Genomic DNA, 128,941 nt, shown 5'->3' with positions numbered 1-128,941 from the left:
AGTAGTTAGACTACAATAGGCTGTTGTCTTTGATAGCAGAACTGATGTCGAGTCTTATTATTATTATTATAGTAAAAGCACACATTTTATGGAATCTTATAACACAAGTGTAATAATAACATTATGGTTGAAACCAAATTGACATCTCTACTGGCACCATGTGTTATAAATCAGTGTTGAATGAGGGTCATACACATCCCCAATACCCGTCTGTGCAAGCGTGCGTGTGTATGTACACAGACTTATGAGTTACTTATTATAGTTTTTAATATGAATGGCTACATTATTGAATATTAAAGGACCATTATGATGAACACTAGCTAGCTGCACACTGAACTACAGTACAGACGTTTTTTAATTGAACCTTTATTTAACTAGGGAAGTCAGTTAAGGACAAATTCTTATTTACAATGATGGCCTACACCAGCCAAACCCAGACAACGCTGGGCCAATTGTGCGCTGCCCTATGGGATTCCCAATCACAGCCGGTTACAATGCAGCCTGGATCCAAACCAGGGTGTCTGTAGTGACGCCTCTAGCACTGAGATGCAGTGCCTTAGACCGCTGTGCCACTCGAGAGCGTTAATAATTTAATTGATTAAAATGTCCTTATGTGTTGTCCTGAGTGTTTTATCATGGCTACAAAACTAAATGTAATAATAAGGCTTGACATCACATATAATAGAATGTGAGAATAGAATGTTGTCTAATCTGTAGTAGACAGTGTTTCCAACATTCTAGGGACAAACTGACTAACAAACAGTATTTCAATTGAATTCGATGCAATTTATTTTCCCTTGAAGGAATTGGAGTACTTAGAAGACTACACAGTACACACATAACAAACAACATAGAGGACAGGACATACAGAACAAAACATCAGGAACAGCCAAATGTAGGCCAACACAGCAGGTTAATGCTGCATTCGTAACCAAGTGGGAAATGGAAATTGACCACACACGACTGGGAAAAGTCCACTTGAATGGCCCTCTAACAGGTAATTATGAGTGGGAAACTTGTCTATCATACTGAGCTCCCATATGCTGACCTCTGATGTCACCTACTAAGGAAATGACCTTGATAACAGCATTTTCAGCAGTTAAATGCAACAACAAAACATTATTTACGAAAAGCAATCTATTAATAATATAGTTTTTGAACACTATCATTTGTTTACAAGCATGATATCCGTACTTTTAGTTTATTGTTTACATAGCGAGCTTGTTGGCCATTAGCCAATCAGCATTTTTCAACTAGTTCAAATCACAAGAGTGCAACCAACTAATATTTACTCCCACTTGGTTACAAACAGCAAAAGTTGGCTCATGATGATATTCGTTTGCCATTCTTTTCTATTTTTAAAACCTTTTTTTTTTTACAAATACCAGAGCCAAATAATGTATGGATTAAGAATATTTCTTTTGGATATTTCTTTTTAAAGTAGGCTAGAATCCCCCTACCTGACCAGTGATGACCCCCAAAATCTGCTGTCTCAGCCACTGCCTGTCACCAAGGGAGTACCCCAAGGCTCAGTCCTAGGCCCCATGCTCTTCTCAATTTACATCAACAACATAGCTCAGGCAGTAGGAAGCTCTCTCATCCATTTATATGCAGATGATACAGTCTTATACTCAGCTGGCCCCTCCCTGCATTTTGTGTTAAATTCTCTACAACAAAGCTTTCTTAGTGTCCAACAAGCTTTCTCTATCCTTAACCTTGTTCGGAACACCTTCAAAACAAAGGTAATGTGGTTTGGTAAGAAGAATGCCCCTCTCCCCACAGGTGTGATTACTATCTCTGAGGGTTTAGAGCTTGAGGTAGTCACCTCATACAAGTACTTGGGAGTATGGCTAGACAGTACAGTGTCCTTCTCTCAGCACATATCAAAGCTGCAGGCTAAAGTTAAATCTAGATTTGGTTCCCTCTATCGTAATCGCTCCTCTTTCACCCCAGCTGCCAAACTAACCCTGATTCAGATGACCATCCTACCTCGGGCTAGATTACGGAGACATCATTTATAGATCAGCAGGTAAGGGTTCTCTCGAGCGGCTAGATGTTCTTTACCATCCGGCCATCAGATTTGCCACCATTGCTCCTTATAGGACACACCACTGCACTCTATACTCCTCTGTAAACTGGTCATCTCTGTATACCCGTCGCAAGACCCACTGGTTGATGCTTATTTATAAAACCCCCTTAGGCCTCACTCCCCCCTATCTGATATATCTACTGCAGCCCTCATCCTCCACATACAACACACGTTCTGCCAGTCACATTCTGTTAAATGTCCCCAAAGCACACACATCCCTGGGTTGCACGTCTTTTCAGTTCGCTGCAGCTAGCGACTGGAACGAGCTGCAACAAACACTCAAACTGGACAGTTTTATCTCAATCTCTTCATTCAAAGACTCAATCATGGACACTCTTACTGACAGTTGTGGCTGCTTTGCGTGATGTATTGTTGTCTCTACCTTCTTGCCCTTTGCACTGTTGTCTGTGCCCAATAATGTTTGTACCATGTTTTGTGCTGCTACCATGTTGTTTTCCTACCATGTTGTTGTCATGTTGTGTTGCTGCCTTGCTATGTTGTTGTCGTAGGTCTCTCTTTATGTAGTTTTGTGTTGTCTCTCTTGTCGTGATGTGTGTTTTGTCTTATATTTATATGTTATATATATTTTTTAATCCAAGCCCCGGTCCCCGCAGGACGTCTTTTTGTCTTTTGCCTTTTGATAGGCCGTCATTGTAAATAAAAATTTGTTAACCGACTTGCCTAGTTAAATAAAGATTACATAAAAATTGTAATCAAATCCTCCAGATGTGACGCTTGGGATTTAGGCCAAAGAGTTCTAACTTGGTTTCATCAGGCCAGAGAATCTTGTTTCTCATGGTCTGTGAGTCTATGTGCATTTTGGCAAACTCCAAGCGGGCTGTTGTGCTTTTTACTGAGGAGTGGCTTCCGTCTGGCCACTACCATAAAGGCCTGATTGGTGGATTGCTGCAGAGATGGTTGTCCTTCTGGAAGGTTCTCCTATCTCCACAGAGGAACTCTAGAGCTCTGTCAGAGTGACCGTTCGGTTCTTTGTCACTTCCCTGACCAAAGTCCTTCTCCCCCGATTGCTCAGTTTGGCTGGACGGCCAGCTCTAGGATGAGTCTTGGTAGTTCCAAACTTCTTCCATTTAAGAATGATGGAGGCCTCTGTGTTCTTGGGGACTTTTAATGCTGCAGAAATTTCTTGGTACCCTTCCCCAGATCTGTGCCTTGACACAATCCTGTCTCGGAGCTCTACGGGCAATTCCTTCGACCTCAAGGCTTGGTTTTTGCTCTGACATGCACTGTCAACTGTGGAACCTTATATAGACAGGTGTGTGCCTTTCCAAATCATGTCCAATCAATTGAATTTACCACAGGTAGACTCCAATCAAGTTGTAGAAACATCTCAAGGATGATCAATGGAAACAGGATGCACCTGAGCTCAATTTCGAGTCTCATAGCAAAGGGTCTGAATACTTATTTAAATAAGGTATTTCTGTTTCTAAAAACCTGTTTTTGCTTCGTCATTATGGGGTATTGTTTGTAGATTGCTGATGAAAAAAAATATTTTATACATTTTAGAATAAGGCTGTAACGTAACAAAATGTGGAAAAAGTCAGGGGGGCTGAAAACTTTCCAAAGGCACTGTACTGTATTCTAGTCAAGACCATCCTATTTAACTGTTGCTATACATATACCATTTTATCCTACGTTTTCTTCAAATATACTATATATACAAAAGTATATGGACACCCCTTCAAATTAGCGGATTTGGCTATTTCAGTCACACCCATTGCTGACAGGTGTATAAAATCGAGCACACAACCATGCAAACATTGGCAGTAGAATGGCCTTTCTGAAGAGCTCAGTGACTTTCAACATGGCACTGTCTTAGGATGCCACCTTTCCAACAAGTCAGTTCGTCAAATTTCTGCCATGCTAGAGCTGCCCTGGTCAACTGTAAGTGCTGTTATTGTGAAGTGGAAATGTCTAGGAGCAAGTGGTAGGCCACACAAGCTCACAGAACCGGAATGCCGAGTGCAGAAGCGCATAGTGCGAAACAACGTCTGTCCTTGGTTGCAACACTCCCTACCGAGTTCCAAACTGCCTCTGGAAGGAACGTCAGCACAATAACTGTTTGTTGGGAGCTTCATGAAATGGGTTTCCATGGCCGAGCAGCTGCACACAAACCTAAGATCACCATGCGCAATGCCAAGCGTCGGCTGAAGTGGTATAAAGCTCACTGCCATTGGATTCTGGAGCAGTGGAAACATGTTCTCTGGAGTGATGAATCACGCTTCACCATTTGGCAGTACAACGGACAAATCTGGGTTTGGAGAACGCTACCTGCCCGATTGCATAGTTCCAACTGTAAAGTTTGGTGGAGGAGCAATAATGGTCTGGGGCTGTTTTTCATGGTTCGGGCTAGACCCCTTAGTTCCAATAGTATGCAAGTATAAACACCATGGGACCATGCAGCCATCATACTGCTGAGGAAGGAGACGCGCTCTGTCTCCTAGAGATGAACGTACTTTGGTGCGAAAAATGCAAATCAATCCCAGAACAACAGCAAAGGACCTTGTGAAGATGCTGGAGGAAACAGGTACAAACGTATCTATATCCACAGTAAAATGAGTCCTATATCGACATAACCTGATAGGCCGCTCAGCAAGGAAGAAGCCACTGCTCCAAAACCACCATAAAAAAGCCAGACTACGGTTTGCAACTGCACATGGGGACAAAGGTTGTACTTTTTGGAGAAATGTCCTCTGGTCTGATGAAACAAAAATAGAACTCTTTGGCCATAATGACCATCGTTATGTTTGGAGGAAAAAGGGGGAGGCTTGCAAGCCGAAGAACACCATCCCAACCGTGAAGCACGGGGGTGGCAGCATCATGTTGTGGGGGTGCTTTGCTGCAGGAGGGACTGGTGCACTTCACAAAATAGATGGCATCATGAGGACGGAAGATTATGTGGATATATTGAAGCAACATCTCAAGACATCAGTCATGAAGTTAAAGCTTGGTCGCAAATGGGTCTTCCAAATGGACAATGACCCCAAGCATACTTCCAAAGTCGTGGCAAAATGGCTTAAGGACAACAAAGTCAAGGTATTGGAGTGGCCATTACAAAGCCCTGACCTCAATCCTATAGAGAATTTGTGGGCAGACCTGAAAAAGCGTGTGTGAGCAAGGAGGCCTACAAACCTGATTCAGTTACACCAGCTCTGTCAGGAGGAATGGGCCAAAACTCACCCAATTTATTGCGGGAAGCTTGTGGAAGGCTACCCAAAATGTTTGACCCAAGTTAAACAATTTAAAGGCAATGCTTCCATATACTAATTGAGTGTATGTAAACTTCTGACCCACTGGGAATGTGATGAAAGAAATAAAAGCTGAAATAAATAATTCTCTCTAATATTATTCTGACATTTCACATTCTTAAAATAAAGTGGTGATCCTAACTGACCTGAGACAGGGAATTTTTACCAGGATTAAATGTCAGGAATTGTGAAATACTGAGTTGAAATGTATTTGGCTAAGGTGTAAGTAAACTTCTGACTTCAACTGTATATATATATATATATACTTTATATATATATATAAATATAAACTATATTTTGATTTGTTTTACACTTTTTTCATTACTACATGATTTCATATGTGTTATTTCATAGTTTTGATGTCGTCACTATTATTCTACAAAAATAAAGAAAAACCCTTGAATGAGTAGATGTGTCCGAACACATCTACTCATTCAAGGGTTTTTCTTTATTTCTTCCAAATTCTACATTGTAGAATAATACTGACGACATCAAACTATGAAATAACACATATGGAATCATGTAGTAATGAAGAAAGTGTTAAACAAATCCAAATATAGTTTATATTTGAGTTTCTTCAAAGTAGCCACTATTTGCCTTGATAATAGCTTTGCACACTCTTGGCATTCTTTCAACCAGCTTCATGAGGAATGCTTTTCCAACAGTCTTGAAGGAGTTCCCACATATACTGAGCACTTGTTAGCTGCTTTTCCTTCACTCTGCGGTCCAACTAATCCCAAACCATCTCAATTGGGTTGAGGTTGGGTGATTGTGGAGGCCAGGTCATCTGATGCAGCACTACATCATTCTCCTTCATTGGTCAAATAGCCCTTACACAGCCTGGAGGTGTATTTTGGGTCATTGTCCTGTTGAAAAACAAATGATTGTCCCACTAAGTGCAAACCAGATGGGATGGCGTATCGCTGCAGAATGCTATGGTAGCCTTGCTGGTTAAGTGTGCCTAGAATTCTAAATAAATCACAGACAGTGTCACCAGCAAAGCACCCCCACACCTCCTCCTCCATGCTTCACGGTGGGAACCACCCATGCAGAGATCATCTGTTCACCTACTCTGTGTCTCACAAAGACACGGAGGCACCAAAAATAGCACATTTTGACTCAACAGACCAAAGGACAGATTTCCATCCGTCTAATATCCATTGCTTGTGTTTCTTGACCCAAACAAGTCTCTTCTTCTTATTGGTGTCCTTTAGTAGTGGTTTCTGTGCAGCAATTCAACCATGAAGGCCTGATTCACGCAGTCTCCTCTGAACAGTTGATGTTGAGATGTGTCTGTTACTTTATTTGGGCTGCAATCTGAGGTGCAGTTAACTCTAATGAACTTATCCTCTGCAGCAAAGGTAACTCTGGGTCTTCCTTTCTTGTGGCAGTACTCATGAGAACCAGTTTCATCCAGTGATGGAAAAGTACTCAATTGTCATACTTGAGTAAAAGTAAAGATATGTAAATAAAGAATTACTCAAGTAAAAGTGAAAGTCACCAGTAAAATACTACTTGAGTCTAAAAGTATTTGGTTTTAAATATACTTAAGTATCAAAAGTAAATGGTATTGATAAAATGTAGTTAAGTATCAAAAGTAAAAGTACAAATCATTTCAAACCAGACGGCATGATTTCAAAATATATATATATTTTTTACTGGTGGCCAGGGGCACACTCCAACACAAACCGAAGCACTGGTGTTTAGTGAGTCCGCCAGATCAGAAGCAGTAGAGATGACCAGGGGTGTTCTCCTGATAAGTGCGTGAATTGGATGATTTTCCTGTCCAGCTAAGAATTAAAAATGTAACAAGTACTTTTGGGTGCCAGGGAAAATGCATGGAGTAAAAAGTACATTATTTTCTGTAGGAATGTAGTGAAGTAAAAGTAAATGTCCAAAGAAAAAATAGTAAAGTGAAGTACAGATACCAAAAAAAATGACTTTAGTAGTACTTTATAGTATTTTTACTTAAGTGCTTTACACCACTTGTTTCATGATGGTGTTTGCGACCGCACTTGAAGAAACTTTCAAAGTTCTTTACATTTTCCGCTTTGACTGACCTTCATGTCACCTTCAAGTAATGATGGACTGTCGTTTCTCTTTACTTATTTGAGCTGTTCTTGCCATAATACGGACTTGGTCTTTTACCAGATAGGGCTATCTTATGTATACCACCCCCTACCTTGTCACAACATTAACTTATTTGCTCAAACACATTAAGAAAAAAAGAAAATCCACAACTTAACTTTTAACAAGAAACACCTGTTAATTGAAACGCATTCCAGGTGACTAGCTCACCTGGAATGCATGGCTGAGAGAATGCCAAGAGTGTGCAAGCTGTCATCAAGGCAAAGGGTGGCTACTTTGAAGAATTTGTTTAACCCTTTTTTGGTTACTACATGATTCCAAATGTGTTATTTCATAGTTGATGTCTTCACTATTATTCTACAATGTAGAAAACAAAAATAATAAAGAAAAACCCTTGAATGAGTAGATGTGTCCAAACTTTTGACTGGTACTATATATATATACACTGCTCAAAAAAATAAAGGGAACACTTAAACAACAGAATGTAACTCCAAGTCAATCACACTTCTGTGAAATCAAACTGTCCACTTAGGAAGCAACACTGATTGACAATACATTTCACATGCTGTTGTGCAAATGGAATAGACAAAAGGTGGAAATTATAGGCAATTAGCAAGACACCCCCAAAAAAGGAGTGATTCTGCAGGTGGTGACCACAGACCACTTCTCAGTTCCTATGCTTCCTGGCTGATGTTTTGGTCACTTTTGAATGCTGGCGGTGCTTTCACTCTAGTGGTAGCATGAGACGGAGTCTACAACCCACACAAGTGGCTCAGGTAGTGCAGTTCATCCAGGATGGCACATCAATGCGAGCTGTGGCAAAAAGGTTTGCTGTGTCTGTCAGCGTAGTGTCCAGAGCATGGAGGCGCTACCAGGAGACAGGCCAGTACATCAGGAGACGTGGAGGAGGCCGTAGGAGGGCAACAACCCAGCAGCAGGACCGCTACCTCCGCCTTTGTGCAAGGAGGTGCACTGCCAGCGCCCTGCAAAATGACCTCCAGCAGGCCACAAATGTGCATGTGTCTGCTCAAACGGTCAGAAACAGACTCCATGAGGGTGGTATGAGGGCCCGACGTCCACAGGTGGGGGTTGTGCTTACAGCCCAACACCGTGCAGGACGTTTGGCATTTGCCAGAGAACACCAAGATTGGCAAATTCGCCACTGGCGCCCTGTGCTCTTCACAGATGAAAGCAGGTTCACACTGAGCACATGAGCACATGTGACAAACGTGACAGAGTCTGGAGACGCCGTGGAGAACGTTCTGCTGCCTGCAACATCCTCCAGCATGACCGGTTTGGCGATGGGTCAGTCATGGTGTGGGGTGGCATTTCTTTGTGGGGCCGCACAGCCCTCCATGTGCTCGCCAGAGGTAGCCTGACTGCCATTAGGTACCGAGATGAGATCCTCAGACCCCTTGTGAGACCATATGCTGACACATGCACATTTGTGGCCTGCTGGAGGTCATTTTGCAGGGCGCTGGCAGTGCACCTCCTTGCACAAAGGCGGAGGTAGCGGTCCTGCTGCTGGGTTGTTGCCCTCCTACGGCCTCCTCCACGTCTCCTGATGTACTGGCCTGTCTCCTGGTAGCGCCTCCATGCTCTGGACACTACGCTGACAGACACAGCAAACCTTTTTGCCACAGCTCGCATTGATGTGCCATCCTGGATGAACTGCACTACCTGAGCCACTTGTGTGGGTTGTAGACTCCGTCTCATGCTACCACTAGAGTGAAAGCACCGCCAGCATTCAAAAGTGACCAAAACATCAGCCAGGAAGCATAGGAACTGAGAAGTGGTCTGTGGTCACCACCTGCAGAATCACTCCTTTTTTGGGGGTGTCTTGCTAATTGCCTATAATTTCCACCTTTTGTCTATTCCATTTGCACAACAGCATGTGAAATGTATTGTCAATCAGTGTTTCTTCCTAAGTGGACAGTTTGATTTCACAGAAGTGTGATTGACTTGGAGTTACATTGTGTTGTTTAAGTGTTCCCTTTATTTTTTTGAGCAGTGTATATATTACATACATACATGTCGTTTCCTTGTGTTTTATACCGTCCCATTAATTCCATTCCAGCAATTACAGTCAGCCCTCCTACTATAGCTCCTCCCACCAGCCTCCACTGCCGCAATAACATCCATCTGCTAAATATGTGTATGCGAGAAATACAATTTGATTTGATGTAATTAGCTAATCTTGTCGTTATTAATTCATATCATAGGCTAATTTGTGTTTTATAATTTGGCCAATCATCAAAAGTATCAATATGGTCAGTAAAGCAAGTTCGAGCTCTCTTGTGGTGGTCACATTAGGCCTCCTACTCAGACTTTGCCCTCCTACTCGGACTTTGGTAGCCTATTACGAACCTTACTTTCTGTCTATGCTTTAGCCTCCTAGTCAGACTTTGCCCCCCTACTCTGACTTTGCCCTCCTACTCAGACACAGTCTATTTCCTGTCTTCTCCACCTACATTCTACCTTCATTCCTTGGATTGGGTTATCATCTTTCCACCTTTATCTTCTAAATGTCGTTTTTTTTTTGCAAGTGCAAACAAAGTCCTATATTACGAAGATAAAAAATAGTTTTCCCACGTTATCACAATAGTATTTGATTTCTTTTCACCACTAGGGGACAGTGCAGGTCTTCCCAAGTGAGGACACGGGAGCTAGAGGTGATGTACTGCAGATGAGCGACACCAAAAAGTTGTCACCTAATAATAGTCGATAGCCTTCCCCGGGGGCGTTAGTTGGGTCCCCATACCCTAGGTAAAGACCAAAAAAGTATTCCTTTGAAGTTGGCAACAACAACAAAAAGTAAAAATCATTCCAATTCCGATTAAAATGCAACGGCTGTTTAGTGTTGTTGCTGGCTTTAGGACCATGGGAGCACTGCTCGGAGAGCAGCCAGCCTGTGCGCCTTTTCTGACTGTTTTAGAAAGCTGAGGGCAGTGTCTTTTAGGCAGTGCACCTATTGCTTTGAATTTGATGTTGGCATTTGACATTTTTTTATTTATTTATTTATTTATCTGTTATTTTACCAGGTAAGTTGACTGAGAACACGTTCTCATTTACAGCAACGACCTGGGGAATAGTTACAGGGGACAGGAGGGGGATGAATGAGCCAATCGTAAACCGGGGATTATTAGGTGACCGTGATGGTTTAAGGGCCAGATTGGGAATTTAGCCAGGACACCGGGGTTAACACCCCTACTCTTACGATAAGTGCCATGGGATCTTTAATGACCTCAGAGAGTCAGGACACCCGTTTAACATAATGTAATTTGATAGCCAGGGGTTAATTTAACTGGGAATTGAGAGGTGGGGACCATTCAAAACTAAAACCTGCTTAATTGCTATTAAAATATAAATTGTGATAGCTGTAAGCATAATTGTTATTTTAATTTATTTGCCCAATAGGCTAGTGCAATTTTGGTTTCATGTAGGCCTATAGGTATGAACTGAACAACTTGCTATTTAGAGCATTCCCCCTAAACACATGTCATGTTTTTGGCTTCAAATACAATAACAATGGTAGGCAATAACAAATGTGCATTGCATTGCAGTGACAGAACGATAATTGAGAAAATGCAAATCATTAATGATTTAGTTGGGCTAACTTTTTAACTTCTTGCTGTAGGCCTACTTCATCATCATCCTCTGCCTGCATCCCTAATCCCTACCTGAAGCCTATCTGCCTCTGGTATAATGCATTTCCACCTCTCACTCGATCAGTCTTGCTTGCCCATTTTCCTGAATTAAAATGGCATATTCTAACGGATTAATCATGCTAGCAAAACATAATTAAATTTTGCTAAGTAAATATAATGAGCACCCAGATAGTGCAAATGCTATGTAGGCACCACAATAATCAGATAGAGACAAGCTGGCCCGGGGAAACATTTGTGCGGTCCTCCTCCTTGTTGGCAACTATGTTGCAATGTTAATATTCTCGCTGCCTTATTGATACAAAATGTTTCTATACTCTCAGAGCCGACTTCTTTGTTTATACAATCAGTGGCGATTTTAGCATGTAACGCTTGGTGGGGCATGCCAGCAAAGCCACTACACAACACTAAACAATACATTAATTGCACTATAACGGTGCCAAACTGTGCCCACAAACTGTTAGGTCCTACAGCAGTCCCAACGCCTGCTACACCTGGCTATCAGCGGAGCCTATTCTGGCAGCAAAACAGTTCATTCAGCCTCATTTACTGCCTTAAACAAACCGTAGCTGATATGGCTGACTTGCTTAAACAAATTAGGTTTCTACTGACAATTGGGATGTACAAACTATGGCATAAGGGGATGATGAGCGGATAGGAAGGAATCCATAATTTAGATTAAGACGTTAATGAGTGAGCTGGGACGGACGTAGTCAATATAACTAGTTGTTCAGCACTTTTGAAATGTACCGCGACAGAATTCAGAACATGGGCCGTTCTGACAGTATTCTCCCTGTACACCAAGTCAGAACCGTGGGATAAATAAAGGGGGCATATAAGCAGACAATGAAAGCTCTTACAATATTTAATGATGGCATTTCTCTAATACAGACTATAGGCTAAATGTGCGCCACCAAGTCAGAAGAGTAGGCTAAGTTATTAGGTGAAAAGGGAGAAAATGATTAGGGTGAGGCACATGCTTACTACACAACATACACTTGGTATTGCTTTCTTAGCTATAGTATACATATCTCCCTGTCATGTTACATAATTTATTCAGCAGCATACAATACATTTTTGGACTCAACTTGTTGTGCTGTGCTCACTTCAACAGGAAGGTGGCACAGCGATCCTTTGTCGCTAATTTTGTCATCAAAGTCTGCCATTCTCTGGATTTATGGTGCTTTCAAGACAACTGGGAACTTGTAGAAAAAAAACAAGGTTGAATCATGACATCAGTGATCTTCAGTTCCGAGCTCTAGAAAGCGGCCAGAGTTCCCAACTTGGAATTCCGAGTTGGATTACCGTTCAAAACGTATTTTCCCAGTCGGAGATCCCAGTTGTCTTGAACTCACTGAAGTCTGAGATTTCCCAGTTCAGAGTTTCCAGAAGTCATGCTGGATTGACAGAATGGCCAATGTTGAATGTTTATCCTTTAAAGCTTGGAAAAGAGACCCTTAAACCCAGACTTGGACCACACACCCACTCCACTGAAAATAAAAGGATTTGCCAGTAGATTGTCAACTTGATTCATGATGATGACTGCTAACTTGCTAGCTAAGATTTAGAAAGTAGGATGTTGACATTATCAGTCCAATTTAAGCTACGGTACATATGAGGTGATTTGACGTCATTTTATCAGTGACCTTCTTGGATGGGCACTTCTAATGTAACTCTATGGCAGCACCCAAGGGGCTTGAATTATCGAGCTCTCCCCATAGATTTTGCAGCGACGTAGTGTCCCCATGAGTGACAGAACACTGAGCCAATCACGGCGCGACTAGAGAACATGACCAACCCCTACGCTCTGTATTTTCCGCTGGCTGCCCCACCACCACAGAAAGCACTGAGCTAGACTGAAACACCTACATTTTGGAGATGCCTTAATCAAGAAAGCAAAAAAGGGCTTTATAATATATATTTTTTACATTGTTTTTAAACTGATATGGCATTTCCAGTCAACTGTTTTATGCTCTGGTTACTTTCTTATTGATGTTGGTACAGTATTTGAAGTCGACCTTGACAGCATGTTTTATGCATCTATTTCATGTTGCACTGTATGCGCTGTTCCACAAGTAAATAAGTCAATGTATGTACACTGAGTATACCAAACATTAGGAACAGCTTTACAATATTGAGTTGTACCCCCTTTTGCCCTCAGAACAGCCTCAATTTGTCAGGGTGTCAAGGAGTCAAAAGCATTCCACAGGGATGTTGGCCCATGTTGATGCCAATGCTTCCCACAGTTGGGTCAAGTTGGCTGGATGTCCTATGAGTGGTGGACCATTGTTGATACACATGGGAAACTGTTTAGTGTGAAAAACCCAGCAGCATTGCAGTTCTTGACACAAACGATACGCCTGACACCTACTACCATATCCTGTTCAAAGGCACTTAAATCTTTTGTCTTTCCCATTCACCCTCTGAATGTCACACACACAATCCATGTCTCAATTGTCTCAAAGCTTCAAAATCATTATTTAACCTCCCCTTCATCTACACTGATTTAAAGTGGAATTAACAAGTTACATCAATAAGGGATCATAGCTTTTACCTGGATTCACCTGGTCAGTCTATATCATGGAAAGAGCAGGTGTCCTTAATGTTTTGTACACTCAGTGTATGATGAGTAGCAAGATTTTTTATAAGTGTCAGGGTTAGTGTCCCGCTCCTTGAAATCTGCAGCTCTAGCCTTTAGCTCTGTCCAGATGTTGGCTATAATCCATGGCTTCTGGTTGGGATACAGTATGTACGTACTGTCACTGTTGGGACGATGTCGTCGATGCACTTATTAATGAAGCCGGTGACTGAACTCCTCAACGCCACCAGATGAATCGCGGAACATATTCCAGTCACTGCTAGCAAAACAGTCTTGTAGCTTAGCATCCACTTCATCGGACCACTTCCGAATTGAGCGTGTCACTGGTACTTCCTGTTTGAGTTTTTGCTTGTAAGCAGGAATCAGGAGGATAGAGTTATGGTCAGATTTGCCAAATGGAGAGCGATGAGGAGCTTTATATGCGTCTCTGTGGAGTGAAGGTGATCTAGAGCTTGTTTACCTCTGGTTTCACAGGTGACATGCTGGTAGAAATGAGGTAAAATGGATTTCAGTTTTCCTGCATTAAAATCACCGGCCACTAGGAGCGCTGCCTTTGGATGAGCGTTTTCTTGTTGGCTCATGGTTCTATAATAACTTGTTGAGTGCGGCCTTAGTGGCAGCATCGGTTTGTGGTGGTAAGTAGACAGCTATAAGAATAATAGTATGGTAAATAGTATGGTCTACAGCTTATCATGAGGTATTCTAACTCAGGTGAGGAGAACCTTGAGACTTCTTTAATATTAGAGATCGTACACCTACTGTTGTTGACACACCCTGCCCTTGAGTTCACGACAGGCTGCCGTTATGTCCTGCCGATGCATAGAAAAACTAGCTAGATTTATATTGACCATGTCCTTGTTCAGTCACGACTCTGTGAAGCATACGATATTACAGTTCTTCAGGTCCTGTTGATAGGATTGTCTCAGACAGAGCTTGTCTAGTTTGTTCTCCAGTGATTGTACATTCGCCAAATAAAACAGAGGGTAATCAATCAAATGTATTTATAAATCCCTTTTTACATCAGCAGATGTCACAAAGTGCTTATACAGAAATCCAGCCTCAAACCCCAAACAGCAAGCAATGCAGATGTAGAAGCACGGTGGCTAGGAAAAACTCCCTTGAAAGGCAGGAACCAACGAAGAAACCTAGAGAGGACAAAGGGTCTGAGGGGTGGCCAGTCCTCTTCTGGCTGTGCCAGGTGGAGATTAAAGGATACATGTCCATTAAGGCCATATTGTTCTTCAAGATGTTCAAACGTTCATAGATGACTAGCAGGATCAAATAATAATCACAGTGGTTGTAGAGCGTGCAACAGGTCAGCACCTCAGGAGTAAATGTCAGTTGGCTTTCATAGCTGAGCATTCAGAGGTTGAGACAGCAGGTTTGGTAGAGAGAGTAAGTGAGAGAGAGAGGGGGGGGGGGGGGAGTCAGGCAGAACAGGGAGAACAGTTGAAACTGGAGCAGCAGCACGACCAGGTGGACTGGGGACAGCCAGGAGCCATCAGTCCAGGTTGTCCTGAGGCATGGTCCTAGGGCTCAGGTCCTCCGGGAGAGGAGGGAGAGAGAGAGAGAATTAGAGGGAGCATACTTAAGTTCACACAGGACACCAGATAAGACAGGAGAATTTCACCAGATGAGACAGGAGCCCCCCGGCACATAGACTACTGCAACATAAATACTGGAGGCTGAGACGGCGGGGTCGTATAGAGGCGGTTTATTCACTTGCCGCTGTAGTTTCATCAGATTGCGCCCACGTCAGCCTCTATTTCGTAGTTTCATCAGATTGTCCCCACGTCAGCCTCTATTTCGCGGTTTCATCAGATTGCCCCCACGTCAGCCTCTATTTCGTAGTTTCATCAGATTGCGCCCACATCAGCCTCTATTTCGTAGTTTCATCAGATTGTCCCCACGTCAGCCTCTATTTCGCGGTTTCATCAGATTGTCCCCACGTCAGCCTCTATTTCGCGGTTTCATCAGATTGCCCCCACGTCAGCCTCTATTTCGTAGTTTCATCAGATTGCCCCACGTCGGCCTCTATTTCGTAGTTTCATCAGATTGCCCCACGTCGGTCTTTATTTCGTAGTTTCATCAGATTGCCCCACGTTGGGCTCTATTTTGTCGTCTTTTCCTCTTTTCCTAGTGTCTGGGATTAGGCCTGGTCCCGGGTCATTGAAGTAGAATTCTTCATCCAAATTGAGGTTAGTGAACACTATTCTGATGTCCAGAAGCTATTTTCGGTCGTAGGAAATTATGGCTGATTGATTATGTACATAAAAAAGCTAAGATCAGCACAATATTTTTTTGCATAATTGGTTAAGAGCCCGTAAAACGACCGCTATACATGCCAATGCCATTCTTGTCCCGATAAACTCCCAGACACACAGCAGCACTGCAGCCTCTTTAGGCTCTGCCTTGGAGTGACAGGTAGCCTAGTGGTTAGAGTGTTGAACTTGTAACTGAAAGGTTGCAACATCAAATCCCTAAGCTGACAAGGTAAAAATCTATTGTTCTGCCCCTGAACAAGGCAGTTAACCCACTGTTCCTAGGCTGTCATTGAAAATAAGAATTTGTTCTTAACTGACTTGCCTAGTTTAAAAAAGGGCAGGTTGGGTGTAGAGGAGCAGGTTGCTTGGGAAATTGAGATCAGAGAGCCAGAGCACTTCAGCCAGTGTAAGGTTTTAACTGTTCCAGTAGTCAGTGTGGTGAACAATGTGTCATGTGTGGAATGTGTGACATGTAGTTGTTGTACAGTACCTTTAGAAGGCACATCAGAAAGGGTTATTAAAGAAGGTGCTTGTGTGTCAAATATACCATCAGCAGAGGAACTAAGGCCAAAAGTTCCATCTAAAATCAGACTGACAAATGCAGCATGAGTGCTGGCAGTGGCACATGGCTCATGTATATAACATTGCATACAATGTAGACAATACTAAGATTCAGTGATTGTTCTGTTCTCACATCCGGTGTGTATTTTCATGTCAGAATCTCCCTGCAGTGCAGGTGGTGTAACCTGCCGTAAGCATCACAACATCACCTCCTGTCATTGCTATCAATACCAGCAGATGCTGCACTCTGTAAGCGTTTTCTCTGGTCTTGGATGTGGACGGCATTGTGACGTCCCTGGGGGTGATGGATTGGTTAAACCTGGCCCATCTGCGGCTTGGTCCAAATTCTTGCTGTCTTCTGGCTGAGTAGGGATTGAGGTTAGCTCAAACACACAGGTTACACACATACATGCACACACAAACTCATACAGTACACACACGCACACATCATACTTTCCTACAGTGCACACCTGTCCTAGAGTGCAAACCTGACCTACAGTACACACCTGTTTTACAGTGCACACCCTGCACTGCTGCTAGTGTCTGAGCTTAGATCCCAGTGTCTCATGCAGGTAAGAGCACAGCTGTGCGTGGAGGTGATAAGGATTGTGTGTAGTGTAGCAGGGTTGTGCAGAGGTCAACTCCAACCACTGAGATGAGGCCCATTGTGATCGTCATGATCTTTCTGGTTGAAACAACTTGCTATGATCTTCCCTGAATTTTTCCTCTCTTTGAATCTGAATAGATTTGGCCCTGTACGAAGACCCTTTTTCACGCCCTGACCATAGAGAGCTCTTGGTTCTCTATGGTGTTGTAGGTCAGGGCGTGACTAGGGGGTGTTCTAGTCAATTATTTCTATGTTTGGGTTTTAGTACGGTTCCCAATTAGAGGCAGCTGATTATCGTTGTCTCTAATTGGGCATCATACTTAAGTTCTCCATTGTTCCCACCTGGGTTGTGGGATATTGTTTGTGTTTGTGCTTGTTGCACCACGTATGTCACGTTTCGTTGCTTGTTTATTGTTGTTGAAGTTTCACTTGAAATTAAGATGTGGAACTCAAATCACGCTGTGCCTTGGTCCGTCCATTCTAACAAGCGTGACACCCTTCTAGAGTTCAGGTTTTCTGCTTTAAATGCAGCTGATTGGCAATAATGAAGTTCCTTCCTAGGGCTGTGGTGGTCATGACATTTTGTCAGCTAGTTATTGTCATGCAAAAGACTGCCGGTCTCACGGTATTCAACCTTTAATGAACATAAATACATTTAGCATCTCCAGGCTGACGCGTGCCTTTGGAACATCTACATTTAAAAAAGTTGAATAAATACGTTTAATATACACTATCAAAATAAATCCATTATTTATTTTAGTCAGGTCTAAAGAAACATTATGATAGGAAGAAAATTAATTTTCAGAAGGACAGAACATGAGTTGGCCTACTGTATGTTATCTGGCTATGCTCCATGCCATAGGCTGTAGGCTTGTTCATTTAGTAGATGCTTAAGTCTTGGGCCATTATTTTATATGACTTTATAGTAAGAAGAATATAATTTAACTTGTTATGGCTGCATCCCTTGTTCCGCCTGAAGACATACAGTGGGGCAAAAAAGTATTTAGTCAGCCACCAATTGTGCAAGTTCTCCCACTTAAAAAGATGAGAGAGGCCTGTAATTTTCATCATAGGTACACTTCAACTATGACAGACAAAATGAGAAAAAAAAATCCAGGAAATCACATTGTAGGATTTTTAATGAATTTATTTGCAAATGATGGTGGAAAATAAGTATTTGGTCAATAACAAAAGTTTATCTCAATACTTGTTATATACCCTTTGTTGGCAATGACAGAGGTCAAACGTTTTCTGTAAGTCTTCACAAGGTTTTCACACACTGTTGCTGGTATTTTGGCCCATTCCTCCATGCAGATCTCCTCTAGAGCAGTGATGTTTTGGGGCTGTTGCTGGGCAACACGGACTTTCAACTCCCTCCAAAGATTTTCTATGGGAAATTGATCAAAACATAGAAATAATTGACTAGAACACCCCCTAGTCACGCCCTGACCTACAACACCATAGGTTGAGATCTGGAGACTGGCTAGGCCACTCCAGGATCCCAGAGGCAAGGATATGCATATTCTTGGTATCATTTGAATGGAAACATTCTGAAGTTTGTGGAAATGTTAATTGAATGTAGGAGAATATAACACAGTAGATCTGGTGGAAATAAAGAGAAAGAAAGAGCATACGTTTTCTGTTTTTTATTGTTGTAGCATCATCTTTCACATGTACTAGAATAGCCACACAGTCAGATATGATGCTGGAGAATTTTTTAAATAAATTTTATCCCCAATTTTTGTGGTATCCAATCGCTAGTAATTACTATCTTGTCTCATCGCTACAACTCCCGTACGGGCTCGGGAGAGACGAAGGTCAAAAGCCATGCGTCCTCCGAAGCACAACCCAACCAAGCCGCACTGCTTCTTAACACAGCGTGCCTCCAACCCGGAAGCCAGCCGCACCAATGTGTCGGAGGAAACACCGTGTACCTGGCCCCCTTGGTTAGCGCGCACTGCGCCCGGCCCGCCACAGGAGTCACTAGTGCGCGATGAGACAAGGATATCCCTACCGGCCAAACCCTCCCTAACCCGGACGACGCTATGTCAATTGTGCGTCGCCCCACGGACCTCCCGGTCGCGGCCGGCTGCGACAGAGCCTGGGCGCGAACCCAAAGACTCTGGTGGCGCAGCTAGCACTGCGAAGCAGTGCCCTAGACCACTGCGCCACCCGGGAGGCTGCTGGAGATAATTTTGATGGATAACACAAGAGGGCAACTGTAGGTGTACAAAGTTTCAGACTGATAACTTCCGGAATGGGCGAGCTACATGACATTTAGCATGAAGTCACCCAGGTGTCCCACACAAGTTGCCCAAATGTACCCAAGTGGCCGATTTGGTGAAATTACCTATAACTATATACAACAGTGCAAATAACTATATACAACATATCAAAAAGCAATTCTAACACACAAAAACATTTATAAAAATGTTGAAAAAAAATATTTGAAAAAAACGGAAAAAAAACGGGGGTAGACCCTTTGGAAGTCCTCTACACAATATTTTGCTGCCTGTGCCATGTCCCATAGCAGTCTCTTTCTGATGTAAAGCAGAAGCAAACTGAACAAGTGGTGCAGGTGATGGGGGACTTCATGCGACACAGAACACAACGACGCCTCCATGCTTTGCCCTTTTGGCCCTGAGGCACAGTCATGCCTGCAGTAATGAACTGTGGCATATGAACACATATGTGTGTGTTTGCTGTTCTACTCCATTACATTTGAATAAAAAATTTAAAATATATATATCTTACATACACATACATATACACACACAAACAAACAAACAAACAAACAAACAAACACACACACACACACACACACACACACACACACACACACACACACACACACACACACACACACACACACACACACACACACACACACACACACACACACACACACACACACACACACACACACACACACACTCAATCAATCAATCAATCAATCAATCAATCAATCAATCAATCAATCAATCAAACAAACAAACAAACAAACAAACAAACAAACAAACAAACAAACAAACAAACAAACAAACAAACAAACAAACAAACAAACAAACAAACAAACACACACACACACACACACACACACACACACACACACACACACACACACACACACACACACACACACACACACACACACACACACACACACACACACACACACACACACACACACACACACACACACACACACACACACACACACACAAACAAACAACACACACAGGTTATGGGTCGTACACATACATACACACAGACACACTATAGCCAATGTGTACTTTACACATTTCATCACACATTTCATTGCAAATTGCAAAAAAACAAATATATATATATTTATATTTCATAAAACGGCATTAGCACTTACCAGTCCAGAAGTACGTCCTGTCCTTGCAGAAACAGCTCCTCAATGTTTGGATCATAACTGTGTTCACTCAAAGATTCCTCAAACAAAAAATCTGATCACTTTCCCGATCAATCTCTTCTATAATCTGGTGCAAATCTGTATACTTAGACTTGGACTTTGCTTTCCCTGATTTATTCGCCATGATGTCTTCAATGAAATCGTTGAAAAAACACTTTCCAAAATACTACTTTCCAAAACACCGCTGTGCGTAACAAGCGTGACTGCAACTACTCTGTAGGTCAATGGCGAGAAAATGTTTGTTATTGTTGATCGCTCTTCTCAAACAAAAGCATGGCATTTGTTCTCTGTAATAGCTATTTTAAATCGGAAAACGTAGTTTGATTAAACAAACAAACAAACAAACAAACAAACAAACAAACAAACAATCAATCAATCAATCAAACGTAGTTTGATTACCAAGATTCTAATCTTTTGAAGGATGTAAGACACTTGCATTTTCAAGAATGTTTAATGTTACGACGTTGTATTTTTAGTTAGTCACTCTGAAATTTACCCGGATGTTGATCCCTGTACGGGGATCGCAGCCATTTAACTTAACTGAATAAAATAGAAAGGATATTTTTCCCATTACAAGTGCGAATGCGCAATTTGAAGTGGCTATGTTGAGTGTTTCCAAATTCTGTTACGTTACAGCCTTATTCTAAAATTGATTAAATTGTTGTTGTTTTTCTCATCAATCTACACACAATACCCCATAATGACAAAGCAAAAGCAGATTTACATTTACATATAATTACAAAATCTTTCAGACCCTTTACTCAGTACTTTGTTGAAGCACCTTTGGCAGTGATTACAGCCTCAAGTCTTCTTGGGTATGACACTACAAGCTTGGCACTCCTGTATTTGGGGAGTTTCTCCCATTCTTCTCTCCAGAGATGTTTGGTGGGGTTCAAGTCCGGTCTCTGGCTGGGCCCCTCTAGGACATTCAGAGACTTGCCGTGAAGCCACTCCTGCGTTGTCTTGGCTGTGTGCTTAGGGCTGTTGTCCTGTCGGAAGGTGAACCTTCACACCTAGTGTGAGGTCCTGAATACTCTGGAGCAGCTCCGTTCATCTTTCCCTCGATCCTGTCCCTGCTGCTGAAAAACATCCCCACAGCATTATGCTGCCACCACCATGCTTCACCGTAGGGATGGTGCCTGGTTTACTCCAGATGTGACACTTGGCATTCAGGCCAAAGAGTTCAATCTTGCTTTCATCAGACCAGAGAATCTTATTTCTCATGGTCTGAGAGTCCTTTAGGTACCTTTTGGCAAACTCCAAGCGGGCTGTCATTTGCCTATTTCTGAGGAGTGGCTTCCATCTGGTCCCTTTGCCATAAAGGTCTGATTGGTGGATTCCTGCAGAGGTGGTTGTCCTTCTGGAAGGTTCTCCAATCTCCACAGAGGAACTCTGGAGCTCTGTCAGAGTGAACATTGGGTTCTTGGTCACTTCCCGGACCAAGGCCCTTCTCCCCGAAATTGCTCAGTTTGGCTGGACGGCCAGCTCTAGGAAGAGTCTTGATGGTTCCAAACTCGGTTGGGTAGGCTGTGTGGAGTGTTCAGCCGACTGGATTTAGGACCGCGCGGACAACACAGAGCGGGCTGACAGGCTGTGTGAATGCAAAGCTTCTGGAAGGCTGGCTGGACCAGCACGGGAGAGTTGAGCATAGTTCAATGTGTATGTGTTGCGCTCTTTCACTGAGTCGTAAAAGCAAGCAGAGCAGAGACTGGCTACTCTTTAGTTGGCTGATGTAGCTGGCAAGGTAACTTCTGTTTAACTTAACAGAAAAAACTAAACTAGTGTTTATTCGCAGTGCTGAGCTAGTACTGTAACTGACATGTAACATTAGCTAATGTTTAATCCCCTCTCGACTGATTTGAATGAATAAGCTAAGGTATCCATGGCCGAGCAACCGCACACAAGCCTAAGATCACCATGCACAATGCCAAGCCAAATCAAATCAAATCAAATTTTATTTGTCACATACACATGGTTAGCAGGTGTTAATGCGAGTGTAGCGAAATGCTTGTGCTTCTAGTTCCGAAAATGCAGTAATAACCAACGAGTAATGTAACCTAACAATTCCACAACTACTACCTTATACACACAAGTGTAAAGGGATAAAGAATATGTACATAAAGATATATGAATGAGTGATGGTACAGAACGACATAGGCAAGATGCAGTAGATGGTATCGGGTACAGTATATACATATGAGATGAGTAATGTAGGGTATGTAAACATAAAGTGCATAGTTTAAAGTGGCTAGTGATACATGTATTACATAAAGATGGCAAGATGCAGTAGATGATATAGAGTACAGTATATACATATACATTATATTAAGTGGCATTGTTTAAAGTGGCTAGTGATACATTTTTGATCAATTTCCATCAATTTCCATTATTAAAGTGAGCTGGAGTTGAGTCAGTATGTTGGCAGCAGCCACTCAATGTTAGTGGTGGCTGTTTAACAGTCTGATGGCCTTGAGATAGAAGCTGTTTTTCAGTCTCTCGGTCCCTGCTTTGATGCACCTGTACTGACCTCGCCTTCTGGATGATAGCGGGGTGAACAGGCAGTGGCTCGGGTAGTTGTTGTCCTTGATGATCTTTATGGCCTTCCTGTGACATCGGGTGGTGTAGGTGTCCAGGAGGGCAGGTAGTTTGCCCCCAGTGATGCGTTGTGCAGACCTCACTACCCTCTGGAGAGCCTTACGGTTGTGGGCGGAGCAGTTGCCGTACCAGGCGGTGATACAGCCCGACAGGATGCTCTCGATTGTGCATCTGTAGAAGTTTGTGAGTGCTTTTGGTGACAAGCCGAATTTCTTCAGCCTCCTGAGGTTGAAGAGGCGCTGCTGCGCCTTCTTCACAACGCTGTCTGTGTGGGTGGACCAATTCAGTTTGTCCGTGATGTGTACGCCGAGGAACTTAAAACTTAGTACCCTCTCCACTACTGTCCCGTCGATGTGGATAGGGGGGTGCTCCCTCTGCTGTTTCCTGAAGTCCACAATCATCTCCTTTGTTTTGTTGACGTTGAGTGTGAGGTTATTTTCCTGACACCACACTCCGAGGGCCCTCACCTCCTGCCTGTAGGCCGTCTCGTCATTGTTGGTAATCAAGCCTACCACTGTAGTGTCGTCCGCAAACTTGATGATTTGAATTGGAGGCGTGCATGGCCACGCAGTCGTGGGTGAACAGGGAGTACAGGAGAGGGCTCAGAACGCACCCTTGTGGGGACCCAGTGTTGAGGATCAGCGGGGTGGAGATGTTGTTACCTACCCTCACCACCTGGGGGCGGCCCGTCAGGAAGTCCAGTACCCAGTTGCACAGGGCGGGGTCGAGATCCAGGGTCTCGAGCTTGATGACGAGTTTGGAGGGTACTATGGTGTTAAATGCTGAGCTGTAGTCGATGAACAGCATTCTCACATAGGTATTCTTCTTGTCCAGATGGGTTAGGGCAGTGTGCAGTGTGGTTGCGATTGTGTCGTCTGTGGACCTATTGGGGCGGTAAGCAAATTGGAGTGGGTCTAGGGTGTCAGGTAGGCTGGAGGTGATATGGTCCTTGACTAGTCTCTCAAAGCACTTCATGATGACGGAAGTGAGTGCTACGGGGCGGTAGACGTTTAGCTCAGTTACCTTAGCTTTCTTGGGAAGCCTTGGCTGGAGTGGTGTAAGCTTGCCGCCATTGGGCTTTGGAGCAGTGGAAATGTGTTCTCTGAAGTGATGAATCACACTTCACCATCTGGTAGTCCAACAGATGAATCTGGCTTTGGCGGATGTCAGGAGAAAGCTACCCGCCCCAATGCATAGCGCCCATTGTAAAGTGTGATGGAGGAATAATGGTCTGGGGCTGATTTTCATAGTTCTAGTGAAGGAAAATCTTAACTCTACAGCATACAATAACATTCTAGACGATTCTGTGCTTCCAACTTTGTGGCAACAGTTTGGGGAGGGCCATTTCCTGTCTCAGCATGACAATGCCCCCGTTCACAAAGCGAGGGCCATACAGAAATGGCTTGTTGAGATCGGTGTGGAATAACTTAACTGCCCTGCACAAAGCGTTGACTGCAACCCCATCGAACACCTTTGGGATGAATTGGAACGCGGACTGCAAGCCAGGTCTAATCGCCCAAAATCAGTGCCCAACCTCAGCCTATCTCATATTACATATAAGGATTTACTATGTTGGCTATTGTATAATTGCACAATCCTGATTTTCATTCCGTTTTTTTTTTTTGGGGGGGGGGGGGGCTTTGGTTCATAAGCCTGTGCAAATGAATAAGCTCTAATATGTGTATGGATGTTTTTCAATGAATCATCACCTTAGAAAGGTGAGTTTTAAAAGTACTATAGGACTACTGTTTTGATGTGTGTTTGATGTGATTTTTGATTGCATTTGCATTGATGTCAGAGTGGTTAGAGGGACAATAGAGCCCCGAGTACCAGGCCATTAGGACCTGATGGAAGTTGGCAAGTTGGGTACTACCAAAGCATGTATGTACAGAGTGCATAAAAGGAGATTACAGTGACTCAATGGTCACATGGAATTTTACCGCGGTCATGACTCATGACTGCTGGTAATATGGTCACCGTAACAGCCCTATTCCTTCCTCCTCTGTGGATCCTTTTATTTTGAAGTGGCGTTGTGCTGCTTATGTTCTCCATGAAATGAGTCAGACCCACTGCAGCGTGCCCATCTCCCTACCTGGGCCTGTGGGCACTCATTAGTACCAGTGTGGCATGGAGGGAAAAAAATTCTGCTCTAAGCAGAAATGGATTAAGTGGCTTTTTTAAAACTAAATTGAACTACAAAACAGCATAAATCCAGACCCAGGAGTGCAATAAACACACACCACACCCACTGCTGCTTTTCTCTGGCTGCTCATTTCTTAACGTCTTAAACGTAACTTAATGTCATCGAAAATGTAATTACGTAATCCCCAAAAGTAATTCTTTATCATGAGAGGACCATAAACAATAAATAGTAATACATACTCCAAGAAATGAAAAAATCTCACCTTTGGGGTACTAATAGATATAAATTGCTGAGGTTTAGTCAGTTTTGAGGACACAAGCTCATAGTTAGTATATGATACAAACATGAGAATATTAAATATTTTATATGATGTTTTTCCTATTCAACAAACCTGTATGAATCAGGCTTGAAATTCTTTCTTTCTAAATATAGTATAATCAATTTATAAAACGACTAACTATAAGATTTTACCTTCCTAAATGTAAAATACATGTTTGTACAAGCCTACATCAAACACAGCCCTTATTTAAAGTGTTTCTAAAATAGTGGAAAAACGATTGGAACCATTTCCCTGTTTGACGCTAGGTTTTATGGGTATAATGACACCTCCACTGTGGGACTCTATTGTCATGCCATTCATCCGTCACCATCACCTTATGTTTCAGCATGTTAATGCCGTCCCCACGTCGCAAGGATCTATACACAATTCCTGGAAGCTAAAAATGTCCCAGTTCTTCCATGGCCTGCTTACTCACCAGACATGTCACCCATTGAGCATTTTTGGGATGCTCTGGATCAACGTGCATGACAGCGTGTTCCAGTTCCCGCCAATATCCAGTAACTTCGCACAGCCATTGAAGAGGAGTGGGACAACATTCCACAGGCCACAATCAACAGCCTGATCAACTCTATGCGAAGGAGATGTGCCATGCTACACGAGGCAAATGGTGGTCACACCAGATACTGACGGGTTTTCTGATACCTTTTTTTTTTGACGTATCTGTGACCAACAGATACATATCTGTATTCCCAGTCATGTGAAATCCGTAGATTAGAGCCTATTGAATTTATTTTAATAGATTGATTTTCTTATTTGAACTGTAACTAAGTAAAATCTTTGAAATTGTAAATTGTTGCATGTTGCGTTTATATTTTTGTTCAGGTTATATATTTAGTGTTTGAGAAAATTTGCATATTTTCTAAATGTCTCTCTTGAGCAAAACGTCTGCCTCCATCGCTATGAATGTCTCACAAAGCTCTAGCGTGCTAGGAACTTGCCTTTCATCTCATATTAATATTGTCAGTCTAGGACAAACAGAAAGTGTTTTTTGTTTAAAATCTATGATTTATTTTAGATTACTGGTTGTAAATCGATCTCTGAATGTGCTACAGTGACGAAACCACTTTCTCCTTTTGCGTTATGACGTAAGGATTCCAGGCATATCCGTTAGCGGCTGTAACATAGGGTTCAACCAGGAGTTGATGGACAGTTGGAAGAGCGAATTAAATGGTAGGAAGGACATCCCAGCTTCAAGTGGTGTCAGATTTTACATCCTGCGTCACACAGGCAGAAGAGACATACTCCTGTGTCCCTGAGAATTAAGGCTACCACTCAATGCAAGCCATTTCAATCTAAAGTATGATGTCCACATAACGATTTATAAGCAAAAATGTTGGTTGGAACCGGTACCAGAACCACGCAGGTCCCCAAAACAGGGGACTTTACATCTAACAGGTTTTAATGCTGAAAAATCTGGCTACCAAGACAACTGTTTGTATCAATCCTCACGGCATGCATTGTTTGTGTGCGTGTCTGCTTCCTGAGTGTCTGCCTCACATTTCTTTATCCTTGAGTCAATAATGTCTGGAGTTTTATGGTCTCTATTTACTAAGTCAACATTGTTCAGTCTTCCTCTCAAAAGTCACTGATTCTTATGACAAAACATACATACGTATAATATATTATGTATACACATAATCCTGAATAAACAGATCTGAAACAAGGAATCAATGTAGAAGAAGATGTCTTATTACCAGGAGGAGAGCACATCTTGATTAGCATGGTTTTGGAGTGAGGAAACAATAACCTGCCTGTACATGGGAAACATGGCTCCCAACAACTCAAACCAGAAAGTAACTGCCAGCCTGTGACTGCAGCTGTCGCGTGTCCTGGGCTCCCTGTGACACAAAATCATTACACAACCCAGCACACACTCTCTCTCTTACCCCCTCTTTATTTTCCTACAAAAATATTTCACCTTAGAAAAGACGGCTTAAAATGTACATGTTTTTTTAAGGCAACTGCCATTGAACTTTTCAGCTCAAATATATCTGTATATATATATACACATATATTTTCAAATATATACAGATATATTTGAGCTGAAAAGTTCAATTTATATTCAATATATATATATATAGACTGTAAGTAAATATATCTTAGCAATATTAATAAATCCAGTTGTGTAGTGAGTGGGTGCACTCCTCTCAGCAGGCAGGTCTCTGGTGGATATCCATGTCCTGCCACTGCCCTGTACCCAGGCATCCCCTCTATCCTTACAGAAAGTTCATGTTAGGAGAGATGTCCACTGGAGAAGGAGAACGGTGTCCCTGGGTGACTGTTGGTTATTATAGACCGCTGATCACTGTGGTGACCACTGACCTGACCACAGACCAGACAAGACCAAGGCATTATGAAAACCACATCATGCACATCCCCGAGTAGGGCTCAACCACAATCCCTCTGTGTTTATTACAAAAATACGTCCTAATAATCAATACTAACAGGTTACCCTCTCTGATAACGGCAGGAGGTGCTACTGTTACTGAGCTGAGAAAAGAAAAAAAAGATACAGGTGCAAAGGTCACAAAAGGGCACGTGAGTGCAGTCAAGGAAGGACAGTCAGTGTCATTACAGGAAGTAGTGTTCATTCCATCCAGATAGTCCTGACATTAAAAACTCAGTATGAGAGCAAGCTGTCCAATGAGAGCGTAGTGTCCATCCGGCCAGACCAGACATTACCATTTGAGCGAGTGAGCAGAGACGGAACATTATTTCCCAGCTAGCTCAGTCCATAGAAACCGCACATGGAGTGGTCTGTGTATGTGCGAGGGTTCTTAAAGCACTTATAGTGATTGCAGGAACAAGGGGACAGGGCGTGCGGCATCCCAGAGTACCACTCTCTTGCTAGACTGCTTAGTCACAGAGGAACTATTTTGCTGTGAACTTATAACTATAATCAAATTGACAAACTATTTTCATTTGTCATGTTATCACATTTCTAATTCAATCCAATATCATAATTTTAACATAAATAGTTTAAAAGCATGTTGATCCATTGAATATAATAAATAACAAAACACAAAAAAACTAATTAACAACGAGGATCCCAATTCAGATAATGATAACAATAAGAGCTAATTCCTCCAGTCATCGTTTTGTCGGACGGTGAAGCTGGTCTGACAGTACCCCTTAAGCCACTTCCCCACTCTCATCAGATTGGCTGCTGTACTTCATGTCACAGAGTGAGGCTGCTCACCTCTACTTACATCATAGAGGGACGTAGGATTGTACCACTGAGAGAGTCATAAGAGGGGTGAGCAGCCAGAGGGGGGAGGGTGAGGGCCGGGCTCCCAGGGGTAAAGCAGAATCAGAAGTGCAGGAGCATACCTCGTAGCCATTTTCGGCATGGTCGGTGTGGTGCTGCCCATGTAGCCGCGTGTTAGCTGTGTTATTGGCCTCTGTGGCTGGGGAGTCCGACTGCATCTCTGTGCACACCAGCCAGTCCTTTCCTATGGGCCGTGGGTACCCAGCCTCCACCTCCATATCACTGCCAACCACGCGCCAGTACTCCTTCCCCTTGAAGAAGTATGAGGAATCTGAAGGAGAGGAAGAAGACAGAGGCTGCATGAGGACTACAAGGGGACTGTGATGATGATTGCTATTGCTATGGTAATACATCAATGTCGCTTGATTCTGTCGCACTGTTTTCCTACCAGGCTGCTCTCTCTATCCACCAGTTCGTTTTTTACACAAAATAAACTCTCCCTCTCTCGCATGTCATTTTTTTCCTCCCTTATCTCTGTCTTTCTCCCTCTCTCCATCCCTTCCTGTCTATCTGTCTCCTCCTTCCCAGCCGCTATCTCTCCCTCTCTCTCCCTCCCTCCCTAGCTCTCATCCTCCCTAGCACTATCTCTCCCTCTCTCCATCCCTGTCGCCACAGCTCTCTCTCTTCCTGAGGTGATGGAATAGGCCTGGAGAGAGAGCTCTCTGATGTGCTTCCAGTTCCCAGGCCCACAGGTCTGTGTGTGTGAGTGTGTGCTTCCACTCTGGTAGCTCAGGCTGTATGGGGACTCTTGCTTTTATACTTGGCTTGTGCTTACACACACACATCAATCAGCTCTGAGCAGGACCTCTGGAGCTGGAAGTGGTAAAGAGCCCGGACCCTGAATGAGAGTAGCGCTCATGTGAAGACTGGGCTCGTGCCATGTTTGTGTGTGTGTAATGCCTTTGTGTGTTACTGAAGAATTTTGATAAGCTATTTGATATGCGTGTGCTACGAAGCTACAGTGAAGGCTTGACTGTTTGTTTGTGTGTGTGTGGGCTTGAGTTTGTGTGAGACAGATGGAGAGGTGAGTATAATGCATGTGTGCTTTGGTGTGATATGATTTATGTAAATATTTCCCAATGTTTAAGGTGGTGAGTGTACTTTAATTGCAGTTAGATTGGCCCTCCATGATTAAGGGTCTTACTCTGAGATAGGCATGAATATGGAGCTCACTGCTGAGAATGCTGTGCATGAGCTGAGACATGATGCCCTAGCACCATCCTGCTCTCTCGCACGCACGCACGCACGCACACACACACTCACAAACATATCCCAGCTGCAGACGCTTGCTGCCATGACGACCCAACAATGAAAATACAGACTCAGCTCAGCTACTTTCGCTCTCCTTCCTGGACCAGCCAGCCCCATTCACCCAAACACTATGGTTTTCCCAAATGACACCCTATTATGCACTACTTCTGACCAGAGTAGAGCCCTATGAGCCCTGGTCTTTTGTAGCTCAGTTGGTAGAGCATGGCATTTGCAATGCCGGGATAATAGGTTCAAATCCACCCATACATAAAATGTATGCACACATGACTGTAAGTCGCTCTGGATAAAAGCGTCTGCTAAATAGCATTTATTATTATTATATTATAAGCAGGGGGGAGTGGAGAGAAAAAGTATCCAGTGTGGGCTAGTCTAGTGGATGTGGAACTAAACCTCCTGTCAGTACCCTAAGGGCAAGCATTAATAAAATACAGTGAGGTACTCCATTATTTGTGCGTTCTTTTTGACAAATGCTTGTTATTTTTGTGTTAGTGCAGTGTACTGTATGTGTAAGTATTTAGCTTGTATTGTGTGAGTGTTTAGAAGTGAGTGTCGTGTGTATATGGAGTGTGTATGTGAGAGTATATGTGTATGATTAGCTTGTTGATGTGTGTGTGTGTGTCACAGGAGGTTGGTGGCACCTTTATTGGGGAGGATGGGCTCGTGGTAAAGATTGGAGTGGAATTAATGGAATGGTATCAAATAGATCAAATGCATGGTTTCCATGGTTTCCATGTGTTTGATGCCATTCTATTTGCTCTGTTCTAGACATTATTATGAGCCGTCCTCCCCTCAGCAGCCTCCACTGGTGTGTTTCAAGTTTTATTAGTCATACGGGATTTGTATGGTATACATCATCCAATGAAATGCTTACTTGTAGGTTCCTTGTCGACAATAATAAATAATAAAAGATAAGAATAGAAAAGTAGTAGAATAGAATACACTTTTTATCATAAGTATAGTACAGGAAGGCACAATGTATAGTCCAATATTTACACATATATTAGGGAAGGAGGGGATGGGGGGGCAGTGTAAGAACTGAGCACTAAAATAAGTCTGGTAGAAGCAGCTGTGACGTGTGTAGCATGAATGTAAAATCAGCGACCAATTTATTAGGTACAATTTATTCGGCACCCTGTTCACGAAAATGGATCGCTCTTGCGGACAGTGATTCACGTGGCCGCGGCTTGCTATATAAAGCAGGCAGACAGGCAGAGGCATTCAGTTACTGTTCGATTGAACGTTAGAATGGGCAAAACGAATGACCTAAACGTCTTTGAGCGTGGTATGATCGTCAGTGCCAGGCGTGCCGGAGCCAGAGTTTACCAAGAATGGTGTGAGAAACAAAAAACATCCATTCAGCTGAAGTCCTGTGGCCGAAAACTACTCGTTGATGAGAGAGGTTAAAGGAGAATGGCAAGAATCGTGCAAGTGAAAAGGCGGGACACAACAGACAAATAAACGGTGCAGTACAACAGTGGTGTGCAGAACGGCATCTCTGAACGCACAACTCGTTGATCCTTGTCATGGATGGGCTATTGCAGAAGACGATCACAACAGGTTCCACTCCTATCAGCTAAAAACAAGAAGAAGCGGCTTCAGTAGGCAAGCGATCACCAACAATGTACAATTGAGGAGGGGAAAGTATTGCCTAGAACATGACAGCGAGTTCAGTTTACTTGAGTGGCCTGCGCAGTCCTCAGACCTCAACCCAATAGAGCATTTTTGGGATGAGAGAACAGGCTGTTCGCAGCATGAATGTACCGCCGTCCAATCTGCAGAAACTGAGTGATACCATCGCTTCAGCATGGACCAACATCCTTGTGGAAATTTTCAGTAGAATACCTCAAAGAATTCAGGCTGGTCTGAAGGCAAAGGGCGGTCCGACCCAGTCCTAGATGGGTGTACCTAATAAACTGAGAAGTGAGTGTATATGTCTGTCTGCATGAGTGAGTGTATGTGTGCTAAGGTGCGGAGAATCAGTGCAGGTGGTCAGTCCAGTTCAAGTGACTGCCCGACGGTAAGGGAGTGAACAGCTCATGACTGGGGTGTGTGGGTCCTTGATGATGCGGAGTCCTTTCCACACCGTTCCGATGGCGGGAGCACGTTCCCAGTGATGTACTGGGCCGTCTTCACCACCCGCTGGAGTGCCTTGCGGTCGTGGACGGAGCAATTCCCGTGCCAGGCCGCAATGCAACCAGTCAGGACTCTCTCGATGGTACAGCGGTAGTATTTGGAGAGGACCCAGGGCCGAATTTCTTCAGCCGCCTTAGGAGGTAGAGACGCTGTTGCGCCCTCTTGACAAGAGTGGTGGTGTTGTTAGTCCATGTCAAGTCCTCGGTGATGTGGACGCAGAGGAACTGTGTGTGTGTGTGTGCATTTGTCTAATACTCACCATCCGACCATCGCATGGCGTCGTCTAGTTGGGGAGGGACCCCCTTCCACAGTGTGCTGTCTTTGGGGTAGCCCAGATCCATACGCCGTAGATGGTCGTCATAGCGCCAGTAGTGGTTGTCCTTGAAGAAGTAGGTCTTGTCGTTGTGGAGCCACACGAAGGCTGCGTCCACGCCCTCCATGGGCAGGCCGAAGTCACTGATTGGCCGAGGATAACCCTCCTCCACGTTGTTGTCCTTGAATATCCAATACTTTAGTCCTGAGGAGGCGGGACAAAGGAACGTCAATCAACGAGAGATAACTGGATAAGTTGTTTACATTTTTTTCCCAATCACTTTGGTGCAATTTTCAGAAGTACGTGGTACATTTTCACAACTCTAATCACAAAAATCTAAACAGGTCATCAAAATGGCTCATGTTTCAAAACTCGAAGCACATTTTCAATAGACTGAATACAATAAATACATTCGCAAAGTCACTTGTTCACTGCACCAAATCACTCTTTCTAAGTACATGTATATGCTTTTCAAAATTCTATATTTACCTTACTTTTGATATGATTTTCTTGTCATTTGTTAACAATACAATAAACTATCACTTACAGTAATTAAACTGCTCAAAACTGATAACTACTGAACCAAAATGATGTATTGCCTAGTTAACGTATAGTTTGATTCTGCTGAACACTGTAAAATGATATATTTTCACCTCATAAATGTATCAATTTGACATTAATTTGTGTTGGAAGGTAAAACCATTCTTCTCCATCAGCCAGGGTGCTTCAGTAGGACAAAGTGGAAATAGCCACCATGTGCTACCATTTGGAATTATAGTGTAGTATACAATGCACTGATTTACCTGGGTTGTAGAAGGCCCTAAAAATTGTCAACGACTCCAGTCACACTAGTCATAGACTGTTCTCTCTGCTACCACACGGCAAGCAGTACCGGAGCATCAAGTCTAGGTCCAAAAGGCTTCTTAACAGCTTCTACCCCCAAGCCATAAGACTCCTGAACATCTAATCAAATGGCTACCCAGACTATTTGCATTGCCCCCCCACCCCCTCTTTTACACCGCTGCTACTCTCTGTTGTTATCATCTATGCATAGTCACTTTAATAACTCTACCTACATGTACATATTACCTCAACTAACCGGTGCCCCCGCACATTGACTCTGTACCGGTACCCCCCTGTACATAGTCTCGCTATTGTTATTTTCCTGCTGCTCTTTAATTACTTGTTATTTTTATTTCTTCTTATTATCCTTATTTTTTAAAACTGCATTGTTGGTTAGCGGCTCGTAAGTAAGCATTTCACTGTAAGGTGTACGCACACCTGTTGTATTCGGCGCATGTGACTAATACAATTTGATTTGATTTGCATATATTCCACTCATTATCTGAATTTCATTGTTGCACTGTAAGCTGATGAATTTCAAGCAGAGAGACAGGCGATTCTGTATCAGTTGACAAGTCACATAGAAAAGGTGATCTTGACAATGTTGCATGGGGAAGAAATGGCCTACAACACTGACTATGTTTTTACAATAGCCAACTGTTTTACAATACTAGGGGTATTGTAAAGCATGTCATGGTTTTTCCTATGTATGTATTGCATAAGAATAATGAAACTGTAAAAGTAGCCTTGGCTTGTGCGAGCCGCCACTCATCGGAGCAGAAGCCTATCTCCTGTTTCTGTTGGGCGAGGCTGTTTGATGTACAAGTACGCCCCCTGGACAGGACGCTAGTCTATCACAGGGCCTGACATTTCTCCACATGTTCACAACCTGCCATTGGATACAAATTATTTAAAAAATTGTTTATGTCAAGTTATAGCCAAATTCTGTACGGAAATCTACTATTCAGTTTTGAAATTTGTATCTTGTATTTTTAGCTATTGGATTTAATGGTAGTTAAAATGTCTAAATGGTGAGCTTAACATTATCTTATGTATTGGTGACTAAACAAAATGTTCTCATGGTATTTACCAGAAAACACTTGCATGAATGACTCAGGGGTGAAAGATGTGTGAAACCCCAATGAATGCCCAATCAAAGGTTCTGAACATAAGATAGGGGGCATTCACCACATACTTGTGAAAATAGCACCAAACCGAAGAAAAAAACAACTAATTTGATAACTCAGCTAGATGAAAGTGATTAAATGTGTTTTGTGGGTCCTGGGTGGCGCAGATCTGACGTGATAGGGAGCCCCATAGAACGGCGCACAATTGGCCATCCGGGATAGGGGAGGGTTTGACGGTGGTGCTTTCCTTGGCTCATCATGCTCTAGCAACTCCTTGTAGTTATTTGTATTTGTATTTATTATGGATCCCCATTAACTGCTGACTCTTCCTGGGGTCTGACAAAATTAAGGCAGTTATACAATTTTAAAAACATTACAATGCATTTATAACAGATTTCTGCTCTCAGGCCCCTACTCCACTACCACATAAAATCCATGTGTACGTGTGTATAGTGCGTCGGTTATCATGTGTGTGTATGCATGTCTCTGTGCCTATGTTTGTGTTGCTTCACAGTCCCCGCTGTTCCATAAGGTGTATTTGTATCTGTTTTTTAAATCTGATTCTACTGCTTTTATCAGTTACCTTATGTAGAATAGAGTTCCATGTTGTCATAGCTCTATGTAGTACTGTGCGTCTCCCATAGTCTGCGCCTCCCATAGTATGCATGGGTGTCTGAGCTGTGTGCTAGTCGTTTAAACAGACAACTCTGTTTTTTCAACATGTCAACACCTCTCACAAATACAAGTATTGACGAAGTCAATCTCTCCTCCACTTTGAGCCAGGAGAGATTGACATGCATATTATTAATGTTCACTCTCTGTGTACATCCAAGGGCCAGCCGTGCTGCCCTGTTCTGAGCCAATTGCAATTTGGTCCCTCTTTGTAGCACCTGACCACACGACTGAACAGTAGTCCAGGTGCGACAAAACTAGGGCCTGTAGGACCTACCTTGTTGATAGTGCTGTTAAGAAGGTAGAGCAGAGCTTTATTATGGACAGACTTCTCTCCCTTTTAGCTACTGTTGTATCAATATGTTTTGACCATGACAGTTTATAATCCAGGGTTACTCCAAGCAGTTTAGTCACCTCAACATGCTCAATTTCCACATTATTTATTACAATATTTAATTGAGGTTTATGGTTTAGTGAATGATTTGTTCCAAATACAATGCTTTTAGTTTTTTAAATATGTAGGACTAATTATGCCTTGACACCCATTCTGAAACTAACTGCAGCTCTTTGTGTTGCAGTCATTTCAGTTGCTGTAGTAGCTGACGTGTATAGTGTTGAGTCATCTGCATACATAGACACACTGGCTTTACTCAAAGATTGAAAAAAGTAAGTGGCCTAGATAGCTGCCCTGGGGAATTCCTGATTCTACCTGGATTCTGTTGGAGAGGCTGGATTATGTTGTGTCTGGGCCGGGCGTCTGTAAACTGACTCCGGTCATCAGTCGAAAGGTGTTTCCTCCGACACATTGGTGCGGCTGACATCCGGGTTAGAGAGCAATGTGATAAGAAATAGGTGGCCAGGTGAGTCATGTTTCAGAAAACACCTTTGCCTCTCCCGAGCACATTGAAGAGTTACAGAGATGAGCCAAGGGACCAAATTCAGGGAGAAAATGGGGTAAAAAAACAGGCTTGTGGCCATACCACCCTGAACACACCTGTTCAGGGTCGGACCTGGTTAGTACTGGGTCGGGAGACCGCCTGGAAATACCAGGTGCCGTAAACTCAAAAATATATAAAAAATACATGTGTTTTGTGATGAAAATATTCAATTGACCTTGAAATACAGACAGAGAAAGAAACATTTTTACTAAGAGGTGTAAGAGAGATGTCCTTGTTTTTGTGATTTTGTAAGGTTGATTGCATTTTTAAGCCCTCTATCATCCATAAAACCGTTATCAAAGTTCAAAGCCCATAATGACACATCACTTGATGGACCTCTTTTCACGTGTTTCTCAGAACACCTTCACATTTATTTGAACAGCCTTGACACTTCAGAATAATAGTCATAACAGTCTCCTCGAACAAATCAAAAACCTTCAAATTACATCACAACACTCCCTTTCATAGTTGATGTAACATAGTTGGTATATGGTTGACCTCCTTGCCACCACCACAACCATGGTTGGGTTTCTGGGTTGGGTACCTTTGAAGAAGACTATCTTATGGTCCCCAGGTCTCTCGTAGACAGCATCCACACTGTCTAGGTTGGTAGGCAGGCCTCTCCAGAACCTGTGGATCTGAGCCGGACGCAGAGACACCAGGTGCTTCTCCCGCGTCAGACGCCAGAAATACTTCCCTAGGAGGAGGAAGAGAGAGAAAGTAGGAAGAACATAAATGTAGGGAGAAAAAATAGGTAAAGGAGGACGGGTACAAAGTCATTCAAATCAAATCAAATTTTATTTGTCACATGCGCCAATTACAACAGGTGTAGACCTTACCCGTGAAATGCTTACTTACAAGCCCTTAACCAACAATGCAGTTTTAAGAAAATAGAGTTAAGAAAATATTTACTAAATAAACTAAAAAGAAAAAAAAAAGAAAAAAAAGTAACATAATAAAATAACAATAACGAGGCTATACAGGGGGTAGTAGCAGCAGTGTAAAAACAAAGGTGAGGGGGGATTGTCAATGACACCTCTGACACCGCCTAGTATAGATGTCCTGGATGGCAGGAAGCTTGGCCCCAGTGATTTACTGGGCCGTACTCACTACCCTCTGTAGCGCCTTACGGTCAGATGCCGAGCAGTTGCCATACCATGTGGTGATGCAACCAGTCAGGATGCTCTCGATGGAGTAGCTGTAAAACTTTTTGAGGACCTGGGGACCCATGCAAAATATTTTCAGGCGATGTCGTGCCCTCTTCACGACTGTCTTGGTGTGTTTGGACCATGATAGTTTGTTGGCGATGTAGACACCAAGGAACTTGAAACTCTCAACCCTCTACACTACAGCCCCGTCGATGTGAATGGGGGGGTGTTCGGCCCTCCTTTTCCTGTAGTGCACAATCAGCTACTTTTTCTTGCTCACATTGAGGGAGAGGTTGTTGTCCTGGCACCACTCTGCCAGTTCTCTGACCTCCTCCCTGTAGGCTATCTCATTGTTGTCGGTGATCAGGCCAACCACCGTCGTGTCGTCAGCAAACTTAATGGTGGTGTTGGAGTCGTGCTTGGCCATGCAGTCATGGGTGAACAATGAGTACAGGAGGGGACTAAGTACACACCCCTGAGGGGCCCCCGTGTTGAGGATCAGCGTGGCAGATGTGTTGTTGCCTACCCTCACCAACTGGGGGCGGCCAGTCAGGAAGTCCAGGATCCAGATGCAGATGGAGGTGTTTAGTTCCAGGGTCCTTAGCTTAGTGATGAGCTTTGTGGGCATTATGGTGCTGAACACTGAGTTGTAGTCAATGAACAGCATTCTCACATAGGTGTTCCTTTTGTCCAGGTGGGAAAGGGCAGTGTGATTGAGATTGCGTCATCTGTGGATCTGTTGCGGCGGTATGCGAACTGGAGTGGGTCTAGGGTTTCTGGTTTCTGTAGATGTGAGCCATGACCAGCCTTTCAAAGCACTTCATGGCTACTGACGTGCGTGTCACGGGGCGGTAATCATTTAGGCAGGTTACCTTCACTTTTTTGGGCACAGGGACTATGGTGGTCTGCTTGAAACGTAGGTATTACAGACTAGTCAGGGAGAGGTTGAAAATGTCAGTGAAGACACTTGCCACTTGGTCCGCTCATGCTCTAAGTACACGTCCTGGTAATCCATCTGGCCCCGTGGCCTGGTTAAGTGTTTGTGTGAATGTGGGTACACACTTGTGTATGTGTGGGAGTGTACTGTATGTGTGTACGCTAGTGAAAAGTGTGTGTTTGTATACATCCTGTGTGTCAATGTTTATTTGTGAGTGTGCTTGTTTACGCTGTTGTCCATATTCAAATGGTCCACAGGACAAACATGTGTGGATGCCGTAGAGGAGATTGTACCCGGTTAGGCACTCAACTGGCTGAACAAACCAAGCGAACACAGAGAGGCAGATTCAGCCTGGCTTCCAGTATCTGTGTTGGACAACTTTAGACTAAGTTTGTCTGAGTTGGGTCACAGCCTCTGTATTATTTAAGTGATAATGCCAGAGGAGCCAGTGTTTGGAGGATCTATTGGCACGGGTGTTGTTAGGCCCAAGACAAGGTCGAGGGCAGGCAAACCGTGCCAATATATCCTCCAAACACCGGTTTCAATGTCATTATCACTTTTATACAACGTGTTACCAACATATTCAAATAGTGATTGACATATTTTCATTAAAAATGTTATTTTGATAAATGTATTCATACTTTCATCCTTCCACAAGATATAGTCCCGACACAAATCTAGGGTTGCTACCCAAGCCGGCTGGTCATTCATTGTATAGGTTCGGTTGCCAGAGCAACAACCCAGTCGTTCAGTCTTTTTGTTCTGTATCTATGGACTCGACCCAGTCGTTTGTTCTAAATGTTTCATTGCCATACTGCCTGACAACGTTCTTATCCCTTGCTTGCTAGCTAGCCAACTACAGCTGACTTACAGTCACGTCAAACATTGCAGCCAGAATAACAGCAAAGTAGCTACATTTGCGTTTGTTTAAGCTGTTGTCTAGTGACATTTATTTGGATACATCCATAACAATGAGCTAATGAGGCACGATTTCACCTGGCATAGAAAATATTCTCTCTCGTCAGGACACTGTTGTTCAGAGGAGCTAGCCAACAACACAGCTAACACAATCACTTCAAACTGAAGCTGGAAAGACTGCAAACTAGCTGCACTTCGTTTCGTTTGACCTGTTTTCTATTGATAGTTCTTTGTATATATCCATAAAAATTATGCTGATTCATGATTTCGAATGGCTGAGAAAAGTTGCCTGTCTGTCTCATCCCGACAAGTTCATTACTATGGGACAGCTGGAGATTGAATTTGCATATTGAAACAATGTTGCAAATGTCGGAGACAGACAGCAAGGTTTATACAAAATGTTGTTGAAATCTAAATGCTGGTCTAAAAGAAATGTGAGATACTGGAGATCAAGTTCATAAATTGCCTGGCTGCGCAGTCAGATGGGACAGCGTAAATAGGCATTTCAACGTCATAGATTTAGCCGGTGGTAACTTGTGGAATAGACACCGGCTAGATTTAGGTTTTAACCAATCACCATTCAGGATTAGACCCACCCGTTGTATAATACTTTTTAATCTGCAGCTCTACAAGCTATTAACATTGTCCATAACATACAGACCAAATAAAACTTTTTATATTACCATGGAGATCTCTTGAGGTTAACAGATGTTAATTAAGAATCTATCTATAGTTTTACAGTCAACATTGGACCATGGGCCCCTCCAGGGTCTGTCTATCTGTCTGTCTGTCCGTTGAGTGTGAAGGTGTGTGTGGAACTCTGAGAGAGATGCTTGGCTGCCTTTTATATTGATCGCAGGCAACGCCACAAACTGTTCTCAACGCCACAAACTGTTCTCTCTCCCTCTGGCCCCTCTCTGTACCTTTAAAAAAGAAGGCTTCCCCGCGAATCTGGGCCACTGCATCAAAGTGACTGGTGCACCTGTCAGGGGAATCTCGTGCTGGCCTAAGAGAAGAAGAGAGAGAGAGGGGGGAATTAATTAAAGAAACTAAGACAGAATGTACACCAAACCACTTCTCTATCCCCAGTCACTATGCCAGTCTAAATCAATGTCTTCTCATCTTAAAACATTTTGCGCATGTCTCTGTTTGTGTTTATGTGTGCAGAGCGCTCATGCACACTATGCTTGTGTGTTTATCTACTGAGTGTATGTGTGTGTGTCACTTAAAAAAACAGGCCAAACATCCGGGGAGATGTTATCGTCCTGACGCAGGAGACCGAGGTCCTCACATGCATTATCCCAGTGCTAATGACTGACTTTAAGCGCCTGACGTGTTCGGGCTGCAAATGACGAGGCAATTACCACAACAGGGCTGCTTTTGTGAGACGCTACTCGCCTAGCTCCTTATTAACAAAGATCTCTATTCAGGGAGTATTAACAGAGGAGCTGCGCAGAGAGGACTATATTAGTGACCTTTGTCAGGCTAAATCCACCTTGTCCACACATCATCCTGCAAGATGGAGTGGCCGAGAAATTATAAGGGAAAGCTACAGAGAGGAGTGGGGAAAAATAACAAAAAAGAGGACAAAGTATCCACTTGCTACCAGTCAAGTATGAAAATCTATTATTTTCTTGGGGCTTCTGTTCTGACACTTGCTGTTGAGTGCTGTGTAGTCTGGTGTGTGAACACTGGCGACGTGGTGTGGTATAAACATACACATTTAATACTGAGCACACGGGGAAACAAGGACTGTTATCTCTCTCTGCGGCATTGTGACAATGTCCAAACTCGCTGAACTGCAGGACAGTCTGGAAACAGAGGGAGAGAGAATGGATGTATACGGGTGTGTGTGGATATACACTCAGTGGATCGTTTATTAGGTACACCCATCTAGTACCGGGTCAGACCCCCTTTGCATCCAGAACAGCCTGAATTCTCAGGGGAATGGCTAAACATTTTTTAGTTGAACCCGGTGTGGTCGTCTGCTGCAATAACCCATCCGTGACGAGAATAGATGAGTTGTGCATTCCGAGATGTTGTTCTGCACACCACTGTTGATCTGCGTAGTTATTTTCCTGCTTGTGGCCCGTCTGTTAGCTTGCACGATTCTTGCCATTCTCCTTCGACCTGACTGGATGTTGAACTGACTGGACGCTGACTGGATGTTTTTAGCTTGTCACACCATTTTCTGTAAACCCTAGACACTGTCGTGCGTGAAAGCCTAGGAGGCCATCCGTTTCTGAAATACCGGGAACCGGTACTGACAATCATACCATGCTCAAAGTCGCTTAGGTCACTCGTTTTGCCCATTCTAAAGTTCAATCAAACAGTAACTGAATGCCTCGATGATGCTCGTCTGCCTGCTTTATATAGCAAGCCACAGCCACCTGACTCACTGTCTGTAGGAGTGAACCATTTTCGTGAAAGGGGTGAAGTACCTAATAAACTGGCCTCTTAGTGTATGTGAGTGGGTGAGTGTATGTGCGTCAGCAGATGTATTATATGGAGTGTTAAGGTGTATGTGTGTGTGTGTGTGTTTGTGTGGGTGTGACTCACGGGACAGTAGATCTGTTCTCAGGGAGGTCCAGTAGTACAGGTGGGTCAGCGGTCTGGGAGGGGTCATCTGGCTGGGCCGTATGTGACACTGAATCGCTCACCCCTGGGAAGGACGAGAGGTCAAGGGTCAATTCAACTGTACTTAGAGACACAACCCCACATTCACATACACACATTCCAAGCATACAGCCCCACTCTACAGCGGCAGCATGATTCAACATGTTTTCTCCTCCCTTCCTTTCCCTGTCTCTATCTCACCTCTCTCTCTCTTTCCTTTCCCTGTCTCTATCTCACCTCTCTCTCTCTTTCCTTTCCCTGTCTCTATCTCACCTCTCTCTCTCTTTCCTTTCCCTGTCTCTATCTCACCTCTCTCTCTCTTTCCTTTCCCTGTCTCTATCTCACCTCTCTCTCTCTTTCCTTTCCCTGTCTCTATCTCACCTCTCTCTCTCTTTCCTTTCCCTGTCTCTATCTCACCCCTCTCTCTCTTTCCTTTCCCTGTCTCTATCTCACCTCTCTCTCTCTCTTTCCTTTCCCTGTCTCTATTTCACCTCTTTCTCTCTTTCCTTTCCCTGTCTCTATCTCACCTCTCTCTCTCTTTCCTTTCCCTGTCTCTATCTCACCTCTCTCTCTCTTTCCTTTCCCTGTCTCTATCTCACCTCTCTCTCTCTTTCCTTTCCTTCTATATTTCACCTCTCTCTTTCCTTTCCCTGTCTCTATCTCACCTCTCTCTCTCTTTCTTTTCCCTGTCTCTATCTCACCTCTCTCTCTCTTTCCTTTCCCTGTCTCTATTTCACCTCTCTCTCTCTTTCCTTTCCCTGTCTCTATCTCACATCTCTCTCTCTTTCCTTTCCCTGTCTCTATCTCACCTCTCTCTCTCTTTCCTTTCCCTGTCTCTATCTTACCTCTCTCTCTCTTTCCTTTCCCTGTCTCTATCTCACCTCTCTCTCTTTCCTTTCCCTGTCTCTATCTCACCCCTCTCTCTCTTTCCTTTCCCTGTCTCTATCTCACCCCTCTCTCTCTTTCCTTTCCCTGTCTCTATCTCACCTCTCTCTCTCTTTCCTTTCCCTCTCTATTTCACCTCTCTCTCTCTTTCCTTTCCCTGTCTCTATCTCACCTCTCTCTCTCTTTCCTTTCCCTGTCTCTATCTCACCTCTCTCTCTCTTTCCTTTCCCTGTCTCTATTTCACCTCTCTCTCTCGCTTTCCTTTCCCTGTCTCTATCTCACCTCTCTCTCTCCCTCCCTTCCTTTCCCTGTCTCTATCTCACCTCTCTCTCTCTTTCCTTTCCCTGTCTCTATCTCACCCCTCTCTCTCCTGCCTTTCCCTGTCTCTATCTCACCTCTCTCTCTTTCCTTTCCCTGTCTCTATCTCACCCCTCTCTCTCTTTCCTTTCCCTGTCTCTATCTCACCTCTCTCTCTCTTTCCTTTCCCTGTCTCTATCTCACCTCTCTCTCTTTCCTTTCCCTGTCTCTATCTCACCTCTCTCTTTCATTTCCCTGTCTCTATCTCACATCTCTCTCTTTCCTTTCCCTGTCTCTATTTCACCTCTCTCTCTCTTTCCTTTCCTTTCCCTGTCTCTATCTCACCTCTCTCTCTCTTTCCTTTCCCTGTCTCTATCTCACCCCTCTCTCTCTTTCCTTTCCCTGTCTCTATCTCACCTCTCTCTCTCTTTCCTTTCCCTGTCTCTATCTCACCTCTCTCTCTCTTTCCTTTCCCTGTCTCTATCTTACCTCTCTCTCTCTTTCCTTTCCCTGTCTCTATCTCACCTCTCTCTCTTTCCTTTCCCTGTCTCTATCTCACCCCTCTCTCTCTTTCCTTTCCCTGTCTCTATCTCACCTCTCTCTCTCTTTCCTTTCCCTGTCTCTATCTCACCTCTCTCTCTCTTTCCTTTCCCTCTCTATTTCACCTCTCTCTCTCTTTCCTTTCCCTGTCTCTATCTCACCTCTCTCTCTCTTTCCTTTCCCTGTCTCTATCTCACCTCTCTCTCTCTTTCCTTTCCCTGTCTCTATTTCACCTCTCTCTCTCTTTCCTTTCCCTGTCTCTATCTCACCTCTCTCTCTCCCTCCCTTCCTTTCCCTGTCTCTATCTCACCTCTCTCTCTCTTTCCTTTCCCTTTCCCTGTCTCTATCTCACCCCTCTCTCTCTTTCCTTTCCCTGTCTCTATCTTACCTCTCTCTCTCTTTCCTTTCCCTGTCTCTATCTCACCTCTCTCTCTTTCCTTCCCCTGTCTCTATCTCACCCCTCTCTCTCTTTCCTTTCCCTGTCTCTATCTCACCTCTCTCTCTCTTTCCTTTCCCTGTCTCTATCTCACCTCTCTCTCTCTTTCCTTTCCCTCTCTATTTCACCTCTCTCTCTCTTTCCTTTCCCTGTCTCTATCTCACCTCTCTCTCTCTTTCCTTTCCCGGTCTCTATCTCACCTCTCTCTCTCTTTCCTTTCCCTGTCTCTATTTCACCTCTCTCTCTCTTTCCTTTCCCTGTCTCTATCTCACCTCTCTCTCTCCCTCCCTTCCTTTCCCTGTCTCTATCTCACCTCTCTCTCTCTTTCCTTTCCCTTTCCCTGTCTCTATCTCACCCCTCTCTCTCCTGCCTTTCCCTGTCTCTATCTCACCTCGCTCTCTCATTCCTTTCCCTCCTCTATCTCACCTCTCTCTCTCTTTACTTTCCCTGTCTCTATCTCACCTCTCTCTCTCTTTCCTTTCCCTGTCTCTATCTCACCCCTCTCTCTCTTTCCTTTCCCTGTCTCTATCTCACCTCTCTCTCTCTTTCCTTTCCCTGTCTCTATCTCACCTCTCTCTCTTTCCTTTCCCTGTCTCTATCTCACCTCTCTCTCTCTTTCCTTTCCCTGTCTCTATCTCACCTCGCTCTCTCTTTCCTTTCCCTGTCTCTATCTCACCTCTCTCTCTTTCATTTCCCTGTCTCTATCTCACCTCTCTCTCTCTCTCTTTCCTTTCCCTGTCTCTATCTCACCTCTCTCTCCCTCCCTTCCTTTCCCTCTCTATTTCACCTCTCTCTCTCTTCTTTGTCCTACCTTGCCTGTTACCTCTCCAGTCTCTTCCCTTCTCCCCCAGCCACTTATCCCCTCACCTATCAGTCTTCCTGTCCTCCCTCCCTCTCTCTCTTCTCATCTCCCCTCACCTATCCGTCTTCGTCTCCTCCCTCTCTCAGTAGCATGGCACACAGTGATAAGCAGGGTCTGTGCCACAGGGATGACCAATTAAAGCATTCTCTCCACTCCCTCCCACATTAACCAGTACGCTAATTAAATCGATTATCACTGCATACAAACTAATCAATTCTGCTTCCTGTGCCGAGGCCTTGGGTTTCCTGCTCTACACCGCCATGTTGCACTAAGGGATGGGCGGACACGTCCCATTAGGAATCATGGGTAATTCTAGGAGACATTTGCATTGAGAGGTTTGAGGGGTGGTGGTGGGGCGGTCTGCGCCTGTAGATTAGACAGTTAATGTATACAGTACCTCTAGGATTTTCTGCACAGTGTATGTACATAGAAGGGATGGCAGAATGCCAGTCCATTGATGTATGTCTAGTATAAGTGAGATAGGTGTGTGGAGGGGCGGGTATAAAATAATCATAGAGGAGTAGCTAGGCAAGATGTGTTCTGATTTGTGGAGAGAAGGATAAGGATGACTGAAATAGTTTCAGGTTTAATTGTCACGTGTTCAAGTACAGTGAAATGCCTTTCTTGTAAGCTCTAACTCAGCAATGCAGTAATCAATGTCAATGTAGTACTATAAATAACATAAGGTAATAGGAAAGAAAGGTGGAGAGGAGAGTGGAGTGGAGCGGCAGATGACTGGAATATGCGAGATGGATAGAGGGGGTGGAGAGAGAGAGAAGGGGAGAGGTAGATAGATAGGCAGGTATATATACAGTGTATTTGGAAAGTATTCAGACTCTTTGACTTTATCCACATTTTGTTACGTTACAGCCTTATTCTAAAATGGATTAAATTGTCCCCCCCTCCTCGTCAATCTACACACAATACCCTATAATGGCAAAGCAAAAACAGGTTTTTCGAAATAACTGAAAATGCACAATTACATAAGTATTTAGACCCTTTACTCAGTCCTTTGTTGAAGCACCTTCGCCAGCGATTACAGCCTCAAGTCTTCTTGGGTATGACGCTACAAGCTTGGCACATCTGTATTAGGGGAGTTTCTCCCATTATTCTCTGCAGATCCTCTCAAGCTCTGTCAGGTTGGACGGGGAGTGGTGCTGCACAGCTATTTTCAGGTCTCTCCAGAGATGTTGAATCGGTTTCTAGTCCAGGCACAAATCTTGGGAAGGGTACCAAAACATTTCTGAAGCATTAAAGGTCCCCAATAACACAGTGGCCTCCATCATTCTTAAATGGAAGAAGTTTGGAACCACCAAGACTCTTCCTAGAGCTGGCCGCCAGGCAAAACTGAGCAATTGGGAGAGAAGGGCCTTGGTCAGGGAGGTGACCAAGAACCCAATTGTCACTCTGACAGAGCTCCAGAGTTCCTCTGTGGAGATGGGAGAACCTTCCAGAAGGACAACCATCTCTGCAGAACTTCACCAATCAGGTCTTTATGGTAGGTAGAGTGGCCAGACGAAAGCCACTCCTAAAAGGCACATTCAAGATTCTCTGGTCTGATGAAACCAAGATTGAACTCTTTGGCCTGAATGCCAAGCATCATGTCTGGAGGAAACCAGGCACCATCCCCACAGTGAAGAATGGTGGTGGCAGCATCATGCTGTGGGGATGTTTTTCAGCGGCAGGGACTGGGAGACTAGTAAGGATCAAGGGAAAGATGAACGGAGCAAAGTACAGAGCGCTTAGGACCTCGGACTGGGGGCGAAGGTTCACCTTCCAACAGGACAACAACCCTAAGCACACAGCCAAGACAATGCATGAGTGGCTTCAGTACAAGTCTCTGAATATCCTTGAGCGGCCCGACCAGCCCCGGACTTGAATCCGATCAAACATCTCTTGAGAGACCTGAACATATCTGTGCAGCGACGCTCCCCATCCAACCTGACTGAGCCTGAGAGAATCTGCAGAGAAGAATGGGAGAAACTCCCCAAATATAGGTGTGCCAAGCTTGTAGTGTCATACCTAAGAAGACTCAAGGCTGTAATCGTTGCCAAAGGTGCTTCAACAAAGTACTGAGTAAAGGGTCTGAATACTTATGTAAATGTGATATTTCAGTTTAGTTTTTTTATTATAAATTTGCAAAAAAAATCTAAAAACATGTTTTTGCTTTTTCATTATGGGGTATTGTGTGTATATTGAGGAGGAAAAAAACGATTTAATCAATTTAAGAATAAGGCTGTAACATAACAAAATGTGGAAAAAGTCAAGGGGTCTGGATACTTTCCGAATGCACTGTATGTATTACACTCAGTGTTGGGAAACATTGCGGGGTAAGAAGCAGCTGTGGTGTTATGTCGCTATGTACTGTATACCCCTTAGCAGCCCTTTTCCCATGATGGTGAGGCGATTTGAGGTACGTACCGTAGAGCTGCCAGACACGGACCTTGTCCTCATAGGGGAGGTTGTACTTGAGTGGGTCCCCCACAGGGCCCTGGTAGTACGGCCTCATGATGGACTCTATGGCTGAAGTGTGGGCCAGGCCAATAGCATGACCAAACTCATGCACTGCTACCGCAAACAGATCCATCCCGTGAGAGTCTGAGGGGAGAGAGAGAGAGAGAAAGAGAGAGAGGGAGGATCGACGTGAGAAAGATAACAATGAGATTTCTCCATCCATCGGAGCAGAGAAAAGCTTTGATATGGCTTTCATATCATGAAAACACACCTCACTGACAGACAGAAGAATGCTATTACTACCTTCTCAACTCTCCATTTTGAGTGTTGGACTGACCTACTACACCTCTACTATCAAGTGTGGGGATTGCAGAGTGTGTTTCTCTTACTTCTGAACTCATCTCCATATTGTTAGAGTTAAGAGGAGAAGCAGTCAGGCACAAACGCTTTTAATGCTTTTAGGCACAAAGCATAGAGAGATAGCTATGGAAATACAGTCTGAGCCACAAGCTGTCATCCACAGAGCATGCAGGGACACCTGGAGCGACTACAGCAGGCTAAAAACACCTCTTCCCTCCTCGGCAGAATTTGCAAAAAAAAGAAAGAAAACCTGCTCGTCTGGCTCTGCTAAGCGAGACTAAGAGTTCAAACCTGCGGCTAAGAGATTTAGATTGCGGCTCCACCATCCACCAAACTCGTTGGTGTGGTGTGTGTGTCAGCATGCCACAGCTAGCTAGGTTCCCTGTCTCTGTGTGCGTGGCTAGCCTTAGATTAGCACAGGCTTGGCTGCGCCTCAGCGTCATACTCAAACACAGACAATGGAGCGAGGTGCTGGTATATTCCCTCCTGGTTTGTCACCAGGGTGATTGAAGGCCCAATACATGTCCTAATCTACAGGAGCACATTGTGCAGAAATGTAGTGGAGAAATGGAGTATGTATGAGAGGAAGGGAGGGAAGGAGGGAGGGAGGTTATGGTACCATTTAATTTACAAGGAGTATGCAGGGTGGAGGACGAAGGGAGGATGTGCGAAAGAGAGGATGGGAGAGAGGGGGAAGGAAGCAGGGAGGTCATGGTATCTACGGTGCCATTTATTTTACACAGAGTCACTGTGGTGTTCATCCCTGTGACTACACAACAGACTGACTGCCTGTGTCCAACCTTGCCACACAGAGATTTGGCTGATGTTCTAGATTCAATTAAATGCTGTATTCATTCAGTTGGACCCTGCTGGTAAAAGAGGTGTCTGGTCTGGGATGGTTAGCAGCAGGCGGTGCAGAGAGAGGGAGAGAAAGAGTGCAGGCTGGGGACCCTCTAAAAGCAAGCCACAGCTGGCCAGGGTCCTGCTTGGTAGGCTTTAGGAGGTCTGTGGAGGATGATAGTAAAGGCTATGTGTGTGATGAGAGGAACAGACCATATTCCCTTTAGACTACATCTGGTTCAGCCCTGTGACTGTTTACTCAGCCAAAATGCTATCAGCTTTGTGGAACCTGATATAATCGGGGGAGAGAGAGGGACGCTTTAGTTCACTCCATGCCCTGTTACTCCATCTCCAAATATGAATAGCGCCCCATTCTGATGTCTCTCTTCATTCCTCAAGAGAGGGCTGCTGTTCCTCTGTGGTGGTGGTGGTGGTGATGGAGTACAGCCTGTTTGGCCATGGTGTGCAGCCTGGTCCCTGAGGAGCTGAGGAGCCAGTCAGCCAGAGCAGGGAGACTAAGTGACTGACTGACAGCTTGATATTGTGGATGAGCAGTGTGGAGCAATTTCTCCCTTCTACACTATAATTTCATTCTCTCTCTCTCTCTCTCTCTCTCTCTCTCTCTCTCTCTCTCTCTCTCTCTCTCTCTCTCTCTCTCTCTCTCTCTCTCTCTCTCTCTCTCTCTCTCTCTCTCTCTCTCTTTCTTGATCTCTCTTTCTCTCTTTCTCTCTTTCTCTCTTTCTCTCTTTCTCTCTTTCTGTCTGTCTGTCTGTCTGTCTGTCTGTCTGTCTGTCTGTCTGTCTGTCTGTCTGTCTGTCTGTCTGTCTGTCTGTCTGTCTCTCTCGCTCTCTCTCTCTCTCTCTCTCCCTCTCTCTTTCTCTCTCACTAACACAAACATGAACACACTAACGCGTGCACACGCATAGCGAACCAAAGCCAAATAGCGAATGTCATCAAAACACACCTGCTTAATGAGCCTTTTGTTTCGGCCAGCATAATCATTCTGCATTAGCGAGCAACCAGCGGAGAGATAATTAATTAAAGCAATCTGCCTGCTGTCAAAACAAAAACAGCCTTTCCCTGGCTCCACTTATGTGACCCGGACCCCGAGAGTCTGCCCCGGCCACCCCATTGGATGTCTCCCCTGTCAATCAACCAGTGGAGAGCAGAATGCTAGCAAACTTAAATGGAGAATTTAGCATTCTGGTAGCTACGCTGTTCTCCAAACACCCAGATTCAATTCATTGCTAATTACAACACATTAGCAGATGGCCCTCATAGGGGGGAATGTTCTAAGGCTCTGCCAAGAACAATACACTGGGATACGTTTTCAGAAAACAGGCAAGGGGAGAGAGAAAAGAGGGGCGAGAGGGAAAGCAATTACTGGAATCCTTATTTCTCTGATAAGGTCCATCCTTCTTAAGAAGATTAGGGCCCCAGAAATCTGCTGAACTGCCATGTTTCACTTCTAGCTCCTGACCTTACAAGTTTACAACTTCTCCAAAGATTATCTTCTTGTTCGAAAGTTGCAGGAACAACAACCCACTCCAATATCTAGGAGGGGATAGGGAAGAGATCCAAGGCCAGGCCTTGAATCCTGTTGCAGACTGTCTAAAAAGCACCTTGATAAAAGAATCACCTGTATGACTCGCTATTATGACAGAAAACTAGGGACAACTAGTTAACGTTTAACTCCCTTATCTAACCCAAAGCACCAACAACATTTTCGGTACGCATGTCAAAGCACACAATCCTTCAGTGTCGTAAACACAACATTTACCATACGACACATACATAACACTCACCAAGGCAAGGCATTGGTGTCAGTTTTAGTAAGAGAGCTTCGTGGTTAGCACAGCCTACTGAGTGGAGGGACTAAGAGCCGTGGTGTCCACCCGACGGACTGTGAAGCTGAGAAGAAATTAAGAGCTGTTTAATTAACTGGCTCCTCTGACTCGGCGACTCACGTCTGCCGCCAGAGAGTCAAGGCAAACAAACACAAATAAATAGAGGACTAAATTCCTTGTTCAATCCAGGCAATGAAATTATACTAGAAATCTAGATGGTGGTGTGGGGCATTCAATAGTTTCAGTTAAAGGATTCATATCATAAGCAAATACTGGAGCGATCTCATTCCTTGTGTGGGTTGAGAAGGGTAAATCATAATTTTCATCATTACCATTGTCCTTCACTTCCTCCTCATCATCATAATTTATTCATGCAGTGTGCCAATGATGTGAGATTCTTGGAGAAAATATGGATTTTTCAATAATCTTCCTTCCTCCATTTTCTCCCACATCAGTGAATCTACCGCTCTATCCGCCCATCTTCTAAGTGTATTCCCCTGACCACCACCGTCTCTCCCCTCCCTCCCCTTGTACTCCACCTTCCAGGCGCCATGTAAGCATCTGCTGCCTGCCTGGTCTGGCCTGTTGGGAGCCCTAATTGGAGCAGACTGAGCCGCTGTCCAGGAGGCCTCCTGCAGGACAGGGGGAGACCAGGGCACGGCCTGGCGGCCTGGCCCCATCAACATGGCACACCAGCTGGGTCAGTCTGCATCACGCAGCCCTGCTCCTCTCCCACCCCCCCACACTGAGGTCTGGTTTGGTGTATCTTTGGGAGGGTGATGTACTGTATCTGTCCTGTCAGATAGGTCATGGGGCCAGCATACATCACGCATTACATCACTTCACCTCTCCAGATGTGTTTGGTTGTCTTTCTATCTTTATCAAGGCAAGCGATGTGGAGGTATTGGGCTTGGCTAGAGTGGAATATGACTCTATAAACTGTAGGATCTGGATCTCTGGGTGCTCTCAGTAGTTCTAGTCTCATCATAGGTGGGGAGACGAAGGGGGAGCTCGTTCTCTTTTACCTTACTTGAGAAAAAGAGACATTAACCAACACTGTCTATGCTCACCTGCTATCCTCTTCCTCCTTCTGTCTCAGGCAGGAAGGAGAGGTAAGGGCATAACAGAAAATGCATTAGTTTCTCCATCAGAGATGGACAGGAAGGGAGAGATGGAGGGGGGCACCTTGAGTCTGCTCAGGCTGATGAGAATGGGAGATGGAAGAGGGGGAAGTGGTGGGCAGTCGATCAGCCTAGCAGCAGCAGGCGGACTTAATGATTAATGAGAGCATCTGTGAGTCTGGGAGCGGCTAGTCAGACTGAGTGACCCATGGCTGACCAACCAACTGCTAGAGCCGTGAGGTGTCACTGGGCATTGTACGCACACATGCACTCATGCACACACACACACGCACACGCACACACGCACGCACGCAGACACAAACTTCTGGAAATGTACTTCATACAAATAAATATAATGAACAGATGAACAGTATAGCACATATACAATCCATGTACAATACACACTAGTCACTGAAGGCACAGTAAACTACCAACCACTCACCTGGTGATCTGAAGGTCCAGGCCTCATCATCATCAAAGTGGGTGTCCCCTGCCGTGAACCTCTCTCCGGGGAAGAAAGCGTGTGCCACAGTGCCCCCCGGCCCGTCAAAGGGGTACCCGTCGTTGTGGTCAGCCTTGGTGAAGTCGATCTGGATGTCTGCGTCGTTGCCCGCCACTTCATGGAAGTTGAGGGGTGAGATGTCACTCCAGACCTTGAGAGCGTAGTACATGAGAGCCCGTACCGTATCTCGACCCAACAGAGGAGACTCCTTAGGAAAGGTACGTATCCTGGAGGTGGAGAGGAACGAGAGGAGAAGAGGGAGAGGAAGAGACCAAGTGGGAGAAGAGGAGAGGGGAAGAAGGAGAGGATGAGAGAAGTAGAGTGGAAGCAGATGAAAGTAGGAACAGGAGTAGAGGAAAAGAGGGCGAGAGGAGGGCGAGAGAGGAGAAAAAAGATAAGAGGAGGAGAGAGTGAGAGGGGGAGAGGAAAGGTCAACATTAGAATACTGTACAAGTACACTGGCAGAGCTGCATTCACTGGTCAACAAAATGTTAGCTGATGGCAACAGGTTGTCAGTTCATGAATGAGTATAGGGCTTGTTTGCAGATACCCACTGATTGTATCTCCTTTTCCATTTCATGGCTTGGTGAGCCCTCGCAGTGGAAAACAGATTGACCATAGCGTTCAAATGCATCAACATCTTTGAACTGAGTTGTGGAGAGATGAGAGAGAGGAGAAAGACACAAAATGAGCTTTCAGGAATAGCTTTCGAGGCACTCTCCTCCCTTCTCTCTCTCACTCTCTTTCTCCCTCTCTCCCTCGTATCTCTGTCTCTCCCTCTGCTACAGCAGTAATAGGATTTGAATAAACAGTGGGGCAGTCATACTCTCGCCCTCTCTCTTCCATTCTCCTCTTTCTATTTCCTAGCAACCAGAGTCATATAACTACCATTAGCCAATGTTCCTGGCTACTCAATATGTGCAATGAACAAAAATATTAACGCAACATGCAACTATTTCAAAGATTTTACTGAATTAATGTTCATATAAGGAATCAGTCAATTGAAATAAATGTATTAGGCCCCAAACTACGGATTTCACATGATTTCACTGAGAATACAGATATGCATCTGTTGGTCACAGATACGTAAAAAAAAGGTAGTGGTGTGGATCAGAAATCCAGTCAGTATCTGGTGAGACCACCATTTGCCTCATGCAGCGTGACACATCTCCTTCGCATAGAGTTGATCAGGCTGTTGATTGTGGTCTGTGGAATGTTGTCCCACTACTCGTCAATGGCTGTGCGAAGTTGCTGGATATTGGCGGGAAATAGAACACGCTGTCATCTAGAGCATCCCAAACATGCTCAATAGGTGGCATGTCTGGTGAGTATGCAGGCCATGGGGCTGTGCATTATTATGCTGAAACATGAGGTGATGGCGGCGCATGAATGGCATAACAATGGGCCTCAGGATCTCGTCGCGGTATCTCTGTGCATTCAAATTGCCATCGATAAAATGTAATTGTGTTTGTTGTCTGTAGCTTATTTCTGCCCATACCATAACCCCACCACCATCATGGGGCACCACCATTGCCCACACAACGCCATACACGCTGTCTGCCATCTGCCTGGTACAGTTGAAACTGGGATACATCTGTGAAAAGCACACTTCTCCAGCGTGCCAGTGGCCATCGAAGGTGAGCATTTGCCCACTGAAGTCGGTCACGACGCCAAACTGCAATCAGGTCAAGACCCTGGTGAGGTTGACGAGCACACAGATGAGCTTCCCTGAGACGGTTTCTGACAGTTTGTGCAGAAATTCTTTGGTTGTGCAAACCCACAGTTTCATCAGCTGTCCGGGTCGTTGGTCTTAGACGATCCCGCAGGTGAAGAAGCCGGATGTGGAAGTCCTGAGCTGGCATGGTTACATGTGGTCTGCGGTTGTGAGGCAGGTTGGACGTACTGCCAAATTCTCTAAAATGACGTTGAAGGTGGCTTATGGTAGAGAAATGAACGTTTAATTCTCAGGCAACAGCTATGGTGGACATTCCTGCAGTCAGCATGCCAATTGCATGCTCCCTCAAAACGTAACAAATCTGTTGCATTGTGTTGTGTGACAATACTGCACATTTTATACTGCCTTTTATTGATCCCAGCACAATGTGCACCTGTGTAATGATCATGCTGTTTAATCAGCTTCTTGATATGCCACACCTGTCAGGTGGATGGATTCTCTTGGTAAAGGAGAAATGATCACTGACAGGGATGTGAACAAATTTGTGCACCAAATTTGAGAGAAATAAGCTTTTTGTGCATCTGGAAAATATCTGATTTTCTATTTCAGCTCATGAAACATGGGACCAACATTTTACATGTTACGTTTATATTTTTCTTCAGTGTATATGGCTAAAGGAACCCATAGATAGTTCACATGCTCAATAGCTTTTGATGCAGGGACGGGGAGGGCAGTGAAGTCAGGGAGTGGGGAGTAGTGGAAGGGTGGGTAATAGCAGCCTGCTAGCCAAGGTCAGAGGCAGCCTCCCCTGCATCACAGATGAGCTCTAGAATCCCATGACATTGGCTGTGTTCACACCCGCTATCTGAGCAAGTACATTAAAAATACATTGACCATCATGGCCCTGGAGCCGGTCTAGGAATAGCATTAAGTAGGAAATATGATTGCTATGCTGAGAATTTCTATACCCGCTGGCGAAGTCCAACATAATGTGTGTATGATAAAAACCTTTTAATGAATAAATACTTTAGTAATATTGTGAAACCTTTATTTGACATTCACAATGCAAGTGCACAAAGCAAGAGCAAACCGCACAAACAAACATTTTCCAATTCTTGGAGGTGAGTAATAGACGATAGAACCTTGAGAAATTTAGACCATAGAATTACAATTACTTTTTATTTCTATGCTTTAGAAACTTAAGACAGACAGAGGTAACCTTTCTGTGTGTGACAGACTGCTGTTTCGACCACAGGCCCTGACTCTGACTCTGACTCTGACACTTTCACCAGCCTGGATGAGTCTGGAACCATTATGGTGTCACATCATTGGCTGTGCTGACAGGGCATGGCAACTGGAGGCTATCCGTGTGTGTGTGTGTGTGTGTGTGTGTGTGTGTGTGTGTGTGTGTGTGTGTGTGTGTGTGTGTGTGTGTGTGTGTGTGTGTGTGTGTGTGTGTGTGTGTGTGTGTGTGTGTGTGTGTGTGTGTGTGTGTGTGTGTGTGTGTGTGTGTGTGTGTGTGTGTGTGTGTGTGTGTGTGTGTGTGAGCACTGTAAATCCTTGTGGAGACATAAGGTTATGACACACAAAGGGATAATTGACCCTGAGCTGTAGTTTGACTGAGGGACTTTACAGTGGTAGAATTTTGGAAGAGGGTGTACTACACTAGCATTCCACCCGCACGCATGCACTCCACCCGCACGCACTCCACCCGCACGCACGCACTCCAACCACATGTACGCACTCCACCCACACTCCACCCGCAAGCACGCACTCCACCCACACGCACTCCACCCGCAAGCACGCACTCCACCCGCACGCATGCACTCCACCCACACGTACGCACTCCACCCACACGCACGCACTCCACCCGCACTCACACACTCCACCCGCACACACACTCCACACACACTCCACCCGCACGCACGTACTCCACCCGCACGCACAAACTCCACAAGCACCTACTCCACCTGCACGCACGCCACCCGCACACACCCCATCCGCACACACAAACTCCACTCACACTCACGCACTCCACCCGCACTCACGCACTCCACCCGTACGCACCCCATTCGCACACACACACTCCACTCACACTCACGCACTCCACCCGCACTCACGCACTCCACCCACACGCACGCACTCCACCCGTACGCACACACTCCACCCGCATGCACACACTCCACCCGCACACACACACTCCACCCGCACGCACTCCACCCGCACGCACTCCACCCGCATGCATGCACGTACTCCACCCGCATGCACGCACGCACTCCACCCGCATGCACGCACGCATGCATTAGACGCATGCACAAGATGCATGCATTATTCTCCAGAACAGAATCTAAATGCTAAAGCACACTAGGGCTGGGCGATATGGTCAAAATATCATATCACGGTATGTAATGATGATATTTGATGGTATTTTCTGTTCTTTAATAATAAAAGTAATAAAAGCTTCATGAGTAATGAGTGACCCTAGAGTTGCAACACATACATTCTAAGTGATTTCAATGAGTCTTTCTCCATTCTGATTGTTTTATTAAAAATATATATTTCTCAATTGCCTGCACTAATATGAGATCATTTCAACACTGCCACGTAGGGTTGCACGATATTGGCAAACAACCTAGGCCTTATTTTTAACCAAATGTTGCAATTGCGAATTTACTTGCAATTTAGAGCAAAACACTTGGGTGAACTGTAGGAATCATGGAAATATAATTATTATTCTAATTCTATAATAGAATAGTGTTGTTCGACATGACAACAAATTAAAATGCCAGGGAGGAGTTATTATGACAGGGTAGGAATTGAACGTTTTCTCTTAGCTACTTCATGTAGCGAACATATCCATGCTTCACGTATTCCTCTTTGATTTAGAAGATACTGTTGCACTAACAACATGTTGATTTATGTTTACACCATCACTGGCATTATTAGGCTGTATAGCTAATTACGTTTGCTATGGTTCAGTACATTTAATAGCTAGCTAGCCAGGTAGCTAACTAGCGTTTCGCATTAGCGGCTAACAAGATTTAGGCCCAACTTTCTAAGAAAAGACAAACTAGCTGTTTGCAGATATAAGAAACACAAACGCATAGTGTAATTATAGAACGTTAGTGAATTTATATTTAGAAGCAAAGTGAAAACAGCATCGTTGTCATCAACATTGTTGCATGTGCTGCATTGACCCTGCAGACTGAACGAAGTGTCTCGTGGTCGAGGAACAACAAATGCGCTCCTTGAGCGACGGGGGCGGGGCTAGGTCTGTGTGGAACGCGGCATGGAGAGAGAGCAGAGAGAGATGACTTAAGTGGCGAAGTAAACTATAAAAATTTACTTTACACAAGGCCTATCCAGTTTAAGAAACCAAACCTGTAAATACCGTGCATCAATACCAGTATATAGTAAAATATGGTGTACCGCCCAGCCCTACTACACACTAGATAGGAAACACTGTACAAATGCTTTCAGGGTCGCTTAGGTCATCAATAAGCTACAGAGGGTCTGATAACGGCAGCTTATTTCCTGTGCCATTTCCCCATCCCTCTCAATTTGTCCATGGCAGGATTTCTGAGCAATGAACACCTTCATTTGATGGATGACTAAGTGCAGTCTTTTTTGAGGGCTGACCATTAGGTAGTCCGTACAGGGATGAGCAGTCCGTGACTCTGACCGGAGATGGATATACAGTAAGCACTGGCTGCCGGCCTCCCCGAAGTCTTCCAAACGCAACTCAAATGTTGACTTTTAATTTGCAAGTCCAGCCACAGCTCCTGCACTGCCTCTCCCATAGTCTGATGACTCAGATTAAGAGTGCTGAAACTAAGTCATTTTTCTCTTTCCCACTTAAATCTGTCATCAGGATTCACCTCCCATGGCTCCCTGGCCCCGATTTGAGACAAGCTGTTTTTCTCTCTCCACTGACACACACACACACACACACACAGATTCTCTTTACTGACAGACACATGCTCACACACATGCACACACAGGCAGGCAGGCGCGCGCGCGCACACACACACACACACACACACACACACACACACACACACACACACACACACACACACACACACACACACACACACACACACACACACACACACACACACACACACACACACACACACACACACACACACACGTGCGCGCGCATGCACATCAAGCTCCAAAGAGAGTTTCCTAAATTAAAAGAGACCCCTGTGTGAGTCTCTATCAGCCCTGACGAGACAGGTCCTCTTGTCTTTGTTCCTCTGAAGGGGACTGCCCCTGCCCCTTACACCTACATCCATCTGTATGATGGTGAACAACGGAAATGGCAGCATCACGATTAGCTCTTAGGAAACTTTGCAGTAATTTGTTTTTTTCTGCTTTATTTTTTACATTAGCTCAGGAAATGTTTTGTGTCATTACATACAACCGGGAAGAACTATTGGATATTAGAGCAGTGGTAACTCACCAGGACTACCAGCATTACGACCAGGAATACGACTTCCCTGGAGCAGATCCTTTGTTCACTCTCCTCAGAGCAATTTAACTTATTCCAGAGGCCGACCCAAAACATCACTGGAGGAGGAGAGGCACTAGAGGCTGGTTCAAATTAGGAGTTGCGCACACCACCCACCGCTTCCGAGTATATTTCTCGCTAATGTTCAGTCAGATAACAAAGTTGATGAGCTTAGAGCAAGGATTTCTTTCCAGAGAGACATCGGGGCCTGTAACATACTTTGTTTCACGGAAACATGGCTCTCTCGAGATACTCTGTCGGAGTCGATAAAGCCAACAGGATTCTCAGTACATCGCGCAGACAGGAATAAATATCTCTCCGGGAAGCAGAAGGGTGGAGGGGTGTGTTTCATGATTAACGACTCATGGTGTAATTCTAGGAACATACAGGAACTCAAGTCCTTTTGTTCACCCGACCTAGAATACCTCCCATTCAAATGCCGACCATATTATCTCCCAAGAGAATTCTCCTCCGTCATTGACACGGCCGTTTACATCCCCCCTCAAGCCAATACCACGACGGCACTCAAAGAACTTCACTGGACTTTATGCAAACTGGAAACCACAGGTTGCATTTATTGTAGCTGGGGATTTTAACAAAGTAAATCTGAGGACTAGGCTGCTGAAGTTCAATCAACATATCGATTGTACTACCCGCGCTGCTAAGACTCTCGACCATTGCTATTCAAACTTCTGGAATGCTTACAAGGCACTCACCCGCCCTCCACGACTCCATCTTGCTCCTCTCTTCCTATAGGCAGAAACTCAAACAGGAAGTACCCGTGTTTAGAAGTATTCATCGTTGGTCTGACCAATCGGAATCCACGCTTCAGGTTTGTTTTGATCACATGGACTGGGATATGTTCCGGGTAGCTTGCGAAAATAATCTAGACGCATACACGGATACGGGGACTGAGTTTATAAGGAAGTGTATAGGACATGTACCAAGTATCAACTGTGACTATTAAAACCTACCCTAACCAGAAACCGTGGATAGATGGTAGCATTCGCGCGAAACTGAAAGCGCGAACCACCGCATTTAACCATGGCTAGCTGACTGGGAATATGGAAGAATATAAACAGTGTAGTTATTCACTCCGCAAGGCAATCAAACAAGATAAACGTCAGTATAGAGATAAAGTGGAGTCGCAATTCAAAGGCTCAGACACGAGACATATGTGGCAGGGACTACAGACAATTACAGACTACAAAAGGAAAACCAGCCACGTCGCCGAGATCGACGTCTTGCTTCCGGACAGGCTAAACACATTACAGGCTAAACACATTCTTCACACGCTTTGAGGATAACACAGTGCTACCGACTCGGCCCACTACCAAGGACTGTGGGCATTCCTTTGCCACGTCTTCAGAGCATGCACAGACCAGCTGGCTGGTGTGTTTACGGGCATATTCAATCTCTCCCTATCCCAGTCTGCTGTCCCCACATGCTTCAAGATGGCAATTGTTCCTGTATCCAAGAAGGCAAAGGCAACTGAACTTAATGACTATCGCCCCGTAGCACTCACCTATGTCATCATGAAGTGCTTTGAGAGACTAGTCAAGGATCATATCACTACCTTACCTGCTACCCGAGACCCACTTCAATTTGCTTACCGCCCCAATAGATCCACAGACGATGCAATCAATCTGCACAGTGCCCTATCCCATCTGGACAAGAGGAATACCTACAGTATGTAAGAATGCTGTTAATTGACTACAGCTCAACATTCAACAACATAGTACCCTCCAAGCTCATAATTAAGCTCAAGGCCCTGGGTCTCGACCCCGCCCTGTGCAACTGGGTCCTGCACTTCCTGATGGGCCGCCCCCAGGTGGTGAAGGTAGGAAACATCACCTCCACTCTGCTGATCCTCAACACAGGGGCCCTACAAGGGTGTGTGCTCAGCCCCCTCCTGTACTCCTCCAACTCATTCATCAAGTTTGCAGACGACACAACAGTTGTAGGCTTGATTACCAACGATGACGAGACAGCCTACAGGGAGGAGGTGAGGGCTCTGGGAGTGTAGTGCCTGGAAAACAACCTCTCACTCAATGTCAACAAAACAAAGGAGATGATTGTGGACTTCAGGAAACAGCAAAGGATGCAGTGGAGAAGGTGGAAAGCTTCAAGTTCCTCGGCGTACACATCACTGACAAACTGAAATGGACCACCCACACAGACAGTGTGGTGAAGAAGGCGCAACAGAGCCTCTTCAACCTCAGGAGGCTAAAGTAATTTGGCTTGCCACCTAAAACCCTCCCAAAATGTTACAGATGCACAATTGAAAGCATCCTGTCGGGCTGTATCACCGCCTGGTACGGCAACTGCATTGCTCGCAACCGCAAGGCTCTCCAGAGGGTGGTGCAGTCTGCCCAACGCATTACCGTGGGCAATCTACCAACCCTCCAGGACACCTACAGCATCCGATGTCACAGAAAGGTCAAAAAGATCATCAAGGCCATCAACCACCCGAGCCATTGCCTGTTCACCCCGCTATCATCCAGAAGGCGAAATCAGTACAGGTGCATCAAAGCTGGGACCGAGAGACTGAAAAACAGCTTCTATCTCAAGGCCATCAGACTGTTAAACAGCCATCACTAGCACATTAGAGGCTGCTGCCTATAGGTAAAGACTAGAAATCACTGGCTACTTTAAGGAATGGAACACTAGTCACTTTAATAATGTTTACATATCTGGCATTACTCATCTCATATGTATATACTTTATTCTATACTATTCTACGGTATCTTAGTCACTAATAATGTTTACATATCTGGCATTACTCATCTCATATGTATATAATGTATTCTATACTATTCTACTGTATCTTAGTCCGTTCTGCTCTGACATCGCTCATCCATATATGTATATAGTCTTAATTCATATCTAATTAGATTTATGTGTATTGGGTATATGTTGTGTAATTTGTTATATATTACTTGTTAGCTATTACTGCCCTGTCGGAGCTAGAAGCACAAGCATTTCGCTACACCCGCAATAACATCGGCTAATCACGTGTACGTGACCAATAACATTTGATTTGATTTGATTTTTCTAAACTGTCTAGGACGAAGAGAAAATTTGAAGAATTATCCTCACACCTCAGTGACCGCTGACACAGGAACTTAACAGTGCCTTTATTCTTCAACTTTGACACACTGGGCTGAATAACAACTGAGAGGTAAAAAAGCTCATCACAAAGTTACATATCTGTGAATTTATGGGATTTAGGATAATAATAGGATAATAATTTGTCAGGAGTGAGGTCCCTCTTCCTCTATCTCAGCTGTCAATCACAGCTCTAATGATGGCAGCACAGGGAGAGGGGAGGGATTCATGTGGTGTCCCCTTGTTATAGGTATCTCTTTATGGAAACAGCCTTATCATTGGATCACCCAGCTATGGTATAATGCTCATGTGATGGGGCTTCCTTAGGTTCTTTTGGTCTGTCCTTTGGTTCACATACACCCGACTCTCTCCTCTCCTATACTGTATCCCTAACACCTATCTTGGCTGGACACTTGTGGACAACCTATACTGTGTCTAACCTATCACTCTTATCCATGCTTATTCTTAGCCCCATTGTACTCATTTTATTGAATGTCGGTTCAGATAGGAATCAGAAGGTACAGTAAGGTCATGTTGACAGAGTTACTGATGCTTATCATGAGTGTCTCCTTCTTCCACTGCAGCATGTTAACCCAGCCAGCCAGTTAGCTAGACAGCTAGCCAGCCAGACAGACAGCCAGCCAGTAGGATCCTTTGGGAAGTGAATTAGAGCAGTAGACAGACAGATAAGGAGGGAGGGAGGCTGCTCTGCTTTCCCCACCTATCTGTTTAGGTGATTAATCTAGCCGCTAACGAGCAGGAGGCAGTCTGCTGGGTGATGAACTGGGCTAACAGTGTGATTAGGAGGCTGTGTCATCTGTCTGACTAATGCTGGGGCTGTTACGGGTACATGTCCCAACAGCTGGGTCCACCAACCCCTGCTCTCACCAGCCAATCAATCTTTATCCTTACGCCATTCAGGTCTGAAATTGGCCTATCAATTGCCCTATTATTATAAAATTGATTAAATTGTTTTTTTCCCTCATCAATCTACTCACAATACCCAATAACGACAAAGTAAAAACGGGTTTTTAGAAAATGTTGCAAATTTGTTAAAAATTAACTTTAATATCAAATTCACATGAGTATTCAGACCCTTTTCTCAGTACTTTGATGAAGCCGCTTTGGCAGCAATTACAGCCTCAAGTCTTCTTGGGTATGACGCCATTCCTCTCTGCAGATCCTCTCAAGCTCTGTCAGGTTGGATGGGGAGCGTTGCTGCATAGCTATTTTCAGGTCTCTCCAGAGATGTTCGATCAGTTTCAAGTCCGGGCTCTGGCTGGGCCACTCAAGGACATTCAGAGACTTGTCCCAAAGCCACTCCTGCTTTGTCTTGGCTGTGTGCTTATGGTCGTTGTCCTGTTGAAAGATGAACCTTCGCCCCATTCTGAGGTCCTGAGCGCTCTGGAGCAGGTTTTCATCAAGGATCTCTCTGTACTTTGCTCCATTCATTCATCTTTCCCTCCATCCTGACTAGTCTCCCAGTCCCTGCCGCTGAAAAACATCCCCACAGCATGATGCTGCCACCACCATTCTTCACCGTAGGGATGGTGCGAGGTTTCCTCCATACGTGACGCTTGGCTTTCAGGCCAAAGAGTTCAATCTTGGTTTCATCAGACTAGAGAATCTTGTTTCTCATGGTCTGAGAGTCTTTAGGTGCCTTTTGGCAAACTCCAAGTGGGCTGTCATGTGCCTTTCACTGAGGAGTGGCTTCCGTCTGGCCACTCTACCATAAAGGCCTAATTGGTGGAGTGCTGCAGAGATGGTTGTCCTTCTGGAAAGTTCTCCCATCTCCACAGGGGAACCCTGGAGCTCTGTCAGAGTGACCATTGGGTTCTTGATCACCTCCCTGACCAAGGCCCTTTCCCCCGATTGCTCAGTTTGGCCGGGTGGCCAGTTGGAAGAAGTTTGGTGGTTCCAAACGTCTTCCATTTAAGAATGATGGAGACCACTGTGTTCTTGGGGACCTTCAATGCTGCAGACATTTTTTGGTACCCTTCCCCAGATCTGTGCCTCGACGCAATCCTGTCTCGGAGCTCTACGGACAATTCCTTCGACCTCATGGCTTGGTTTTTTCTCTAATTGAATTTACCACAGGTGGACTCCAATCAAGTTGTAGAAACATCTCAAGGATGATCAATGGAAACAGGATGCACCTGAGCTCAATTTCAAGTTTCATAGCAAAGGGTCTGAATAAGGTATTTCTGTTTTATTTTACTTTATAATAGCCTGTTTTCACTTTGTCATTATGGGTTATTGTGTGTAGATTGCTGAGGATTTTTATTTATTTAATCCATTTTAGAATAAGGCTGTTTCAGGAAGTGATGTCACTGAGTAGTGCCACTATATATAATACCTTCCACCCCCTCCTGGGATTTGGATGCCTGATGAAGACCTAAGGGGCGAAACATTGTTATGAATACATTTCACCTGGGAGCATGAGCAGCAGTGTGCAGCGTTTTCCTTCCTGCTTTCCATGGGTTTTCCTACAACTCCAGCAACTCCAACTCCGATGTTCTTCAGCTTTGGACATTATTTTGTAGCCTAAGGCCCAGGAAAATGTGGCCCTTTATAAATGCAATTCATGCAATTCTATGTAATTTTACATGACTGGAGACTTTGGCAGAATCTTTTTTAAAACCGCACAAATTATCAAAATGACAGGCTACTTTGACACTGACAAACTGAGAATCTGAAATCAACATAAACTACATTGTCTTGAATCCATCAATAGCCTAGGCCTAGGTGTGTGGAGACAAATATTGTAGGCTACAATCTGACAAGGAAATAATAGTCCTAAGAATGCTTTCCAGTTTCACTGACTCCCCCACTGATGCGCAGCTCACTCACTGGTGATTGCCGATGCGTTTGTGTCAAAAGTCTAAAACAATATTTGGAAATAGATCAAATATTTTGGTAGCCTACAGCAGACAGATTAAAGTCTTCTCTTTTCAGCAGGAGCCATTTGCTTTCCAACCTGTGCAATTGGATTTTAAATATTGCCAAAGGCCTGTTTTGTCTGCATGCTGTTTGTTCACTGACAGATTTGCTGCACGTTCCCGACTGTAGGCTATGCCGTGTTATTGGGCTACACACAATCCACAGCTAGGCTATTAAAGAAAAAAGCTATTGATCCTCTGTGGCTAAATAATTGGCCTTCTCATCGTGTAATAGGATATTCTGAATTATTTAATTTCTTTCTGAACAGACAGCAGTAATTCTATAATGTTGGCAAATTTAGGTACTCCAGAACCCTTCCCGTGTCTATTATTCTATAAGGTAATAAATGATGAAGTGCAACGCTGGAGAGATGAGAGTTGCAGGCTCATGTCTATCACAGCAGAGAGATCATAGAAAAAAAATCTCATTCTAGTTCTGTGAGAGATACAGGCGAGCTTCTCACACAGCCATGGCTACGTCCACGGGGGGGTGCGTAGAATTATATTTTTTTGCGTAGAATTATAATTTTTTTACATTGCAAAAAGTGAACATTATTTTTCATGCCACGAGATGTACCGGATCTGGCCAAATAGGTTCCGGAACGAAACAGTCCAAGACGGAGAGTTGCCGGATCCTGATCAATCAAATTAAGCATTGATCAGGAGTGTGAGAAGGTGGAAAGCTTCAAGTTGGGCTGTATCACTGCCTGGTACGGCAACTGCACCGTCCGCAACCGCAGGGCTCTCCAGAGGGGGCAAACTACCTGCCCTCCAGGACACCTACAGCAACCGATGTCACAGGAAGGCCAAAAAGATCATTAAGGACATCAACTACCCGAGCCACAGCCTGTTCATGCCACTATCATCCAGAAGGTGAGGTCAGCACAGCTGCATCAAAGCTGGGGCCGAGAGACTGAAAAACAGCTTCTATCTATAGGCCATCAGACTGTTAAATAGCCATCACTAGCCGGTTACGCAACCCTGACCCTTAGAGGCCGCTTCCCTTTATACATAGACTTGGAATCACTGGCCACTAACATCTGCTAAATATGTGTCTGTGACCAATAACATTTGATTTGATAAAGTCTTGGGGCGAGCAAAATCAACAACCTCTGTATCATCAAGAGAGTTGCTTTGTGAGGTGTTAAAGTTCACAGTTAGCCATTGTTATGTACTGGGGTTTACTGGGGTAAATCTCAGATGGAAACTCAAGTTACTAAAGTTAGAGCCTGTTTTGGATTTGCTGTGAGTTCTGTCTTGATTCTGCTACTCACTCCAGGCCAAATACCCTTTCCTTCACTTTGTCAATATGGGAATCCAGCCCATTGGAGAATAACCTTCACAGAGTACACGCTAGGGGTGCTAGCCCACTGACAATACTATATATCTACAGTATCTATCTGTGGAACTCTGCAGGGTGGACTCTGCTGTACTTAACTGAGTGTGTGTCCCTCCCAACACAGCTCCTGTAGGTATGGCCCTAATTTATGTGCTCTCTGACACCAGGAGTTGCATGGCTAATATTTCAGGAACAAAGTACAATGCCCAAGGACTAGTCAGCCCTTTTTCCTCTGAGGGGCCAACATGTAAATATCTCTGTTACAGTATTCAGAGGACTGAATATTCAATGTGATAGAATAATACTATACTATACATGTTTGGTATCTACGTGAAACTTGTTCACTAAGGATACCTCTGATGCTATCTATATGGATGTATGATCTCTCTGGTAACTTGTATCTGTACAGGGTGAACTCTAAATTATTCTCAAAGAGGTTTTATTATCCTCTCAGGAATTCTGTCTTATTTACATAGGTCTCATCTCTCACACAAGCCTTTAAATAATGTGACACACTTTGGAAATTTGGCCTGGGATTGTTAAGGTTACTGTAAACTTGGTATTGTTTTATTAGTCAATGGTGGTTGGTTTTGGGTTGAAAGGTTATACCTTCAGATGTTATGAATTTAATTAAATGCCTTTGTTTTCTCTCTTATCCTGTATCCAGTGAATAGAGGAAGGTTGTATGATCAATTCTCTTATCCTGTAAGTTAACTGTAGGATCTACAGTACCAGTCAAAAGTTTGGACACACCTACTCATTCAAGGTTTTATCTTTATTTTTTACTATTTTCTACAAGAAGGAGAGTGATGGAGTGCTGCATCAGATGACCTGGCCTCCACAATCACCCAACCTAAACCAAATTGAGATGGTTTGGGATGAGTTGGACCGCAGAGTGAAGGACAATCAGCCAACGAGATCTTAGCATATGTGGGAAAGCTGTCGTCAAGGCAAAGGGTGACTATTTTGAAGAATCTCAAATATAAAATGTATTTTGATTTGTTTACTACATGATTCCATATGTGTTATTTCATAGATTTGATGTCTTTACTATTATTCTACAATGTAGAAAATAGTAAAAATAAAGAAAATCCCTTGAATGAGTAGGTGTGTCCAAACTTTTGACTGGTACTGTATATGCTTAGAATAATGCCTTGTAATGCTTGTTAATTCCTTGTAACTTAAGCTTTATACCTTGTATGTGAATCCATTGTACAATATTAATTGAATATCTAGCCTATGATATAGACAATTCTCAGACCAATTCTTGCTAGTGAACATCAACTCATTGCCTAATGATTGCTTGTTTATTTTAATTATCTTTATAGAGTCAGATAAACATTTTAGTAGGCTAATTGCTTAGTCTTATTACGAATTGCATGTGATGTGTATATAATATACTGTATATCATACACATATAAAATATTTCTGCCCACTACACTCCCAGCCAAGCCTCTGCCCCATGACCCTCTGCTCTACTCCAGAATCTTATCTCCAGAAGGGTACATGGATTCAATATCTTTTCTGGGATGATTTCATTTGCACCATGCAGCACGGCCAGACTGGATATAAGTCAATAGATAATCAATGGGTGCTACTTTACAATGCAACCCCCCCAGGTAAAGAAGCATAGAAAATATATACTTCCTCTCTGAGCTCTACAGCCCAAACCAACAAACGTGGGAAGGAAAAGTCCAGCTCTGCATCCAGTGTCCTCAGGACTCTTGTACAGTACAGATCAGTACTAGTGTGTATAAAAACACACTCTCCCTGGTCTCGACAGACAGACAGTACAGGTGAGAGGAGAGCAGGAGCAAGCAGACAGGAGCAAGGCATATGATTGGCACTAAAACGCAGGCGAGAGAGCAAGAGAGAGAGAGTGTGTGTGTGTGTGAGTGAGTATGTGTGCGAGTGAGAGAGGATAAAGGCATGTAGCTGTCAGCAACATTACCATCCATCTCTCTCAGCTCTCTAATGCACACACACACACACACACACACACACACACACACACACACACACACACACACACACACACACACACACACACACACACACACACACACACACACACACACACACACACACACACACACACACACACACACACACACACACACACACACACACACACACACACACACACACACACACACAAACCAGCTTACAGCAGCTCAGTATCCAATCTACCTCCTGCTCTTGCTGGTTAAGCTTCAGAGCATGCTTATAACACCATAAAGGCAGACCTTCTACTCCCCTTCTCTTTACTAACCCTATGTTTGGGTTGAGGTACATCTTGGACAGATGTTACGAGCTGCTGTCAACCCATTGTTAACCCATTGATGACCCCTTCCATGACCCTATGACTCAACTCATTGGCTAATTAACTGTCCAATTGTCCATTACCACGCAATCTAGTAATGGTATCATCCTCCCCTCCCCATGACCCTGGCCTGAACACACATCCAAGCACAGAGGTCCACATGCAGGTGTTCGTGCAATGTTTCACCCATTTTTTAAAGTAACCCCACACATCCAACCCACATCCTCCCTGATATCCAATACACATTTCTCAAAATCATGTGCATCATCAGCCATGGACTAGACTGTATTACAGATGTAGGATCTTGAGCCAGTTTGCTACAGCAGGAAAATAACCCTGCAGCAACAGGAAATGTGAATTATTATGTAGATTATAATTAATAGATTTTTTTTGCAAATCAAGTCTGACATTTTAAAGTGTAAATTACAGACTTTAGAAGCCTTTTTAAACCTTGAATTAACTACAAGTTTGCATTTCCTGTAGTGCAGGAAAATTCTCAGTAACAAACGAGTGAACACACTAAGTTCCTACATCTGTATGCAAAGCAGGTATGTATATGTTCTATACCATCCTAGTACTGTACTCTCTACCATACCATGTCCACCCTACATCTCCATCCCCAGTCAGCTTCACATTGATAGAACAGACTGATGTTGTCTCGTGTGTTTAGTCTATCGTAGAGGTACTGTAACAATAATGCTAGTACGAACTCGACCCCAGGCACAGAGAAACACAGCAAGCAGAGGTAAGGGTAAATCCAGAACTTTTATTTAGAGTCTTAACAGAAACAAGGCAACCACACAAGAACACAGTAATAAAGCATGAGACCTAAGCAAAGATGCAGGCCAACCAGGTGAACAGAGAAGGTAATTAAACACAGGTGAATCCAAAAAGTAATAATCAGGGTAACCAGGAAAATAGAAAACAGGTTAAGGGTGCACTCCAGCGGTAACCTAAGGAAACAACAATCAAATAACACAGAAACTGTGACAGGACCCCTCCCACAAGGAACGGCTCCTGACATTCCACCAGGGGTAGTTGAACGTCGACAGAAACCCCGAATGAGTCCGGGGTCCAGAATGTCCCAAGCCGGAACCCAGGATCGCTCCTCAGAACCGGAACTTCCCAGTCCACGAGATACTGAGTCCAACATCGGAACTGGCGACTGGAGAGGATGCGTCGCACGGTGTAGGCTTGCTGTCCCGCTATCATGTGAGGTGGAGGTGGAGGCCGAGTGGCCTGAACCAGAAGACTGAACACCACAGGTTTGAGTCTGGAGATGTGGAAGATGGGATGAACCCTCATGGACCGGGGAAGACGAGGACAATAGGCCACTGGATTAATGCGCCGTAGAACCGTGAATACCCCAACATACCTGGGTGCCAACCTCCTTGATTCCACGCGCAGACGCAGATCCCTAGTAGACGCAGGAGAGGACTCGAACGGCGATGACGGTTGGCCTGACGTTGAACCCGAGTTGAGGACCTCAGGAACGCTGACCGAGCCTTCTTCCAGGTCCGGCGGCAACGAGAGATGTTGAGCGGATGGAACCGCCACTTCAATCTCCTGATGTGGAAACAGAGGAGGCTGGTATCCGTACAAAACCTGGAATGGTGACAGGCCATTGGAGGAACACTGGAGAGTGCTGTGTGCGTACTCCACCCAGGGAAGAGAAGGATCTGCATGAACTAGAATGGGTGCAGAAGAAAACTGACGTTTCAGGCCCTGGAACGCCTTCTCAGCAGCAGGGGTCCAGCTTACATGCCCAGCCGAGCCCTTTGTGAGCGCTGTCAATGGCGCAGCCACCGAACTAAAGTCTCTCACAAATCTCCTGTAGAAATGAGCAAAACCCCAAAAACGTTGGACTTGCTTGACTGTGCTGGGTCGCGGCCAGTTGACCATTGCTTCTACCTTTTGGGAGTCCATCCGTACACAGCCCTGAGACACGATGTACCCCAGGAAGGAGATCTGAGGAACGTGAAACTCACACTTTCGGCCTTCACGAACAAGTGATGAGAGGAGTCCTTGAAGAACACGGCGAACATGTTGGATGTGTTCAACCATGGACCTGGAGAAGATGAGGATGTCATCCAGGTACACAAACACGAACTGATGAAGGCAGTCGCGCAGCACATCATTAAACAGGGCCTGGAAAACGTCTGGGGCATTTGTAAGTCCAAACGGCATGCCACGGTACTCATAATGTCCATTTGGGGTGTTGAACGCTGTCTTCAACTTGTCTCCCTGTCTGATGCGCACCAGATTGTACACGTTCTGTAAATCCAATTTTGAGAAAACCATAGCTCCCTGGAGTCTCTCATAGGCTGACAACATAAGAGGAAGAGAGCAACGGTTCTTGATGGTAATGTTATTTAAACAGTCTCTGGACCTGAGAGAGAATTACAGCCCTCCTCTCGGAGGAGTGGTGCCAGGCAGGAGGTCGATGGCACAATCGTAGGATCTGTGAGGAAGCAGTTCACTGGCCCTTTGTTTGCTGAAGACCTGACACAGATCCCAGTAATCCCGAGGTATGCGGGAAAGATCAGGCTTGTCATTCCCAGTCGGGGGAACAGGAGATTCAGAAGCCTCCAGACGAGCAGGGACGGAAAGATGTGGAGAGAGTTGCTGGCAGGTGGACTGGCATGAAGGATTCCATCCCATAACTCTTCCCGAGGGCCAGTCAATTTGAGGATTATGGATAGAAAGCCACGGATGTCCAAGAACCAGGGGAAGCTCAGGAGAGTGCACCAAATTTAACTGGATAAACTCCACATGATAATCCAGAACTCGTAGCTGAAATGGCATGGTGAGCTGCTTCACCTTCCCAGACCCTAGGCGTTGACCATCCAGCGCAGTGACCGACAACGGAATGTCCAGCTTAGTGGGAGGCAGCTCCTGTTGGCGAGCTAATGTGTGATCCAGAAAACAGCCGGTAGCCCCAGAGTCCAACTGCCCATTGTCCCACCGCAGGTTGGCTGGAAGCAAGGTGCGTACCGTGTCGGCAGCTGGAGACTGTATCTGACTCGCCAGTATTCTCCCGTCTACTGACGAGTCATCCCGTTTCCCGTCAGCTCAGGACAGGAGGCACGGAAATGTACAGACTGTCCACAGTAAAGACAACGTTGCTCGTTAATCCTGCGCCTTATCTCCAGAGCGGAAAGTCTGGTGATTCCCAATTGCATCGGCTCCTCTGAAGGATATGAAGGAAACCCATAGCCTAATTGAGAACTCTGATGGGGTACAGGACAAGCGGATAAGGCAGTGGAACAAACAAAGAATTGACTCCCTCAGCGGAACCCGATACACTGGAAACAACTCGGAGCCCATCCGTCCTCTCACGACGACGTTCCCGAAGCCGGTTGTCAATCCCGATGGCCAGAACGATAAGCTCATCCAGAGTGTCAGGGTTGTCCCGGGAAGCCAGTTCATCCTTGAGAACCTCGCTGAGTCCGTTCAGAAAGGCTGAGTGAAGTGCCTCTGTATTCAAACCACTCTCAGCGGTGAGCGTCCGAAAGTCAATGGCGTAATCAGCTATGCTCCGGCTGCCCTGCCGAAGCGCAATGAGTCTTTGAGCAGTGTTCCTGCCACTGATGGGGTGATCAAAAACCCTTTTCATCTCCTGGGTGAAGCTTTGCGAATTAAAACAAATGTCTGATTGCTGCTCCCATATGGCTGTGGCCCAGGCCAGACCCCGTCCTGAGAGCAAGGAGATAACGTATGCCACTCTGGAACGCTCGGTCGGAAACGTTGATGCCTGCAGCTCGAAGGCCAGCGAGCATTGGAGCAGGAACCCACAAAACCTCCCAGGATGCCCCTCATAGCGCTCCGGTGCCAGGAGATGAGTCTCCCGAAGGTAGGAAGATGCTGAGCTGGTAGGGAGTGGAGGATTAGGAACAGCCACAGATGCAGCAGCAGTTGCTCCCGTCTGTCCTGTCTGCAGAGCGGACACAAGAGTTCTTAAATCCTCCTACAATGTCTGCAGCCGTGCCTCATGGCGACCAATCACAGTCCCATGGTGTGTGAGAGCCGACCATAAATAGTGGAGTTTGGAATGTTCCTCGGACGACTGAGAAATCTCTGATGGGTCCATTGTAGGCTTTGGTCTACTGTAACAATAATGCTAGTACGAACTTGAACCCAGGCGCAGAGAAACACAGCAAGCAGAGGTAAGGGTAAATCCAGAACTTTTACTTAGAGTATTAACAGAAACAAGGCAACCAGGTGAACAGAGAAGGTAATTAAACACAGGTGAATCTAAAAAGTAATAATCAGGATATCCTGGAAACTAGAAAACAGGGTAAGGGTGCCCTCCAGCGGTAATCTAAGGAAACAACAATCAAATAACACAGAAACTGTGACAGGGACTATACCTCCAGGAGAGGTGTCTCTTGCTCCACTTGTTCTGGGCGACCAGAGCTCGTCTCCTGCGGCCCACCATCACCTCCGTCTCAGACAGGTCTGGGAGAGAACACCTCGGGGTCTTCATCAGGCCCAGGGTAGCTTTGTCTGATCAGGGGAACAGAAACAGATGTACACATTCATATAGAGTCATAAACTAGTGAGCATGTCCATCCATTACATTTCTTATATTGTTTTAGCAGAACGAAAACAACAAAGGCAAAGACAATGTGTTCAACACACACACACACACACACACACACACACACACACACACACTAGGGTTGGCAGAAATATCAGCCCACAGACAGTGTCACGTTCCTGACCTGTTTTCTGTTGTTTTGTATGTGTGTGATGGTCAGGGCGTGAGTTTTGGGTGGGCATTCTATGTTGTGTGTTTCTATGTTGGTTTAGGGTTGCCTGGTATGGCTCTTAATTAGAGGCAGGTGTTTTGCGTTCCTCTAATTAAGAGTCATATTTAGGTAGGTTGTTTCACTGTGTTCGTTGTGGGTGGTTGTTACCTGTCTCTGTGTTTGTGTTCTGCACCAGATAGGTCTGTATCGGTTTTTGTCACGTTTGTTATTTTGGTAGTTGTTTGTAGTGTTCACTGTTCTTTAATTAAACATGTTTAACACTAACTGCGCTGCATTTTGGTCCTCTCCTTCACCCCTGGAAGAAAACCTTTACAGACAGAAGTACGAGATTCTAGAGCAGTGGTCACCAACCTGTCTCCAAGGCATTCCTAGTCGATCGCCAAACATTTTTGCGAAAAAACCTATTGGCGGTAGGTGCACCCGATTCAGTTGCCCTGTGAACAGGTGAACAGTTTCCATTTTGAACCATTTCATGTGTCTGAAGGTACAAACTCTGCCTTCCCGGTGGGCCCAGAGAGTAAATTAGGTGCACTATAAGCTTACCGCTGGCCAATCGGGTGGCTCAGATGACTGTGTCTGCAGTAACGTAGCAGGCATAAAAGAAAGCTGCAGCAAAGTTAATGCTGTGAGATTTCAACACGTTTAGAACCATGACTAGAGAGAGACTGTCAACGAATACAGCAAAGAGATGTGAGTTCATGTTTCAGTTCTTACTCAGCACTGTCAACACTTTGTATTCAACACTTTTATGAGCCATAAAATGTGCGTTTTTCCTATTTCCACTCAGTGCTACAACAAGCACTGCAGCAGTAATGAATGAGTAGGAACGTGTGTCTACAGGCATACGTTGGTGTTATTATTAGTGGCTTGGGTCTTTTTTAATATCGAGGAATATTTCAATATTTCATATTTCATTCATGCACTCCCGGAATGCACTCTCAGGACTTCGTTTTTTTCGGTGATGTCCATCATTTATGTCCAAATAGCTATTTTTGTAGCGTGTTTGGTAATCACATCCAACGTCAGGGAAGCGCGTTCACTAAAACCTGACGAAATGTCCAAAAGTTCCGTAACAGTCCGTAGAAACATGTCAAACGATGTATTGAACCAATCTTTAGAATGTTTTTAACATAAATCTTGAATAACGTTCCAACTGGAGAATTACATTGACTTCAGATGAGCGATGGAACAGAGCTCCCTCTCATGTCAACGCGCATGGTGAAAGCATGGTCAGGTCATGGCAGACCTGACTAATTCCCCTCTCATTTGGCCCCCCTTCACAGTAGAGGAATCAGACAAGGTTCTACAGACTGTTGACATCTAGTGGAAGCCGTAGGAAGTGCAAACTCATCCATATCTCGCTGTGATTTCAATGGGATCTTGGTTGAAAATCGACCAGCCTCAGAATTTCCACTTCCTGTTTGGATTTTTTCTCAGGTTTTTGCCTGCCATATGAGTTCTGTTATACTCACAGACATAATTCAAACAGTTTTAGAAACTTCAGAGTGTTTTCTATCCAATACTAATAATAATATGCATATATTAGCAACTATGACTGAGGAGCAGGCTGTTTACTCTGGGCACCTCTTTGGATCTTTCATTCAAGCTACTCAATACTGCCCCTGCAGCCATAATAAGTTAATAGAGTAACAACATGAATTTGTCCATGAGGCAGAAATAATCAAATCAAATCAAATTTCATTAGTCACATGCGCCAAATACAACAAATACAAATTACAGTGAAATGCTTACTTATGAGCCTCTAACAAACAGTGCAGTTTGAAAAAAATATGGATAAGAATAAGAGAAAAGTAACACGTAGTTAAAGAGCAGCAGTAAAAAATAACAATATATACAGGGGGGTGCTGGTACAGAGTTAATGTGCGGGGGCACCAGTTAGTTGAGGTAGTATGTACATGTAGGTAGAGTTAATTAAAGTGTCTATGCATAGATGACAACAGAGAGTGGCAGTGGTGTGGAGAGGGGGGGGTAATGCAAATAGTCTGGGTAGCCATTTGACGAGATGTTCATGAGTCTTATGGCTTGGGGATAGAAGCTGTTTAGAAGTATCTTGGACCTAGACTTGGCGCTCCGGTACTGCTTGCTGTGTGGTAGCAGAGAGAACAGTCTATGACTAGGGTGGCTGGAGTCTTTGACAATTTTTAGGACCTTCCTCTGACACCCCCTGGTATAGAGGTCCTGGATGGCAGGAAGCTTGGCCCCAGTGATGTACTGGGCTGTTCGCACTATCCTCTGTAGTGCCTTGCTGTCGGAGGCCGAGCAGTTGCCATACCAGGCAGTGACGCAACCAGTCAGGATGCTCTCGATGGTGCAGCTGTAGAACCTTTTGAAGATTTGAGGACCCATGCCAAATCTTTTCAGTCTCCTGAGGGGGAATAGGTTTTGTCGTGCCCGTTTCACGACTGTCATGGTGTGCTTGGACCATGTTAGTTTGTTGGTGATGGAACTTGAAGCTCTCAACCTGCTCCACTGCAGCCCGGTCGATGAGAATAGGGGTGTGCTCGGTCCTCTTTTTCCTGTAGTCCACAATCATCTCCTTTGTCTTGATCATGTTGAGGGAGAGGTTGTTGTCCTGGCACCACACGGCCAGGTCTCTGACCTTCTCCCTATAGGCTGTCTCGTTGTTGTCGGTGATCAGGCCTACCACTGTTGTGTCATCGGAAAATTTAATGCGGTGCGATTTGAGTTTCGCCATCATCTGGAAGACAGTGTTCCTTTTTGGTCATTGTCAGTGGAGGAAAAGGAGAGCGAAGGGATGTTGAGAGTCTGCTGCTCTCTCCTTCCTCTGAGACTGACCATCAGATGCAGGCACCATCAGCCCAGTAAAATAAAAATGAAAAGCAAATGATGTAAATGTATGCTCACTCAGCTGTGCTTCACAAGTAATGCTACAAAGGATCTATTATCGGCGTGATCATATAGCCTACCTCACATTTTTTTATATAATTTAAAAAAATCTCCCGAACTACAGTGCATTGGCAGGGAAATTCAAGCAAAGCCAATATGCGGTGATAATGTATTGGGCCTATAGCTTACTGCACAAACCTCATTGTTACAGTACTGTTTTTAATTGGTTAATGTTGCACAGGTTTACGCTTTTTAAGCCATGTAAAAAAATTAATCTGAGCAGCAGGTCTCGGCTTGCATTTTGACTCAGAAAAGGTTGGTGCCCACTGTCCGAGAGCTTTCCCTGTTAGCACTATTAACGTTTCCCTTTACTGTGACAATTGTGATCGAATCTGTGCAATATTAGCCACTTTCAATGCAACATACCAAAACAAATTGAACTATGCAAGAGATTTTGTTGTCGGCAGAACGCATCGGAGTTGGATTCTATTGCATTGACACGCACTACTCAGCCCATACTCTAAAAAAATCAGTGCGGCATAAACAATCAGAGCTGCAGTAGGGCTATATGCAAATAGACCATTGCCATATATGGATCTGTGAAATTTACTTTGAACTGGACTGTGTTTACAGCATGAGCGGTCGTGAGTAGATGCGCTTGTTTTGAGATCAAAGCGAGAGCTGCATGTACCCACGTGTGCACATTTTGTTCATATCCTTTACTAGTTAGTAAGTATCCCAGTTATAGATAATTTGTAGTCAGCAATTAGGTAGTGATTGCTTCCTACAAGAGCACAAAACCTATACATTTTTAGACACCTTTGAAAAACGAGTCAGATAAAGAGCTTTTTGTGTCTTCAAGGGGCAATGTTGTATTTTGAATCAGGCTAAGTAAGCTAAGTAGCAATAGGCAGAGGGTTGCATAATTTGTCTGATTGTAACGGCTGTCGTCTTCCTCCTCCTCGGACGAGGAGAGGCGAGAAGGATCAGAGGACCAATATGCAGCGTGAAATGTAGACATAATGAATTTATTAAAGTAAAGACGAAAAAACACGAAAGCACTTTAACAAACTACAAAACAACAAACGACGCAGACCGACCTGAACATAAGCACTTACATATACACGAAGAACGCACGAACAGGTACAGACTACAAACAAACCGAAACAGTCCCGTGTGGCGCTACGAACACAGACACAGGAGACAACCACCCACACAACAAACAATGTGAAACAACCTACCTTAATATGGTTCTCAATCAGAGGAAACGTAAAACACCTGCCTCTAATTGAGAACCATATCAGGCAACCCATTAACCAACATAGAAACACATAACATAGAATGCCCACCCCAACTCACGCCCTGACCAACTAAACACATACAAAAACAACAGAAAACAGGTCAGGAACGTGACACTGATTCTCTGTAATAATGGTATGACACAAATAATAATGCATTTTATTTTGTAAAGTAGTTTCTTGCATCAAACAACACAACAACATTTTCAGTCACCTCCTTGTCTGAAGGACAAGTGGATAAAGAGGTTAATGTTAAGCCCTGCATGTTTTTTCCCAAAAGTTTCATGGAATGTAGGCCTACATTGAACACCACACATTGGCTGCTACTGTAGGCTGAATGATGAATGAACATAAGTGACATAGAGTGGGGCAAAAAAGTATTTAGTCAGCCACCAATTGTGCAAGTTCTCCCACTTAAAAAGATGAGTAATTTTCGTCATAGGTACACTTCAACTATGACAGACAAAATGAGGAAAAAAAATCCAGAAAATCACATTGTAGGATTTTTAATGAATTTATTTGCAAATTATGGTGGAAAATAAGTATTTGGTCAATAACAAAAGTTTATCTCAATACTTTGTTATATACCCTTTGTTGGCAATGACAGAGGTCAAACGTTTTCTGTAAGTCTTCACAAGGTTTTCACACACTGTTGCTGGTATTTTGGCCCATTCCTCCATGCAGATCTCCTCTAGAGCAGTGATGTTTTGGGGCTGTTGCTGGCTAACACGGACTTTCAACTCCCTCCAAAGATTTTCTATGGGGTTGAGATCTGGAGACTGGCTAGGCCACTCCAGGACCTTGAAATGCTTCTTACGAAGCCACTCCTTTGTTGCCCGGGCGGTGTGTTTGGGATCATTGTTATGCTGAAAGACCCAGCCACGTTTCATCTTCAATGCCCTTGCTGATGGAAGGAGGTTTTCACTCAAAATCTCACGATACATGGCCCCATTCATTCTTTCCTTTACACGGATCAGTCGTCCTGGTCCCTTTGCAGAAAAACAGCCCCAAAGCATGATGTTTCCACCCCCATGCTTCACAGTAGGTATGGTGTTCTTTGGATGCAACTCAGCATTCTTTGTCCTCCAAACACGACGAGTTGAGTTTTTACCAAAAAGTTATATTTTGGTTTCATCTGACCATATGACATTCTCCCAATCTTCTTCTGGATCATCCAAATGCTCTCTAGCAAACTTCAGACGGGCCTGGACATGTACTGGCTTAAGCAGGGGGACACGTCTGGCACTGCAGGATTTGAGTCCCTGGCGGCGTAGTGTGTTACTGATGGTAGGCTTTGTTACTTTGGTCCCAGCTCTCTGCAGGTCATTCACTAGGTCCCCCCGTGTGGTTCTGGGATTTTTGCTCACCGTTCTTGTGATCATTTTGACCCCACGTGGTGAGATCTTGCGTGGAGCCCCAGATCGAGGGAGATTATCAGTGGTCTTGTATGTCTTCCATTTCCTAATAATTGCTCCCACAGTTGATTTCTTCAAACCAAGCTGCTTACGTATTGCAGATTCAGTCTTCCCAGCCTGGTGCAGGTCTACAATTTTGTTTCTGGTGTCCTTTGACAGCTCTTTGGTCTTGGCCATAGTGGAGTTTGGAGTGTGACTGTTTGAGGTTGTGGACAGGTGTTTTTTATACTGATAACAAGTTCAAACAGGTGCCATTAATACAGGTAACGAGTGGAGGACAGAGGAGCCTTTTAAAGAAGAAGTTACAGGTCTGTGAGAGACAGAAATCTTGCTTGTTTGTAGGTGACCAAATACTTATTTTCCACCATAATTTGCAAATAAATTCATTAAAAATCCTACAATGTGATTTTCTTTCCTCATTTTGTCTGTCATAGTTGAAGTGTACCTATGATGAAAATTACAGGCCTCTCTCATCTTTTTAAGTGGGAGAACTTGCACAATTGGTGGCTGACTAAATACTTTTTTGCCCCACTGTAAGTGATCACTGTGCTATTGCCTGTGTGAGAGATGGTAAAATTCCTATGAAATCTCCACATGTTATTACGAAAAGAAACTGGAAGCGGTTTGATATTCAAGGTTTTTTACACGATGTATCTAGCATTGAATGGAATAGAATGGAATTAATCCCTGATGTTGAACTAGCCTTTTCTTACTTCCACAATACATTCCAGGATGATGCAATAGGCATGCCCCTTTTAAAAAATTCAGGATTAAGGGCAGAGAGAACCCTTGGTTTACTAAGGAACTTACTAAAATCATAAGGGAACGAAATGCTATGTGGGCTAAAGCAAGAGGGACTGGTTTGGCAGATGATTGGATGGCTTATAAACGTCTTCGAAATATGGGTGTGGCTATGATCCGTAAATTGAAGCAGACCACTACCTGAAATCTACTTCACAAAATTTAAATAATCCATCCAAATTTTGACAAGTAGTGAAAGGTTTGGAGTGCAGAAAAGATACACAGCTTCCTAAACAATTGTTGGTCGACACACAGATAGTAACTGAGAGAACCTCCATTCTGAAAGCCTTGAACCAGCATTTTTTAGATGCAGGCAGTTTATTTGAAAAGGTCAAAGGTATAATTGAGCCCCCTATAAATGTACCTGGCAGCCCTGTGCACTCCTTCACCGGGTTCTCCTTTTCATCCTTCTCTTTCAGAAGTGTGTAAAGCCCTGAAAGAAATTGATTTAAAAAAATCCCCTGGCCCTGATGAACTAGACCCCCGCCTCCTACACCTAGCCGCAGACATCATTGCTCCCCCCTTAACATGTATTTGTAACCTTTAACCCAAGTAATGGAAATCTGCTTTTGTACTGCACCTCGTGAAAGGTGGAGATCCTTCGCTACTTGACAAATCTCGACCCATATCAAAATTGTCTGTACTGTCAAAGGTACTGGAGTACTTAGTTAGTAGGCAGCTAAAGACCTACTTCCAAGAAAACAACATCTTAAATGGAATACAATCAGGTTTTAGGTCTGGCCACAGCACTGTTTCAGCAACATTGAAGGTTTTAAATGACATCCACTGTGCTCTTGATAAGAAGTTACATTGTGTGTCTGTTTTTATTGATTTGTCGAAGTCTTTTGACACCGTGGACCATGCTGTGTTAGTGCAAAGGTTAAAATGTTGTGGAATTACTGGTCATGCTCTAGATTGGTTTATAAATTACCTATCAAATCGTACACAATGTGGAATGGCGGATGGTTGTAAATCTGAGTCCATAGAGGTGTGCTCAGGTGTTCCGCAAGGTTCTATTTTGGGCCCACTGTTGTTCATTTTGTATATCAACAACATTGGGGATCTTATTGAAACAGCCGATGTTCACACACACACACACACACACACACACACACACACACACACACACACACACACACACACACACACACACACACACACACACACACACACACACACACACACACACACACACACACACACACACACACACACACACACACACACACACACACACACACACACACACACACACACACACACACACACACACACACACACCTAGCACCCCAGTCTCCTCCAGTCCTCCAAACTTCTGCATGGCTTTGATGGCTTTGGTCAGGGCCTCCTTGGTCTGGAGCTGTCCAGTCACTGGGTCAGGGGGCGGGAGGTACCCATACTTACTCAGCCAATCCTGGAAGAGACAAAAGGAAGTGTTAAAAGCCATTCCAATCATTCCTGTGAGTGTTTTTATGAATGCAATTGGTGTTTGTTAGAATGTGTTTATGTGTGTTGCAGGGTTTCTGTTGTGGTGCCGTCCACCCACGGTGCTCAGAATGACAGAAATCACATTTAAATTATGGTAATTCATCTTAACAGAACATTCCACTCCTGTAATGAAGCGGACAATAAAACATAATTTTCAAACATTTGCCAGAATGCAATTCGCAGGAAAACTGATGAGAGCAGTTTCATATTTGACCAAAATGAAAATCTCTGTTAGAAACTTAGAAAGAGGGGGAACAAAAGATGCTAAAACTAGGATCGGTTGATAATATGACTAGGATTATGCCTTTGGCTTCTGGACAACGAAGGAAAGTTGATATGAAAACCAAAAGCACAGGAGAGAAATGGCATATGAGGAAGTCTTGCATAGGTGGCACTTCAAATAGGCTGGGGAAGTCAATTGAAATAAATTTGCCAAAATAATATAATTACTCCGGCCTATACAGAAATAAGAAAAAATCATCATCAATCATCAAAATACTTCACCAGAAAGCATGACTTAGCCACAGAGGAATCGAGGATAATTTATTTTATAGCTATCGATTGTTTCAAATCACCAGCTTGTAGGCCTACTGTATGCCTATTTGGGAAGCCTGCAATTTGGACAGAACGCATGGCAATAGGCCTAGCTGATTATTAAGTTAGGTCTGTTAGTTAAAAGCATTTAAAATAAGTGTGAAGATAGTGTCTTGAGTATAATTCAAAATTGAGACAAAAGAAGGGGAGGGGTGTGTGGCAAAGATATAGGCAAGTCTCTCTCCAGAATGGCTCAGCTGTCTACCGCTAATTCTTGCACATTCACTGTTTCATTGTGTGAATGGTTTGCCCTTTGATAGTTTTTTAAAATCAGTTCCCCATTACATATATCACAAGTAGTAAATATATGTAATTGGGAATTTAAATAAAGAGTAGCTCAAGTCAAGATATATAGAAAGGCTGAGTAGAGAGATTAATGCAATTTAAAGAACGTGAATTTATTATATTTTCTACTGTTTTTATTTGTCTGCTTTATGTATTTTGACTTAGATGACAATGGAAGTTATAGTCCACATGCTGAGTTCCATGCACTCATTTCTTTAGCAGCCAATGGATCACAGTGTATCAATGTGTCCATATGGTAGAGCCTGGTGCTCTCGCATTAGTTGAATTTGAACTTTTCAATTTTTACAATTTTAATTCAGATTTTTATGATTAATCATGTGACAATGATTTTGAGAAACTAAAACGTTATTATTGAAATCAAAATGTTCCACGAAAATGCGCATATGAAAATCATAACTGGCATTTAGATCGGTAGTAATGTTAGGATAAATTGTAAGCTTCCCCGAACTTCCCCAAATTCACTCACCGCCTATGAAGTCTTTATAAATTAATTGCCTCCATGTTTCTATGGTCGGATTTGCCTATAAGCTACTTTGAATCAAGGTAAGATATGTCTCATAATATGAAGTAAAACATTCAGGTATCAAACAATTAAGTAGGCCTATGTTTTCAAAATGCATACTGTCTTCAGCTTACATTGTAAAGTGGTGGTGACAAACTGATAGCCTGTTGCCTGCACTTGAATGGTGAATGGGAGGCGTGCTTCAATTACCAGTTAAGAAATCAAAATAGTAGGCCCAGCTCTTTTTAATCGTGCACCAAAACAGGTTTTAACACGTGATTGCATTTAGAATTGGGATGGGCTTATACAAGCACATGTTTTACTCCAGCATCAACCAGCTGAGGAGCTGCAGGAGAAATCCCACTCAACATAGGTTGGATAAATAAGATAGGCTACATGATGACTAACAAAAATACACACAGGCCAATTTAATTCCACTAATGAACCTATAGACTGATAAGCATGACGATCAAATGTATTTCCATCAATGAATAAAAAGCATTATTTTGCAATGGGATTTTTTTTCTCTGTCATTTTGGCCGGTAACAGTTTTATTTATCGGCTTTTATTTATTGCCAGCTAACGTAAACCCTGGTGTGTAGGTGTATGTGTGGAAAAGGTGCCTATGAACAGGTAACCAAAGTATAAACTCAGTTTGATCTCGTATCTGCGGCCCACAATGAGTGTGTGTGTTTGTGCGTCCCTGTGTTTGAGCTTGCATATGTGTGTGTGTTTCCAGTAAAGGCACACTACTCACACCGAACACTGATGACTAGAGAGATACATCTCCAGAGAGTTAATCATGTTTGGCTCTAATGAGAGTTCTGACCTCCTCTCTTAAACAGTCATATCCACTCAAGCATTTTCTCCTCCGTCTCTGAGCATGCAGTCAGAGCTGGTTTGGGTTTAAATGGGCTTTTGATCAGCGTTGAGTGATAAATGACTTGGATCGATAGCCAGGAACCCCCCCCCCCCCTTCTATTGACAACACTCCACATATTCCATTAGTCAAATTGCTTTGTGCTGACACCACAATTCTACCGATGATATGTGCCTCCCCGTCCATGGAATTATTAGAGTTCAGTGCTCCAAACTGCGAAAACTTTCTGGCTAAGTTTTAGGGACTCTAACTTGCACTAGAAACACATCAAGTTACGTTTTTTAATCAAAATGTACAACTCCTCCTACCTCGTAAAATACCAAAATTAATCAGATTCAAACCAACTCCTCCGAATGAACAAAACTATAAAGTGAGTCACTTGGACTACACTATTCAGTGTGTGTGTGTCTGTGAGTGTGTATGTGTGTGTGTCTGTGTGTGCACGCACGTGCGTAAGTGTATGTTTGACATCTCAAATCCTGGAGTGTGAAAGAGAAAAGTGACACTTCTGAAAGCGTTGATTCTGCGAAGGAGGCAGCTGTAAGCAGTGTGTTTGCGCCTTAACACTTCTGTCAAACCAAACCAAAGCACTCTGACTTCCTGCTTGCTTAACTCAGCAGCTAGTTGACAACTCATCACTCTACCACATGTGGACACTCACACACAGCCACTGGCCCAGAGACTCTGTTTACTGTCTGATTTATGGAAGCCAATCTAACACATCTGAAAGCTGCAAAAGCTACTAGAGAAAAAACTGAAATGGAAAATTTTTACATCTATAGCAGCTGATTTAGAAGAATGAAGACATCAGCATTTCAGTCGTCTGCTGACTGGAGAGTGGAGAGAATGGAAGATTGTGGGCCGAGGGGTTTGCTCTGATTCGGTGCGGTTCTGCTGAGCTGGTAGGTTCTGTGTCGCCCAATAGTCCAACTGCCACCACACTCCCCAGTTTTTTAATGGATTGGATTCAGTAGAATAACGCATAAGTCTAAGCCTTTTCATACTGTACACTGGCTTGGGCATTCATCATGCTGCCTCTAAGAGACTCCTAATACCCAGAGAGAGAGATGATGCGAGAGAGAGATGGAGAGAGGACAGTGCTTAGTACTGAGAGAACAGACCCTAAAGGAGGACAACACGTCATCAGAGAGAAAACAGAGTGTGGGATTAAGGAAAGAGGTAATAAGAGAAAGAGAAAGACAGAGTGAGGGGGTGAGAGAAAATGGAAAGCACAATGAGAGAGACAGATGCAACAATGTGTGTGTATTTTGGATTTGTATTTATTAAGGATCCCCAAGGCAGCAGCTACTCTTTCTGAGGTCCAGCAACATTAAGGCAGTTACAGTTGAAGTCGGAAGTTTACATACACCTTAGCCAAATACATTTAAACTTAGTTTTTCACAAATCCTGACATTTAATCTGTCACGACTTCCGCCGAAGTCGGTCCCTCTCCTTGTCCAGGCGGCGGTCGGCGGTCGACGTCACTGGCCTTCTAGCCATCGCCGATCCACTTTTCATTTTCCATTTGTTTTGTCTTTGTTTTACACACCTGGTTTCAATTCCCCAATTACATGTTCATTATTTAACCCTCTGTTTTCCCCATGGTTTTTATGCGTGATTGTTTTATGTATGTTCGGTCCGTTATTGTGGGCTCGGTATTATGACATGTTTTTGGAATATTTGACTCCTCTGCACCAGCTACACCCAGACCATTACATAATCCTAGTAAAAATTTCCTGTCATAGTTCAGTTAGGATCACCACTTTATTTTAAGTATGTGAAATGTCAGAATAATAGTAGAGAGAATTATTTATTTCAGCTTTTATTTCTTTCATCACATTCCCAGTGGGTCAGAAGTTTACATACACTCAACTAGTATTTGGAATCATTGCCTTTAAATTGTTAAACTTGGGTCAAACGTTTCGGATGGCCTTCCACAAGCTTCCCACAATAGGTTGGGTGAATTTTGGCCCATTCATCCCGACAGAGCTGGTGTAATTGAGTCAGGTTTGTAGGCCTCCTTTCCCGCACATGCTTTTTCAGTTCTGCCCACAAATATTCTGTAGGATTGAGGTCAGGGCTTTGTGATGGCCACTCCAATACCTTGACTTTGTTGTCCTTAAGCCATTTTGCCACAACTTTGGAAGTATGCTTGGGATCATTTTCCATTTGGAAACCCATTTGCGACCAAGCTTTAACTTCATGATGGCTTGAGATGTTGCTTCAATATATCCACATAATTTTCCGTCCTCATGATGCCATCTATTTTGTGAAGTGCACCAGTCCCTCCTGCAGCAAAGCACCCCCACAACATGATGCTGCCACCCCCGTGCTTCACGGTTGGGATGGTGTTCTTCGGCTTGCAAGCCTCCCCTTTTTCCTCCAAACATAACGATGGTCATTATGGCAAAACAGTTCTATTTTTGTTTCATCAGATCAGATGACATTTCTCCCAAAAGTACGATCTTTGTCCCCATGTGCAGTTGCAAACCATAGTCTGGCTTTTTTATGGTAGTTTTGGAGCAGTGGCTTCTTCCTTGCTGAGCGGCATTTCAGGTTATGTCGATATAGGACTCGTTTTACTATGGATATAGATACTTTTGTACCTGTTTCCTTCAGCATCTTCACAAGGTATTTTGCTGTTGTTCTGGGATTGATTTGACCTTTTGCATCTCTAGGAGACAGAACGCGTCTTCCTGAACGGTGTGACGGCTGCGTGGTCCCATGGTGTTTATACTTGCGTACTATTGTTTGTACAGATGAACGTGGTACCTTCAGTCATTTGGAAATTGCTCCCAAGGATGAATCAGACTTGTGGAGATCTACAATTGTTTTTCTGAGGTCTGAGGTGTCTTTTGATTTTCCCATGATGTCAAGCAAAGAGGTACTGAGTTTGAAGGTAGGCCTTGAAATACATCCACAGGTACACCTTCTATTGACTCAAATTATGTCAATTAGCCTATCAGAAGCTTCTAAAGCCATGACATAATTGTCTCGAATTTTCCAAGCTGTTAAAGGCACAGTCAACTTAGTGTATGTAAACTTCTGACCCACTGGAATTGTGATACAGTGAAATATAAGTGAAATAATCTATCTGTAAACAATTGTTGGAAAAATTACTTGTGTCATGCACAAAGTAGATGTCCTAACCGACTTGCCAAAACTATAGTTTGTTAACAAGAAATTTGTGGAGTGGTTGAAAAACGAGTTTTAATGACTCCAACATAAGTGTATGTAAACTTCCGACTTCAACTGTATATACAATTTAAAATAACACTTTTCATAAAACTTTCACAACACTAAGTGTGTTCCCTCAGGTAACTGCTCAACTATCACATATCTACAATACAATATCCATGTGTACGTGTGTGTAGAGTGTGTGTCTTATCATGTGTACATGTGTCTGTGCCTGTGTGTGTGTGTCTCTTCACAGTCCCCGCTGTTCCATAAGGTGTATTTGTATCTGTTTTTAAAAATCTGATTCTACTGCTTTTATCAGTTACCTGATGTAGAATAGAGTTCCATGTAGCAATGGTTCTATGTAGTACTGTGCGCCTCCCATAGTCTGTTCTTGACTTGGGGATTGTGAAGGGACCTTTGGTGGCATGTCTTGTGGGGTATTTATGGGTGTCCGAGTTGTGTGCTAGTAGTTAAAACCGACACCTCGGTGCATTCACCCATTTCAACACTTCAACAAGCAGTGATGAAGTCAATCTCTCTTCCACTTTGAGCCATGAGAGATTTATATGCATATTATTAATGTTAGCACTCGGTGTACATTTAAGGGCCAGCCGTGCTGCCCTGTTCTGAGCCAATTGTAATTTTCCAAAGTCCCTCTTTGTGGCACCTGACCACACAACTGAACAGTAGTCCAGGTGCGAGAAAACTAGAGCTTGTAGGACCTGCCTTGTTGATAGTGCTGTTAAGAAGGTGGAGCAGGGCTTTATTATGGACAGACTTCTCTCCATTTTAGCTACTGTTGTATCAATATGTTTTGACCATGACTGGCTCAATTTCTACATCATTTTTTAAAAGATTAAGTTGAGGTTTATGGTTTAGTGAATGATTTGTCCTAAATACAATGCTTTAGGTTTTTGAAATATTTAGGATTAACTTATTCCTTGCCACCCATTCTAAAACTAACTGCAGCTCTTTGTTAAGTGTTTCAGTGATTTCACTCGCTGTAGTAGCTTACGTGTATAGTGTTGAGTCATCTGCATACATAGACACACTTATTTTACTCAAAGCCAATGGCATGTTATTGGTAAAGATTGAAAAAAGTAAGAGGCCTAGACAGCTGCCCTGTGGACTTCCTGATTCTACCTGGATCGTGTTGGAGAGGCTTCCATTAAAGAACACCCTCTGTGTTCTGTTAGACAGGTAACTCTTTCTCCACAATATAGCAGGGGGTGTAAATCCAAAACACATACATTTTTCCATCGGCAGACTATGATCGATAATGTCAAAAGCCGCACTGAAGTCTAACAAAACAGCTCCCACAATGTTTTTATCATCAATTTCTCTCAGTCATTTGTGTAAGTGCTGTGCTTGTTGAATGACCTTCCCTATAAGCATGCTGAAAGTCTGTTGTCAATTTGTTTACAGTAAAATAGCATTGTATCAGATCAAACACAATTCTTTCCCAAAAGTTAACTAAGGGTTGGTACCTGGCTGATTGGTCGGCTATTTGAGCCAGTAAAGGGGGCTTTACTATTCTTGGGTAGCGGAATTACTTTTGCTTCCCTCCAGGCCAGAAGGCACACACTGTCTAGAAGGCTTAGATAGACAACAATAATTTTTTCACCTCTTCCACACTCACTTTACAGAAATATTTCATAATTTGATCAGTTATACTTGGATGTGTAGTGTCAGTGCTTGTTAGCGGCATGTCATGCCTAAGTTTGCTAATCTTCCCAATGAAAAAATCATTAAAGTAATTGGCAATATCAGTGGGTTTTGTGATGAATGAGCCATCTGATTAAATTAATGATGGAGCTGAGTTTGCCTTTTTGCACAAAATTTCATTTAAGGTGCTCCAAAGATTTTCTTTACACCATTTATCTTTGTTTCATAGTAAAGTTTCTTATTCTTTTCATTCATTTTAGTCACATGATTTGTAAATTTGCAGTATGTTTGCCAATCAGATGTGCAGCCAGTGTGCGACTTTCTTTATTTTGATAGTTTATCAAATATAGTATATACATCTGGGATTAGTAGAGCAAGATATGTAAACATCATTATTAAAGTGGCATTAATAAAGTGACTAGTGATCCATTTCTTAGAGTGGCCAATGATTTCAAGTCTGTATGTAGACAGCAGCCTCTCCGTGTGTGTGATGGCTGTTTAACAGTCTGATGGCCATGAGATAGAAGATATTTTTCAGTCTCTCAGTCCCAGCTTTGATGCACCTGTACTAACCTCGCCTTCTGGATGGTAGTGGGGTGAACAGGCAGTGGCTCGGGTGGTTGTTGTCCTTGATGATCTTTTTGGCCTTCCTGTGACATTGGGTGCTGTAGGTGTCCTGGAGGACAGGTAGTTTCCCCCGGTGATGTGTTCTGCAGACCGCACCACCCTCTGGCGAGCCCTGCAATTGTAGGCGGTGCAGTTGCCGTACCAGGCGATGATACAGCCTGACAGGATGCTCTCAATTGTGCATCTGTAGACGTTTGTGAGGGTTTTAGATGACAAACCAGATTTCTTTAGCCTCCTGAGGTTGAAGAGGCGCTGTTGCACCTTCTTCACCACACTGTCTGTGTGGGTGGACCATTTCAGTTTGTCCGTGATGTGTATGCCGAGGAACTTGAAACGTTCCACCTTCTCCACTGCTGTCCCGTCAATGTGGATAAGGGGGTACTCCCTCTGCTGTTTCCTGAAGTCCACGGTCATCTCCTTAATTTTGTTGATGTTCCTGACACCACACTCCGAGTGCCCTCATCTCCTCCCTATAGGCTGTCTCATTTTCGTTGGTGATCAAGCCTACTACTGTTGTGTCATCTGCAAACTTGATGATCGAGTTAGAGGCGTGCATCACCACGCAGTCATGGGTGAACAGGGAGTACAGGAGTGGCATGAGCACGCACCCTTGTGGGGCCCCAGTGATGAGGATCAGCGAAGTGGAGATGTTGTTTCCTACCTTCACCACCTGGGGGTGACCCGTCAGGAAGTCCAGGACCCAATCGCACAGGGCGGGGTTGAGACTCAGGGCCTTAAGATCAATGATGAGCTTGGTGGGTACTATGGTGTTGAATGCTGAGCTGTAGTCAATGAACAGGATTCTTACATAGGTATTCCTCTTGTCCAGATGGGATAGGGCAGTGTGCAGTGTGATGGCGATTGCATCGTCTGTGGACCTATTGGGGAGGGTTGCAAATTGCAGTGGGTCTAAGGTGACAGGTAAGGTGGAGGTGATATGACTAGTCTTGACTAGTCTCTCAAAGCACTTCATGATGACAGAAGTGAGTGCTACGGGGCGATAGTTATTCAGTTCAGTTACCTTTGCCTTCTTGGGTACAGGAACAATGGTGGCCATCTTGAAGCATTTGGGGACAGCAGATTGTGATAGGGAGAGATTGAATATGTCCGTAAACACATCAGCCAGCTGGTCTGTGCATGCTCTGAGGACGCGGCTAGGGATGCAGTCTGGGCCGGCAGCCTTGCGAAGGTTAACACGTTTAAATGTCTTACTCATGTCGGCCACGGAGAAGGAGAGCCCACAGACCTTGATAGCGGGCTGCGTAGGTAGCACTGTGTTATCCTCAAAGTGGGCAAAGAAGGTGTTTAGTTTGTCTGGAAGCAAGATGTCGGTGTCCGTGAGGTGGTTCTGTTTGTAACTACCCGTATAGGTTGACCTGAGCCAGGTTGCAGGCACTAGTTACAGTTTGAAGCTTTTTCTTGAGTGGGAAGCTTGATGAAAGCCAGTCAATATTTAAATCACCCAGAAAACATAGATCTCTGTTGATCTCATACATTATCAAGCATTTCACACGTTATCCAGATACTGACTGTTAGCACTTGGTGGTCTATAGCAGCTTCCCACAAGAATGGGCTTAAGGTGAACCTGTAGCCATATTACAGGAATGTGGTTCGGAATATAAACAACAAGACCTCCACCATTGGCACTTCTGTCTTTTCTGTAGATGTTACAACCATGTATTGCTACCACTGTATTCTCAAAGGTATTATCTAAGTGAGTTTCAGATATTGTCAGAATATGAATGTGATCTGTTACTTGCAAAGTATTGATTTCATGAACCTTGCTACATATGTTAATGTGGGCTATTTTTAGCACTTTTCTGGGATGCTTAACTGATTTTATTACTTTACTGGGAAGCTTAGCAGAAGCAGAAATTCTCATGTTATTTATGTTAGTGCAGGGTGAGCTGCACACAGTGGACATCCTACTACGGCACACCGCCTCAGTGCTAACAGTATAACTGGTTCATAGGCACATGATTACTGCATACAAAAGCTGTAACATCAGCAGAGGCATTCAGGGCATTTAGAGGGACATATATTAGGTTACTTACATTGTGTCTTCCAACGCCCCTGTGATAATGTACATTTGCTGAATTATTATGACAACTCAGCAACCCAATGGTTGGGATTAACTGAGCTGGGCTTGGGTCATTGATAAGTCATTGTCTCAATGCAGCCTTATAATGCTGTGAAAGGATCCAGGAACCCAAATCATTTGGGTGGATCCCATCCTCCTTATAAATTGAGCTTTGTTTCCAGAAGGTATCAAAATGGTCAATAAACGTTACCCCCACAGAGCTGCAATAGTCACGCAGCCAGTTATGGAGGGCTAAAAGTCTGCGGAAACTTTCAATGCTATGATTTAGGGATGGCACAGGGCCAGATATTATGGGCCTTTGTTGGTGTCAAGCAGAGACCCAATCAGTTCTTTAAAATCCATCTTCAACTGTTCTGAGTTGACCTTCATAATGTCATTGAATACCACATGAACTATGATAGACTCACTTTCCTGATGCAGGTTTAAAATGTTTGGGAGCAGCTTATTGATGTCCTGTACTCATGCTCTTGGATAGCACAACATTTTTGCTCCAGCGACTGAGACATTTCTCACCATTGAACTGCCCAATACAATGGCCGGAGAAGGGGATGGAGAAATCCGCCCATTCCTACCCCTCACACAGTTTGTGGAACCTTTCACGGGCCCACGAGAAACAGGATAGCGTGCGTCCGCAGCTCCCGGCGATAGATCCAGACCTCACACAACAGGCAGAGCCCAGTCAGATCCAGAGAGAGGGAAAGGAGCCGGAAATAGACGACAAAGCCGCTGCTGGAGTCAGCGTAGTTGGAGGCAGTCCCAGCGATGAAGGCACAGGTACATCGGCCACCAGGGTGGCAAAGCTATTCCTCATGTCAATCTGCTCCGAACCTTTCGCAGACACTCCAGTCCACTTAGCAACATACCACTGCCTTCGGTTTCCACAACTTGTGACATGGGACCAGCCCTGGTTGGAGAATCATCTTGCTCCATACGTGATGGAGGAGGAGAAGCAGATGGAGACGACTTCCTTGGCAGGCAAGTTCCAGGTAGCACAGGCCATTCGGATAGGGACAGATGATAAGGTGGGATACATCTATCAAGCCCGAGCGCTGTCCAGCCACAGGAGTTGAGAACAAAAAAAGTTCCAATTTGCCTGTAAGTTCACACAGAATTGCTTGCTAAGGATAGCCACCTCATTCCTGTAATCCTCCGCAAGCAAACAATTGCTGCATTGGAACTACAGATTGTCAATATTGTCCTGGACAAGAGAGGAATAAACACAGATTATACAAACTTTCGTGAGCTATTGCAGGCAAAACGGGCTCTATTGCAACCTAACTAGCTAGCTAGCTGGCTAGTTGGCAACAGGTTTTGACACAAACACTTATGAACAAAATAAAACTTAGGAAGCAACAGGTCGAGGCGCAGGAGGTATCCAAATTCGTGACAGGGGTTTGTGTGTGTGTGTGTGTGTGTGTGTGTGTGTGTGTGTGTGTGTGTGTGTGTGTGTGTGTGTGTGTGTGTGTGTGTGTGTGTGTGTGTGTGTGTGTGTGTGTGTGTGTGTGTGTGTGTGTGTGTGTGTGTGTGTGTGTATGAGAACACTGTGTATAAATCTTTGATGACGCAGCAGGAGGACAGTATAGATCAGGCCTGGGCAACTTCAGTCCTCGGAGCCTGATTGGTGTCACACTTTTGCCCCAGCCCCAGCTAACACACCTGACTCCAATAATCAACATCTTCAGTTAAAAATGCAATTAGTTTAAATCAGGTGTGTTTTCTAGGGATGGGGGAAAAGTGTAACACCAATCAGGCCCCCGAGTTGCACAGGCCTGGTATAGATAGTGGAGGCACGACTCTTTAATCACTGACCATCAACACAACAGACAACAGAGGAGGACATGATCATACAACAGTTAAACCACACTGTTCTGACCCTCGGATGGAACAACGAATGGACATATGTTACCATCTGTGGAGACATACTGATATCAGGACGGATGTCACGTTAGGGTCAAGATGTTTTCCATGGCAGGTCACTTTTCCTGGTTATGTTGACATATTAATTAATTAACCAGCAGGACTGAAAGAGTGACAACTCTCCTCTCCTCTTCTCTCATCCCAGTCTCATGTTGACTGTTCTGGGCTCCACTCCCTGCTTACACTGTTTGTGTGTTAACTGAGCTTCCAGCTGTGTCTCTGTACGGAGAGAGAGCTCACTCTCTGTGTGTGTGTGTGCACATATGTTCGTGTTTCTATGTGAGTGTGTGACAGTTTCTTTTTCTCCCTCTCTTTCCGTGTGTGTGTGTGTGTTTGTGTATGTGTGCATGAGTTTGCGTTTCTATGTGAGTGATTGATTATATTATAGTTCACTCTTGATTGATTATAGTGATTAATATTACCATTCGATGATGCTATATTTTTATTACGATTATTATCACCATAAGTATTTATCCTGGTCCAGCCACTTTAACCCCTGTTGACATGTACATTCCTTTCTCAATCACTCCAGTAGCCCTGCACATTGAAGTAATGGAACTGGCACTGCACTGCATATAAGACCTGTACATACAGTAACTGCATTCTCCTGTTTCTTTTTATTTAATATTTTCTACTCTCGCATTTAACATGTCTTATTTCACACATTTTATTTCATGTGTTTTTATCTGTATTACTACCTTCTATTGTGCATTGTTTGGAAAGAGCTTGCAAGATAAGCATTTCACTGTACTGTTTTACACCTGCTGAATCCTGTGCATGTGTTTGCGTGTGTGTGTGTGTGTGTGTGTGTGTGCGTGTGAGCTCTCCACCTCCCGCTGGCTTGGAAATCGATGCATGACGAGTTATAGCACACTCCGTGGCATTGCCCTGGTACAGTTATCAACTCCAGTGGGGTTCGTTAAGAAGTGGAAGATGAGATCCCTCTCACCAGCTACAACACAATACAGCCCCACACACACACACCACACCAGGCCACCTACCCTGCAACAGTCCTCACACCTGCTTATCCAGCTCTAAAAAAGCCTATGATTGAAAGGCTAGGACAAACACCAGCATTTTAATTTTATTTATTTCACCTTTATTTAACAAGGTAGGCAAGTTGAGAACAAGTTCTCATTTACAATTGCGACCTGGCCAAGAAAAAGCAAAGCAGATCGATACATACAAAAACACAGAGTTACACATGGAGTAAAACAAACATACAGTCAATAATACAGTACAAAAATAAGTCTATATACGATGTGAGCAAATGAGGTGAGATAAGGGAGGTAAAGGCAAAAAAAAGGCCATGGTGGCGAACTAAATACAATATAGCAAGTAAAACACTGGAATGGTAGATTTGCAGTTGAAGAATGTGCGAAGTAGAAATATAAATAATGGGGTGCAAAGGAGCAAAATAAATAAATAAATAAATACAGTAGGGGAAGAGGTAGTTGGTTGGGCTAAATTATAGATGGGCTATGTACAGGTGCAGTAATCTGAGAGCTGCTCTGACAGCTGGTGCTTAAAGCTAGTGAGGGAGATAAGTGTTTCTAGTTTCAGAGATTTTTGTAGTTCGTTCCAGTCATTGGCAGCAGAGAACTGGAAGGAGAGGCGTCCAAAGGACGGAAGAATTGGTTTTGGGGGTGACCAGAGAGATATACCTGCTGGTGCGCGTGCTACAGCTGGGTGTTGCTATGGTGACCAGCGAGCTGAGATAAGGGGGAGGGTCTTGTTACCTAGCAGGGTCTTGTAGATGACCTGGAGCCAGTGGGTTTGGCGACGAGTATGAAGCGAGGGCCAGCCAACGAGAGCGTACAGGTCGCAGTGGTGGGTAGTATATGGGGCTTTGGTGACAAAACAGATGGCACTGTGATAGACTGCATCCAATTTATTGAGTAGGGTATTGGAGGCTATTTTGTAAATGACATCGCCGAAGTCGAGGATCGGTAGGATGGTCAGTTTTACAAGGGTATGTTTGGCAGCATGAGTGAAGGATGCTTTGTTGCAAAATAGGAAGCCAATTCTAGATTTAACTTTGGATTGGAGATGTTTGATGTGAGTCTGGAAGGAGAGTTTACAGTCTAACCAGACACCTAGGTATTTGTAGTTGTCCACATATTCTAAGTCAGAACCGTCCAGAGTGGTGATGCTGGACGGGCGGGCAGGTGCAGGCAGCGATCGGTTGAAGAGCATGCATTTGGTTTACACCCTTGAGAATCAGAGTTATACACCACTGGACTGATAAAGGGAATACGAATATAATGCCTGTCTGGATATGGGATTTGACTCAATCACAGCACAGATGATTTCACCCTATATCATCAGTCCATCAGTCAAGCAATGAGAAAACCATCTTCCAACAAATCAGTGTAAGGGACAGACAGGCACTTTGCCCAATAACCACTCTCCTTGGGTTACTTACAGTAAGATACTAGCAGTCCAAGTGTTTGTGTGTGTGTGTGTGTGTGTGTGTGTGTGTGTGTGTGTGTGTGTGTGTGTGTGTGTGTGTGTGTGTGTGTGTGTGTGTGTGTGTGTGTGTGTGTGTGTGTGTGTGTGTGTGTGTGTGTGTGTGTGTGTGTGTGTGTGTGTGTGTGTGTGTGTGTGTGTGTGCAAAATCTCAGGAAAGGGATGGGTATGTCTTCACTAATAAGCACAAAAGCCCATTTATTTACACCTCAAGCCAGATCAGAGGTGGAGAGAGAGAGCCTGACCTCCAATAACAAGACTGGTAATAACAGGCTGGTTTTCTATTCCCAGACAACCTTGTAGACAACGCATCAAAAACCAACAGCAATGTTGATGGTTGTTTATAATTGATTGGACTTAAAAAGCGTTTAGCTGTAGGCCAAAACAAAAAGATGTGTGTGTGTCTTTGTCCTTGTGTGATTAGTGTGTACAGTATTTTATTCAGACCTGGCTGCTGCTGTTGCCTTATGGAATCTCATTTGACCTCTGGGCTCTCTATTGACAAAACAAAGCAGACAAATCGATCCTCCTGGATCTGTCCTACCTTCTGCATCTGTCTTCCCCTATCTTACCATTCCCTTACATCCTTCTCTCTCTCTCTCTCTCTCTCTCTCTCTCTCTCTCTCTCTCTCTCTCTCTCTCTCTCTCTCTCTCTCTCTCTCTCTCTCTCTCTCTCTCTCTCTCTCTCTCCCTCTCTCCCTCTCTCTCTCTCTCTCTCTCTCTCTCTCCCTCTCTATCCCCCCCTCTCTCTCTCTCTCTCTCTGTCTCTCTCTCTTCCACTATCTTACCATTCCCTTACATCCTTCTCTCTCTCTCTCTCTCTCTCTCTCTCTCTCTCTCTCTCTCTCTCTCTCTCTCTCTCTCTCTCTCTCTCTCTCTCTCTCTCTCTCTCTCTCTCTCTCTCTCTCTCTCTCTCTCTCTCTCTCTCTCTCTCTCTCTCTCTCTCTCTCTCTCTCTCTCTCTTCCACTATCCTACAATATCTCCCTTCCCTCTGTCTTCTCTGTCTGCCAGTTGTACCTGGCATGATGTCTGCCTCTGTGCCACCTGATGCAGTAAAAGGTTAATATGCAGATTGGATATGGGGGAGAGACACAGGGAGCTTCATCCATCCATCAGCCTACTGCATGTAGAGTGAAAGAGCACCCCTGAGGTTTGACACTGTAAGGAGATGGGCAAGCGAGGAGGTGCTAACGACACCAAACCCTGCTACAGTCTCAGAGTAATAAGTCCTGGCTGCAGAAACACACCTCTGAAAGATGCAGTAAAATCAATGGGTCTTCCTTGTTTCAGGTCTGTCTGATTCATTAATGGAAAGAACCCAGAGAGAGAGAGGAGACGCTGGACAGAATTCCAAAAATCCCATCTCAGCCTCTCAGCCGATCCCAAAGTGGGATCGGTGATGAGCTCCAGTGGCAACACTGTCAGTCTACCAGCTAGGCCTCAGACCTTATCACAGAAACAGTCAGTCTGTCCTGAGCAACCTCCTCCGTCCCCCTTATACTCCTCTCGCTCCTCTGGCCCCCCTCTTTCCTGGCAGAGATGCCTAGCAGCCATGAGAGGAGCAGGGGGAAGGAGGGAAGGGGAAAAGGAGAGTGAGATGGGGAAGTTTTCTCAGCCCTCTGGGGGAACCGGTCCATGTCTTCCATGTCTATGGCGATATCTGATGCTGTACTGTAACTGTACAGGACCTGCCTACTGACTATTTGTTGGTCTTTTACCAGCTCATTGGCAACATGTGTGTGTTTTTACATACTATTTGTACATGTTATTTGTCATACAAGAGCAGATAAAGTAGTGCTGGTACAGTATGTATAAAACAGGTGGTGAGAAGCAGTATAGTAAGGCAGAGGCAGTGCTGGTAGAGCATGTATAAAACAGGTGGTGAGAAGCAGTATAGTAAGGCAGAGGCAGTGCTGGTAGAGTATGTATAAAACAGGTGGTGAGAAGCAGTATAGTGAGGCAGAGGCAGTGCTGGTAGAGTATGTATAAAACAGGTGGTGAGAAGCAGTATAGTAAGGCAGAGGCAGTGCTGGTAGAGTATGTATAAAACAGGTGGTGAGAAGCAGTATAGTGAGGCAGAGGCAGTGCTGGTAGAGTATGTATAAAACAGGTGGTGAGAAGCAGTATAGTAAGGCAGAGGCAGTGCTGGTAAAGCATGTCTTGCTGTCCTAGCTCTCTGATCACGTCTCAGACTTCCAGTCACACACTGGAGAGGAAACACTTCCCTGTTCCCTCTAAACTCCCAATCCTCCTGAGAGCCAGCTAGGCTCCACACTGCTGGACCCTATCACTTTCAGGGTCACGGGTCAAATTGAAAGCCTGGTCAGACGGATTTGGCAGATTAGGGGAGCATATGGCTTAAAGGGACACCAAGAAGGTCTGTAGAGGATACTGTTGGATACTGTGCTCCCCCGGGTTGTTCTGAGACCTTGAACATGCTTTAGACCACAGAGTCAGAGTGAGCTTCAGAGCAGGCAGGGGACACAGACTAGCCCCTGGCTGTGAGAACACACACACACACACACACACACACACACACACACACACACACACACACACACACACACACACACACACACACACACACACACACACACACACACACACACACACACACACACACACACACACACACACACACACACACATTCCCCCCAGGCATCCCCGCACACACTCCCATGTGGAGTTTCAATCACCAGATTAGTATCCACAGAATGTAATATTTGGAGTTATAGGTTTTTCCTTTATTCCGCTGTGAAAGTAAAATAAAACTACTTTCCCTCTTTTCTCTGTGTAATCCATAATCTCACCAGTCACCAACAGTAATCCTAATCGTCTAAAAACATGCAGCGGAGCATGATACAGTAGGGACTCGAAACAGACGTAGGAAAAAGAAAAGTGCTCGTTTCTTCCTCTTTATCCCTCTATCCAGCTGCACATCTGCTGGATGTCTCATGTATATTGGCATGCGCTGATAAACAAGAGTGATGTCATAATTAGTGAAGCTCCCCACGAGAGAGGGAAGGGAACATTTAAAAGAAATGAGAGTAAATAGAGAAGAGGGAGAGAGGTAGAGGCAATAGAGAGATAAATAAAGAGAGCCAGAGACAGAGGGAAAGACAGAGAGGTATATAGAAAGGGGGAGGGGGAGGAGGAGGAGAGAGAGAGAGAGAGAGAAAGAAAGAAAGAAAGAAAGAAAGAGAGAAACACAAGTCTTAATCAGAGCCTTGTATTTAGTTCCAGTCCCTCCTGGTGTGGATTAGGACACTGACAGGATCACATTTAACACATGTTGTCAGATGAGGCGGGGAGATTCCATTGAACAACAAGGGAGGACTCTCATATTGAGATCCGAGAGGTCAAAGTGCACAACCCTGCCTCTTCCTCCTCCTTCCTGCCACCCCACTGTAACTAGTCAGCTGGTCCAACTCACCATGCCACCACACCCGCCACGAACAGCGGGACCTGTTGTGTCCCCCTCTGATGACCTTCTCCATCCCACAATGCTCCTCTCTGTGGGGCCCTCAGGACCAGCTGCAGGCCAGGGCTCCTTCATCTGCCTTATTGACAGGAAGTGAATCATCAAGCCAGACTCAAACCCTGACCCCTCTGTCTCTCATAGTACTTCCTAGCCCTCAGTAGCCGTGTTGGCCAAATAGTGTTTACACAGCTATTTCATGGCAATGGCCAGGTCAGATTAGATCAGATGAGCTGATACCATGCTCCTCCACGATATGAAGTATAATGAAGTGTGAACGTGGCTTTGGCCACACCACATCCAAGGCTAATTAAAGGATAGTGTAAACAGAAAAGTAGCACATCTGATATCGAAGAAAGGCTGATTTTACTTTGGATATTTTGTGAAAAGGCCAAGAGAAAGAAACGAACACATCTAAACACAAAAACACTCCTACGGAGACACACACACACTTGCACACATAGTCACAACTGTTACTGTTCAGAATATTCAGAGAGGCCCTTTGTTCCTGATCGAGAGATTACATCACAACATCAACTTTTTTTAAGAATGAGGCCGGGTAGTTTCAATAACTGTCAAGATCCATTTACATTACAGCCAAAAACTTCTTATCGTTCGCCAAAGCAGTTACATCTCCCCATTTCCGATCAAAAGCCCTATAATCTCAGAGAAACGATTTATGTGGCTTTCTTTGTGTCTGTGATATACCGACGGGAGGATTCTGAACACTCGTGTGCTCTGAGCTTGGCTGAGGAGAGGAGTGGAGAAGCAAAACCCTGTTTGTCTTTGAGAGTAAACAGTGTTTAGTGAAGGATGAGCTCACCTGTGGAAATAGACGAGTGGAGCAAGGGATGAAAATAAGAGAAGTAGATGGAGAAGAGAAGTGCAGGCGACGCTCGGAGGGTTTCAGGACCTTACAGACACTTTATCCAACACCAGATGTGCTGTGGATTATGAGTGAGCTAAATTAATCCCAGTCTTGATGCTATCTTGCGTCTTTGATGCTTTTTTCTATCTTCTCTTCTCTCAAAATACAGAAGGAGTTGTGTTTCTGGGGACTGGGGGTTGTTAGGGGGGAGGTTAGGTCTCCAGCGGTCTCTGTTCCCATATCATCCTGACGTTAATCAAAAGTTTCCTTATCAAACACAACTCCCTCAGTTGAACTCACCAGCAACAAATTCCCAGGAAAGATGTAATTGTTTCTTAGGCTGATAACTGGAAAAAACTGGAAAAACTTGCTGACTGCAGTTGTCGGCTCTGGCTACAAGTTGCCAGTAAAAACATATCTAAGATCAGCTTTAATGTAAAAAAATGCATGTCCTGTCAAGTTCTGAATAAATAAGAAAGGACCAAACATGATCCTACACCTTTAACTAAGGCTATGGAGCGTATATACTGTATGTTAGACATCAACTGACTGACAGCTGGTTCATAACCATATTGTGCTGTGTGCAGTCTGTGGAGGGCATACTTTGGACCATAACGATCGCCAGCGAGACTGAGCGAGGTGCAGAGGTTCTCTCTCTCTCTCTCTCTCTCTCTCTCTCTCTCTCTCTCTCTCTCTCTCTCTCTCTCTCTCTCTCTCTCTCTCTCTCTCTCTCTCTCTCTCTCTCTCTCTCTCTCTCTCTCTCTCTCTCTCTCTCTCTCTCTCTCTCTCTCTCTCTCTCTCTCTCTCTCTCTCTCTCTCTCTCTCTCTCTCTCTCTCTCTCTCTCTCTCTCACACACACACACACACACACACACACACACACACACACACACACACACACACACACACACATGAGCTAAAGGGAAAGAGGGGATTTAACCACCAAAACAAGTGAAGCAGGGAATGGAAACCCAGCTAGCGAGCAGTCCAAACGCTCAACTCCATCTAACACCATAGGATGGACAAAGTACTGACTAGTGAAGGGTGGAGGAAAGTGACAGATAGAGAAGTAACATAAAGTAGGTGTACTTAAAATAAAGAGGGGCACTTTATATAAAGAGGGATGTGCTTTATATGTAACTTCCATCAAAGTAGCAAAGTTCTCCAGGGGACCACAAGCCAAGATAGATGCAGGATTATGCTTTATGTTCCTATCAAACTTAACCATAAAACATTCAACTGAGAAAACAATAAACCGCATGAAGAGATTGAGAGAGTCAGAAAGAGAGAGGGAGAGAGAAAGAGAGAGAGAGAAATAGAAAGAGAGACAGAAAGAGGGAGGGAGAGAGAAAGAGCGGGAGAACAAGAGAAGAGAGGGTGTTCCTTGCTGCCAGTTCCATTGTTCCAGTACATCCATATTCAGGAAGCTGGTGGCAGCACAAACAAACAGGTCTATGTCGATCGATACAATGGCACCTCTTAGCATTCAACACAGAATTACATTAATACACACCGCAGGAGGGGGATCGATCATCTAGCAGACGAAAGCCATTCACTACTGGAGAGTGCACACATACACACACACACACACACACACACACACACACACACACACACACACACACACACACACACACACACACACACACACACACACACACACACACACACACACACACACACACACACACACACACACACACACACACACACACACTTTATCAAATACAAATGCATTTAAATTTATGCATGCCCACATGCAAATACTTTTACCTTTTCTTATCCTGCTGCCTTCGATGTCTGTTCAAACAGATCTCCAAAGCATCCTAGTCAAACTACTCCGAAAATGTGGTATTACCAGAGGACACTTTCTACACTGGGAGGCAGCTTAGTCAAAGGTTGTCTGCTATGAACAAGAACATTGCTTTTAGATGTTCAAACAGTTAGATTATATAAAAATCATTACACCACCACACTTTTTCCTTTTATCTATTAATAATACAGTACAACAACAAGCACATAGACAACACAGTCATTTGGAGAACACCACTGAAAGGTATGCTGCTGCATGGCGCATAATGGAGAACACAATTTATGCATCTTCGGAGGTGCGTATAATGTGGATGTTAGAAGAGGATGCATAATAAATTGCGATAACATGTCCATTAAGTGTGCCCATCCAGACGAATGCCCTACATTACATTACATCAGCATGTTTATGCACAGCACACACACAGGCTTCGTCCCAATTGACACCCTATTCACTATTTAGGGCACTATTTTTGACCAGAGATGGGCCTAGTTAAAAGTAGTGCACTTTATAGGCAATAGGGTGCCATTTGGGACGCATTGATAATATGCACACGAAGCAGAGGCATCCACTTTATTTGAGCTTTTAACATGGAGGAAAAACAGGTACAGGGGATATTTACACACTTAATCATTCCAATGGGCTTTGTACATAATGAGAGGATTAAAGCCCACTGCTTCCTCACTATATATCATCTACCACACTACGAGAGAGAGAGCGAGAGACCTGATGGTAAATGACTATTTTCATATGACTAGGGGTTTCTCTACACAGGGGAGTCAAGAAGGAAAGAAAACACTGTATAATGCTTCTCCCAAGTGCTTCACTATATCTCACTACTTCAATACAACGTTTCTGCTGCAGTAGCTTGTGTCTTCATCCATACCACCTTCATTAGAGTACTACTGTAGAAGTGCACACAGGACAGGGTACTGCACAGTATACACTAAGTTACCAAAAGTATGTGGACACCTGCTCATCGAACATCTCAATGCAACATCATGGTCATTAAAATGGAGTTGCCCCCCCCCCCCCCCCACCTTTGCTGCTATAACAGCCTCCACTCTTCTGGGAAGGCTTTCCACTAGATGTTGGAACATTGCTGTGGGGACTTGCTTCCACTCAGCCACAAGGAAACTCATTTTATGAAGCTCCCAACGAACAGTTATTGTGCTGACATTGCTTGCAGACGCAGTTTGTAACTCGGTAGTGAGTGTTGCAACTCGAGGACAGACGATTTTTATGTGCTACGCTCTTCAGCACTCGGCGGTCCCATTCTGAGAGCTTGTGTGGCCTACCACTACGAGGCTGAGCCATTGTTGCTCCTAGACGTTTCCACTTCACAATAACAGCACTTACAGTTGACCGGGGCAGCTCTAGCAGGACAGAAATTTGATGAACTGACCTGCTGGAAAGCTATAAGATTGGGTGACCATTTTATTAATTGTTCAACATAGCTTCAGCAACATAGCTTCAGCGTGTAAATCAGCTAGAAAGATGTGTCGGCATCGAGTAATTGTCTCTGGCGATGAGTGATGAGCTCTACAGCAGAGTCTCACAACTCAATCGCTGGTTGAAAACTGTTTTCTGCCCCTCCCAAGAGATAGAATTTGTAGATAATTGGCCCTCTTTCTGGGACTCACCCACAAACAGGACCAAGCCTGGCCTGCTGAGGAGTGACGGACTCCATCCTAGCTGGAGGGGTGCTCTCATCTTATCTACCAACATAGACAGGGCTCTAACTCCTCTAGCTCCACAATGAAATAGGGTGCAGGACAGGCAGCTGTTAGCCAGCCTGCCAGCTTAGTGGAGTCTGCCACTAGCACAGTCAGTGTAGTCAGCTCAGCTATCCCCATTGGGACCGTGTCTGTGCCTCGACCTAGTTTGGGCAAAACTAAACATGGCGGTGTTCGCCTTAGCAATCTCACTAGGATAAAGACCTCCTCCATTCCTGCCATTATTGAAAGAGATCGTGATACCTCACATCTCAAAATAGGGCTACTTAATGTTAGATCCCTCACTTCAAAGGCAGTTATAGTCAATGAACTAATCACTGATCATAATCTTAATGTGATTGGCCTGACTGAAACATGGCTTAAGCCTGATGAATTTACTGTGTTAAATGAGGCCTCACCTCCTGGTTACACTAGTGACCATATCCCCCGTGCATCCCGCAAAGGCGGAGGTGTTGCTAACATTTACGATAGCAAATTTCAATTTACACAAAAAAAAGACGTTTTCGTCTTTTGAGCTTCTAGTCATGAAATCTATGCAGCCTACTCAATCACTTTTTATAGCTACTGTTTACAGGCCTCCTGGGCCATATACAGCGTTCCTCACTGAGTTCCCTGAATTCCTATTGGACCTTGTAGTCATAGCAGATAATATTCACATTTTTGGTGATTTTAATATTCACATGGAAAAGTCCACAGAGCCACTCCAAAAGGCTTTCGGAGCCATCATCGACTCAGTGGGTTTTGCCCAACATGTCTCTGGACCGACTCACTGCCACAGTCATACTCTGGACCTAGTTTTGTCCCATGGAATAAATGTTGTAGATCTTAATGTTTTTCCTCATAATCCTGGACTATCGGACCACCATTTTATTACGTTTGCAATCGCAACAAATAATCTGCTCAGACCCCAACCAAGGAGCATCAAAAGTCGTGCTATAAATTCTCAGACAACACAAAGATTCCTTGATGCCCTTCCAGACTCCCTCTGCCTACCCAAGGACGTCAGAGGACAAAAATCAGTTAACCACCTAACTGAGGAACTCAATTTAACCTTGCGCAATACCCTAGATGCAGTTGCATCCCTAAAAACTAAAAACATTTGTCATAAGACACTAGCTCCCTGGTATACAGAAAATACCTGAGCTCTGAAGCAAGCTTCCAGAAAATTGGAACGGAAATGGCGCCACACCAAACTGGAAGTCTTCCGACTAGCTTGGAAAGACAGTACCGTGCAGTATCGAAGAGCCCTCACTGCTGCTCGATCATCCTATTTTTCCAACTTAATTGAGGAAAATAAGAACAATCCGAAATTTATTTTTGATACTGTCGCAAAGCTAACTAAAAAGCAGCATTCCCCAAGTGAGGATGGCTTTCACTTCCGCAGTAATAAATTCATGAACTTCTTTGAGGAAAAGATCATGATCATTAGAAAGCAAATTACGGACTTTGGAGGAATCTGCGTATTCCTCCAAAGCTCAGCTGTCCTGAGTCTGCACAACTCTGCCAGGACCTAGGATCAAGAGAGACACTTAAGTGTTTTAGTACTATATCTCTTGACACAATGATGAAAATAATCATGGCCTCTAAACCTTCAAGCTGCATACTGGACCCTATTCCAACTAAACTACTGATAGAGCTGCTTCCTGTGCCCTCATATGTTGAACATAATAAAGGGCTCTCTATCAACCAGATGTGTACCAAACTCACTAAAAGTGGCAGTAATAAAGCCTCTCTTGAAAAAGCCTAACCTTGACCCAGAAAATATAAAAAACTATCGGCCTATATCGAATCTTCCATTCCTCTCAAAAAGTTTAGAAAAAGCTGTTGCGCAGCAACTCACTGCCTTCCTGAAGACAAACAATGTATACAAAATGCTTCAGTCTGGTTTTAGACCCCATCATAGCACTGAGACTGCACTTGTGAAGGTGGTAAATTACCTTTTAATGGCGTCAGACCGAGGCTCTGCATCTGTCCTCGTGCTCCTAGACCTTAGCGCTGCTTTTGATACCATCGACCACCACATTCTTTTGGAGAGATTAGAAACCCAAATTGGTCTACACGGACAAGTTCTGGCCTAGTTTAGATCTTATCTGTCGGAAAGATATCAGTTCGTCTCTGTGAATGGTATGTCCTCTGACAAATCAACTGTAAATTTCGGTGTTCCTCAAGGTTCCGTTTTGGGACCACTATTGTTTTCACTGTATATTTTACCTCTTGGGGATGTCATTCGAAAACATAATGTTAACTTTCACTGCTATGCGGATGACACACAGCTGTACATTTCAAAATTGCCCTCGCTAGAAGCCTGTGTTTGAGACATAAGGAAGTGGATGGCTGCAAACTTTCTACTTTTAAACTCGGACAAAACAGAGATGCTTGTTCTAGGTCCCAAGAAACAAAGAGATCTTCTGTTTAATCTGACAATTAATCTTGATGGTTGTAAAGTCGTCTCAAATAAAACTGTGAAGGACCTCGGCGTTACTCTGGACCCTGATCTCTCTTTTGACGAACATATCAAGACTGTTTCAAGGACAGCTTTTTTCCATCTATGTAACATTGCAAAAATCTGAAACTTTCTGTCCAAAAATTATGCAGAAAAATGAATCCATGCTTTTGTTACTTCTAGGTTAGACTACTGCAATGCTCTACTTTACGGCTACCCGGATAAAGCACTAAATAAACTTCCGTTAGTGCTAAATACGGCTGCTAGAATCCTGACTGGTCTGCCTACCCATGTGAGAGACGCAGACTCGGTCTCAACCTTTAAGTCTTTACTGAAGACTCATCTCTTCAGTGGGTCATATGATTGAGTGTAGTCTGGCCCAGGAGTGTGAAGGTGAACGGAAAGGCTCTGGAGCAACGAACCGCCCTTGCTGTCTCTGCCTGGCTGGTTCCCCTCTCTCCACTGGGATTCTCTGCCTCTAACCCTATTACAGGGGCTGAGTCACTGGCTTACTGGTGCTCTTCCATGCCGTCCCTAGGAAGGGTGCGTCACTTGAGTGGGTTGAGTCACTGACGTGATCTTCCTGTCTGGGTTGGCGCCCCCCTTGGGTTGTGCCGTGGCGGAGATCTTTGTGGGCTATACTCGGCCTTGTCTCAGGATGGTAAGTTGGTGGTTGAAGATATCCCTCTAGTGGTGTGGGGGCTGTGCTTTGGCAAAGTGGGTGGGGTTATATCCTTCCTGTTTGGCCCTGTCCGGGGGTATCATCAGATGGGGCCACAGTGTCTCCTGACCCCTCCTGTCTCAGCCTCCAGTATTTATGCTGCATTAGTTTATGTGTCGGGGGGCTAGGGTCAGTTTGTTATATCTGGAGTACTTCTCCTGTCTTATCCGGTGTCCTGTGTGAATTTAAGTATGCTCTCTCTAATTCTCTCTTTCTTTCTCTCTCTCGGAGGACCTGAGCCCTAGGACCATGCCTCAGGACTACCTGGCCTGATGACTCCTTGCTGTCCCCAGTCCACCTGGCCGTGCTGCTGCTCCAGTTTCAACTGTTCTGCCTGCGGCTATGGAACCCTGACCTGTTCACCGGACGTGCTACCTGTCCCAGACCTGCTGTTTTCAACTCTCTAGATACCACAGGTGTAACGATCGTCTTCGGGAGAAAGAGAGGAGGACCAAAGCGCAGCGTGGTAAGTGTTCATGATGATGTTTTTCAATTAAACTCAGAACACTAAACAAAACAATAAACGATGTGAACAAACGAAACAGTTCCGTGTGGCGACAAACACTGACACGGAAGACAAACACCCACAATCCAAAAGACAAAACAGGCTACCTAAATATGGTTCCCAATCAGAGACAACGACTAACACCTGCCTCTGATTGAGAACCATATCAGGCCAAACACAGAAACAGACAAACTAGACATACAACATAGAATGCCCACTCAGATCACACCCTGACCAAACAAAACATACAAAGCAAACTATGGTCAGGGCGTGACAGCAGGAGCGGTAGAGATACTCTCAATGATCGGCTATGAAAAGCCAACTGACATTTACTCCTGAGGTGCTGACTTGCTGCACCCTCGACAACTACTGTGATTATTATTATTTGACCATGCTGGTCATTTATGAACATTTGAACATCTTGGCCATGTTCTGTTATAATCTCCACCCGGCACAGCCAGAAGAGGACTGGCCACCCCTCATAGCCTGGTTCCTCTCTAGGTTTCTTCTTAGGTTTTGGCCTTTCTAGGGAGTTTTTCCTAGCCACCGTGCTTCTACACCTGCATTGCTTGCTGTTTGGGGTTTTAGGCTGGGTTTCTGTACAGCACTTTGAGATATCAGCTGATGTAAGAAGGGCTATATGAATACATTTGATTTGATTTGATTCAGCAGACTATTTACATTGACACTCACCCTTTGTTTTTATACTGCTGCTACTCAATGTTTATTATCCAATCAAAGTCACTTTACCCCTACCTACAAATGACCTCGACTAACCTGTCCCCCCTCACATTGACTCGGTACCGGTATCCCCTGTATAGCCTCGTTATTGTTATGTAATTTTATTGTGTTACTTTTTATTACATTTTTTACATTAGTTTATTTAGTAAATATTTTCTTAACTCTATTTCTTGAATTGCATTGTTGTAAGTAAGTAAACATTTCATTGTGACAAATATAATCTGATTTCATTTGAATTGATGATGAGGGACTGGCTGCTGACAGAGATGGCGAGAGGGAGGAAGGAGAGCGAGAGGGTTCGGGTGGAGAGAGAGAGGGGATGGAAGGGAGAGGGAGGAAATAGAGGGGGAAAGACAGAAAATGAGATAGAAAAAGCGAAATGGAGAGACAAAGACACAGAGAGGGAGAGAGAGACCGAGGGAAATCAAGGAACAGTCAGCATGGTCCCAGCAGGTACATCAGTGACACGAGGCTAATGGGTATCAGATTCTATTGAACAGGCAGGTCACCCCTCATAGACACAGGACAGGTGATTCATTCAAACCTACCGGGACGGATAGAGAGAGAGGGGGGGGGGATCAATATGGCAGATCCTTCACACTGGCCCTCTGTGTGGGGCTAACCTCGTCCGGTTAATGGTAACTGTTGTCAGCTCGATGAGAGCGATCTGCATTGGACCGGTCAAGTGTGTGTCTGTGTGTGAAGGGGGAGCAATGGGGCTGTTCCGGAGGGCAGCTGTTCCTCCGGCGTACTATTTTTTCGAAGGAGGCCTAACTGTAGACTGATTCACTGTGGTAACGTGACAGTGATGGAGGCTAAGGCGCACCTAAAAACAGCTTTTGATAACAGATATCATCCATCCCATCATTGGCACCTTTTCACTGTGGTGGAGGAAGTACCCATTTCTGACCCCATCACCCCTTGGCAAGTATTTACACTGAAAATAAACACCAAATCCCACATCAGAGGCTCTCAGTTAGTCAGCGGTTTATATGTATGCTTCTGAATTAAACCCCGCCAGGGAGAACACGCACGGTAAACTAAAGTCAGCTCAAGTTAGAAAATAAACAAACTGTGATGTCGGAGCCAATTTAGAGACCCCATAAAACAGTAGTTTTATTTAACTGCCAAAGTGGGTCAAAAACCTCTAGAACCATTTGATGTTGGATCTCTGTTGGGTACCAATCTGACATGGCACCGTGCCAAACGCCACACACTGAAGGATTGAATAAAGCTGGCCTGGTGCCCTACTGTGATATTTATTCCATATGTCACAGAGGGAAGAGAAAGACATGCACAGTCACACACATCGACTGACTGCCATCCACCAGACCTGCCAAGGAACACCTGCATAACTGTTATACGCCATCCAGTGTTATGGAGAATCCCTAAGTGTGTGTGTGTGTGTGTGTGTGTGTGTGTGTGTGTGTGTGTGTGTGTGTGTGTGTGTGTGTGTGTGTGTGTGTGTGTGTTGACAGTAGGAAATTGTGTGTGCGTGCTGGGGAGAATGCAAATCCTTAGGCTGGTTGAAAAGGTGAGTGGTTTGTGTTTGTCTGTGAGTTATTACTGTGTGTACTAGCCAGGGTGCGTTAGTGTGACTGTATGCATATGCATTTATTTGTGTAAGTCTAAGTGTTAATGTTACCATTTAAATGAATGAGGTTGAGTGTCAGTATGTGTATATATGCTGAACAAAAATATAAATGCAACATGCAACAATTTCAATGATTTTACTGTGTTACAGTTCATATAAGGAAATCAGTCAATTGAAATAAATTCCTTAAGCCCTAATGTATGGATTTCACATGACTGAGCAGGGGCGCAGCCATGGGTGGGCCTGGGAGGGTATAGGCCCACCCACATACAATCAGAATGAGTTTTTCCCCACAAAAGGGGTTTATTACAGACAGAAATACTCCTCCGTTTCATCAGCTGTCCGGGTGGCTGGTTCTCAGACGATCCCGCAGGTGAAGAAGCCGGATGTGGAGGTCCTGGGCTGGCGTGAATACACAAGGTCTGCGATTGTGAGGCCAGTTGGACGTACTGCCAAATTCTCTAAAATGACGTTGGAGGGGGCTTTTGGTAGAGAAATGAACATTCAATTATCTGGCAACAGCTCTGGTGGACATTCCTGCAGTCAGCATGCCAATTGCACACTCCCTCAAAACTTGAGACATCTATGGCATTGTGTTGTGTGACAAAACTGCACATTTTAGAGTGGCCTTTAATTTTCCGCAGCACAAGGTGCACCTGTGTAATAATCATGCTGTTTAATCAGCTTCTTGATATGCCACACATGTCAGGTGGATGGATTATCTTGATAAAGGAGAAATGCTCACTAACAGGGATGTAAACAAATTTGTGCACAAATTTTGAGAGAAACAAGGTTTTTGTGCATATGGAACATTTCTGGGATCTTTTATTTCAGCTCATGAGACATGATACCAGCACTTTACATGTTGTGCTTATATTTTGGTGTGCATGTCTATGTACAACTATGTGTGTGAGTATTTATGTATGTGTCTGTATGTAATTCATGGCCAGGAAGGTAAAGACTAGTGGCATAGAGACAGATTTGCTCTCCTAGTTTAAGCCGTGAGCCTCCTTGACAACACATTGAGTAACAGCACAAACTGGCCTTGAACCCCCACACACTTAAACCACATACAAAAAAAACCTGACAATGGATATTACAAGCCCCATCAACGCCACAGGATAAACAAACTGTTCATCCTGCAAGGCAGACAGTGTGAAAGTTTCTACTGCCATTTTCACACGCAAGGATGTTACAACCCCTAGCTGCAACAAACTGCATTAGACACACTAGCAGTTTCCCCAGAAAAGGTAGGAAGTGGAACATCACAATAACACAATGAAAACAACCTTTCAGAATTGCCCTGGGTGGTGAAAAGTGCATCACAGTGTTGGGTGACGAGGACTTACTGTGACATAAAGTTTTCCTGTGTTACCTGAGTACGGGGACTGTTGCCAGCAGCTTTCAGAGTGGGTGGAATGCCAGGGGCCACTAGAATGGCAGGGCCGAAGACAGTCTACATAGTCTAGATATTGTGTGTCTTGTTCATGGAGAGAAGTGGAGAGAACACAACACCTACGGCCATGAAACAGCACAACAATGTCCCACTGTGAATCACTGTCAACCAGTGATGGAGAAAAGGCTATTTTCAGAGGCAAAGACTTCACTAAAGACTATTGAATGAATAAAGTTAAAACAAGTACTGCTGAAGCAAAAAACTCGTAAATTGAAAATGGACAACCAATTCTGAAGAAATAAGGTGAGGCAGGAGATTGTGTTTTGGTTGGAGACTGAGGGGACAGTAGCTGCTACCTGGCACCCCTAGATAGGATTGTTCTTAGAAATGGTGCTAAAGTTCAAACTCCACCAACACTCCCATTAATAAAATGGTCTGGACTCAAATAACCCACATACTGTGGCATTACAGCACTGTGTGCATGTGTGTAAGTGTGAGTGTGGGTATGTGTGCGTGTGTGTATGTGTGCATGCGTGTGTGTCAGTGATCCAATGTATGCAGTGGCCTGTGAGTTCCTCTTGCTTGGCTCATGCTAAATTAGATCTCATTTGCCATGCTGGATGGTGAGGAGGGGTGCCCATACAGAGCTTAGCTGGCATGGTAGGAAGGGTGGGTAGTGATACCACCCCACACAGCAGCACCCACTGATCACAGTAGCCATCTCACTAATGAGACTAATGACTGTTAATTAGCTATTCAGTCTCCTCTCTCCCTAAATCCCGTCTTCATGTATATGAGTCTGTGACGCCACACTGGGACCATGGGGCTCGCCTCATTGCAGGGCCTGCTGTCAAACCCCAGCCCCAGACACTTACCCCTAGGCAGAGCAGGGAGATCTAAGAGGACAGAAACATGAATATAACATTCATGAATGGCAGTCTGGCAGCCAGGCAGCAGCAGTGGGCTACGGGGCTCTATGACAAATGCGACTAGCAAATTAATAGAATGCCTGCTTATAAATATATAAATATATAATTTAACACTTCACACGGCATGTTTACACACTTCCATAAGTTATGCAAACCATATTCATTGACTTCAGATCGTTCCACAAAAACAGGGAAAATCTTGAGTGTATATTTTTGTGTGAATCAGGAGGATTTTTTGTGGGACTGTCTCCCGGTCAAATTTATTTATAGTCTGACATATTGGCACATGGTGAAACAGAACCATATAATTAAAGCAGTGTATTGGTAAAGTGGAAAAGGTGGTTAGGGCTGCGGGATGCAAACCACAGGCAGATGGAGGAGACAATTGATCTGGAGAAATTGATAATAACACGACGCAGAGCACAGTAAGCCTGTTCTCTATTATCTTCACCTTACGCTGAAAATCCTGACTTAGTCCAGTATAAGATTCTACTGAACAATGAGAGAGAGCACACAAAAGTAGATGATTCAGCTGGGTCCCCATATTCTTGGACTGGGGAAGGAAAAGGAACAGTCATGCCACAAAAGACTCGCAAGAACAGAATCTCTCTCTCTTTCTCCGAACTCTTCTTTTTAGATGCAGAGGTAATTATACTGAACAAAAACGCAACATGCAACAATTTCAATGATTTTACTGAGTTACCGTTCATATAAGGAAATCAGTCAATTGAAGTAAATTCCTTAGGCCCTAATGTATGGATTTTACATGACTGAGCAGGAGCACAGCCATGGGTGGGCTTGGGAGGGCATAGGCCCACCCACTTGGGAGCCAGGCCCAGCCAATCAGAATGAGTTTTCCCCCATGAAAGGGCTTTATTACAGACAGAAATACTCCTCAGTTTCATCAGCTGTCCGTGTGGCTGGTCTCAGATGATCCCGCAGGTGAAGAAGCCTGCGGGATGTGGAGGTCCGGGACTGGCATGGTTACGAGTGATCTGTGGTTGTGAGGCCGGTTGGACGTACTACCAAATTATCTAAAACGACGTTGGAGGCAGCTTATGGTATAGAAATGAACATTAAATTATCTGGCAACAGCTCTGGTGGACATTCCTGCAGTCAGCATGCCAATTGCATGCTCCCTCAAAACGTAACACATCTATGGCATTGTGTTGTGTGACAAAACTGCACCATTTAGAGTGGCCTTCATTGTCCGCAGCACAAAGTGCACATGCGTTATGATCATGCTGTTTAAAAGAGCTTCTTGATATGACACACTTGTCAGCTGGATGGATAACAAACTCTGGGATCTTTTATTTCAGCTCATGAAACATGGGACCAAAATTTTACATGTTGCGTTTATATTTTTGTTCAGTAATAGATAGGAAAATTGGATATTGCAGAGCTGAACATGGCAAGGTTTTATTTGTTTACCAAATGGAACAGTGCATGTATGAATACAGGAACAAAATACTGAACATAGGTTACATCCTAGAATTACATAATAGTAATTTAATAGGATCTCTTTGGGCTACATAGGATCTCTTTGGGGTGGCAGGTAGCCTAGTGGTTAGAGTGCTGGACTAGTAACCGGAAGGTTGCAAGATCGAATCCCCGAGCTGACAAGGTAAAAATCTGTCGTTCTGCCCCTGAACAAGGCAGGTAACCCACTGTTCCTAGGTCATCATTAAAAATAAGAATTTGTTCTGAACTGACTTGCCTCGTTAAATAAAGAATAAATAAATAAAAACATGCTCTTAAGGTGTCTTTGTGCAAGTAAGGACTCTTGGTCACTTTAAGGGCATTATTGTGCTGCTCATATTTCCGTTCCTATACTGTACATGGGCTATTCCCAAACTGGGGTACGCCAAATAAAAATGTGATTCACATTTTCACACTACAGTGAAAATGGTTAACTTTGTTAAAGCAAGGCCCCTGAACTCTCGTGTATTTTCTGCATTATGGGCAGTGACCATAATTGGAACCACGGCTGTACATAAATATAGAAGACACCCTACTGTGACCCTGCTATAAAGTGCACCAGCTTCATTCTAGCTGGGCTCGGCCCATTACTCCTGGTCGATGTGCCAATAACGGCCCCTCAGATCAGCGCCAGGCTGAAATCAAATTAATAATGGCGCAAAAAAAAGTATGGAACTGATGACGCGGCACATAACTTAATGAGCGGCCAACCATTAAGGTCATATTGACTTGTTGGGTCATTAAATGCCAACCGGCTTCCAGTTGCATCACTATGCATCTTCCCAGGGATGAGTGTCTGTGCCAAAGCCATAGAGGGGATTGAGAGAAAGAGGGTGGGAGAATGGGAGAGAGAGAAGAAGAAAAAGGGAGGTGCAGATTATTTAAATGAAAGTCATAGGGAGTTGAGAAAGAGTGGGAGAAGAACGAGATGGCAAAGAGAGAACGAGAGTAAGATATTGAACACCTCTTGTATAACAACATAACATAGTGTGTACATCAAACATTTATACCGACTCCCTATATAGGGCTTGAATCTACTGCAACACTGTTATAAAGATCAGAGAATGAACTAATCAGGAAACAAAAATCCACTTCGGCCGCTGTAAATAAGCTCATCTTCAGCTTCGGCTCTGGCTTTTGGGGACTAACCATCCCATTCCATCTGAAGGGAAGAGCTCTTTAGCAGATCTGTGGACTTTTCTACAAAGCCAGTGAAACGTATGTGAGTACAGGAACACCTAAAAGCCACAAGCAGCAAAGAGGTTAAAGCATAAGCCCATTTCTATCCCTGCTTATATACACTATTTTCTGAGCAGATTACATTTTCCAGTGTGACTTATAATGTTGTTGTCTTACTCAGAGGCAGTGATCCATTTATTGAAAATCCATTTTGACTGAAGCCAGTGAGGTGAGGAGTCCATATCAAGGACACAGCGAGGGGCATTACCTTTAGTTGGCTCCCTACTGAGCCAACCCAGTCCACACAGGGATCCGGCCTGCCTTCTCCACCTAGAACATTTCTCATAGACTGATACAGGTTTGTGATGTGGTGGTTTTGCACTTTGTATGGGCTGTGAGAAATCTAGAGAAGCAGTGTCAATCAAGGAGTAACTTATTTTCTTCTGAACTACTTTTACACAGCACTTTAATTCATTACATTTTCATTAAGACATCCATACAGAGAATAGACTCTCACCTCTCTTTGTCTCCCATGGGCTCTGCTGAGAGAAAATCCTGTCAATAACTAATTGTTGCACTAATGAGGACCTATAGATGCAACCTTGAATGTAACAATTACTCTCCAATACTGTATGTGTGGTTAAGATGATTTTCATCACATACTGATTACTCTCACCTAATAACTCAATCCAATTCCATTCCCTGATCCCATCAGCCTCTCGCGTTTGTAAATTAAACATAATTCCATTAGCACTAGCAGACCTCTGAAAACAAGCTGCTAGCTAACCCAGCCTGGTCCTTTCTTCCTTCTTCCGGAAGGACCAGCAGAGGAATGGGGTCTCGTCATGAGAACATTACACGGCAGACTTGAAGCTGATTCTACGCTGCACATCAAACGCCTCCACTCACCAAAATGATTTCTCTGACGTTCCTTGCATCTGAAGAAGCTTTTTCGCTTCCATTTTTTCTCTCCTCTGCTCTTCTTCATCTTGTTAATAACTGACAAATGCTAATGAGAGCCAAACGGCAGGATAACCTGCTGCGTGGCTCAGAACAACTTGGAAAATGAACAAACTTATTAAAAGCCAAAGGGGGCTGTCAACCACATCCACAACTGGTTGGCTTTTACATTAATTTGGCCTGCTTCCTCAGAGTGGGAAGTGACTGCTTTACTGACTGTTTTGACTTGCCCTCACATGAACGCATTATGCATGCATACAACACATATACACACCCGATCACATGCAGACATGTGCATATACTCCAAATACACACAGTTTCTTTATTCTGCTAATTTCTGCAAGCAATCTAAGAGGACCTCTGTTGTTGTTTTGGCGTATCATTGATAGTACTTTAAGGTTGTGCATTACCAGAATGGCTGGCCTCTGGGTTATTTTAAGCTGCGACAGGCAAGCCAGCGCAACATGAGAAACCACAGTAATTACAAGAGCTCCGTGGTCCTTTGGATGGTGATGGTGACTATTCCCTTGATCTGAGATGAGTCAGGGAGAGGGGGGACCCCTTTGGATAACATAAGACAGGGGAGCATATGGAGTTGATTTTGGGTTTTCAATATGGTTGCCTTGGAGTGGAGCAGCTTTGTTTGTAAACCTTAGTTTAAAAAATCCTTGTGAGCGAATGGAGAAAGAGGGAGATTGCGTGCAGCTCTGTTGCAGCGAAAAGTAATTCCCGTTCTATCGCCCACACAATGTGATCCATTACTACTGTCTGCCATCCTTTCTGGCATTTGGAATTTCCTCGAACATCTCTTTTTTCGATGCATGCAAGATTACAATGGCTTGCCATAAATCTAGAGATTGCAAGTACAGCTTTCTGGCCAGTGAAGTATTGTTTCTCTGATCATAGTCAATGTTGCTCGGAATAGTATGAGGTAATCCACTTTGGTGTGTGTGAGTTTATGTATGCTTATGTGGCTGTTCGGCGTGTGGTCGCTTCACAAGAACAAACTTCTTGATTTTGTTATCTTATACTGCAAAGTATGAGTGTTTGATCTACCAAGGGTCTGGATATGTCTGTCTTCATGTTGATTGACAGGGTCAGGATGAGGTCAGCACAGCTGCCAAGCAGGAATCCCAGAAGGCAGAGCTGGGATTCCTGCCAATGAGGTGTCAGGATCTGCAAAACCTCATGGATAGGGCCTTTGATGCTGTCCTCAACCCTTAAGCAAATCTGACAATCTCCTCAAGAACCTACAGTCGGCACCGTAATACACTTGAACAAGGAAGGGATGACAGGTTGGATATGGAGGGATTGGAGGTCTGTCTTAGATCTCACTTTCTTTCTGAGGGGTATGGCTATACTATATCACACATCTGAGTGCCTCTCTCTCTTTCTCTCCCTCTTCCTCCGTACCGTAATATTCTCTCTTGCACTGTGGCCTCCTCCCCCTAGACATTGTTCCTTAAATAATCTCCTTGCCCCAAATCTGAGCCCCCACGATACCGTGCAATGGATGTGAGGTCACAGGCATCCACAGTGCCTTCTGAAAGTAGGACAGAGGTGCTAAAAGTGGACTGCATTGGAACCAGAGGATTGTGAGAAAGAAAAGGCAGACCAGACTATTATTATTAAAATCCCACACAATTTTGACCTAGTCACATAACTCAACACACTTTAGTCAAGACCAATGTTCCCTCGAATTCTGTTTGACACAGCAAATTTCAGGTGTGCTGAGCGCAAAATTGTGAAAATTCCTTTGCAACTTCCGGCGTGAGTTTACTGTGAACACTGAGGCTGTACCTGCTTAAGTTACAGTTTTAACAGTGGCCAAGTAGGCTATTGTGGCTATTTGATCATAATGTAGGTCTACCAAAGGGGCCTACCATCAAAAACAATGGAGACAATGCATCCCATAACATTCCAACATGGAAATAGCTGTTCTATCATTCAACCTACAGTAGCAGCCAATGTGTGGTGTTCAATGTAGGCCTACATTCCATGAGACTTCTGAAAAAACATGCAGGGCTTGACATTAACCGGTTTATCCACTTGTCCTTCAGACAAGTAGGTGACTGAAAATGTTGTTGTGTTGTTTGATGCAAGAAATCCCTTTACAAAATAAAATGCATTATTATTCCCATACCATTTTTACAGAGAATCAGACAAATTATGCTACCCTCTGCTTTTTGGCTACTTAGCTTATTGAAGCCGGTCTCAAAATACAACACTGTCCCTTTAAGATGAAAAAAGCTCTTTCCCCGACTCACTTTTCAAAGATGTCTACAAATGTACATGTTTGTGCTCTTGTAGGAAGCAATCACTCCCCTATTGCTGACTACAAATAATCTATAACTGGGCTAATAACTCACTAACTACCAAAGGATATGAACAAAATGTGCACACGTGGCTACATGCAGCTCTCGCTTTTATCTCAAAACAACCGCATCTACTCACAACCTCTCTTGCCCAGATGGCACTGTGAATGGCACAGATGTATATATGACAATGGCAGTGGTGTAAAGTACTTAAGTAAAAATACTTTAAAGTACTACATAAGTATTTTTTGGGGGTGTCTGTACTTTACTTGACTATTTATATTTTTGACAACTTTTACTTTTACTTCACTACATTCCTAAAGAAAATAATGTTTACTCCATACATTTTCCCTGACCAGGGTAGGGATGACACCCTGGTCATCCCCACTGCCCCTGATCTGGCAGACTCACTAAACACAAATGCTTTGTTTGTAAATTATGTCTGATTGTTGTAGTGTGCCCCCGTAATTTAAAAAAACAAGAAAATTGTGCCATCTGGTTTTCTTAATATAAGGAATTTTTTATTATTCAAACTTTTACTTTTGATACTTAGGTATATTTAAAACCAAAAACTTTTATTGGGTGACTTTCACTTTTGCTTGAGTCATTTTCTACTTTTACTCAAGTTTGACAATTGGGGTACTTTTTCCACCACTGGGCAATGGTCTATTTGCAAATACTGTAGGCCTACTGCAGCTCTGATTGGTTATGCCGCACTGGTCTGTAGAGTATGGGCTGAACGCATCGGAGTAGGATTCTATTGCATTGACACGCACGACTATGTGTCAATGCAATAGAATCCTACTCCGATGCGTTCTGCATACAACAAAATCTCTTGCATAGTTTGTTATGTTTCGGTATGTTGCATTAAAAGTGGCTAATTTTGCGTTGATTTGATCACAATTCCCACAGTAAAGGGAAACGTTAATAGTGTTAATGTCACGACTTCCGCCGAAGTTGTTCCCTCTCCTTGTTCGGGCGGTGTTCGGTGGTCGACGTCACCCACCTTCTAGCCATCGCTGATCCATTTTTCCTTTTTCATTGGTTTTGTCTTGTCTTCCATCACACTTGGTTCCAATCCCATCAATTACATGTTGTATATTTAACCCTCTGTTTCCCCTCATGTCCTTGTCGGTGATTGTTTTTGTAAGTGTATGTGTACGTCTGTACTGGTGTGCATCAGGATATGTTACCCATTGATTTTTATTATTATGTTTTCCGGTGTTTTTTTGTAAATAAACTGCGCCGTTGGAAACACAGTTATTTCTCTCCTGCGTCGGACTTCTCTGCCGCCAGTTAAACACTCTTACAGTTAAGGAAGAGGGAAAACTCTAGAAAGTTGAGTGAAGTGCAATCTCGTGCTTCTCTGTGCGGGCTGATATTTATTCTGCTTGGCAGTCCCGGAAGCTGCTTGCCCGAGCATGCGCGCAATTTAGAGTGAGCCAAACACGACTCCAACACCATCATTAAGTTTGCTGACAACACAACAGTGTTAGGCCTGATCACCGACAACGATGAGATGGCCTATACGGAGGAGGTCAGAGAAATGGCAGTGTGGTGCCAGGACAACAACCTCTCCCTCAATGTGAGCAAGACAAAGGAGCTGTACGTGGACTACAGGAAAAGGTGGGCCAAACATGCCCCCATTAACATCAATGGGGCTGTAGCAGAGTGGGTTGAGAGTTTCAAGTTCCTTGGTGTCCACATAACCAACGAACTATCATGGTCCAAACATAGCAAGACAGTTGTGAAGAGGGCACGACAAAAACTTTTCACCCCTCAGAAGCCTGAAAAGATTTGGCATGGGCCCCCAGATCCTCAAAAGGTTCTACAGCTGCACCATCGAGAGCATCCTGACCGGTTGCATCACCACCTGGTATGGCAACTGCTTGGCATCAGCCCGCAAAGCGCTACAGAGGGTAGTGCGAACGGCCCAGTACATCACCGGGGCCAAGCTTCCTGCCATCCAGGACCTATATAATAGGCGGTGTCAGAGGAAAGCCCATAAAATTGTCAGTCACCCAAGTTATAGACTGTTTTCTCTGCTACCACACGGCAAGCGGTACCGGAGCGCCAAGTCTAAGACCAAAAGGCTCCTCAACAGCTTCTACACCCAAGCCTGCTGAACAATTCATAAAAATCGCCTCTGGACAATTTACATCGACACCCCCCTTGTACACTGCTGCTACTCGCTGTTTGTTTGTTACCTACGCATAAACACTTCGCCCCCACCTACATGTACAGATTACATCAACTAGCCTGTACCCCTGCACACTGACTCGGTACCGGTAGCCCCTGTATTTAGCCTCGTTATTGTTATTCTTATTGTGTTACTTTTTATTATTACATTTTATTTTAGCCTACTTGGTAAATACTTTCTTCTCCTTGAACTACACTGTTGGTTAAGGGCTTGTAAGTAAGCATTTCACGGTAAAGTCTACACTTGTTGTATTCGGCGCATGTGGCAAATACATTTTGATTTGATTTGATGTTGGTCACGACTACAGCTGCCGAGGGCAATTAAATAAAAACGTATCCTTTCTCCTCTCCACAGGTGCAAATCTCTCCCCAAATCATTAGTCCAGAGAGACAGTTCCTTCCCAGACGCAGAGACAATTTTGATTTCATGTGGGCCCCTTGTCTAAGTGGTGAGACAGCTTTTTTTGTTTGGTGTGCACTTTTTTGTGCCTCTGTTTGATTGCTTCTTTCAGAGCCACACTAACTCCTACCCATTTTCCTTTACCCGTCAATCAATCCCTATTTTCATCCCTCTCTTGACGACGCATCTCTGGGTAATTGGAACAGCTAGGTGTTGGTGAAGGAATGCATCCTATCTATAGAGTTCCAGAGGAGAAGCACTATAGGTGGGACGGAGTGAGCTGTGAGAAAGTGATACGGCTGGACTGTGTGGTGCTCAAGGGGGGAGTGTCCCAATGAGAGTGGCTGTGCTGGTGTGCCTGGCTGGGCTGTGTGAGATATTTCTGGGAGTGGGGTCCTCCTATCCTCTCCACTCCACTGAAGATGGGACCAGATGGTGCTGTCATATTAAAGAAATTACAGGAAAATGAGATTCTCCACTTTTGGACAGAGACAGGCTGGTGAGGTATGGTCGTTACCATCCTGCCTATCTCCAAACAGGATGAAAGAGTCAAACAGTAGCACTTCATATCTTCACACATTTCACTCATTTCAGCCAGAACCATTTCACACTGTTTCTCATAAGAGCTGTGACTAAATTTAGGGTGTGATAACAACTCTAGTTTTGCAAAAGAGGTTGTTTGCTCTCTACTGCAATTAATTGTAAATTTAATGTAGGCAAATACATGTCCTATACAATAGTGATTTGCTGGCTGTCACGCCCTGGCCTTAGTATTCTTTGTTTTCTTTATTATTTTAGTTAGGTCAGGGTGTGACATGGGTATTTATGTGGGTTTTGTAGTGTCCAGGGTGATTGTAAGGTTTAGGGGGTTTATTTAGAGTAGTTGGCTTTATGTTTAGTATAGTTGTCTAGCTGTGTCTATGTTGTGTGTAGTTGTCTAGGAAAGTCTATGGTTGCCTGAATGGGTTCCCAATTAGAGACAGCTGGTTTCTGTTGTCTCTGATTGGGAGCCATATTTAAGGTAGCCATAGGCTTTAGTTTGTTGTGGGGAATTGTCTATGTAGAACGTTTGTAGCATGTATGTATGTGCACAACGTTTGTAGCTTCACGGTCGTTTTGTTAGTTTGTATAGTGTTTTGTGTCGTGTTCATCTTCGTGGTGTTATTAAAAGAAGATGGCTTATTTTCCAAATGCTGCGTTTTGGTCCGTCTCTCAACCACACGATCGTGACAGAATTCCCCACCACAACAGGATCAAGCAGCATGATCGGAACCAACAACAGCGGCAAAGTAAACAGGACTCATGGACATGGGAGGAGATCCTGGACGGCAAAGGACCCTGGACTCAGCCAGGGGAATATCGCCGTCCCAAAGCGGAGCTGGAGGCAGCGAAAGCGGAGAGGCGGTTTTATGAGGCAAAGGCAAGGCAGAGTGGCTGGAAGCCCGTGAGTAACACCCAAAAATTTCTTGGGGGGGGTGGCTAAAGGGGAATGTGGCGAAGCCGGGTTGGATACCTGAGCCAACTCCCCGGGCTTGCCGTGGAGTAAGAGGGCGTCGTACTGGTCAGACACCGTGTTATGTGGTAAAGCGCACGGTGTCCCCAGTACGCGTGCTTAGCCCAGTGCGGGCTATTCCACCTTGCCGCACTGGGAGGGCTAGGTTGGGCATCGAGCCGAGTGCCATGAAGCCGGCCCAACGTATCTGGTCTCCAGTACGTCTCCTCGGGCCGGCGTACATGGCACCAGCCTTACAGGTGGTGTCCCCGGTTCGCCTGCATAGCCCAGTGCGGGCTATTCCACCTCGCCGCACTGGCAGGGCTACGGGGACCATTCAACCTGGTAAGGTTGGGGAGGCTCGGTGCTCAAGAGCACGTGTCCTCCTTCACGGTCCGGTATATCCGGCGCCACCTTCCCGCCCCAGCCTAGTACCACCAGTGCCTACACCACGCACCAGGCTTTCAGTGCGTTTTCAGAGCCCTGTTCCTCCTCCACGCACTCTCCCTATGGTGCGTGTCTCCAGCCCAGTGCCTCCAGTTCCGGCACCACGCACTAAGCCACCTGTGCGTCTCCTGAGTCCTGTACACACTGTTATTTCTCCCCGCACTCGTCCTGAGGTGCGTGCCCTCAGTCCGGTACCACGCACCAGGCATATAGTGCGCTTTGAGAACTCAGTGTGCCCTGTTGTTGTTCCCCGCACTAGCCTTAAGGTGCGTGTCATTAGCCCGGTACCTCCAGTTCCGGTACCACGCACCAGGCCTACAGTGCGTCTCAGCCGGCCAGAGTCTGCCGTCTGCCCAGCGGCGCCTGAACTGCCCGTCTGCCCAGCGGCGCCTGAACTGCCCGTCTGCCCAGCGGCGCCTGAACTGCCCGTCTGCCCAGCGGCGCCTGAACTGCCCGTCTGCCCTACGCCGTCTGAACTGTCCGTCTGCCATGAGCCTGCAAAGCCGCCCGTCTGCCATGAGCCTGCAAAGCCGCCCGTCTGCCATGAGCCTACAGAGCCGTCCGCCAGACAGGAGCCGCTAGAGCCGTCCGCCAGACAGGAGCCGCTAGAGCCGTCCGCCAGACCGGATCAGCCAGAGCCTTCCGCCAGACCGGATCAGCCAGAGCCTTCCGCCAGACCGGATCAGCCAGAGCCTTCCGCCAGACCGGATCAGCCAGAGCCTTCCGCCAGACCGGATCAGCCAGAGCCTTCCGCCAGAGCCGTCAGCCAGCCATGACCAGCCAGAGCCGTCAGCCAGCCATGACCAGCCAGAGCCGTCAGCCAGCCATGACCAGCCAGAGCCGTCAGCCAGCCATGACCAGCCAGAGCCGTCAGCCAGCCATGACCAGCCAGAGCCGTCAGCCAGCCATGACCAGCCAGAGCCGCAGCCAGCCAGGATCCGCCAGCCAGTCCGGAGCTGCCGTCCCTCAGCCCGGAGCTGCCGTCCCTCAGCCCGGAGCTGCCGTCCCTCAGCCCGGAGCTGCCGTCCCTCATCCCGGTGTTGCCCCTTATCCCGGTGCTGCCCCTTGTGTCGATGTTACCCAAAGGATTAAGTGGGGGTAATATGAGGGTGGTCATTTGTAGGGGGAGATATAAGCTGGGATTGACTATGGTGGGGTGGGGACCTCGCCCTGAGCCTGAGCCACCACCGTGGTCAGATGCCCACCCAGGCCCTCCCCTAGACTTTGTGCTGGTGCGCCCGGGGTTCGCACCTTAAGGGGGGGGGCTATGTCACGCCCTGGCCTTAGTATTCTTTGTTTTCTTTATTATTTTAGTTAGGTCAGGGTGTGACATGGGTATTTATGTGGGTTTTGTAGTGTCCAGGGTGATTGTAAGGTTTAGGGGGTTTATTTAGAGTAGTTGGCTTTATGTTTAGTATAGTTGTCTAGCTGTGTCTATGTTGTGTGTAGTTGTCTAGGAAAGTCTATGGTTGCCTGAATGGGTTCCCAATTAGAGACAGCTGGTTTCTGTTGTCTCTGATTGGGAGCCATATTTAAGGTAGCCATAGGCTTTAGTTTGTTGTGGGGAATTGTCTATGTAGAACGTTTGTAGCATGTATGTATGTGCACAACGTTTGTAGCTTCACGGTCGTTTTGTTGTTTTGTTAGTTTGTATAGTGTTTTGTGTCGTGTTCATCTTCGTGGTGTTATTAAAAGAAGATGGCTTATTTTCCAAATGCTGCGTTTTGGTCCGTCTCTCAACCACACGATCGTGACACTGGCTGATTAAAAATGCAGTGCTTCCTCAACTGGCCTGTATGACATCTAAAGAGAAGTCTGAGAGCTGTGAGAGTTGTCCCCTGGGGAGCTAGGGCTCTCAGCACCAGCAGACTGAAAACCATATTGGAAAAATGATATGATGGGCAGAAAGCATATAGTGCTAATTAGACCTTTTATGTGTCCATTTGACGTATGTTGTGAAATTGCATATCGAACTGTGCATGTGACGTACAATTACAATAATCCCGACATCGAGACAGTGTCTGGTGTGTCTCTGATGGTCTGTCTGAAAGGGGGCTCACCACAAGCCCCTGGTGCATTGTCGTCTCAGACATGGTTCTGCTGAGCAGGGAAAATGGCCTCTCAGTGAGCAACACACCCACCTGCCCCATGCAAACCTTACTTTAAACCCAGCCGGCCGCAGAAGGAGGCGAGATGGGGTGGCAATCCAGGGGACAGAAGTCTTTCCATCTGTCTGTCTGGGTATTGACCAACACCCTCCTGTAGTGGGAACTTCTACGTATTGTACGTTAAATCGTCTGTGTAATCACCTGATCACATCTCTGCTGTAAAGGATGTGTTGTGGATGGGCTGGTTGTGCAGATTGATCCCCTCTCTAAGCCCTCTGCTTCCTTGCTGTGCCACACTAAGGTTCAGTCATTTGCCAACCTATTACCCACTGAGCTGGTCAACTTCTGCACTGACACATCCCAGCAATGGTGCCAGCAGGCCCTGGTCCACACAGTAACACCTGAGCAATTAGAGTTTCCACTGTGTTTAATGTGTCAGCTACACAGAGACATGGAGCAGCTTCGCCAAATGTGCGATCGTACAGCACCTACACCACTCACTGGGCTCAAAGGGCCATGTGGAGGTCAGCACATGAAAAAACCTTTGTGTGACCCTTGTTTATGGGCTATCACTGAGAAAAGATAATATTCTGCCCATACAGCCTCCATATTAGAGAATTAACTTTGAAAAGTAGGGAGGAACAGCTACATATTGTGTGTTGTGAGAGAGAGAGAAAGAGAGAAAGAGAGAGGTATTTGGGGTGAGTAGGGGCAGCACAGATTACTGTAATGCTGTACAAAAGTATTTTGGGGATGATAATAATCCTCTCAATAGAATGGGCAATCATTATAAAGCTTGGATAGTGCTTATTGAATACAAGCCTGAATGAAGAAATAGATATTTTACTCTGATAATACAGTCTAAATCAAATAGCTTTGGGCAACTTCTTTAATGGGTAAATGAGGGCCATTTAGAGAATTTCTCAACTCTCAACTAATTCAATGCTTTGATTATTAGTGTCAATGACCTATAAACTGATTATTTTAGTGGTGATTTTTTGTCAACTACCTGAGAGGCATGAGCATCCTCGCCATCGTTTCACCATCATCCGTGGCTCCTCTGGCGAGCAGAAATATTGAACCACTCAGTAAAATGCAATTTCACACAGTAAGATATGTCTTGAGGGGTCACTTCTCCATGAGCCCAAAAAGCCTATGGTTCCATGATTACACACTTGGGCAATATTGTGTTTGAAATCTGCTAACATTTTGGTAGCAATTTCTCAAGCGTACTGTTCTTCAAATTCTTCTCTCACCTCTCCACCCTAAGGCGATGTGACAGTCATGATTCTGATTTGTGTCTTTAAATGTTCAAAGCATTCATTCAAGGTTCTGTGGCATGTGCATAAATGTGGCCACACAGCAGGGTCTCATAGACTAGACGTAACATAATAAAACTACATCCGGGACACTCAAATTAGTATGATATGCTACGCTTGGTATAGTTACATAAGACAGATGGGTGGGCGTATAATGCGAACGTCTAGCAACCCAAAGGTTGCATGTTTAAATATCATCAAGGACAACTTTAGCATTTTAGAAACTTTTTAACTACTTACTACTTTTTAGCGACTTTGCAACTACTTAGAATTTTTGCTAACCCTTCCCCTAACCCAGGGTTTCCCAAACTCGGTGCACGATTTGGTTTTTGCCCTAGCACTATACAGCTGATTAAAATAATCAACTAATCATCAAGCTTTGATAATTTGAATCAGCTGTGTAGTGTTGGGGCAAAAACCAAAACATGCACCCCTTGGGGTCCCAAGGAACGAGTTTGGGAAAAGCTTCCCTAACCCTAACCTTAACCCTTTTAGCTAACCCTTCCCCTTCCCCTTTATCCTAACGCCTAACCTAGCTAACTTTAGCCAGCTAGCTAACTTTAGCTTTAGCCACCTAGCTAACGTTAGCCACAACAAATGGGAATTCGTAACATATCATACGTTTTGCAAATAGGAACATATTGTATGTTTTGCAAATTCGTACCATATCATACGAATTGTTATTCTTCACATATGATACGAAATGGATGATTAACATCCACAAATGAATAAACCCCATACAAAGGTACATATCATACTCGAAATTACATACAGAATGAAACAAAATGCTCTGAGACCAGGTTACATATGATTATGACACAAGGAATTGTAGGCTACATCACATTGTGCAAGTGGACACGGATAAATAAAGGGATGGATTTATATGTAATTCCTGTATTTATCCGTACTTTAAGATTTATTACAAACTGCACAGTGCTATAGAGAACCATGCAGAGCTATTTTCTCTCAAACAAGCTTGGCATCTAGCCTATACATTGACCACTGACAGACATTAAGGGAGCAATCGCTCACATAGAATAGCCCATGAAGTATGCCCAAATAATTATGATAAGCCTACCATTAAAATATTTACCCAAAGTGAGACTGGTTTCACAGAACATTTATTTTTATATATTAGGCAAATGCACCGGAGAAACTACAGGACACACGATACTTCCCTACTTCTGTTTCTAAATGATTGAAGCCAATAACTAGGTTACAACAAAATGCGACGTTTCCTCATCACTGCCATACCATGGACTATAAAGCAACCTATTTGATTTCTCAATGTTCACTGAATACGCAGGAGTTAGCTTACAATTACACACCAGAGATGGCATCATGTTGATATGCTGATGATGAACTATGTGGTAGTTTATTCAACAGCTCTACGTGTAGGCCTATGTGGATAAAAGTTCAGCTATATTATTCCAGAATCTGCGTAGGCTACGTATTTAACCCATAAAAATGTGTGTCCACTGCAGTAGCCTAGGTTCAAAGATTCATTGTAAAAGTGTCGAAAGACTATAGGCTCTTACCACCCCCATGTCCATCTGCTCAGCCGTCAGAGAGGGTGCCGCTCGAGCCTGAGATAAAAACCAAAACATAGGCAGCAGGAGCATCTCTGGAGAAATAATCCAAACGCGCCGCACGGACTTCCACTTCCGAAAAAATTGACACATCATGCCCTGCCACTCGCTGCTCATGCAGCGCTCAGACACGGGTCCCTGCCCCCGCACCACCAAATAAATCACCCAGGTCCGGATCCCTCGCATCCGTTTCCAAAACGGAATGGAAGATAAGTCTACCTCACTGTTGCGCGTAAACACATGAAACACATATCACACAAAGCCGAAGATGCCAATAAAAACATTGAGGAATTTTGCAGTTAGTTTCCACCAAGATCCGCGTCCTGAAAAACCATTTCAGTCATAGGCTATTGCTGTTCCTCAGTGGACCACATTACGCCGACAATTATTTACAAAGATATATAACTTATATTTCCCGGCATAGGAGTATGTAGGCTATTTATCTCAGAATGTGCAAGATACCCACGGAGCAAAGAAAATGAATCCGTTCAATTAATATTCCCTCTGCAACACTGCAATACCGGCAAACAGAGGTAGGCTTGCGCTCCCTGCGCGGAGCATTGGAAACTGAGACTGACGCACGGTGAGAGAGTGGAGAGGAATTTAGCCAGGGATGGGAGTAGAGAATAAAGGCACATTAATCAGTCCACATAGAATGGGCATAGTATTGAATCTATGACGCCCTTTTAATTTTGTGACCTCGGTTTCAAAGTTGCAGGCGCATCAGTGTGCATCAGACAGACATACACAGTTTAGAGATGTCTGGCATCTCTGAATACATTTGTTCGAATGAAAACAATGTTAGTCCACAGGGTAAAATGTAGGCCTATATCATTAGCCAAAGTAAAATTATACAGGTGAAACCCATAGTTAAATGGCCATGCCTACCACAGAGATTTTATATAGGCATACCCATAGGCTATAGTACCTGGTGATGTTGCAAAGTTACCTAGGCCTATGCATAGACTACATGAAGCAAGCCTACAGTAGCTTATGTGGAAACAACGATGTGTAGAGGGTTAGGTAGGCTATAAGCTTAGCATGGGCGAGGTGCTAGGTTAAGCGTATGGGGAGAATGTTCTCTGGGGGACTGTTGTCTAGTTCCCTGTAAGTTACCAGGATGTCAGTCACTGAGGACCATGTTAGGACCTTTTTAGGACGTTCTCGGGACTTTCATTTTACTACTCTTGTTTAATGGTCCTTGGGAAACATTCTTTGGGGGACCTTTGCCTAGTTCCCTGTAAGTTACCAGGATATCACTGAGGACCATGTCAATAGCTTTTTTGAAAATCTTTACATGTTCTCAGGACTTTCATTTTACTAGTCTTTAGGACATCACGTGATGGTCCCAAGGGAACATTTTCTGTTGGACCTTTGTCTAGTTCCCTGCAAGTTACAAGGACATAATTGAAGACCATGTTAGGACGTTTGTAAGATGTTCTCCAGACATTTGTTTTCAGGGTGAAATGATTGACAAATGGGGCCTTGCAGTATCTAGAAAATTATGATACGCAATAAGGGCCCACCGGCCTGCAATTATTTCTAGAGCAAACTAACTGACGTAATTTACTATTTTTGTCTGGCAAGCACGCACGCAGACACGCACGCACGCAGACACGCACGCACGCGCGCACCCTCCCTCCCCCCACCACACACACACACACACACACACACACACACACACACACACACACACACACACACACACACACACACACACACACACACACACACACACACACACACACACACACACACACACACACGTTTTCCATCTATTTGAATACTACATATACTTTCCTCTAAAGCAGATTTCTGCCTCACTAATGATCCCCATTTATCCATCATTCTCTGCCCCACCTGACCTGACTGTAGCCTATAGGAATCCATAGGCTGAATCTATGATGAAGTTGAAAGAATAGTTAAGTATCCATTCCTCCTGAACCTATGGATCTACATTTCAAACACGGTTCCTGTATAAAACCATAAATAGATATATCATAATTTGTTAACTAGTTGGGGTGTTTAGCAAACCAAGGATACATGTTATGGCTTTCTGTAGTTGTTAGAGACCAGGAGCCCCCAGAATGTACAAGTGAGTGTTCAGGGAGCCAACTGACACCCAATTAAATATACATATATCGCCAGCAGCAAACTCCTTGGACTGAAAATAATGCGTATGCCTCTGAAATACAGAGGCTGTTATATTTTCTCCCCCTCATTACTCTGGCATTTCAAAAGACATCACAGAAAACCACAAACCAATTTGGAAAAAAGTAGAGATCATCACAATTACACAAAAACAGAGGGGTTCACAATGGAAAACAGACAATCAGATCATCCATATTCTTCTTAAGCAGATGAGTTACACTTTCTTGTTGTGGATATACATTATTTCATCTTTGTGTTGTGGCGTTTAAAGTCACAAGTAAGGAGAGAGACTGTAACAAGTTGAATTAATATC

The 128,941-nt window shown here is 44.3% G+C and overlaps 1 protein-coding gene across 1 annotated transcript; it reads right to left on the bottom strand.

Moving 5' to 3' along the window:
* Positions 1-26,467: 26,467 nt before the first annotated feature.
* LOC139544027 (matrix metalloproteinase-17-like) lies at positions 26,468-127,037 on the bottom strand. Its single transcript, XM_071350699.1, has 10 exons — positions 126,427-127,037; positions 80,321-80,453; positions 72,256-72,391; positions 51,926-52,212; positions 47,283-47,459; positions 41,785-41,887; positions 40,149-40,231; positions 36,767-36,919; positions 32,589-32,846; positions 26,468-29,195 (listed from the first exon to the last, which is right to left on the bottom strand). Exons 1-10 carry the CDS (start codon positions 126,661-126,663, stop codon positions 28,867-28,869), a joined length of 1,896 nt encoding a protein of 631 aa, XP_071206800.1. The 5' UTR covers positions 126,664-127,037; the 3' UTR covers positions 26,468-28,866.
* Positions 127,038-128,941: the final 1,904 nt, after the last annotated feature.

This window comes from Salvelinus alpinus, chromosome 18 (assembly GCF_045679555.1).
Source record: "Salvelinus alpinus chromosome 18, SLU_Salpinus.1, whole genome shotgun sequence".
Taxonomy (NCBI): domain Eukaryota; kingdom Metazoa; phylum Chordata; class Actinopteri; order Salmoniformes; family Salmonidae; genus Salvelinus; species Salvelinus alpinus.
The sequence above is the reverse complement of the archived record's forward strand: the minus strand, read 5'-3'. Positions and strand labels throughout refer to the sequence as shown.

Bases quoted from the DNA above. Each gene is read 5' to 3' on its own strand.
- LOC139544027 (XM_071350699.1), bottom strand. From the start codon at position 126,663: ATGCGAGGGATCCGGACCTGGGTGATTTATTTGGTGGTGCGGGGGCAG. The intron at 47,460-51,925 runs GTGAGTGGTTGG...CTCTCCCCTCAG, and splicing joins CTGGACCTTCAGATCACCAG to ACTCTCACGGGATGGATCTG. The intron at 40,232-41,784 runs GTGAGTCACACC...TTCTTCTCTTAG, and splicing joins GAGAACAGATCTACTGTCCC to GCCAGCACGAGATTCCCCTG.